This window comes from Vicugna pacos, chromosome 2 (genome assembly GCF_048564905.1).
Source record: "Vicugna pacos chromosome 2, VicPac4, whole genome shotgun sequence".
Classification (NCBI taxonomy): domain Eukaryota; kingdom Metazoa; phylum Chordata; class Mammalia; order Artiodactyla; family Camelidae; genus Vicugna; species Vicugna pacos.
Genome location: NC_132988.1, coordinates 49,059,596 through 49,168,674, shown reverse-complemented (window position 1 = coordinate 49,168,674; position 109,079 = coordinate 49,059,596). Strand labels below are relative to the sequence as shown.

The window sequence follows — 109,079 nt, the reverse complement described above, 5'->3', positions numbered from 1 at the left end:
CACTGCCTTGCTGGCCATGTAGTCCCCTGGCACCAGAGGTGGGCTTGGAGGAGACTCTCTGAGCTGTCCTGTTTTAGCTGTGCTGCTGCATCTGAGGTTATGCTTCAGTTTGTTGTAACAGTCTTTCTGGAGGCTCACTTTATGTTCAGGGAGTCGTCTATTATCTTTTGCAGAAATCCCAGTTTAATCGAGTCATGTTGTAGTAAGTATTATTTTAATATAGAAAGTAGACAATTCATATTAATTATTAGCAATTGTATTGTATAATTTTACATTATGGTCTTGAAGGACACAGAAAAATCTGTTCAGAGAGGTGTATCTGTGTCTTTCAGTCGGAGATGTCACTAACTTCCCTCTGGTTTAAATGCTTGATTTTTGGCTTTACAAAAAGTGTATCTGTGACTCCATTCTCTTAGAACACTGTTGTCAAATAGATCAGCCACAGTATTTACAAATTACTGCTGTCTACTATAAAGCTGTAATTTTCCAAAATAATATAAAAGGGGAAAAGGGTAGCAAATTGCATAATTATAGAGATGAACCCTGTAACAGTGAGAAAGTAAAAATGTCAACAAACAATTCACTAAATTTTCATATTTCCTGTAATTTTCCATTAGTACCCATCATACAGTCCTCTGCATTATCACACTAAAGATATGAATCAAGAACATCTAATCAATAAATTTAAGATAGAAGTACAGAGTCTTCAACTACGTTAAGTGATGCCAAGAAATTAAGTAAGATGAAGATAGAAAGATGTTCACTTTAAAATTCTGCATGCAACTGTGTAGCAACACAATGGAAAATCTAGAGGAAATGGCTAATTTCCTAGAAAAACATAAATGATCAAAAGTGATCCAAGACAAAGTTTAAAATGTTAATAGCCCAATTATCAGATAGAAGTAGAAAAAGTGATTTTTTAAAAATCCATAGTTTTGAAAGTACTAGGGTGACATGAAAGATGATTTCAATGTGATTTAAAGTATCCCAATTTTTTTTAAAAAGTAAAAACTCCCTAACTCATTTCATATACCTAGTATAACATTAATATAAAAACCTGATAAACAAGACAAAAAACAAGAAAAAAAGCATGATCAATATCATTTATACATATGGATGAAAATTCTAAAGAAAAATTTGGCGCTATACAAAAAAAAAAAAAGGTTAATCACTATGGCAAAGAGGATCATATTCCAGGAATTCAAGAGTGTTTTGATTTCAGTTAATCTATTAACACAATCAGTTACACAAATGAATTAAAGAAAACATGATCATATCAATAGATGCTAAAAGGGCTATTAAGATTCAGTAGACATTCCTAATGATTCTTGAGTAAGATAGAAATTGAAGGAAACTATTTAAACACAATGAAGATTATTTATGAAAAGCTTACAAGTATTTAAAATCATAAGCTGTTTTAATCAAAATCAGGAACTAGTGGGAATGGCTACTGCCATTATTACTAAAGATTATCTTGAAGGATCCAGTGTCGATATGATTATATTCCTAGGAAACCACAGAGATTAGGAAAAACAAAGGGATTTTAGTAGGGTATTTGGAAACAAGATTAATATACAAAACTTAATAGCAATAAGCACCTTGAAGTCTAATGGGAGAAATATTTCATTCACAATAGGAAAAATAAAAAGAATAAATTTGCCAAGAAGGGTATAAGACCTATAAGAAAAAAGAAACAGTCTATGAAAATGTCACTAAAAGTGATTGAACAAGATTTAAACATATGAAACAATACTATTGTAAAAATATAAATCTCTTAAATTAATAAATTCAATAAAACTCATATTAGAATCACAAGAGTCTTTTAAAATTGGATTAAATTATCTTAAGATCAAACAAACAAAAATGAGAAGAACTTTACTTTTACTCACCAGGTATCAGCACATACTATAAGGCCCTTGGAATGAAGTCAATATGATAAAAATAACTGCATTAAATAAGAATAAAGAAGACTGACAGAAAAGAATTGAGATGAGAATTTAATGTGTGACAAATGTCGTGTTTTAATTCAAAGGGAAAACAAAATTGGATTCCCAATTTTCACTAAAGACTTTGATTAAAATTATTTTTTAAATTATTTTTTATTATTTTAGAAAGAGAGTTGGGATGGGGGAAGAAAAGAAAATAGAAGACTAAAGACAGGGAAAACTATGTGATAAAAATTAACAATTTTTTGTGACAAAAAAATAAAGTCTATCAATAATATGTAATAAACAGGGGAAACTGCCATGTGGGTTACAGACAAAGAGTTAATATTTATACTACTCCATATTATATGTAATGTGTAATGATACCATGAGCACTTACAAATGGGCAAGGAAAAGGAAACAAAAACATGGGCAAATAATAAAGACATAACCACAGAAGAGAAAATCCAAATGACCAAAATGTATAAACCTCACTAGTAACCAGGGAAATACAAATTAAGCAGTAGAGGACTGTTACTTTGTACCCCATGAGACAGTCACATATCAAGAAAAGCAATACCTATCACTGGTGGGGATTTTGGAGGCTGGAACCAAGTACTCTCATATGCTGCTGGTAAAGAAAAAATACAGATTATTACAGTCTTTATGGAAAATAATTTGGGAATATCTGGGAAAAAATATATTCTTTATCATAGTAATCCTATAGAAATAGAATCAGCATGTATGCACACACATATATACATATTTATTGCAACATTGATCTTAATGGAAAATACACATATTAGTTGACTAAGTATTTCTATGCAGTAGTGAAAAAAAACAAGATGCAGTATGGCATAATTAATCCTAACTTTGTGCGCTTGTATGTGTGTGTGTGTATCTATATATGTTTTATATATTCTTATTTTGGGTAGTGTATGTGTGTATGTATATGATTTTATGAACATGAAGAAAACTGTGGATGATATATTCTAATGGGGATGACATCATTTGTCTGGAGATGGTAGGCAGAGTAAAGATCAGAATTTGGGTAGGAAGCAGAGGAAAAGGAGAGAGAAAAGAGTAAGCAAACAAAAAAATTATAAATTCCATGTATGATATCCATTTTCAAATTATATAAATTAAACGTGCGTATACAATAAGAAAGTTTAAAACATTAATTGGATTTGATATAATGGTCATTGATGACCTTACCCAGAGCAGTTTTAGTTAAATGGAAGCAAAGAATAAAGTAAAATTCTTACTAGAGCAGTTTGAATAATAAATAAATAGTAAGACAGTGGACTACTATAAACTGAAACTTTACCAAAATAATAAAAAGCAAAATATAATAAACAATGATGAGCAAAAAAAGGGCTAAAGAAAGTCACTCTATGTTATGTATACGAAGCAAAGGTGGCCTCTTTATATTGGCTCATGGGTTGTTCATTTCTACACAGCAAGCTGTGACCCATTAGCTCAAATACCCATTGGGACCAAACCAAAAGTTTACCTACCCATCCACTTGTTTTAAATATAGTCCAAACGGATAGATTTTTAGCTATTTAGAGCTTGCCTGCTTTACCTACTCTGTGAAACTGTGTCCAAAAATCTGTTCACCTCAGAAATAACATGCCTTAGGCTAGAGACTCTAAGCTGCTCCTGCCTTTTGGAATTCTCTATCGCAGAGACTCCTGCCGTGCTGCTGAGTGACATCAGGCATCAGCCCCCTGGACATAAAACCTCTGTCTCTGATGCCTCTATCCCGCAGTACCGTTGCCCTTCTCCTCTTCTGGATGGTGGCCCTATGCCTTAAGCTTCTGGAAGGTCTCATGCTGCTACAGCCTTTCCCAGCATAAACCTGTTGAAGTATTACCCAAATAAAGCCTGTGTGTGCTACTGCCACCTCATGGCCATAGCTTTTTCCTTGATCAGCCCCGAAATGCTCAAACTCACCACCAGCCTTACACTACTTAATAATAGAAGTAAAAATTTACCAGTAAGGTATACAAATTCTAATATTGTAGATAGCTAATAGAGCTTCAAAATAAAGTCAAAGTGAATAGAATTACAAAGAGTAACTGACAAATCCACAAATACAGTGAGAAATTTTAACACATCAGTTTCAGTATTTGACTAAGTGGACATAAAATTAGTAAGGCTATACAGATGATAGAGAACTATAATCACCAATAAAGAATCCCTATTCTTTTCAAGCATACTTGAAATATTTATAAAAATTGACCAAATATTAGGCCTAAAGGCATCAAACTTTTAAACTGAAATACAGACTACAAAGCAGTATTATTAGAAATCAATAACAAAAGGTTATCCAAAGGAGATTTTAAAGTTTTAGAAATTAAAAACAGACTTCCAAATAATTCATGGAACCAAGAAGTAGTTAAAATAAAAATTAGAACATATTTAAAACTGGATGAAGACGAAAAGGCTGCAGATCAAGCTGAAGCAGTTCTTAGAGGGAAATTCACCAGAAGCAATGCACATTCCTGGGAAGGACAGCAGGCTCCATTCGCAGTCTGCCCAGAATCTATATTAGCTCTTTACTCTCTGTCATAATATAGTCCAAATAAACCTGGACTGCCTGGACATTCTGTAGAACATCACATTTGTTTGTTATGTTGGTCAGTTAAAACAGACTGGGTGAGTAAGAGGTAGTAAGTACGTTGGACTTCTGGGACACATGAGTCCTTGAGAATAAGAGAAAACTCTCTGAAGATTAAGGGACCTGCCACATCAGTGAAGATTTTAGGGGGTCCAGTAGTCTCAGTAAGTTTAAAATAAAGAACAAATTGCTGCAGGTTGCATTCCCACCATGAAGAAGGAAGCACAATGCCTTATGGGCCTCTGGGTTTTGGAGGTAGCATATTCCATAGTTAGGTATACGGCTCTGACACATATGCTGAGTGACAAAGAGGCTGCCAGCTCTGACAGGAGCTTGGAGCAGGAAAGTACTCTCCAGCCAGTTCAGGCTACAGTACCAGCAGCCCCTACCATCTGGGCCATACAGTTCAGCAGACTCTCTGATATTGTAAGTGTTTGCAGTGGGAAGTGACATCATGTGGAGTTTATGGCAAACCTCAGTAAAAAAAATTACAACATAATCCTATGGGGTTTTCTAGCAAGGCCACGCTATCTGTTGGATAAATATATACCATATAATCACATAGCATAATTACATACTGTAATAGTTCCAGGTGTGCTACTGGAGCCACCTGACAACAGGCATTAAGAGACCACGTGGCTAGAACTTCCCATCACAAGTTTGGCTTTGTTCGACCTGTCAAGGCACAAGGACACGCTGGCCTAGTAGCAATCCATCATAAGCTGAAAGTAGCACATCAAGGATTGGGCACGAGAAGGAAAAGGGCACTGTGAGCAGTATGACTAAGTGGCCCAGGTCCACATATCATCAAAAACTGTTGCAATAGTTTCTCTCCCTCAGCTTGCAACTATGGTTGTATAGGTGGGTCCCAAGTTGCTTAAGGAGGAAAAAAGCTAAATTTGGTCCATTGAAAGGCCATCTCAAGATGTGGATAGAAGCCAAAAATGGATGGCTGCCTACTTTAGCTCTGGAAAGATAGCAGTAGGATGAAATTATCCCAATAGGCAGAACTTCGAACTGTGCACCTTGCCATTCATTTTGCATGGAGAGGGGAGTGGCCTGAGGCTAGAATGTATTCAGATTCATGGTCAAATGGCTTGGCTGATAGGTGACAGGTTGGAAGGAGAAAGTTTGGAAGATTGGAGATGAAGACACCTGGAAAAGAGGCATAGGGAGGGACCTATGGGAACAGACAAAAAATATGAAGATTTTATATCACATGTTAACTCCCACAGAGGGCATCTACCAACCAGCAGTAGACAAAATGATTCAGCCAGTTGATGTCAGCCAGCCTCTTCCATTTGGTCACCTTAGTACTGGCACCATTGGTACGTAAATATAATGAGGGAGTGGAGGCTAGGCAGAGGCCCAAATAGCAGAAGTTCCCACTAAAGAAGGCTGATCTAACCATGCTGCTGCTGAATGTCCAATCTGCTAGCAATAGAAAGCCACAATGATGCCTCAATATGATACCATTCTTCAAGAAGACCATAGTCACACAGTGCAATTTGAGTACATCGGATCCCTTCCTTACAGGAAGAACAATTCATCCTCACTGGAACTGATGCTCATTCTACGTATGGGTTTGTCTTTCCTTCTCACATGGCCTCAATTAGCACCAGAATGATCCATCAACATGGAATCCTGCACATCACTGCATTGGTTCAAGGAAGGCTCTTCACAGCACAGCAGTTGCAGCTGTGGACATTTGACAATGTGATTCAGTGATCCCATCATAAAACATAACAACCAGAAGCTGTGAAACTGATACAGTGATGAAAAAACCTTAGAAGCTCTTCAAAGGTATAAGGATGGGTCATCAGCATACAGGCTAGATCAATGACCATTATATAATCCCATATCTCCAGTAGAAAAAGAATCAATGGTGGAAGAATCGGTGGCACAGTTACTATCAGTTCCAGTGATCTTCCTGGAAATTTTTGCTTCTTCTTCCTGTACTTCAATGCTGTTACAGAATAGAAGCACAGAGGAATGTGTCTGACACCCAAGTGGTACACTAGGGTATCTCTAGGTAAAATCGTGTTCCATTTTAATGGCTCAATTTAAGTAGACAAGGGTAGTAGCCATGGTTGAGCATTCAGTTGAGGGGGAATGGTGACCTGAGCTCAAACCACTCAGGGGTGATGATCTGGGTCACTCCACAAGTTAGTGACCTGGACCAGCAGAGGTGCCAGCTAAGGAAGAGAGGAATGTAGAACAGACAGCACATGGATAGCAGAGAAGGGAGATGACCAGTTGAGGGTGCAAGACCAGCTGCAGAGCTAAGGAGCGATACAGTTCATTCTATAACTAGCAGTTACCAGTTGGCAGAGGGAAAGGGGAAGAGAATGATAAAGGTAGGGGAGTAAGATTTACAAACTATTACGTATAGAATAAATAAGCTAAAAGAATATATTATACAGCAATACAGCCAATATTTTATGCTAATTATAAATTGAATATAATCTATAAAATTTTGAATCACCATGTTGTACATCCCAAACAATATAATATTAGAAATCAATTATACTACAATAAAAAAAAGAAATTCTGGAAAAACTATATTCCAAAGAAAAGAAAAAAAATGTAATGTAATGCCTGCTAAAGACATGGAGCAAAAATGAAATTGAGTTTTTAAGACACTAAAGCTAACACCCTATCCAAGGAGTGTTTATAGGAATTTAGGACAGCTACCCTTGGCAGAATGGGTATTGAAATATACTTTTATGTATTGAAATACACTTTTAAAAAAATCCAAGATGTTTCCAATTTGTGTAATATTTACTTGGAGCCATCAGGATATTGGGATGGGGTTGGGGGAAGCAGCTTTCTCTCCCAAGGAGAGAAAGGAGAAAAGAATGCTTCATGAAAGGTTAGGATTCAAGAGATGTGCTATGCAGTCCCAGCCCAGAACTCTGGCAAGGACACCGCTTGTGCCTCCAGGAGCTGTTTGACACAGAACCATTTCCCCCACAAGCCTGCATGTGAGCAGCAACAGCCATTTCCTTTGCCTCAGACCCTTGCCCAGCAGATGTCCCTCTACCATATTAATGGGAGCCTGCATGGCCTGTGCTCTGAGCCTTCACACATCAAACTATCTCACATGTCAAACTGTCTGGCCTCTAGGAAAGATGCTTTCATGTCCTGGGTCCCATGTGTGCCCTAAGGGAACCACCAGACAATGCGGGGATTGACTGAGAGAAGACCCCTGCACTGTGGGACTGGACTGGGACACTCTACAGTGCCTTGAACTGGGGACAGAAGGAAGCAGGCATCCTTGCTAGAAAAGAAACCAAACTGTGATATTGAAGGTCTTCATTACTCAAGGAAAATTGAGATTTCAAAAAAAAATCACAAAGTGAATTCATCTAAAAAGATGGAAAGAAATGAATGTTTGTGACTTTAAAAAGAAATGACAAAGTATGAAACAGTCTGTCTTAGCTTATGTTTAGAGTAGGCTGTGAATGCAACTCTTTTTAAATTCTTTGAACTAACAAAGAATAAATCAAATGTTGACTTGACAGGCATAATTTTTCTGAATAGATTGTCTGATAGTATATTATGACATCCTTGATTTCACTTTTGACTTTCATAGCACAATCAGAAAAAGAACTTTTTTTGTGTGAAAGACAAGGACCACAAAGCTACTAAAATTAAAATATTCTGGTATTAGCAGATAAACAGATAAATAGTGGAATACAATAAAATTTCAGAAATAGACTCAAGTATATATGAAAATTTAATACATGATAAAAAGGACACCTCAAATCACAGGGAGAAAAAAAGTCTATTTTAACAAATGGTACTTAATATGGTTGAATTTCCCTCAAAAGATACGTTAAATCCTAACCCTCAGTACCTCAGAATGTGACCTTATTTGGAAATAGGGTTATTGCAGATGTAATTAGTTAAGTTGAGGCCATACTGGAGAAGACTGAGTCCCTAACCCCATATGACTGGCGTCATGATAAGAAGGGGAAATTTGGACACAGAAACATGCACAAAGCAAGGATGGCGCAGACACACAGGGAGAACCTCATGTGAAGATGGGAGCAGAGACTGGAGTGATGAGCCTGTAAGCCAAGGAACGCCTGGGACTACAATAAGCTGGAAGACACAAGGAAGGATCTCTCCTGGAGGCTTTTGGGAAACAAGGCTCTGTGGGCACCTTGACTTTGGACTTCCAACCTCCAGAACTGTGAAAGAATGTTTCTGTTTTGCAAGCCACCTAGTTTGTGATACTTCATTTTGGCAGTGCTACCGAACTAATAGAACATCAGATAACTAGATGATCATTTGCAAAAATTTAACGTTGAATTCACATCCCACCTTTTGTATCAGGATACATTAGACGTGCACCAGAGAAGTAAAAGGGAAAAATGAAAGCATACAAGTGCTAGGGGGGAAAATGATTGATCTCCTTCCTAACTATGAATCAGCATCTAGAAGCATGAAGAAAAGGATTCACATATTCGACTATATGAAAAGAAAACTCTTCTGCTTAACAAAAAGAAGCACCACTAGCAAAATAAAAGATAAAAGAAAAAGTGGAGAAAATATTTGCAATTTATATCACAGATAACTGTCTGTTCTCTCCTATATAAAGATCTTTAATAAAACAGAAAACAGAAATACGCAAAATCTGATGAATGGATACAGGGCATGAACAGATGGTTTACAGAAAAAACAAAGGGAAATAGCCTTTAAAGCTACGAAAAGATGTCCACTCATAAACAGAGGAACTTATTTTAAAATTACACTGAAAAACCATCTCTCATTAATCATTTACTGGCAAAAATCCCAAAGTTTGACAGTAAATGCTCCTGGTGTGACCCTAGAAAAGACTGCCCAAGAGCGTGAGGACGTGCACCCCCCCCATACCACAAACACTTGCATTCATTCACTGTAGGATTTTTTATAACAGCAAAAGACTGGAAAGAATCTTCGTCGGTAGACTGCATAAACTGTGACAGAGCCACAATGCAATACTGCTCAGTGGTAAACAGAAATGAGGACAATTTCTACGCACTGACGTGGGACAGAGAAGTGTATACAGGATGCTGCCATTTGTGTACTTAGAGAGGGATAGATTTCAAAGATATGAGCCTGTTTATATTTGCTAAAAGAAATATTGGAAGAAGAAACCAAAAACTAAATAAAGGAAGTGGGGCAGAATTCTTAAGGGACAGGAAAAGAAGCAAGAGTTCTCTAAAACTAACTTCATACATGTTGGACTTTCAAATCATATCAATGTTTTACATAGTTCAAATTTATACTTATATCTTGTTTAGAAGGAAATCTTAGAACTGAAAGCAAATGGAAATAAACAAATAGAGCTGTATCTCAAAATATGTGTATTTTGGTAATTACATGAAGAATTACATCAAGTAACTTTAAAATTCAGTACTCTTATTGAGTATCTTTGATGAGATATAGCCTAAGAGCAAACTGAATTATAAAATATCTTTAATTCAGTAGTTTATTGTAAGTAATAATATTGGTATTGTTATTTTGAATTTTTAATATTATAAGATAAAGCTAATTAATATTATATTAATATTATTAGGAATCAAGATATTCATTATAAGACAAAAAAGATGAAAGAAGTTAGGCAAAAGCCCTATAATGATACATTTGACTTAGAATTATCAACTTGATCTCATGTCTTTTATAGATTTTTAAAAATGATTTAAAAACTATGACTTAGGAAACTTTAACATATCTAGTTATTTTACAGAACCTATGTCCTGTAACTGCAGTTTTATATGACATTCACTTTTTCTCTTCATTAATCAGCACTGAAGGGATTTTGACTAAATATAATCAGTGCTAATGAATTATATTCTAAAATCATCAGTAATATTAAAAACAGAACTGTTTTTATTCTACAGTTCATACTGCAAGTGTAATGATTGCCAAAACATATATTTCTTAGCAATATTTACTGAAAAGGTCTAGATGCAATGATACTCCAGTGATAGTGAACAGTTTTGGACTCCAGATTTTGGTTTCAACATACCTATCCTCATGGAAAGGTACCAGTGTCTTTTGGAGAATAGATGATTCCAGGTCTGGAGTAGGGAAAATGCAATATGAATCTGGACAGCTTGTTAGGCCTGAAAGGAAGAAAGCATTCAAACATTATGGCACCATGTCCACAGAGTGCAGAAACAAGTGTGAAGGAACCCAGGGGCCATATCTGGGACAAGTTGAAAATCAAGAAATAAATAATGATGGGCTGAGACACACTGCATATTTAAAAAATCATGAGTTGGGCTGCAAAGAATACAAGGGACTTCTGGCACTGGTGGTGATGATCTAGCAGCTAGTACCAAGCAATCAGCAGCCACAGACAACTACAAAACCGGACACGCCTCCTTCAGGCTACTTCATGGCAGCTAGCCCAGACTCAGAGCCGTGCTGCAGGCATCCTCCTAGTTGCTCATCTAAGACCAAGTTGTCGCTGGACTGCTCAGGGTGCCGGATCTCATCTATTGCTAAATAGGCCCGGTGGTCTCTGTCCAGTTGCTCCAAAACGTTTAGTATTACAAGCCTAGCTTCTTTATAGTTCCCACAAGTCACGTCAATAGCGTTGCTAACACATCAACACAGACAGTGGGTCCAAAACTGCAGCAGCTGCTGCTGCAGCTATTCCTGCTGTCCATACTCCTGCAAAGTATAAACATGCTGTGGGAGTCTGCAGGCTTCAATATTTTAACTCCCAGCCACAAGTTACTATGCGGCAGATTGCTGTTCATGTACAAGGTCAAGAGCATTTGACTGTTTCCATGTTGGCATTTGCCCCTCCCCAAGTATAAAAGCAAATTTGGGTGAATTCCTCTTTCCCCTTATTAAAGACACGTACCCTAGTCTTGCTGGTAAAAATCACTGGGATGTTGTTGGAAGTTGGAATAATTCAGAACTTCTTCATATGCTTGAATCTCCAGAATCTCTCTGTTCTAAGGCTGATGAAGCTTTACTGTACTATAAACACACAAAGTTAAAGAGGCTGCCCAGGAAGCAGTTAACAGTGCCACTGGGGTTCCAACTGTTTAAAATTGACCAGGGATCATGAAGAGAAACTTGTGTTTCACCACCGAAAAATGTCTAAACATCAAAAACTTAAATAATATAGAAAAATTACAAAATATAAATTTAAAAAGGAAAAACAAACTTTGAACTTTATGCACTTAGCAAATGTCAGGTCTAGCAAACAATAATGCTAGTCCTAGATTACTTATTTAAACATACACACAAAAAATGCCAAAGAATCAGCAAAATATAAAAAACAATTGAATGTTTTATAGTCCCTGGGGAAAACAATTTTCAGCAGAGCACAAAATTTAAAATATTCCTTTAATTTTATAATTTTTTTTTTACTGTGAAATGGCTAAGAATGTCACTTCTGTTTTAAATAACAAAATTGATAATGGAGCAAGGAAATCTAACTTGTATTATAAAATTCTTGCTTTAATAAAAATTCCTTAAACAGCAAAAAACAAATTATCAAAGAATCAAAGACACACTTGATAAATTTATGAAGAACAATATTCTTGTATTTATCTGTTTAAATACTCTGAACATTTGAATATTGTATACATTGTTAACTGGTTGTAATTTTTAAATGACATTAATAAATTTAATTTATATAAAAGAATTTTTCTAAGTAGAAAATTTTAAATTCATATTAAGCATGGATACCTGTAAGACTACCTTAAAAAGTAGAATGTTTTGGTCTAATGAACACATAAAACAAATTTAATACAGTAAATTTAAGAAAAAAATCTATAAATCACAAAAATGACAGTTTCCCCTCAATTAGAAAAGTATGTCCTCATTCTGGATATGATTTATCTTCTATTAAGATCAATATTCTATTTTAAAATCTAATCTTGTAAATGTAAGACACAATCTTATGAATGTAAATATATTTTCATTTTGTTACTAGTACAAATGATATGCCCTCATGATTTAAACATTAGTCAAACATTGGTGCAGTTTAAATTTTTAAAATTTTAGTACTAGAAATAAAATAGTTGAAAATGAGGCATAGGGTCATAAATGTGCCAAGCTGTAAAAGGACAGATGGAAATGTTATTAGAACAGTAGCTATTTTATCTTCTCCCAAAATTATCTGGGTGTGTTTGAACTTTTGGCAGTTCTAGCGATGTATTTTGTGAAAGGTCTCAGGCTTAGTAGGAATAGATACATAATTTTGGTTGCCTTAAATTACAGTTGTGTTACTTTGTAAATTTATGTGTAAATTCATATTTTGTGCTATTTTAATACCTTGCTTATATAGAAGAGGGAGGAGAGAAACCAAAGTAATGTTTAGTCCCTATATTTGGCTTTTGCCAAAGAAATCTGAACAATTTCTAGGAGGCCATTCATGAAGGCTATTTGAGAAGATTTTTTACATGACCCTTCTAACTTTAAAATCAAGAACCTTGAAAATCAACTGAAACTGCATTTTGCTTGTGATGGATTCTACATAGAGCAGATTTCATCAGCCAGAATTTAAAGGTGATACTGTATCACTAAGAAAAAAAAGTCTCATGTGGACAATAGTCAAATAGTCTTTCATTTTTGCAGGCTGACTTTAATTCCTACATTGTTTTATACTAACTGAAAAATTATAATTCATTTCCACTTGTGATTTAATTCTGTACCTGCAAATAAATATTACAGATATGTTTCGTTTAAAAACTATTTAACCAGACTGTCATTTTAAGGGTCTGCAGAAGAAATGTAAGTCTAACTTTGGTTCTTTTACTTAACATATTTATTCAGATAGTCACTAAAATCAGAATTTAAAATGCACTTGGTTGACCCATTTAAAGTTGATATGTTTTATTCTTGTCATTTTTTTCCCCTTTTCTGGTGACCTTCTTAATTGAATTATTAACCTGATAGTTCTACTTCTCCTATTTAGAGACTTATCTTATCTTTCTGTTATTAGGTTCATTTAATTTTAAACTTATGCTTAATTTGCATTATGGCAGCTAATCCAGCCTTGTGGATTCTTTAAAATTTCAGTATTTATAAATTTACTTTGTTCTTGAAATACATAAATACTAAGACGGCATTCTATTTTTATTATTTTTATTAAATTTACTTTGGAATAAAAAGTCATAGGAAAGTCTGTAGTAAAATCATATATTTATTAAATCCTTGGTTCTAGGTACAATCTCCACATATTTGCATCTTTTAATTTTTCTCTCATGTAAGAGAATTCATTAAGAGAAACAAGCAGGTGACGGCAAGTCAACTTTTTAATGTAATTCTAATTCTGACAATTCCACTTTCATTTTGCTTGGGTCACAGCGAGTAAGTACTTTGGGCCCCAGAATGCCAATAATTACAGCTCCATTTGGAGCTGTGATCAAGATGGCTAGAAAAGCCATTGTCATCACATCCCTCGAATATGGTTCCAAATGAGGTGCGCTGATTCTTGCTCTTTCTAGAGCCAGAGGACCTAATACAGCCTATATTTAAAGGAGAAAAAGATGAAGCATAAAGAAAAATGTTAAATGGAGTTAACATACAACAAAAGTAAACAGTTCTGTTAAAACAAACAAAAAACCTAGTACCAGACTACTAGAAAGGAGACAAGACTTAAAGTGCTGAAGAATTGTCATAAATTACTCGTCAATTCTATGTTCTTCCTAGCAAATATATCTGGAAGGAGAGTGAAATAGTGACAAATCAGTGTACAGACATTTTGGGGCTGATTTTGTGTTCCTGTCATCTCAGCATTCCCCTGTTTAAATTTCTTTTTTGAGTGCTCACAGTACCTTCAGAAGCTCAGGACTTCTAACTGAACCAGGGTTATGCTTATTTGCCTCTACCTATACCATCAGGTTCTTGGCTGCAAAAAGACAACACAAAATGCTAAGGTTTCTTATGGTTCTCTAGGATTTTGCTGTCCATCTTCTTGTTCTTCCTACTGGGAGGCAGTGTGATATAGTAAAACTGACAAGTTTGGAATCTATACGCTGGGCACTGAGAGATTATAAAGTAACTTGCCTAAGGTTATAGGCAAATAACATGGTATTCAAAACACACAGCCTAGTCCCAAGGATCTGCTTTTTTAACCAAGACATATAAAGAGTTTTGTTGCATGGAAACTCAAGAGCCAATGTTTTGGAATAACAATGGAGAAAAGAATTTCAGGAAATCAAGACATTATGTTGCCAGTTTAAGCAGGCTGACAATAAGTAGCAATACCTTATCACTGAATCAGAAAGCAAAACTACAAGGTCTTCCTTTTTGTTCATTCTGTCATTCATCATTCATTCTTGTAGGCATGCAGTGCTTATTTATTGTGTACCTCCTGCATGCTAGGCATTGTGTTAAGTGTTAGCAGAAAAATAACAAAAAAACCAGACACTGTTCTTATCCTTCCTGTATAGTCTAGAGGAGAGAATCAGTCATTAATAACATAGTTATACAAATTAAGTACATAATTAAAAATAATATATGTACATTCATGTATGGTAGAGTGGGTGGCAGGGGTAGGAAAGATATATTTTAAAAAGAATTATATCTTGTAGTAACCTATAATGAAAAAGAATATGAAAAGGAATATATGTATGTACGTGTATGACTGAAACATTATGCTGTACACCAGAAATTGACACGTTGTAACTGACTATACTTCAATTAAAAAAATAAAAAGAATTAATGTGTCTCTACTTTAAAATAATAACATTTAGCTCTATAATGTTCAGCAAAATGTAAAAATTCCAATTTTCAGATATACTCATTTTATATGTTGGTAAGATAGAAAAATGTTTTTATAAGTTTAGGAAGTATTTGTCATTAAAAGCACATTTTTCAATTTCAGAAAAATTCCTTTTAAAACTGAGTTTTTAAAAAATTACATTAATTTTAGTGAGTACTTATGCTCAATCAAGGATTTTAAAAGTAAGGCTAATACCCCACGTTTGGTGACTGAAGTAACACTTTTAGAATTAAAAAAAATCAACATTAAAATTATCAGAATGATTTAATATGTTCTTACCTGGACTGTAGCTTTGGGCATCCACGATAAAGCAATAAATATTTTCTCCTTAAATTTAAAGCCAGTAAAACATGTCAATACAAATGTAAAAGAAATTCGAACCAACAACGCCAAACTCAAGGTAGTAACACAAATGCCTACAACAGATAAAAACAAACGTAAGAAACACAGTATTTGGGAAGAAGTGGTTCTTTATGCCTAGAGATATGACTTGCAAAAGGGTTGAAAGCATTTTAAGGTTATTGTCTCTTTATATCTTTATTTTTTAAGTAAAAATAATAATCATAAAGAAACAAATATGATTGAGGTTTCTATGTAAAGTGCAAGAGATAATCTGATGGTGGAGTATAATGAAAAATAAGATAGGGTATATTTATTTAATTTTGAGCTAACAGACTTTGAACTTTTACTATAAATGAAAGCATTCAAAAGGTACTGATGGTATCCACTATTTCCCCTCAGAAAAGAATTCTAATCTTCATTTCCTTAGATCACTCAGGGAAGATATTCAGGGTCGTTTTTTGTTACAAAGAGCATACACGGTAAGGAAGAATAAATACATGTTACAACACGAGCTTCTGAAGAAGGTCCTTATAGCATATTACAAATAAAAATAAAAATTATTCAAAGTTTTCTTAAATATTTTCAAATCTTCTATTTTCTGTGGTTCTAATCATTCTTACCAATAGCATTTGACTGAAGAGAGATAACAGATACTTCTGCTCCAACCAAACCAAAAAGAAGGGGTTGAAAAATATTCCATGCAGTTCCAATAATTTTTTGGACTTTAATCTGTAGAAAAGAGTAATACATTTTCAGTTATTGTGACACATAAAAGTATTGGCAATTCAGAAGTTTAAAGTCTCTCTTAACGTTTAATAAACTTAAGATATTATATTTGTAGAAGAAATGTTAAAACAATAAAAATTAATTGAGTGGGTTAATTCTTTTACACAAACACTTAGGTAAAATTTGATTAAAAGAAATCTACAAAGCAATAAATATCTTTTGGTAAATTTGTCATGGAACAATTAAGGTCTTTGGATTTCCATACATGTCATGATGGTGCAGTTAAGAGTTCTAGCTTTTCTTTGTAAGGCAACTGAGCAGAGATAGAACCTCATTATGCCTGGTGAGAACTGAAGATCATTCACACATTTCAGCTCTCAGAAGGGAGTTGGGAAGACCTCCACTAGTAATTATTCTGGGACCCAGTCCCAGGAAAGTGAATCCTGATATGTCCTAACCTACTGGGAAAAAAAAATTCTGGTAATCTGTTAGGCCTGCTTCCAAAGGACCTACATACAATGCAAGTTTAAAGTTATTTTCTCCTTAAAAACCAAATCAAAACATGTAATAGAGTCTTAATTGGTTGCTGCGCAGCTTCCCTTTCTGGGAATAATCCCTCCCAGTGCTACTTTCACAACTACGTCCTTACAGGAAATGCCCCTACTGACATAACAGTACTCTGGCTCTTCTCCGGGAATTTGGATGAAGAGATTTTTAATCTCAGTCTGGGTTTGTTTTTTTTTTTGCAGGAGGAGAAACTTTGATATCTTTTGTTTGGGGCATAAACTGTCTTCATAACTATTCCCCTTATGACTGGGTTTTCTGGTTACCATTTATAAAAGTAAAATTTAAAAAGGAAATAACAGAGGAAAACCAATATTACTCTTTCTTCTTTATAGTGCACTATCCTATTCATTACTTTTAATCTTTAAAACCTATTTATTCTTTATTGTTTAATTTCCTTTGCCATGTAAAAAAACTAATAGTTTTCATTTATTTATTTAATTGTAATTGATTAGTCATTTGATTTCTTTTATAATTATGATTTTATCTGAATACTAAACAAAATGCCAGTATGATTTTTGAATAGGGAACTTCTCAAGGTGATTCTAAAATTTATCGAAGAAAAGAATATAGGCAGAAACAGCCAAGAAATACTTTAAAAATAGGTACAATAAGAGGGAATCTTCTATATTAGATTTTGAGATGTAAAACTACAGTAATTTAAAATAGAGTGGTATCGGCATAAGAATGGCTAAGTAGGATTAAATAGATTCCAAAAGTAAATTTATGTATATGTATGTGAGTGACAGTTTAGAACATGTTAAAAGAGGCACTTAAAAATTACCAAATAAGCAATGGATTAATCAATAAATAATTTGGCAAAAACTGATTATCCAATTCATATGCATATATATTATATGTATACATATGTATGTCTATGAATACATATAAACACACACATGTACATCCTTACCTCACAACATTCACAAAAATAAATCCCAGAAGAATTAAAGAACTAAATGCAAAACAAAGCTACCAAAGTATTAGATGATAATATAGAAGGTATTACAATGTTTATAATCTGATAATCTTGAGTGAAAAAACCCTTCTTAAACAAGATACAGAAACCAAAAGGGAAGAACTGACAGTTTTGATTATAGGGAATTTTACTTCCATACAAAAGACATCAAAAGCAAAGCTGAAGATAAGCAAAAATTGTATGCAATATATACATAACAAAGGATTAGTTAGCCCTAACATATAAAGGAACTCTATAAATTAGGAACAAAAAGGCAAAGAAACCAATTAAAAGTGGGAAAAGAATATGAATAGACAGTTATAAAAAATATATGAAGAGAAGCTTACTCCACCACTAATGAGAGAAATGTAAATAAGGAATAACAATGTTACATAGTTTCTTACTTATCAGATTGTAAAAAAAAAAAAAAAGGAAAGACTGATAATATCCAAGTTTGTTGATGGGTTTAGGTATTAGGGACTCTCCTACACTGTTGGTAGTAAACAGTGCAAATAAACATTTTTCAAGGGATAATTTGGCAGTACCCATCAAAAACAGAAATATACTGTTTCTAAATTCAGAAATTTCATTTCTAGAAATCTATTCCTACAGAAGTACTTGTACATTTGCAAAACCACACATGAACAGGACTGTTCAGTGTTCAGCACTGTTTATAATAACAAAAAAATGGAAGTGATCTAAAGGTCTACAAATAGAGGAGTGATTAGAGGAAATGATCTGGGAAGGGGGTTTGAATTTTGGGAATGGTGGGGGAAAACGAGTCTTTTACATTTTATTCCATGTGGGGGCCTTTTGTATTGTTTTAATACTTTGAGTATATTTTCATGTATTAATTGTATAACTAAAATTGTAATAAATAAAATCAATAAAAGTTACAGTCATATTACATAAAACTTGGAAAAAAGAAAGGGCTGATGTGATAACTCAACTTCTGATTGCATTTTAGTGTATTTCAGGGTCCTTTTCCTGAATATTTTATTTCTTTGGTTGATTGATTCATTCACTTCCTTGAACATACAAACTTCTGGAACATCTTCCAACTAGAATGAGGAGACTGCTTAAATGCCCAATATAGATGTAAAAAAAATGCAGTTATATTATCTAAGAATGACATATTAAAAATATTCACCTTTTCTTTGGACCAACCATTCCCTGCAATGAAACTCAGTACCAGTGTGCATAATCCTCCAGCTGCATTCATACCAATGCGATGGCCGCCTAAGACGGCAGAAACACACATACTCAACAGAAGAAATGCTCTCTTCACTGGAAGCTTTCTCTAGAATTAGACGGACTCTTGGAAATTAATTTACATTAAATATATTATACAATATTTATATTATCTATCATTTATTATTAAACTTTGATAGCATGTCTTTATATGTAACATCAAATAATGTCTAAAATTTTGACTTTCTTATTCACCATATACTTTAGCAGATTTGGTATCAAGTGAAAATTTGCAATTGTTAAATTTCAGCTTGTAACACATCTCTGATACAGACATCAGTAAAATGGTTATAATATCTTAACTGTGAGAGAAGAATGAAAGAAAAGAGACTCATGTAACCTGTAGTTCCATATAACATATCCAAAGTATTCTTAAAAATAAATGTTTAAATATCTCTTTAGCTAAGACAATAGCTACAGGGAAATTAAGATGGAAGTTATGGAAATCCAAGAATAATGGCATATCCTTTAGGGCACAGAAGGGTTGAGTTTGATAGTGTTGCCTCAGTCAAAGGGGAAGGAAGCTAATTTAAGTCAGAAAACATGCAGGGATAAATGGGAATATATTTCCTCAAAATTGTTCAGTGGAAAGTTTGAGGGGGAAAGATTAGGAAAAAATGTCAGGAGTCAATAGGTAAGTTACTGAAGAAAAGGGTGGGTTGGAATGGAGAGGGTATTAAGTACACTTTTCTGATATTCCTTATTTGCCAAATCAGGAAGCAGAGACTTCCGCTAGGGCCACTGACCTGTATCAATCACAACTGTGATTAGTTTTAAGCAGAAAGTAGGCATTTTTTTGGATGCCTCTCTCTTTTTGGCAAAAGAGAACTAAATATTAAATTTGTTATTTCGTGGATCTTCCAAAAGTTCAAATTTTTGAAAGAAATGTCTAATACTGTACTTCCAAAAAAATAGATTATTTTTTACTTACCTGATCTCTACTTGGAAAAAATCGAACAAACATTCCCAAAACAGCTCCTACCAGCACACCAATAAGTATGTCCCGAAAAGAGGACAGGACGTTACTAAGAATATCACCTGTAAGGGCATGCAATAAGAAAAACATTTCATAGAGAAATATTTTCACATATCCAATACATCAGAAAATCAACTGTAGGTGATTCATAAAGAAAGGTATGTATTTTACAGAACATATACACAAAAGTGGACCTTTAATGTTCAAACACATGAAAACATGAAGATCTATTTGATAAATTTCAGTATGTTCTCTCAAATGATTTAATATATACACACACAACTCAGAAATGTTCATTGAATAAATGGGTCAGAAAACAAAGAAGTGAAACCACAATATGCTCCCCTTACAGTCAGGTGAGGTAGAAGAGCACACAGGGACTGGCAAAGGAGCACCTCCTTCACCTAGCACACGGCTGGTAATGTTTTTTTCTGATGTACTAGTATAACAGACAAATGATTTAAACATGAAAAGGACAATTTAGTAACAACAACAACAACATAAAAAAAGATTTACCCCAAGGTCAACCCTAGTAATATTCAGGGACCAACTGATTTTCCAATATATTTTATGTACCATGGATACAAGTAGTTTATTGTACTGAGTTTTTAAAAAAACGATCCTGGGTCACAAAAAAAGTTCAGTTATGCTCTGTGTATTCAGCTCAATAAGGTATATAAATATACATATTTTAGAAATACTGTCCCATTAAAAATAATAGAAATGGATGGTGACAACAGCAAGACGGTGGAATGGGAACCCTAGAAACTTGATCCCCCACAGAGACACCAATTTACCAACAACATATAGTCCAAAGGCTTTATGAAACTCCACAAACTAATTAAAAACTTACAGCAAGAGAAAAGTGACTCATAATGTACAAGGGAGCTCCATAAAATTATCAAAAGTATTACACAGAAGAAATCTTAAAGGTCAGAAGAAGGTAGGATGATATATTCAAAGTGTTGAAAGGAAAAAAAAATGCCAATCAAGAATACTGTCCCTCAAAATTGTCCTTCAAAGTGGAGGTGAAATTAAGACTCTCCAGATAAACAAAGGCTGATGGAGTTCATAACCATTAGACCTGCCTCATAAGAAATGTTAAAGGGAATCCTTTAAGTATAAATAAAAGGACATTCAGACAGTAACACAAAAGCATGTAAACCTCTGGTAAAGGTAAGTATGTAGATGAATTCAGAATCCTGTAATACTGTACTGTGATGAGTAAATGACTTTCAATTCTGTTACAGAATTTGAGATAAAAGCACAAAAATAACTATAAAACTATATTAATGGATATATAATATAAGAAGATGTAATTTGTGACACTGATAACAAAATGACGAGGGTGAGAGGTAAAGGAGCAGAGGCGTAGAGTTTTTTTATGCAACTGAAATTAATTGTTATCATTTTAAAACAGATTGTTATAACTTTAAGGATGGAAGAAGATATTCCATGCAAATGGTACCCCAAAGACAGCAGGGTGGTCATACTTATATCAGACAATGTAGACATTAAGTCAAATACTGTCACAAGAGATAAAGAAGGACATTACATAATGGAAAAAGGGCCAACTGACTTGGAAGGTGAGATCAGATCTCAATAGCTATCATATTCCAAACTAGATGTTTTAAAGATCTAATGTATCAAATAGAACTTTAAAAGTCCTTAAGATTTTAAGAGATATTTTACATAGTCATGTCATGGAAGAGGACTTTTTAAGTATGTACTTGCTTGGTTTTCATTTTTTTTAGTCCTCCTCAAATCAGATTTGGTCTCCTGTAGCATGTTCCCACAGCATCTTATACTATGTAATATTTATCACATTTGTAGTTATTTGTTTAATATAAACTCCTTGAGAACATGGGCCACATGTTCTTTTTTTGTCTGATGTGCTGGAAGGCAGTATAAAATAGTACTTAAAAGTATGAGACTGGGGTCAAACTGCCAGATTTGAATCTTGGCTCCCCCACTTACTGGATCTGTGATTTCGAACAAGTTAACCTCTGTTCCTTAGTTTCCTTATCTATAAAATGACCTTAGCAGTATTGTGACTATTAAATGAGTAAAAACATCTATAGAACTTACAGAAAGTCCCAAGCAATTACTCAATAAAAGCTAATATTGTTGTTCACTGTTCATCCTCGGTGTTTGATACAGTAGCTAGCACAACGGAAGAGGAGCACAAAAAATATTTTTTGAAAGAATGTCTGAAACCAGTCATGAAGGAAAGGTTGCCAGATTTGACAATTAAAAATGTAGGACTTTGAATGACAAAAAAAGATATAAAGTTAAGAGTCAAATTAAAAAAAACCACAGGCTATAAAATGAAGGGTTATCATTCTTAATTTTATGCAGAATCCTGACAGATCAAGAATAAAAGATGAACACACCTATAGGATACAGGCAAAATATTTCAAGAAAAGCAGTTTACAAAACATTCCAAAATGGTAATGGCCAATAAACACAAACATTTGTTGAACACCACTCGTACTCAAAAGTACTTCATTCAAAGAGGGCTCACTCTTCACCTATCAAATTGGCAAAGGTAAACAGGACTGGTAACAGCTAATTCTGAACAAGGCGAAGAGAAAGTAGCATGCTTGTGCACCCTGGTAGGACATGATGTTGTGGGAATATATTTCAAAAATCTTTTAATGTTACATAATTTTTAACTCACCAATTTCTCTTTAAAGGTTAAGAAAATATTAAGATTAGGTACAATGATTTAGCTGTAAGATGGTCAACGAAGCATTGTTTTAATAGTAAATACTGGCATCAATTTCCATTTTCAACATGTTAAGTAATCGTGATGCAGCCAATCAAATACTATGCAACCATTAAAAACGTCATCAAAATATATTTACTGAAAAGGAACACATCTGCAGTATACAGTTAAGTTCAAAATAACTCAGGTAATAAGAAAGTATAGTTAATGTTCAATAATTTTTATAAGAACATTGGAAGAGAGAGAGGGAGGGAGGGAGAAAAAGGAGAGGGAGAGAGAGCTAGAGACAGATAGAGGTGGGGCAGGGAGAAGTCTGGGTGAATTTACACCAAAAGATTCAGAATTTTTATTCCTGGGTGTATGACTATTGCAAATTTTATTTTTATCTTTTCCCTTTTTCCCTTCTTATTCATTTATACCTTATGATTTTAAGAGAAACTATCTATAACTTTTCAACTTAAAAATAATCTGGTGCTTTAGTAATACAGAAGATTAAATTTGGCAGATAATTATAGCACTATTAAATGTGGAATGTTTAGTTTTACAATTCCTGCAGTGACATTCAACACCAAATATCACCTTGGGATTTAGAATTGGTGCAGGATCTTGGCCCACTATTACCAAAAAGACAACATCTGTCCACACTCTATGTATTAACTTATCTTAATAACAGAGCAACCAGTTATTTATCATGATGGCCAGAAAGGTACATCTCAAAAGTATCTATTAAATAATAATATTGCTGTCTAAATTTTTCTGTTGAAAACTGTGATACAATTCCAAAACAACATTAGTAGATAAGTGGTAATAATATGGGTTATCAAGTTAACTGAACTATTTGGTTATTAAAAGGAACTCACTTGTGTTAAGTAGTGGTATCTTAACCCATAGAAATTTCTTCCCTGGCCTAAAATGAGCTTTCTATGAAGAATAAAAAAGATGTTAAATCGAAAAGTCTTCATTAATAAATGAAGAAGTAAAGCCAGAAACCTTGTTTAAAGAACAAAAAAGGTATGAATTATAATGGTAGCTGCTGTATCTTTTTGTTTACCTGAGGAGAAGACTATGCTGAGGCATGTATTGAATCCAGTGATAGCCAGGATGTCATCCAAACTGCTGGCAGCTATTAATAAGGTTGGAATGCCTTTCTCAACACCATATCCCTCTTCTTGTAAATGAAGCATGGAAGGTACAACCACCGCAGGAGAGACAGCACCTAACACAAAACTGAGAGAAAATCTTTGAAAACCAATTAAAAAACACCCTTTTAACCAAACAGTGTTTTTATAATAAATTGTATAACAATAAATTAACCTTTACAACTTTAGAAAACAAAAGGGGACTCCTCAACAGACAAGAAACTAAGTATATCCCAGGAAGATAAGAGACAGTTTAGGACTGAAAAAGGAAACCAGAAGCCAAAATGCATGTAAGTAAAGACTGCTACAGAAGATATGATATACTTCTAAAAATGCTCCAAGCCCAGAAATGGCAGATTCTGGGAGCAGGAGGGACTCCTGAGGAAATCAAATGGGTGATTACTCAGACTACCACTGTAACAATAGCCAGTCACATGTAGTCCCCACACCATTCCTATCTCCTGAACAAGTCAGTAAGGAACAGAGCTATCTGTCCAAAAGAAGGAACCATGAGTGTGGGCACCTCAGTTATAAAGGCAAATGAAAAAATTTCTGGGATGGCTGATGACACCCATGAGGAATGGGGAAATTCCTAAATTCCTGCTCAGAATACCTTCTGTTTGCATATCCCATTCAGAACCTTGCTGTGTGTCTTCCACATTCACTTTCTAAATGCTGCAGTACATGGTGTGCAGAGATGCTCTTGGTGCCTCACGGGAACCCTTTTACCAGCCCAGTGCACACAGCCCCCAGCTGCGGCTTGCTGGCTGCTAACCACCAACACCTGCAGCTTTCTGGGAGCTTTGCCCTGATAACAAGAGCTTACTTGTGGATGCTAAAGGGGCCCACCACTTCCCCCTTCCAGACAGCTCCTGCCAATGACTGACTTATGTGAGGGTCTAACAGTGTAGCTCCTTTACCTCTGGCTGTACAACCTCTCTGGTGCAGTTTATGCTCAGGATTTCCCTAGGGACTCAAGAAGGCCCTAGAACTCTCTGAAAACACTTATTTGCCTAGTTCAGTGGCTCCTGAACTTTATAGCACATTGGAATCACCTGGTGTACTATTTATCCACTGCTGCTTAACAAATCATGCCCAAACTTAGAAGCTTAAAGCAACATCCATTTCTTATCTCACAACTTCTGTAGGTCAGGATTCTTGAGTGTGACTTCGCTGTATACCTCTTACTCAGGGTCTCTCATGAGGTGGGTGGGGGAAGATCTGCTTCCAAGTTTACTCTCATGGCTGTTGGCAGGAATTCAGTCTCTTGCCATGGGGGTCTCTCCCAGGGCTGCTTGCAACATGGCAGCTGACTTCCCCCAAGACAAGCGATTAAGAGTGCAAAAGAACAAGGAAGACAGAAGCCATGGTCTTCTTACAACCAAATCTTAGAAGTGATATCCTATCACTTCTGCTTTACTCTGTCCATTAGGAGCAAGTCAGTATGTTTAGGCCACATTTAAGAAGGTATTACACAAAGGTTTACATATCAGAAAGCAACGATCACTGACAGCGATCTTACCACGTACTTGGGGATTTGTAAAAAATACTGATGCCTGGATCACACTCCCAGACATTCTGATCTGATTTAGGATGGAGTTTGACCTGAATACTTGGATATTGTAAAGTTTTTAAAATTGTTGTAAACAATACATAGCAGTGTTAACTATATTCACATTATTGTGTAACACATACTTAGAACTTTTTCATCTTGCAAAACTGAAACTCTATACTCATGGAACAATATCCTTTTCCCCCTCCCCTAAGCCCTGGTGACCACAATTCTACTTTCTGTTAACATGAATTTGACTACTCTAGAAATGTCAGTGGAATCATATGATATTTGTCCTGGCTTATTTCAATCAATGTAATGTCCTCAAGGTTTATCCATGCTGTAGAATGTGACAGAATTTCCTTTTTTTCCCCCCACAACTGAATAATATTGTGTGTGTATATAGATACACACACACACACATCACATTTTCTTTATCTATTAATCTCTCTATGGTATTTGGCTTATCTCTACCTCTCGGCTGTTGTGAATAATGCTGCAATGAACATGGGCATGCAAATATCTCTTTTGAGAGCCTACTTTCAGTTCTTTTGGATATATGCCCAGAAGTGGCATTACTGGATTAAATGGTAATTTTACTTTTGGTTTTTTGAGGAAACTCCAAACTGTTTTCCATAGCAGCTGCCCATTTTATATTCCCCACAGAAGTGTACAAATGTTCCAATTTCTCTATGTCTGTGTCAACATTTGTTATTTTCTAGTTTTTTTTTAAATAGTGACCATCCTAATGGTTATGAAGTGTTATCTCATTGTGGTTTTGATTTGCATTTCTCTGATAATTACAAATGCTGAGCACTTTCATATGCTTGTTGGCCATCTGTATATCTTCTTTGTAGAAATGCCTATTCAAGTCCTTTGCCCATTAATCAGGAAATTGTTGAGTTGTAGTTCTTTATATATTCTGAATATTGATGTCTTTTCAGATATATGGTTTGCAATTATTTTTTCCCATTCTGTGCATTGCTTTTTCACTTTGTTTCCTTTGCTGTGCAGAAGTATTTAAGTTTTCTGCAGTTCCATCTATTTTTGCTTTTTTTGCCTATGCTTTTAAGTGTTATATTCAAGAAATCATTGCCAAATTCAATGCTATGAAGCTTTTACATGTGGTTTGCTAGATATAGTATTCTTGGTTGGCTGTTTTTTTTCCTTTCAGCATTTTGGATATATCATCCCATTCCCTTCTTGCTTGCAAGGTTTCTACTGAGAAATCTATTATCTTATGGGAGCTCTTGCTTTTCTCTTGTTTTCAAGATTCTCACTTTCTATGACTTTTGACACCTTAAGTATAATGTGCCTTAGTGTAGGTCTCTGGTTTTATCTTAATGGGAGTTTTCTGGTCACCTTGAATTTTTATGTCCATTTCCTTCCTCAAGTTTGGAATTTTGGGCCATTATTTCTTTAAATAGGCTTTCTGACATTTATCTCTTTCTTCTCTTCCTGAAATTCCCATAATACATAAATTGGTTCATTAAAGCAACCCACAATTCCTTAGCATCTCTTCACTTTTCATTTGTTTTTCTTTTTGCTCTTCTGACTATAATTTCAAATGAGTTGTCTTCAAGTTCGTTGATTCTTTCTTCCATCTGATCTAGTCTGTTGTTGATCCCTCTAGTCCATTTTTCAATTTAGTTATTGTATTATACAGCTCCAGAATTTAGTTTTGGGTTTTTTTTTAATAGCTTCTATATCTTTGTTGGTATTCTCATTTTGTTCATCCATAATTTTTTAATTTCTTTTAGATGTCTGTGATGTCTTTGAGCTCACTGAGCATCTTCATGATGGTTATTTTGAATTCCTTGTGAGTAAGTCATACATTTCCAGTTGTTTAGGATTGGTTTTTGGAGTTTTATTTTGTTCCTTTGAAAAAGCCCTGACTCCTTGTTTCTTTGTAGGTCTTGTTATCTTTTGTTGAAATTTGTATATTTGAAAAAAAGCTATCTCTCCTGGTCTTTATGGACGTCTTCACTAGGGAAAGACCTTCACCAATCAGCCTAGCTTGAGATTCTGAGAGTCTCTTAAACCTTTCTGTAATGCATCTTCTCTGGGTTTGGGTGCATTATCTCCAGCTGGACTTTGGCCTTTTTCTTCTCCAGTATCTATCAGCAGTACTACAATATCTCCGGACTGTAACAACGCACTGGAGTCACCTTTGTTCTCACTAGACCATAGGCATCTAAAATGTGCCATTTTCTTTTCTGTCAGTGCTCCAAGTCAGATGAGACAGAAACCAGTCCTTTGGACAGTCTCTTAAGAATCCAGAATGCAGGACACATGTTCCAGCTTTTTCTTTCCCTCCTGAGGGAGAAGCCAAAAGTTGAGCTTTCTCCTGATTGCCCCTTTTTGTGCAGGAGAGGAATGAGGGATGATAAGTAAGTGCAATGGAATGTTCTAATTGTGCCAGTGTGCCTCTTCCTGACCTTGTGCTTACATGGAATGCTGTAATCTCTCAAGTGGTTTCTGGAGTTCCCATAAAGGTAGTCTGGTCCTCATATTGTTATGTCACTGTCTCCTCGGGAGAAGGTGAGCCTAGAATGTCCTATTCTGTCATCTTGCTGACATCACTCCTCTAGTTTCTGGGATTTTCAAAAGTTCCCTGGCTGATTTTAATAAGTAGCAAAGTTTGGGAACCACTGACTTTTTCCACAGTCCTATCTGGCTTTCTTCACTCAGAGGTTTCTACTGAGAGCTCCCTTAATAAATCATTTGCATAAGAATCTTAATCTCAGCCTCAGCTTCTAAGGTAACTTGCTTGGTAGCATGGCCTATTCCCTAAAGAAGACAATAGCAAACAGATACAGCAATCACAAATTAATAGAAAGTTTCAAATTTAAAAAATGAGTACCCATTAAAGTATCACCAAATATTTGGGGAAAGCCAATACCTTGGATTGAGGTACCACTTTCATTAAATGGAAAAATTTATACCTGAGGAAAGAGATATACTAAAAAGAGAACAACCAGAACATGACTTCAGAATAACTATAAATATCCTCAGAATCTTGAAAGTATACTATATCTGTGCATAACATTTAACTATAGTTCTTAGAAATTAACAAGTGCCAAAATTAAAGAAATAAATGATGATACAGACATAATGTAGAGTGAGTTAATAAGCTAGAGAACTGAGCAGAGAAAAATTTTCCAGTGTGTACTGCAAAGGCAAGCAAATGAAAACTATAAAGACAAATTTTTTAAGTATGGAGTAGGGGACATAAAAGGACATAAAAAAAGAGGACTGAAGAGAGAGAAAAAATATCCAAGATCTGGACAAAAAAATAGACAGACAATCCTTTGACTGATTGAAAGATTCCATCAAATATTGCATAGATCAAAATTTAAAAAGACTCACCTAAGGATATTAAGAAATTGTTAATTTCGTTAGAAAATGCCCTTAACTTTTAGAAATGCATACTACAGGATATAGGGGTGAAATATTATCATGTCTGTAACTTACTCTGAGATTCATTAGGGGCTGTTAAGTGTAAGTTAATGGTACAGGATGTTCAACATATTATTCTCTCTACTCTTCATGTTTGAAAAATTTCATGAAGGAAAAAGATCTATCTAAGACTTTTCTTTCAAATTTTAATATGTAAACAAATTACATGAGGATCTCACTAAAATGCAGATTCTGCTTGAAAAGATCTGGGGTGAGGCCCCAAATTTTGTATTTCTAACAAGCTTTTAGGTGATACTAATGTTGCTGTCCAAAGACTATATTTAGTGTAGCAAGAAGCTCTTTATTGAAAAAATTCAGAAAACTAAACTTCCAAAAAGAAAAAAAAAGATTACTTAAAAAACAAATTAAAAATTAGTTTGATTTTATATATATATAATACATATTATATATATATCTTTAAAGCAGCCATATTTTGCCTCCCTCCTTTTTTTCCTTTTGATTTTCAAGGTCAAGTGAATATTTTTATGTATTGGCCCTTCTATCTGTTAGAAACAATAAAATACCCTTTTTAATTGTAAACTGACTATACTTCAATAAAAAAAAATTTAAAAATTACCCTTTCTAGAGTAATACAGTCACTATAAGCAAAGTTAAATATCTAGTGATGTACTGAGACATTTGTAATACCCATAACAGACAAAACATTGATATAATCAGTAAGAAAGAGAATAATAACTCAATAGAAGAATGAACAAAGGATATGAAAAGGCCAATCACAGATAAAGAGATATGATTTCTATAAAAACACACAAAAATATCTCCAAAGAAAAAAGTATTATTTGTATATTTTTATATAAATCATACCCATATGCATTTCATGTATTACAATATTATTTTTATATATGATATACACCACATGTAATTCTTTTTTAGCAGCTTAGAGTATTATTTTTAAAGGTCTAAAATGATAATATAAAACTCATAGGAGTTATCACTTTGGGTAGGGATATGAGCACTAGGATTTAAAGGCATGGTCAGAGGGCTTTTTAATTTTATCTGTAAAGTTTTAACTTTTCAAAAGGAAAATGTACTTGTGTATTACTTTTATAATAAAAATTAATTTAAAAAACCCATTGGATTTGGCAGCAAGTATGTAATGAGTGAACTTTGCTATAAATTTTGTTGGAATGCATAAGTGAATGCAAAAGTTAAATGTATTGAAAAATGGAGAGAAGTTCAGGATATAGACATAGTGATTACAGATTATTATTCTGAGGAATTTGGACATGAAGGGAAGTATACAGTGGATAGTAACAGATGGGACAGTGGATCTAGGAAAATAGTGTTTGCTTTGCTTGTTTTTTTGTTATAATATTTATACCTTTCACATATACAATACATACTATAAATAATACATACTTACTATATATATGTGTACATATTGTATATAAGGAAGAGGCCATTAGACAGATTAAAAAATGAGATAGATTACAATATAGGAGAGAAAAAATAAACTGATAAAGTGAATTATCTTGGCATTAAGCATTCAGGGACTATGAATATTTTGTCAAGCATACAGTAGACTGAGGACATGGCTCTGTTTGTGACCAACTGATTTCCAAGATTTTCTACTATTGTGAAAAGAATTTTAATGATAAGCTTGTCTATACAATATTCTGAGTATGTCAATCATTTTAAACAAAGCATTTTTAACTGAACATTTTCATAGGGAAAAATGAGAAAAAGTTACCCTAATAGAAATCCCCATTGCCAGGGAAAATTCATAAGGAAGTGGGAAATAACAGCAGCTGAACATGCCTCTATGAGGCATGGACCCATAGACAATCTTAAACAAACTCCCTTCAAATGCTTCAAAGCCTGAAATATAAACATAGTCACATTTAGACAAGCTTATAATGGCCAACAAAAAATTATTTAAGCAAATATTAAAATATGTAGTCTTATCTGGGTAATAATCTTTTACTAAACTAAACCTCCCAGATGTCCCATTGGGCTTGAATTGCTAATACAGCTCATTTTATATGTCATCATATATTAAATGATAAACTATTTCATATTTTATAAAACTCTGTTGTATTTTAGTTATTTAAAAAAGACCCCTTTCCCCGTGATTAAGAACTATTTCTACCTTCCTCAATCTTCCTAGTAAATAGTACAATGAAAGTATCCTATAGATTTATTTCCACCAGTTAACTTTTAGGGATGAACTGTTTGATTAGCTTAATAGTTACAACATGCCAAAAGAGAAAATCACTTAAAAACTACATAACTGTCTAAAAAGGAGAACTTTTAAATTTTCTCACTGGTTCAAATTTTCTACTGCATAATATGATAAATTATCACTGTCTATAATTATTTTTGTTCTTGAGATACTTCCCCCAATCTTATATATTTGCCACATTTGTTATATTCTGAATAGTTGTTATAGTCATGAACAGATATCTTTAAAAACCCAAACAGATTTATGATCCCTAAATAGTAATATTTTAAGAAACATTTAAAAAAATTAGCTTCTACAGTAAAGCACAGATAATCAAGAACAAAATTCTGTGGGAAAAAATTCATTAAACGGTAATATTATTGAAATTTTTAATCATTCTGAAAAAACAAAAGCTATAACCTTTTATGGGATGACCTAATCCTTTGTTAACTGAAGAGTAAATAATTCTTCACAGAAAAGCCACAACTCCCAAATAATAAATATTGTAGGAGGGACATTTAGCTCTATGTAAGTAAGTAAAGACTATCTCTAACAGAGATCTTACATCACAGTGATTTCTCTTCATATTGGTAATAATGATGACCAGAAGTAAAATTAACATGCAAATATTTCTGTAAAATTTCTCTTCTTTATCTTGGTTTTGCTCTACCTAGAACAGCTATAACAGAAATTCTGACTCTTTCTTTTCCACAAGCCTCCAATATTTAAAACAACTATACTCAAGGTATAACTGGAAATCTACCTGTGGATCGAGTCCAAGCCCAGCTTGCACTAGAACAACGGTAAGGGCAGTGTTTCTTAACGTTGACGATAACGTGTTACTAAGATGGACGATATCACTGAGGAATGGAACATTCCTAACGGTAAAACCAGCCAGTAACATCCCTTAGAGGAAAAAAAAATAAACCATGTCTGATTCAGTTCATTTTTCCAAGAGAGAAAACAAAAATATTTAATTTCCCTTCTTCAAACATACTATGTCTCTTGTTACTCTGGTGAAGGGCAGGTTACATACAAGTAGAGGAGACAGCATAAATAAAGGAATGGAGATAAGAAATAACATACTTTAGTGGGGTGCAACAAGTAATTCAGTATTGCTGAACATAGAGGACTAGGACGGGAGTGGCAGAGCGGGCAGGAGGGGCCAGATCATGAAAAGCTACCCCTGCCTGCTACCTCCCCTGCTTCGGCAGAGGGAGGACCCATGGGAAAGTTTCAGGCAGGAAGTGAGATAATGAGTCTATCATTTTCTTTGTGATGGTCTCAGTAAATTAGATAGACATAAAACTGTAGGAGAGACCAATCAGAAGACTCTGCCATAGTCCATGGAATAGTCAGAAACAAACAGCCCGAGTTAGGTCAAGAGCAGAAGTTCTGGAGAGGAAGAAAAAAGATTCAGTGAATACCTGGGAGGCGCTGAAAGGGTGTTATGAACACAGAAAGGGTGTTAGAGATAAGAGGGAGTGATCACCTCTATTGACAGTGTACTAAATGTCTGAATGTACTGAATACTTAGAAGATATAAGACACCTCTAATAAAAGTTTTTCCACTAATTTTCTTCTCTACCTGGAGAGTTACATAATAATAGTGATGAAGAAACAGGGTATAACATTGTTTAGGCAGATGATACAGCCATGAATATACATAGTGGAGATGTCCAAACAGCTTACTTCAAAATTACAAAAACTTTTGGTGCCCTAGTCACTACAGTATTTGAATCTCATAGTTGGATTTGAGTTAGGTTATCTACAGAAAAATTCAGTCTTTTTCAAATTTTTTCTGTTTTATAATACATTTAAAGGTAAGTAAAAAATGTCCTATTAAATGATAAAGCAACAAGAATCATATATTGAGTATATTTAAATTATTTAAAAATATATTTCAGGAAAAATCTGTGTGTGTATAGAGAATAGAGCTAGATATATACATGTATAGTAAATACACATATAAAAAGCTATATAGATCATATTACACCGAAAAAGTTCTAAATTATATCTACTCTGCCTAGAATATAGTCATAATTTACATGTAGTCAGTGACAAAGAAATAAGAGCTAATTATTAGCTTACCAAGAAGAGGAGGAAGTTGAGGCACTGAAGGCATTTTAATGACTTCCAAAAGTTCCCCCCCAATAATGGCACTATAAAAGATAATTAATAGTCCAAATAAACTTCCACCAGGAAGGGCTTCAGGGCCTGATAATGACCAGGTTACACACCATAGCATAAAAAGCATAACTCCTGAAATATGAAAAAAGCACATATCTATATATCTACCTAGACATAGATATATACATATAAAAGAGGAATTTGATCAAATATATTAATACCTGATCCTATATGATGATACATAATGTAGACTAATGTTGCTTGCTAGTATGGTTAAAGAAATGCCTCTTTTTTTTAACATTTTTTATTGATTTATAATCATTTTACAATGTTGTGTCAAATTCCAGTGTTCAGCACAAATTTTCAGTCATTCATGGACATATACACACTCATTGTCACATTTTTTTCTCTGTGATTTATCATAACATTTTGTGTATATTTCCCTGTGCTATACAGTGTAATCTTGTTTATCTATTCTACAATTTTGAAATCCCAGTCTATCCCTTCCCACAAGAAATGTCTCTTTAACATATATTCTAAAGTCCCTGTCAATTAAAAGTATTTTTATTAAAAAATATTTTAAACAACAAATGAATCCTTTAAAGTAGTAAACTTTTCTCATATGACATTTTAAAAATGTCATGGCAGTATGATGAGATTTACTTCATTTTATGTTTTAAAGTAGCTTTTTCATCAGGAATAAGATGACTGGTTGTGATAAGAATTCTCAGATTTACTGAAGATCATAGTGGCAGTGTGCTACGTTTTTTAACGGGAGCAGAGTAAATATTTGTATTGAAAGAGTAAGTCAGTTAATGTTTGGTACAAATTACTAAGGGGATAAAGGCTGAGAAAGTAGTAAACCTGGTCTTTGGGAGAATATAAAGTATCTTAGATTATGTATAGGACGTAGTGGTGCACAGGATGAGAAATGATAAGGTAGCAGAAATCTTGTTTCTATCAACTAGGTACTAAGGGAAGTCCCTATTCACAGGAGGAATCCATACGTTTCTGTAAACGACAGAAGGTTATACTACAAACTGCCATCTGCAAATTAAATAGCCACCTTCATTTACTATAAATCACAATTTCTAATGTTTTTTTCAGGTCCTTAAAATAGTTTAAGTACATTCTTTAGTTGTGATCTATTTTTGGTAGCATCAAACTACCAAAGGTAAAAGAGAAGGATTTTGAGAAATTCAAGGCAGGAAGTTAGAAATAAGATTCTTGTCTCCTCCTCTCTGACTATTATCATTCCACAAAACTGGAACCCTTGAAGGAGGAACTCTCATTAAAAGAATGGACCAGAAATTATCATTCTACTGACACAGGGAGAAGACAAGGCAGATTGTTTGTCTTAGTTGGTCTCTGGGTGCCAAAATCACTTCTGAGATTTATATAGGCCTCGACGAACATGTTTTGGGCTCAAATTTACATGATTTGCATGTTTCAGGAACGCCAAATCCTAAACCTGGCCTAAGAAGTATCTTCCCATGGAACTATCCCTAGCGCACTTGGTAGATACTAGTTCAAAATATCCCCAGTAGACACTCCTGATTCTAGACTGCATGAAGTCTCAAAGATAAAGCCTCACTGAATCTGAATTTATAATTAAAACTTAGAAAATAAGAAGTAATTCTCTATGAGCAAAAGTTGATAGATACAACAAAGAATGGGATACACAAAAACTTTAGCTAACAGAACCACTAGATAGACAATATAAAATATGTATTTTCAAAGAAGCTCAATAGAATTAAAAAATACTTAAGACATAAGAAAATAAATATCTGGAGGCAGTGTAAAAGAATCAAACAGAACATTTAGAAAGAAATTTAAAAATTATTGAAATTTCAAAAATCACTAGATACCTTAAACAGCAGGCTAGATACAGCTAAAAAAAGAAATACAGTAAACTGGTAGATATGAGGAAATTACCAAGAAAGAGTATAGCATAAAAAGAAAAATGAGGTGGAAAATATGAGATATTTAGATTTTGGAAAAGATGTAAAATATATCTAATGGTAGTTTCAGAAACAGAATTCAAGAGTGAAGAAGAGACAATATTTGAGGAGATAACTGGCTTAACAAATATACACAACTGATTGTAGTTTTAATTGATCCTGTATTGATCTGGACACAGGAAGAAAAATGTTCTTACCAGGATTAAATAAAAATAAATAGATACTTAGATACAATGTTGAGAAACTAGACCACCAAAAGCAAAAGTAAGGTCTGAAATGATCTAGAGAGAAAAAAGATAAATTAGTCATAAAGAAAGAAACATTATAGGAGATTCTCAATTCTCAACAGCAACAATAAAAACTGGAAGATAATGAAATAAGGTCTTCAAAGTGCAGAGATAAAATACCCAATGTTGGATTCTGCAGCAAGTTAAACTATTATTCAAGAAAAGGACAAAACTAAAGATATTGTCAAGCAAATATACCTAAGAATATATTCCATTTTTACTGGGGGAAAACTATTAGAAGATACATTTTTAGGACTCAAAAGGAAGGAAAAATGAACAAAAAAATTGTAAACATGTAGGTGACTGTATAACAAGTAACTAATCAAAATTGCTAAATCGGGGATATAAAAATAAGCTGGATATGAGATTTCCAATAATAATAACAAGAAATGGTTGGCAGTTTATATCAATTAAAAAAGGCTTAAATATAAAACTATACAAAATAATAAAAACAACCATTTCAGGACCCTGAAAATGACCAAAGGCAGTTATCAAATTGAGAAGCATTTATTCTTGAAAAAAAAATGCTGGAGTTTTCAGTACAATCAGTGAGAGCCTGAGGCCTTCTTGCCTGGGACTGTTAACCATTCCTTTCATCCTTCTCCCCAGCTCCAACTCAGTTGGGAAAAACTAGTTTTATCAGCATGGAGTTGGACATAAAAACCAGCAGCTTTCCTGCCAGAGGAGGTGGATGAATTTGATATGGAGTGGAGGCAGAAAACCCATGACACTGCTGGCTACAAGGGGCAGACTGACTTGGGAGTGGACAGAGAAAACATGCAGTTTTGCTAGTTTGAGGCTGCAGTCCAAGTTGGGGGTAGTGGTAGACCAGCCAAAGATTTGACTGGGAGATATTGGATATGAAAGAGTTATAGAATGGCTGAGATAATGGCTAATTGGGAAAGTATGCAAGTGCAGGGAAGACTCAAGAGAGTATGGCAAAAAGTAAAAAATGTAAGACTTGTGTACTAGCAGCAACTTTGAATGCATTCTTCAACCTACCTACATATCACTTGGCAGAGAGTGGAAGCCTTACTGGCCTGAATATAAAGCCTCTCTCAAATCATTAGGTGACTACTAAGATATGCAGACAAAAGGGAAACCCCTAGGAAGACAGGCTAAAAACAAATAAACAGACAAAAACTGGTAAGAGCCATTGGCCACTGCAAACCATGGGGCAGGTTAAAATCCACAGTTTAAGTACATCAGAGTTACCAAAACAACAATAATAACAACAAAAACCTTAAAAAATAAAACTGAATCCAAAGTTCCAACAATATGTAATTAAAATATTTACTTTTCAATCAAACTTACTAGACATAGTAATAAACACATAATATGATCCATACTCAGGAAAAAAAGCAATCAGTAGAAAGTGAGTCTAGGTGTGGATTTACAAAGTGTTCAAAATACTTATTATAAATATGTACAAATTATTAAAATAGGACAAAATGTGCCATTTAATAGAGAATATCAATCAATAAATAAACTTTACTTTAAAATAAAAAAAGGCATGGGAGAAATGGGTGAACTGTTTTAATTTTTAGTTTAAATAAACTGAATTTTAAAAAATTACAAGAAATTATCTAATGGAGATCCATAACTTTAGACAGGCCAACTCCCATTTTTTAAAATTTTATTTTTATTTTTTTCTACTTATTTTTTGGTGGGGGAGGTAGTTAGGTTTATTTATTATTTATTTATTTATTTTTAATGGAGGTACTGGGGATTGAGCCCAGGACTTTGTGCATGCTCAGCACACACTAGCACTGAGCTATATATACCCTCCCCCAATTTTTTTTTTTAAAGAAAATCTGGAATTGAAACTGAAATGAAAAAATCACTGGAGAGGCTCAACAGCATATTTGAGTCCGTGAAAGAAAATATCAACAAACTTGAAAATAGATCAATACAGATGAATGAATTTGAAGAACAAAAAGCAAAATGTAATGAAGAAAAATAAACAGTGCCTCAGACACCAATAGTATACAATCAAGAGTATTAATATATGCATAAGGGAGAGAGAAAACAGGAGGAGAAAACAGAGGGAGATAAAGGGGAAGAAAAATATTTGAAAATCTAATGTCTGAATTTCCAAATTTAATGAAAAACATTAACCTATAGATGTAAGAAGCTCGATAAATTCCAAGTAGAAAAAAACACAAAAAGATCCATACCTACAGACGTCACTGTCAAATTGCTGACAGCCAAAGACAAAGGAAAATCTTGGCAGTGGCAAGAGAAATGACTCATCATGTAGAGGGGGACAATAATACAATTAACAGCAGCATTTTCATCAGGAAAAATGGAGGCCAGAAAGCAGTGAAATCTTGTTTTAAAAGTACACGGAAAAACCCCATCAATCAAGAATCCTATATCCAGTAAAATTATCCTTCAAAATGAAGCTGAAATAAAGACATTCCCAAACAAAAATAAAGAGAATTCATCTTTGCTAAAGAAATACTTAAGAAAAGCTTTAAGTTGAAAGGAAATGATAGAAGTTGATAATCTGAACCAATAAGAAAGAAAAAAGGGCACTGAAAATGAGAAATGAATTGTCTAAGTATAAAAGACCAAATATACATATATTTTTTCTCACTTTGTCTCAGTTTTTTAAAAAAAGCTTAAGATCATTAACAGTGATAAGAATAACAAAATATTGTTGAGGGAACCGGATTTGGTCCATGGGCTGTAATTTCCCTGCTCCCATTTTAATAGCTGAAATAGAAGATATACCTGGATATAAGTGAAGAGGAGGATGCTTCAGGCAGAAAATTACCTGGAAGATTTCTTGGGCTCTATTCCTCCTAACTTCTTTCTTTCAGCAGGGCTACAAAATTTTTCTCTGCATCATGTATTTTTTCCCCTAAAACTAGTAATATTTCATGGAATTTTATTAACCAGATATTTATTTGAGTAAATAAGCATATCCCTTGAAATTAATCTTTTTGCTATCTTGCCCAACACCAACTTGAGAGCTGATAAACTACATGAATGAGAGTTCTGATTAAGTGAAACAGGTGGGGTGAAGGGAGAAAAGGACATAAAATCTAAGCCAAGCTAGTTCAAGATGGCAGACAAAGCATATGAGGCTTAACTGAAATAAAAATATAGAAATATAAAAAGGAATAGAGATACCACCATGAAGAGACCTAGGGGAGAAGAGAGAGTGGTCATCACACAGTTCTGGGAGGTGAAAGCAGATAGGACCAGGCTGAAGGATGGAAACAGGTACAGAAAGTTGCAGCCTTAAGTATGTGAGGTACCTACAAAAGGGATCCATTTGACATTGGAAACTGAAAGAATTGTTGACCTTAGAAACAGTATACAGCTAAAGTCAGTAATGAGAAAGGGGGACTAAAAGATGGAAATTAATCAAGGGTGTTTACATGGTACAACAGCACCAGTCACCAACTTTACCCCTCTTTCCATTCCTGTGCTTAGAGACTGCTAATATGTATCATACTTTCAGTAATTGAATGGATTATTAAAGAAAGATCTAAAGCTTTAAGCATGATTATTGGAGTTCCAGAGTAAAAATAACTCATTCTGGCATGTGGAAAGCCCTCATAGTCAACTCTATGACCACTGACCACAACAAAGCCTGTCAGTCAATAAAGCACTGTCCTCCCCTGTGCCAGGCAGAATTTGGTCTCAGAGGAGGGACTTGACAAGAAAACAGCCCTACCTTCAGAATAGCACAGTATATCCACATAAGCTATTGAGACCTTTCTTCTTAAATATCAGACAGCCAAGATCACTAACATAAAACAAACCCCAGCAGTATGAAAACGAAAAGTCAAACAAAATAAACTGAAAAACTGACCTCAGAAGAAACAGATAATTCAGGGACCAGAATAAAATATGACAAAAAATTATAAATTATATCCTCAGAGACTTGAGAATATACAAAAAAATAAGAATAGAATGCTATATGAAAAGAATAATTAGAGAACAAGAAAAGTCCTTGGAAATAAAATAAGTATGATTGCTGAAATGAAAAACTGGGAAAATGAAAGATGAAATAGGAAGTAAAGGAAATCTAGAATAGAAAGCAACATAAAGTGGTGGTAAATATGAGCTAAAACCAGTCCATGTTGCCCAATATCTGATTGGAAAAGAGAATAAACAAAAACAAAAAAAAAAGAGGGGAGGGAGGAAATTGTCAAGGAAATAATATGCAACTTTCTTGGGGTTCAGATTGAAAAGGTTAACCAGGTGCTCAACACAAAGCATGAAAAAAGATCCATACCTACACTTATCACTGTAAAATGTTTCAGTATCAAGGATACAGAGAAGATGCCAAAATCTTCTACACACCCTAAAAAAAGCCATTTCCAAATGAATCATAAAAAGATTTGCATACAATTTCTTATTAGCAACTCTAGATACTAAAAGATAATGGATGAACCCTTCCAAAATTCTAAAAAATATTATTTCTAATCTAGAATTATATATCCAACTAATCAAGTGTGAGAGTGGAATAAAAACTTTTTCATATATGTGAGGTCTCTGAAAGCTCTCATGTATCTTTTTTTAGGCAGTTACTTGAAGACATATGCTAGCAAAACAGGAGGAAACCAAGAAAGATGAAGGATTTTAATATTGGAAACAATGTATCCAAACCAGGAAAGCATTGAAAGGAAGCTCTAGGATGACAGTCTTCCACAGACCTGGAAAACACCCACACAGGAGGGAGCAGAAAGACGGAAGTCTCTGGGAGGAAGGTCTCCAGGAATGAAGAGGGATTTTTTTTTCAGTTTATGAAATTATGAAGACAGTGAAAAAAAAATCAGTGGTTGCCAGGGGCTCCAGGGGGAGGAAGGAATGAATAGGTAGAGCACAGGAGATTTTTAGGGCACTGGAAATATTCTGTATGATACTGTAATGGTGGATGCATATCATTATACATGTCAAAACCCAGAGAATGTGTAACACAAAGAGAGAACCCTAATGTAATTTATGGACTTTAATAATGTACAACACTGGTTCATCAACTGTAACAAACATACCACATTAATGTAAGATGTTAATGATAGGGGAAACTGTGTGTGCATGAGGGTGAGAGGTTAAATGGGAACTCTCTGTACTTCCCACTCAATTTTTATGTAGACCTAAAAAAACGCCTTAAAAGGCTATTAATTTTTAAAAAAACAATAAAAATATGAAATAGTGTGATATATGTATAACTGAAGTCCCAGAAGAAGAGGAGAGAGAGAATGGGGCAGAATAAATATTTAAAGAGAGGATGACTTTCCAAAATGGATGAAAGACAATACACAGGTCCAAATAGTCTAGTGAAGCTCAAGGAGGATAAATACAAGGAAGTGTACACCTAGTCATATTATAGTTAAACTGTAGAAATCAAAGAAAAAGAAACATTTTTAATCATCTAAAAAAATATAGTCATATTACATTTAGAGGAACAACAATAAGAATTATGCTGGCTTGTCATTAGAAGTAAAGGAAGCCAAAAGACAATGAAAGAACATCTTTAAAGAGCTTAAAGGAAGCAAAGCCTGTGAAATTGAAGTCTATACCCTACAATAATATGCTTCGAAAATAAAGGTCATATGTGGGAATGTAAATTGGTGCAGCCACCATGGAGTACAGTATGCAGGTGCCTCAAAGAAACTAAAAATAGAGTTACCATATGATTTAACAATCCCACTCCTAGGCATATATCTGGAAAAGACAAAAACTCTAATTCAAAAAGATACATGCACCCCACTGTTCACAGCAGCACTATTTACAATAGCCAAGACATGGAAGCAACCTAAATGTCCATTGACAGATGACTGGATAAAGAAGATGTGGTCTATATATACAGTGGGCTGTTGCTCAGCCATAAAAAAGAACGAAAAAATGCTATTTGCAGCAACATGGATGGACCTAGAGATTATCACACTAAGCGAAGTAAGTCAGACGGAGAAAGACAAATATCATTATGATATCATTTATATGTGGAGTCTAAAAAAATGATACAAATAAACTTAGTTATAAAACAGAAATAGACTCACGAACACAGAGAACAAACTTATGGTTATCAAAGGGGAAAAGGTGGAAAGGGATAACTTACGGATTTTGTATTAACAGATACACACCACTACACACAAAATAAACAAGGCATTACTGTATAGCAGAAGGAAATATATTTAATATCTCATAGTAATCTATAATGGAAAGGAATCTGAAAAAGAAAATATATATACATAACTGAATCACTTTGCTGTATACCTGAAACATTATAAATCAATTATACTTAAAAAAGATAAAAATAAAAAAAGATCAGAAAGAACAAAAAAGGCATCATACTTGCTGATTTCAAACTATATTACAAAGTTATTATAATCAAAATAGTATGGTATTAGCATAAATACAGACACATAGGTCAATGGAACATTTGTTATTCTGAAGCCCAGAAATAGAGTTATATACATATGGTCAATTTATGACAAAGTAGCCGAGAATATACAATGGGAAAAGGACAATCTTGTCAATAAACGGTATTTAGAAAACTGGACAGCCTCATGCAAACAAATAAAGCTGGACCTCTATACCATACACAAAAAATGACTCAAAATGGATTAAAGACTATGACCTGAAGTCATAAAACTTTTAGAAGAAAACATAGGTGTTAAGCTCTTTGATGCTGGTATTGGCGATGATGTTTTAGGTTTGATACCAGAAACAAAGGCAGCAAAAGTTAAAAAAAAAATGTGGGACTACATCAAACTAAAAAGCTTCTGCACACCAAAGGAAACCATCAACAAAATGAAAAGGCAACCTACCAAATGGAAGACACTATTTGCAAATCAAATATATGATAAGTGGTTAATATCCAAAATATATAAGGAATTCATACAACTCAATAGACAAAAAAAAAAAAGAAAAGAAAAACCCCACAATAAAACAATTTGATTAAAAAATAGGCAGAGAATCTGAATAGAAATTTTTTCAAAGAAGACATACAGATGGCCAACAGGTATACGAAAAGATGCTCAACAACAATAATTGTCGGGGACATGCAAATTAAAACCACAATGAGGTAACACCTCCCACCTGTTAAAATGACTATTATCAAAAAGACAAGAATGTTATTAGTATTAGTGAGGATGTGGGAAAAGGGAACCCTTGTGCACTGTTGGTGGGAATGTATACTGATGTAGCCACTATGGAAAACAGAAAGGAGATTCCTCAAAAAATTAAAACTAGAACTACCATATGATCCAGCAATTCCACTTCTGGTTATTTATACAAAGAAAATTAAAACACTAATTCAAAAAGGTGTATGAATCTCCATGTTCACTGCAGTCAAGATATACAAGACAGCTAAACTTACAACAGCCAAGATATGGAAACAACCTAAGTGTTCATCAATGGATGAATGGATAAAGAAAATGGTAGGTCTATATCTATATCTATAAAATGAAATATTATTTGGCCATAAAAAAGAAGATCTTGCCATAAGCTACAACACAGATGGACCTTGAGAGCATTATGCTAAGAGAAATAACTCAGAGAAAGACAGATACAGTATAATGTCTCTTATATGTGGAATAAAAAAAAAACCCAAAGAGACTCACAGACATAGTAAACAAACTTATGGTTACTGGGGGAAAGGGAGTGGGAAGAGATGAACTGGGAGTTCAAGATTTGCAAATACTAACTGCTATATACAAAACAGATAAAATAAATTTCTTCTGTATAACACAGGGAACTATATTCAATATCTTGTAGTAACCTGTAATGAAAAAGAATATGAAAACAAATACATGTATGTACATGGATGATTGAAACATTATGCTGTACACCAGAAATTGACACATTATAACTGACTATACTTCAATTAAAAAAAACCAATCAAGCTCATAGATGCAGAGAACAGACTGGTGGCTGGCAAAGGCAGAGGGCAGGAGGATGGGCCAAATGGGTGAAGGGGGACAAACTTCTAGTTATAAAATAGGTCATGAGGATGTAATGTACAGCATGTTGACTATAGTTAGTAATATTGCATTGTGTATCTTTACTAAGTGAATTTACTAAATCAATTAATAAAATTTTCAAAGTTTAATGTTAGCAAGCAGCAAAGAAAAAAGTGTTAAACTCAGTTACTAATCCTTCATCATATCTTAATCTAATTTTTGTTCTCTATAAGATCTGTACTTCTGCAGGTCAAAATCATTCCCCCTATCTCTTCGGTTTAATCACACAGAAATCTAGGGTGGAAAAAAGGAAAATCTCTTATAAATACTTGGTGACAATGAGATGCTTTAAAATTTTAGTGGGAAAGCAAGTTTTATACAACTCTTTAAGGCAGTAGCTGTTTTAAAACTTGGAGTTTATTTTTAATAAAAATCTTAATATTGCCAGAAGTATAATGTTCCTTCTAGCTAACTTAAAATTGAACGTCAAAAGTAGGTTTTAAATAAAAATCTTGTATCAATTCTCTAATTTCTAAAATTTAACACAAAAAGTCATGAAAAACATTAAAATAGAGATCTGTTAAACAATTATTATTATTATTGACAGACTGAAGGAACTACTTCCCCTTTGTCCACTTGTAATAGGGCTAGTCATCTCATCTGGAGGGTAGAGATCATGCAGTGGCTTTGTTGGCTTGTGCTTTAAGATTTATCAAGTAGATATCTTATTTTCTATCCATTTACATTTCTTATTTCACATACCATTTGTAATAGTTTCATTCAGTGTTCCTTGTGGAGGACAAGAACTCTTTTTTTCCACCTGTGGTTTTGTTTCCTCTGTTTTTGACAAGATAGTTTCCTGAGTTTCTTCAGGTTTACTATCACTAGCTTTGAGGATCTGAAGTAAAACAAGAAAATCTGTTAAGAAATATACTTTCATACAATTTTATGAATGCAAGAAATGACCATAATTAAATTCATACTATTACTGTGAACATGGATACAAAACATACAACACACACACAAAAGCATATTCATGCTCTGTATCAATAGGTATCTGCGGAGGTAACAGCAGTGTATTTTGCAGGGCATCTTGATTTGGCCTTTCGTAGACCTGAGTTACTGCTGTCTTCATTTATGATTTATATGTACTGAGTAAGTCCTGTAGTGTGGGCAAAATAAAACTGCCCGTCCTCAGTCTAATTCCAAAAGATTATTCAACAAAACTTTTGTGGAATTAAAATACAACTAAATTGGAAAGGAGGTAAAATATAATTTTACTTGGATTCAGTTCATTTGAAAAATTATATAACTGAAAGAAAAATGAGAAAAACAGATTAAGCTTTCAGAAATGAAGGTTCACGCTTCTTCTACCACTGTTCATAGATAACACATTCAGATGGTTCATGGGTACACCTCAACCTTCCAGGCTTTAGTGGTAGTTAGTCTAATTATGAAACTGCTGATTTAGGGGGAAAAAAAGATATGTTTAGCTTATGAGACTAATCAAAGGCTTCTCCCAAAGTAAAAACCAAAACAAGACAAAAGATCAAAAAACAAAATAGGTCACTTAACTCTGGGATAGAGATCTTCAAACTTCCTTGCTGTCATGATGTGTGTGTGTGTGTGTTTATGCCCTTTGAGTACATCAATACTACTTTGCATGCAGTGGAGAAAGAACATCACATTGCCACAAGAAATGGTGACAAAGGCTAGAGAGCATGGATGGATTAGATTAAGGGAAGAGGAAGCACTTAATGACTAGGAAGACAGAGGGACACAGCAGCTGATGTAATCAAATTATGTAGCTCTTTAAAAGCAAAGTTCTTTAAACCTGGTCATGATTAATCTTTTGGAGTACTGATTCAGAGACCTTTTCTTGGAAAGTCTGTCACTATACGAATGGTCCAAGGTAAAGACACAAAGGTGAGTTTTGATTAGGGTGGGTGAAAGGTTATATATAATAAAACCATACTACTTTCAGTTTTATTGTTTCAGAATTTATAATAAATGTACAAAGAGTAGGATAAAGTCTTTACAGATAAAATATTTAGAATCAATGGGGGGTATTTAAAATATTTTTTAAAAAGGACTTTTTTGGCTCTTAAGAACTGTAGAAACCTCTATTATAAATAAGCAATTTATAATTCTAATTATGAGCAATTATTACTTAGTAAAACTAGACCAACAAAAGTTCTAATGACTTACTATTTACATAAGCAAAAAAAAAATAGGTCTCTTCAAATGTACAGCACATTTTAATTAATTTAGATTTTTCTTTATCTCTTGTACTCTAAACAACTAAGTTTATTCTGGACCTGGCAAGAAATAATAAGTCAAATTTCCATTATTCCTAAAATCTGCCCTCTTTAGCTCCAAAATAATCTACAGTCACCCTTTCCTATCTTTTCATTCCTTTTACTCATTCCTTAAGACCTATTAAAAGTAGCTATTTTTAAATGACCACTTCTCATTTTTCAACCAACCAAAAACAAAAAAAACCTACTAAGTAAACTTTACAAATAAATTTTAAAATCAGATTGGTTTTTATGTCATATTTTATAGTATAGTTTTAAGTTTTTACCTGAGGAGTTGTAGATGATTGCATGTTTTTATCCTCCAAATGTTCATTATTTGGTTCTGTGGTGTACATGCTAATGTTTAAAAGAAATTTAAAAGGAAAAAAAAGAACTATAACTCCATCTGAAAACAAACATGGTTAAGTGGGATTAATTTTTAAATAATTTTTATCACAAAATTTTATCACAGTCAAGTCAGATATCTTTATAGTCAAACAGTCCAAATATTCATTTTAAAGTTATTAACCAAAGTTATGTGCACAAGTTTTTTAAACTATTAACACAGAGAAATTGAATACTTCTCAATAATTCATAATCTTGAACTATATTTTAAAAGCATATATCAGAAAATTCTTTATTTCATGCACTGAACTAGTATGTTTGAGAAAATTTCTATCACTGATATATTCTATCTTCAGTAAATTCCTGCATAAGAGACTCCAAGAAAATTTAAAATGAAATGTGATCACCTACATTAAAACCTACATCTGTAAGTTACTGATACAGGCTGAAAGGTCTGTAGGTCTAACATTTAAGCAAGGCAAAATAGGTTTTATTTTGAGTAATTATGTACTAGAGAGAGAAAAAAAAAGAATGAAATAGAACCACATGAAGAGAAGAATTAGTTCCGGAAACTTTTATTTTAAAATAACTGTTGTTTCTACCTTCTCTGTGATCTTTGCTGTCTTTGAGTGTAGAGAGAGTATCTTTGCCTTAAAAATGTCTTTCAATTCTGGAGCTACTGTTGAGGACAAAATTAAAGATTTCAAGTTTTAATTTTTAAGTACTTGACAAGAACACGTTTCAAGTATCTATACTTTTTTAAAAAGGCAAGCAATTTTAATAACGAAAAATTTTAATGAAAAGGAACATTAACATTTGAGTACCTACCACATGCTCAGTGCTTACATGTACTGTCCCACTTTAATGAATCAAAATATTAGTGCATAAAATCCTTTAAGGAATCATAACTGAATTTATGACATTAAAACAGAAAATAACACTTATTTTTAAAATTTGATGAAAAACATAGATCTCTAAGTCCCTTTAAAGTAAAATTCCGTTTTCATTAAAGAGAACATCAAAATTATTAGAATGACTCCCTGTTGTTAGCTGTTAGGCCAGAAGCAAAGTGTTAGTAAGGTGTCCGAATAAGGAATGTTGGTGAATCACCTAAGCTGTGTCAGGTTTGGAAGGGGCAGGCTGAGGGTTAGTATGATTAAAAAAATTTGAGCTCCAGTGCACGAGTCATGCGGTCAGGGCACAAAGTTCATGGACTCAATAATTTTTGAATGCCTACTCTTCTGGATTCTGAAAATAAAAGCAGCAAAACAGAACAAGAATAGAGGTTTCTGCTGTTACATGGAGCTTATAATCTTGTCGCGGGGAAGGGAAAGACAATAAACAGTATTTTCAGACTGCAACTAAGTACTGAAGAAAATAAACCAGCATGATGTCACAGTCATCAAGATGACATCTGAACTGTGACCTGAATGAGGAGAAACTGTGAGTCATAACTAGGCAGATGGACTAGGAGCAGGCAAACATAACATCACAAATCATACAAGTAGAGATATCAAGAAAGTAGGCAGCAAATTTTAAGATCTGGAACTAAGTCATGATTAGATAGCAGGACTTGGGATCCAGAGGAGCAAACGGTGCATTAGAGCTTGAAAACCTAGATAAGGAGTCTGAAAAATAAACATACAGGTTATCAGCTACAAGAGAAGTCTGATACTGTGTCAAGCAATATTTGTGCCTGACAATTACTCAGTACTCTACATATCTGCCAAAAGTGGAATTGGTAGGTGGTATGCAGAGTAACCAAAAGCAAGAACTTTGGAGCTGAGATAGAAATGTATTTCACTCTCCCCTTTATCTTTAAATAACTGCAAGAAGTGATTTATTTCCCTAGTCCTCGATGTATTTATCTGTAAAATAATGATATAATATTGCTTAATGTGTTGGTTTTTGTGAGTATTAAATGATAAAACAGCTGACACAAGTTGGACTATGTTAAACACTTAACATGAATCATCTCTTTCGATTCTCACAACTCTATAAATTATTTACTTTCGAATTATTTACTCTATGAATTATTGTCCTTATTTAACAGATATTGAAACTGAGACCCAAGAAGGTTAAGTAATTTCCCCAACGTCACACAGCTAGCAAGTAGCATAGCTGAAATTTAAACCAAATACTTTTTAGTATTATTCAAGTCCTTGTTAACCCTGGTATCATTTGTCTTTTTGCTTTTATTCAGGAAATACTGCATTGTGGATTTAAGTTACATTTTCTTCATGACTAATGTATTTATTGGCCACTTAAATATCTTTTGTTTAAATTGAAGTATAGTTGATTTACAATGTTGTATTAGTTTCTGGTGTACAGCATAGTGATTCAGTTACACATATACAATATTCTTTTTCATCATATGCTATTACAAGTTACTGAACATAGTTCCATGTGCTATACAGTATGACCTTATTGTTTATCTATTCTCTATATAGTAGTTTATATATTTTAATCCCAAACTCACAATTTATACCTCCCCCTACCTTTCCCCTTTGGCAATCATAAGTTTGTTTTCTATGTCTGTGAGTTTGTTTCTGTTTTATAAATAAGTTCATTTGTATCATTTTTTAAGATTCTACATATAAGTAATATCATATGTTTGTCTTTCTCTGTCTGACTTACTTCACTTAGTATGATAACCTCTAGGTTCATCCATGTTGCCGCAAATGGCTGTTTTTTATGGCTGAGCAGTATTCCATTGTTTTATATATATATAAAATGTTTTATATATGTATATATGTATATGTATATATATGTGTGTGTGTGTGTGTATATATATATATATATATATACTACAACTTCTTTATCTCATCATCTGTCAAGGGGCATTTAGGTTGCTTCCATGTCTTGGCTATTGTTAATAATGCTGCTATGAACATTGGGGTGTGTGTATCTTTTTGAATTGGAGTTTTCTCTGGATATATGCCCAGGAGTGGGATTTCTGGATCATATGGTAAGTCTATTTTCAGTTTTTAAAGGAATCGCCATACTGTTTTCCATAGTGGCTGCACCAAATTGCATTCCCACCAAACAGTGTAGGAGGGTTCCCTTTTCTTCACACTCTCCAGCATTTATCGTTTGTGCACTTTTTAATAATGGCCATTCTGACCAGTGTGAGGCGATACAGTGATATTGAGCATTTTTTCATGTTCCTATTGGCCATTTGTATGTCCCAGATTCCTTTTGTAGAGCCTTAACTCTTGATTTTCCCTGCAACTGAGACTCTCCAGCATAAATCTTCCCTTCATTTGGTTAATTCCTTTTTATCTCTCAGTTCAAGGACCATATACTCAAGAGAAATATTTATGACACCACCTCTGCCCCTAGACTAAGTCAGGTCCAGAGTTTATATGTTATTACAGAACTTTGATTATTTTCTTCAGAGCATTTATCTCAGTTTTTAATTATGTACTCATTAGAGTGACTGTTTAATGCATTTTTGCCTCATTAGGCTACAGACTCCACAACAGTGTCCTAAAGGCCCTTGAGGCTCTGTTCATTTTATTTTTCAATTTTTTTCCACTCTGTTCTTTAGATTGAACAATTTCTATTTATCTATCATCAAATTCACTGATTCTTCCCTCATTTATTTCCATTCTGCTATTGAGTCCATCTGGTGAAATTCTATTTCAGATACTGTATAATTTTTAGTTCAAAAAGTTTTACTTACTTTTTTTTTTTTTTTACTGTTTCTGTTTTTCTGCTGTGAATGAGTATCTTTCCATTTATTTCAACTATGCTTATCTTTACCACATGAACCATGACTGCTTTAACATCTTTGGTAATTCCCACATTTGGTAATTTCCATATTATGGTTGGTGTCTCTCGGTTGTATTTTCCGGTTCTTTATATGTCAAGTACTTCTGGAGTATATCCTGGACATTCTGTTGCATAGACTCTGGGTCCTACCAAAATCCTCGAGGAACATTTTATTCATTTTTTGTTTGTTTTAGCAAGTAGTCAACCTCGGTCAGTGTAGATCACCTGCTCTCTCTTACTTCCTGTGGGCACCGGTTCCAGTCTCACTTGTTCCCAAAGTCTTTGCTATGCTGCCTTCGGTTCGTCCCATGAAATCACTGTGACTTGGGCAGTGGTGGTTTTTTGGTTTGGGTTTTTTGAAAAGCTTACCTCACTTCTTAAAGCCACTGATATGCTGCTTTGGGCCTGTCTCATGCATGCACAGCTGGAGGTGATCCAAGAACTTGGTTGGGTTCAGACACAGAATTCAGGAACCCCGTTCCCTTGCTTTCGCCTCTCCTGATCCATACACCCCCAATTCTATTATCTCTAAAGGTTCCTTTTCCTCCTTTCTCTGGTCAGAAGACAGTGCTTTTTCTGAGTTTTAGCTGTCCGTAATTCTATGAATAGTGCCTGCCCTTAGGGAAAAGCCGTAAAAGGAAAACAACAATTCCTCATATTCATTTCGGACTACAGGGTCCATTTCCCCAAATCTTCAGGCCATAGAAATAGGTTTCTTACTGTACTTTTGGCCTCCTGTGTGGTTCTTGCATGGTTGCATGACTGGGGGCTTGCCTTCAGGTCAAAGCCACGAGAGCAAGAGACATTCACCCTTGTAGTTTTGACTGTCCTCCACAATCCACCTGCTTTTGCTCATTTTTCTGAGTCCTCAGGTAGTTGCTCCTTGCATTTTAACCAGTATTGGGTTGTGAGCAGTAGGAAAGAGTTTGTAGTGGGCTTATTGCATCTTGGATGAAAATGGAAGCCTGTGCACTTCAGGATAGCAGGGACCATATCTGGTTTTACCCTTGATCTACACAGTAAATGGCAGGCACTCAATAAGTATTTGTGGGATGAACACTGAGTGAATTGAGAATTAAAAAAATACCAGATACTCAAAATGACAACAAAAACAATATTCTGAATGGTTAACAAGAAGGGTTATCATATCTTTATGATAGAAGGGTAAGAGATTCTAACACCAAGAATAGGTGTTTCAAACACATAAAAAGGAAACAAATTATAAAATGAACAAGATCCTTAATGATTATGCTGCAAAGACAATTAAGAAATTAACAGGACAATTTAGAAAAAAGTTCTGCTCCCACAGAACAAAAACTTAAGAGTGGAAGTTTTTAAAAACTAGGACTCTGGCTAAGATAGATTTTTGGCATAACTTTAACAGGGGAAGTTGAAAAGGAAAAACCAAATACTTAAGTAATCAGAAGAAGACTGGGGAGAATACATGGGCCTTAGATCTCTCCCCACTGCCCCTTTCCCTCTTTTTTTTTTTTTTTTAAATATTGTGTCTGTCTCCATTCTTCTCTGCTCCAGATATCTCCTTATCTCTATTTTCCTTTGGACTTCTCTCTTCTGGGCACTTCTTTCTTTCTTATCTGACCAATTTTTAAAATGCCTATTTCCTTAATATAAATTTTATAATTTAAAATGTAGATAAATTAAAATAATGACTTTCATCTTTCTCCTAATAGTTCTTCTTTTAGGAGTCAGTTTCTTGATAGAAAAACATCTTCCTAACAGCTCTGTGCAACTACTTGAAATAAATTTGAGATAAGCAAAAGCCTACTTGTGTAATTCAGAAGTAACTGTGGTAATCCAGGTGTCAAATGGTTGCAGTGAATGTATCCTGTTAGGAGTGAAACCAGGCAGGACCCTGCGCGGCCTTCCTGGGGGACCAACCACCCCCCACCATGTCCCCATCTCTTGTTTGTGGAAAAGCTTTAGCCTTCTAGGCCTTCCCTAAGTTCCAAAGAACATATTTAATCAGAGAAGAGAAAAAATGCAGAAACAGGAAAACAGTCAAGCAAGACAAAATAATACGTTAGCCATAAAACAAAGTCAAGGATCCTTAGTTCCTCCTCAAGGGCTATATACAGATGTATTCTGAGCCATATCCTCGAGTTGTTGTGCGGACCCTAAAACCCCCACCAGGTGGAAGGAGTCAACTGCATGCTGACCACTGGCACATAGACCCCAGATCATTTGGAACCAAGAGACTGACAATGTTAACTCCTGAAATACCACCCTGTTACCTCAGCCCCAACCAATCAGAAGGTTGTACACGAGCTGATTAAACACGGATCGACCCTTTCCCTCACCCTGCCTTTAAAAACCTTTCCCTGAAAGCCAGCAAGCAGTTTGGGTCTTTTGAGCATTAGCTGCCCATTCTTCTTGCTTGGTGTCCTGCAGTAAACTCTATACTTTCCTTCACCACAACCCAGTGTCAGTAGATTGACTTTACTGCATGTCAGGTAAGCAGACCCGATTTTGTTCAGTAACAGGAGTCCTTTCATTACATGTCTGGATAGCTGGCGTAATGGAAAGAATGAGGACTTTACATCAGAAATTTACTGGTTGTATGATCTTGGACATATACTAACAAAAAGAAGACTCTTGTGATTTTTATTCCAGTATCTAACCTTTCTGATCAGCTCTGTATTTAAAAAAATATGCTCTATTTAATTCAATAAGCTTCTTAAAATCCTTTTGGGAATGAGGTTGCGTATAAGTACATACATACTATATATTGTGCTATTATGGGAATAAAGTAAGATGTTTGTACAGTTCATAAAAAGAGTTGTGATGTGAAATTGGTAATTTTTATTAGAAGTATGTACTATCATCATATTGCTAAGCTTTGCTCTTAAAGTTGTAGAAAATTCTGATTGATTTAGAGGTTCTGTTTTCCCCTGATTTTATCAGAACGTCTCTTTGATTGTACATATTGATAATGGACACAGTTTGGTATTATCAAAGAGTTGGGCAATCTAAGCTCTTTGCTTTTAATCTGCAAAATAACATTGAGTACATTTCTTGTCACTTCATCTCCCTGTCCCTCAATTCCAAACCTATAAAATGGGGTAGGGAGGGAGGATGTTAGATGATCTAATGCCTTAATCAGTTTTAAGTCTATGCTTCTATTCCTTTAGGGATCCACTGTTAAAAAAAAAAAACACCCAAGGTGAGATAATACTGATACATGCTGCTTGGGAAATTCACATCCTATATAAATATCGTGTATGTATATATTCCATCACTTAATAGAAACAGCTTCTTGTTTTTCCCCTGTTGTGTGTTGTAGTGTATGCTGCACTTTGGGGTTACTTTTGGAGCAATGTTAAACAACAGTGACATCTAGTGACTACATGCTGCATATCATTCAGCAAAAAATTCATGGCCAATTCTTAGTCTTCTAAATGTGGATGATTCACTTTGTGACTTAGTTAAATATTTAAAATCATTCCTCATCTCTCCTCCAATCATTCCTCATCTCTCCTCCATATAGATTTAAGAAGTACCAATTAAAATTGACAGCATTAACAACTAGATACACAGTAACTGAAACTTTCTTCAAAAAATCATAATGCATACAGAGTTAAATATTAACTATTGTTAAGGGAGACTGCAACTTTTTTCCTTCCATTGAGAGTGGCAGAACTGGGATCTGAGTTCAGGTGTGTTTCAACATGTAGTCCATGCCCATAGCCACTACACATCACTGACACATAATAGCCATTTAACATATTTTTGTTAAAAGAATGGTAGGTAAAGCATTATGCGTCAATGTCTGGATTCCTGAGTAAGCATTGCTTTAGAACCTTTGGAACTATCGCCTTTCAGACAAATCTTTTTAAGTTTACATCAAAGATCATCAAGTAAAAACATCTACAGTATAAGTCTTTCGAACGAATGAATTTAAGTGTTATATCCACTGAGAATATTCGTCATAAAGAGCATTCAAACTAGATGAGTTTTTTGTTTGTTTGTTTAAGATAATGACTAACTGGCATTGCTATTTAATCAGGACAATACAAATCTGGGTTAAACTACTACTCCAACTCAAACGGACTCTACCACTATTTAAATTCCTATTGTATTTAGTATTTGTTCTCATTAATCAGATATTATCTTGAATTTTCATTCTTTACAGGTGCCTAGATCTTGTTTCCACAATAAAATGATAAGGTACCCAGGGTTCAGAGCATATTTTACATTCTCATCTTTTCCTCAGCACCAAACACAATTAGCGTTTCTCACCTACAGAATAAAATTACTAACAACTTATCCAGAATCTAAGGTTTGCCCCAACACGGCATCAAACCATCTTGTCAGCTTTCTCCCACATTCTCTTGACCCTACATTTCAGTCAAACTAAATTGTTAATTGCTCTCCTATGCATTATTTGTTCTCTTTTATTTGCTTGGAATAACTTCCCACTGCAACTCTTCTTTGTAAATTATATCCATCGCCTAAGGGTTATTCCCAGAACAGCTTCCTGCCAGGTATACCCCAAACAGGAAGTCATCTTCCCTTCTGAATTCTCACTTGCTGAACTGTCACTTGCTCTACCTTCCTTCTACCTCTCTGGTTGGCCTTGGCCTTCTTTACAAGCTTCCTTTCCTCTTTCTGTCCCTTAAATGTTGAGGTTCCTCAGGATTCTGCCTTATGCCCCCCCTTTTTTATTACTCACTCTCTATTTCTTAAGAAATTAATTTTACTCCCAATGGCTCCAATTATGGCCAATAAGCTGATGAGCCTGGACTAGTGAAGCCCTCTTGAGATTCTAACTAGTGTATTTATCTAAATATTGATCACCTTTATAAGCATCTTAAGCTCAGTATACGCACAACTGAACACAAGACCTTTCCCTACCAAATCTATTCCTTCTTCAGAGAATTTCCCAACTCAGAGAATGAAGTTACCATCTACCTTGTTGCTCAGATTAGAAACTGAGGAGTCACTCCTTCTCCCCATTTCTCCTTTCCTGCTGACACTGAGTTACTAAATCATGACAGTACAAGCTCCTAAGTATTTAAAAATTGTGTCCACTTCTCTCCATATAAATTATCATTACCCCAGTCCAGGCCATAAACCCCTTTCCCCTAAACACTGTAATGGCCTTCCAACTGTTTTCCCCACTTCCAGCCTTGGTCCTCCCCATTGTAGTTTCATAACGCAGAGTAATCTTCTAAAATGTAGAGTGATTGTGGCAAGCTTCTGCTTAATATTCTTCAGTGGCTTCCCATCAAAGAAAAATATCCAGACTCCTCAAATGCAGCTTACAGAGCCTTCTGTTATAAGGGATAACCTTGTCCCTGCACATCTCATTCTTCACCTGGCATTTTAAACTTCAACCGTATTAAACTTCAACTGTAGTTCTTCAAACTTGTCATGCCTCCCATCTCCATTACACATTCCTTATGCTGCCTCCCAACCCCACTCTCCTGTTTCTTGCCCAGCTAGTTCTACATAGGTTAAGAAGTCATTCTGGCAGACGCTCCCTTCAGTATGCATTCTTATTATAGCACCCTCTCCTGATCACAGCACCCACCCCAGTACTGTAACTGCTTGTTTAACTACCATCATTCTTTTGACAAATATTCATCGAGCGGCCACTACGTAACAGGTAGTGTATTCTTCTTTATACAGAATTTAGTCAGTACAGGGTACTGTGGCAGCACATATGAATTGTGGGAGAGGGTTCAAGAAATGCTTCTTAGTGACTCACATTTCTGTCTATTTTCCTGGTAGACTGAATTGGCGCAGCGTTCACAATCATTTCTGGGTTCTTTGGATTACCTAACACAATAGATGATGGATAAATATCTAATCCCATTAACTATTGGATTTTAAGTACATACAAAAAGTTTTTACATTGTAAGAGGCCTCCAGCCAGCCATTACATCCTACTTAGCAGAGTTTTTCTTTGTTATCACTTTGGAAATAGTGGAGTATAAAAAGTGAAGAGGCAAACCACTACAGTGAAAGGTATGGGACTTACAGTCAGAACACTGTGGTTAATAATTCTGCCACTTACTAGCTAGGGGTCCTTGGCCAAGGCCCTTAATCTCTCTGAGCCTCAGTTTTCTCATCTGAAAAAGGTAGTTACAAAATCAAATGAGATAAAATAAAATAAAAGCATAACACAAAATGCAAAGGTAAATCCAAATGCTATTGTTATTATTGTTATTAGAGTGACTACAGATCAGGTCTGCCTGTTACTGGTCATCTCAGCTTTATAGACAACAGGATTTCCAAATCCCATCCTTCATCTTCCCTTTACCATTTAAAAGGGAGGCTTTTGTATTTTAATAAACATATTGATGGAATGTTAAAAAAAACCAAATATGTATGATTTCACTTATATGTGGAATATAAAAAATAAAACAAATTAGTGAATATAACAAAAAAGGACAAGACCCACAAACATAGAGAACAAACTAGTGGTTACCAGTAGCAAGAGGGAAGGGGTGAGGGGCAAGATAGAGGTAGGGGATTAAGAGATATAAACTACTATGCATAAAATAAATAAGCTACAAGGATATATTGTACAGCACAGGGAATATAGCCAATATTTTAGAATAGCTATAAATAAGAGTATAACCTTTAAAAATTGTGAATCACTATGTTGTACCCCTGAAGCTTATATAATAATGTATATCAACTATACCTCATTAAAAAAAGTCAGATAATATATATGTTCATGTATAATTGAAAAATTGTGCTCTACACTGGAATTTGACACAACATTGTAAAATGATTATAAATCAATAAAAAATGTTAAAAAAAAAGTCAGATAACAAGTGTTGAGAAGGATTTGGAGAAATGGGACCCTCATATACTCCTGATGATAATGTGAAATGGTACACTTTGGAAAACAGTCTGGCAGCTCCTCAAATGATTATATATAGTTACCAGATGACCTAGCAATTCTACTCTTTGGTATATTCTCAAGAAAACATATGTCCAAAAAAGAAAAGAAAAGAAAAGAAAACATGTCCACACAGAAACTTATACACAAATATTTATAGCAGCATTATTCATAATAGCCATAAGGCAGAAACAATCCAAATATTCATCAAAAGATGAATGGATAAGCAAAATGTGGTATATCCAATCAATGGAATGTTATCCAGCCATAAAAAAGAATGAAGTACTGATACATGCTATGACGAACCTTGAAAACATAATGCTAAGTGAAAAAAGCCAATCACAAAAGATCACATACTATATGATTCCATTTCTGTGAAAGTACAGAATAGGGAAATCTATAGAGACAGAAAGTAGATTAGTGGTTGCTTAAGGTAAGGGGTGGAGAGAACATAAGAGTATTAGCTACAAGGTATGGGGTTTCTTTCTGAGGCAATGAAAATGTTCTAAAACTGTAGTGATGGTTATACATATCTGTGAGTATACCAAAAGCATTGAACTGTATACTTTAAATACGTGAATCTGGTATGTATGGCGTGATATGTGAATGATATCTCAATAGATCTAATTTAAAACCACAACAAAATACACACATATACATACACAGATAAACAAGCCAAAAAATTTAATAAGTAGATATTAAAGGGACAAGAGAGACAAAAATACCAGCCTATGAAAATCTAGAATTTAGATACACGGAACAAAAAATATCAGGCCACAATTAAAAAAAAAAAGTTAACTGGAAAGGTAGGTGGCACAAAAGAGTATTGATCTGAATCATTTCTCAGTAAAACGGTAACCCACTGAGCTGGAAAAGTCAGGATATCTGGATTCAAGGACTGGTTTAGCTACTAACTTAACCACTAATATCCAGGTAGTCTACCCACCCTCCACTCTATAGTCTTTCAGTTCCTTGGTCTCCTTGGCTCCTGTGATCTTTTTTTTTTTTCACCCTATCTCAGCCACTCACTCACAAGGCCACAAATATCAAGTGGCCACTGAATTCTGCCTAGCTATGCTACTATGCCTCTCTAGTATTGCTGTAGACTGAATGTTTGTGTCTCCCCAAAATCCATATGCCAAAATTCTAACCCCTAGCATGATGGTATTAGTAAGTGCGGCCCTTGATAGGTGGTTGGTTCATGAGGGTAGAGCACTCATGAATGGGATTAGTGCCCTTACAAGAGAGCCCTAGAGTGCTCCCTTGACTCTTTCGGCCATCTATGAACCAAGAAGTGGGGCTTCACTGGACACTGAGTCTGCTGGCACCTTGATCTTGGACTTCGAGTCTCTAGAACTGTGAGGAAAAAATTTGTTGTTTATAAGACACCCAGACTCGGCATTTTTGTTACAGTAGCCTGAACAGAACAAGACAGTATGACTGCCTTCTATCTTCAAAATGACTATTATATCTTCTCTTTACCCCTTAAGTCTCTTATACAAACATTCCTCCTCTCTTCTTACTGATTCTGCCTCATACTTTCTTTATGCTCACTGAAAGAGAATCAGTATCAGACAGAAAATCTCATCTTCTGACCACTGAGTCTACCCATATATCTGCATCTTTACCTAGATTCACTGCCTTTCTAACCATTACTATAAATTTTATGTTCATGTTCCTAAGCCAACATCTCTACATATTCCCTGGATCCCACCCCAACTCGTTTTCTCAAAGACTCCACTCCTAAAACATATTTTCTCTGTTACACTATACTTTCCCCTGTATACTGGATCATTCTCCCATTAGCCTAAAAACAGACTTAAGTATCCCCGTCATTCAGAATCATACTTTGACCCCACATACTGCTATATTACCTCGATTTCTCAGTTCTTCTTCATAGTGAAATATCTTGAGATGTCTACAGTGTTATGTCCGTTTCTTCACATCACATTTGCTCCTCATTGTGCTTGTCAAGGTACACAACTACTATATGCTGCCGAAACCCAATGATCAGATTTCTTTATTTTACTTCACCTCTCAGCACCTTTCAATACCACTGGCCACGCTCTGTCATCTTGGCTTTTTAAGCAGCCATGCTCCGGGTTTCTTTCCACTTCACTGGCTGCTCCTTCTCCATCTCCTCTGCTTTACCTGTAATCACTGGAATGCTCTCTGGGAACACACTTCCCCTAGGTAGTTTTTTCTACATGCTGGTGCCTCTTAACTTTATATCTTTGGTCCCGTTCACGGAATGCAAGACTCAGAACTTACTTTACGTTTTTTATAAGCAGATCGAACCTAAGGTGAGCAAAATAAACTTCCCCCTCTACATTTTCTTCCCTAGTGTTTTCCGTTTGGTAAATGGTACAACCATTCACTAAAGCTCAAGACAAAAACCTAGATGCTTTTCTTTTTTCTCACCCCTATATTTAAAACATCACCAAGTCTGTAGGCTCTGCCTCCAAACATATCTCACATACATCTGCTTTCATACCACTTTAGCCAAAACTATGGTCATTCCTGCCTGCATTACCACACAGGTGTCTTCTGCTACTAATCCTGCTCCCCATCCCCTACGACCCATTCACCACATAACAGGTGGAACAAACCGTTTTACAATAAATCACATGACATTACTCCCTTCCCAAAAAAACCTCCATACTCGTTTCTCATCATGCTTTAAATACATTACAAACTTATCCCACAAGTAGCTCCCCAAGGCCAATTCAAAGCCCTGCAAGCTTTGGCCTCTACTTCTCTCTCCCAGCTTATCTCATAGCATTTTCTCCACATTCCAGCTACAGCGTTCTTTATGATGTTCTCTGAAAGAGTCAAGTTCTTTCCTACCTTTGGCTTGTGCAATTGAAGTTTCCTTTACCTGCAATGCTCTGATCCCAAATGTTTCCCTGGTTGGCTTTTTTGTATCGCTGAGGTCTCAGCACAAATATCAGCTCTTCAGCGAGGCTTTCCTTAACCAGTCCATCTAAAGCAACCCTCCCTCGGTTCCTCTCACTTCACGGTTTTACTTCTTCGCTGCACTCACCATTATCTAAAATTTCCTTGTTCATATATTGTTTACCTATTTATTTTCTATCTTTGTTATAATTTAATCTCCCTAAGAACAGGAATCTTGCCAGTCTTTTTGAAACATCATATTCACAATGCCTGGCAAGAAAGTAGATTCCCTCCAAATATCTGATGACTTTCTGAACCTGAGCGAGTCACTCGACCTCTCTAACTCACATTTGTGGGCTCACGACTGCTGGACTTAGCTCTGGGTTTCCGGAACACAAAAGTGAGTAAGGCATGGCTCTTTGAAAATCTCATCAATTAATCCCTTCAACAAGTATTTACTGAATGTGTATTGTACTATATATTCCAAGTAATGCTCAGTCTCAGTATTTAATTCTCTTTTCAGTAAAATGGAATTTTGTTAACCAACTCTCTCTCACAAGATGAGTATGAAAATAATGTACAAAACGGGAAGTGCTATAAAAATGTTACTTTATATATTGCTATCACTGCACCTATCTCTTGCCTTTTGTCTGGTAAGGGGCAGGAGCTTAGAACAAGACAGAGTCAAATGATAAGGCCAGCAGTATAAATTTTAGTACTCACAGAAGGTAATAAATATGAATACCCACTTCATGGGCACATAATGACTAAAACATCTGATGCATGAATTCTTTAGGTTTGACAGTAATAAGTATTAATTTCTCACACTTTTGTTGCACAAATAACAATGCATTTAACCCCTACGTTAAATTAGGGAGTAATCTCCTTCGGTGCCACCCAAGCCAAACGCCCCTCTCCATCACCCCATCGGATCTTGTATAGACTCTAGGACACACGTAGTGGGGCGTCAGTGACCAGGTATGGGCCTGCGGAGCTCTACAGGGACTCCTAAATGATATGCCTGACACATGGTACCTTTGCACCAGCTGCCCTTAATCCTTCAAAAGCACTGATCTAGAGTGCTTGTCCACTGTGATAAAGCTGACAGAAATAGGCGGGGTGAAGGGCGTGGGAGGAGAGGCAAGCCAGCAACCAACCCTGGAAACATCTCCAATCACACACGGGAGCTTACGAAGGTTCACCTGCAGGTTTTCGCCATGTGTACAAAAGTCTGAGCTTAATAAAATTAATTTTCTCAAACAGTCGTGACTGACAGACCTCTTCTTTCTTACTTGTGAGTACCTGTAAAATGAGAGAAGGAAACGGAGGAGGAAGGGAGAGAATAAAGAAGAGGGATGCGGGATGAGGGCGTAAAGAAAAGGAGTCAGGGAGAGAAGAGAAAACGGTCTGCAGCTGTTTCCCCAGGCCCCTGGAACTGATGCGGGAGGAAAGGCGTTCCTGGGGGCTACGCAAGGGAAAGACCGCGGGAGACGAGGGACCAGTATCCATGGGCGGAGTAAAGAAAAACAAGCCGTACCTACAATTCTTTTAGCATCCCCCGCTGCCTCGGGAGCCGCCCTGGCACCCAGCAACCGCCGCGAAGACCACGCGCCGCTGTGGGGCAGGGGCCGCAGGCCCTTGGAGCGCGCGGCGGACTCGGCGGGCGGCGGCGCCTGGGCGGGGCTAATACACACGGGGCGGGGCTGGCGGTGGCGTCTGGGCGGGGCTAATGTCGAGGGGAGGGGCTGACGCCAACGGAGCGGGGCTGACGTCCACGGGGCGGAGTTGACGGGCGTAAGTGGCGTCGTGGTTGATCCCGCCTGTGGGGCCGGAGGGTTCTTGGCTTCTCTGGGACCGTTTGGTGTGTTTTCAGACTATTCAACCCTTTCTTTTCCATGTCTTTTCTGAATATTGACCTACTGTGTTGTAGAAGTCCAGGGAGAGATTGACATCAGAGGGCTTGTTAGCCAAAAAACAGCGCCAGGGGTTGCACGTGCCAGAAGGAACTTGTCGAAACTCAGATCATGTTTCCCTTTAAATAGAGTCAGCTTAAATATGATGTAATCTTTAAAAAGCTTAGTCTCTGGGGTCAAGGTTGAGCTCAAAGGTCAGCACTGCCACTTTATGGCTCTAGGACCACAGGCAAATACATAATCTCCCTGAGCTTCTGTTTTCTTAACTTGTAAAGGGGGGTTGTGGGGGGGGGGTGAGAATAAATGAACTGATGCATGGCAACTGTCTGGAACAGGGGTTGATACAAAGTAAACACTCAATATCCTGTTATCAGTATAAAACCTGCCCTGTCACATGAAATCTTAATGTAGAAACCTTCATATGAACAAATCAAAGCATAGCTGCTCTGCTTCAAGTTGGGCCCAGAAGCTTTGGGTTCTCAGTCCCAAGTGTGGTCTTCACTTTTCCACTATGGAATCCCCTAGCTTCCTAAAACATAGAGGAAAAGAACTGTTATCGGAGAAAGTCCAAATGTCTTAGAAAGACAAACTGACCTTTCTTATTTTTTTTCTCCTGATACTCCAAAGAACTTTCTCTCCTCCACATACTGTATTCCTTTTTGTCTCCATGTTTTTTCTAAAGTCATTCTGTCTCATCTCCTTATTTATCATTTAAGATCTGTTTCAAATTGCAACTCTTTCTTGGGTGACTAAGAAATTTTTTTATTGTAACCTTCTCCCAACTTCAGCGTGGTGTAGACATCTCAGCAAGGATTGAAAGTCATTTTCTCCCTTATTTTAGGAGAGTGGACAAAGTCCTGTATGATTAAGAAATGATTAGTCCTTTAGGGTTAAGGAAATGCTTTTTTCTCATGGTAGGTAAGGAAAAAGCAAGTAGATCCCCAAGGAGACCGGGAGGAAGAACAGGTAGCGCTGAGAAGAAGGACCTTTGAAAGGAGTCTGACGGCCTCCAGGAGACTGCTCTGTGCCCCGGATACAATGGACTGAGGGAGGTCAAGGGCTTTAGGGTATATTTAAGAAAGATGGATGACACATCAACAAATAGTTTTGGAATTACCACCAGGTCAGAAGGCTCAGGCCATTATTTAATTTGAGTTAGTCAACTAAAACATATGTTATTACTTGCTCCCAAAATGGCATGAAGCAATTCCCATCCGCTAAAGAGAACTATGTAGATTATTCATACAGAAATATAATGTTCTCCAAAAAACCCAACCGCCCCAGAAAACCAACAAAAAGAAATATAATGTTCTGAAACATTTCGAAAACAAAGTCCTTCACTTATTTAAAGACAATATAATGAAAATTTAATAATAATCACTTAAAAAACATCTAAAAAAGCCTTTTTTGGGTAGAAACAACAATAGTATGTTAAAATAATTAAATTGGTTATATTTGCAACAATGCCATTAAAAGTAAAACTTTTGAAGAACAAAGAGAACTTTATTCATGACAGCAGTTTCAACTAAGTTCAAAATGAAGGTAGTTTCAAAAATATCTTCTATATAAATGGTTCTGTACTTCTGAAAGCACTACAATAAAAATAGAAATTTTGTCAGTAATCTATCTGGTATGATTTAAGTGCCAGTTTGCTTTTCCAGTCTTACCTTTCACTAATTCGCTTTATCACCATTAAGTGTCAGTCACTTACCATACCCCAGGCTTTACTGTTTTCAAACTTGGCTAATATCCTGGCCATCTAACTAGCTGTTCCCTTCTTCACTTGCTCCCTCGTATCAACTCATCAATCCGAATCAGCTACTCTTCAAGGTCCAATTAAAGTATCACCTCCTTTAAGAAATTTTCCTCACTGAGAATAGTTTTGAATCATTCATTTGGGTTACAGCTATTTGTACACATCTTATTTCCTTGTAAGAGTCTTGAAGGCAAGTATCACGTCTTATTCCTATTTGTATTCCTCATGGAGTTAATACCCACTCGAAATTCAAGTTCCATCAAACAGAACCCTTGAATATCTTCTTAATCACATATATTCTCCTGCACCTAGCATAACTGGTACATGGTAGACAAGTTACAAGTGTATTTTGGGCAAGTAAATGAATGGATTTTAAAACATAAGCTCCATAAAGGCAGGGGTTTGTCTGTTTTATTCACTGCAAAATAAACATTTGAGTATTACCAGGTGAATAAATTATTTTGGGAAAGCTTTGCATTCATTATATACAACAAAAATTCTTCAATCTATATATCTTCACAGAAGTCAAATAAAAAGTATTTATGTTGCCTTTCACCCAAATAATTCAGTGGATGATATATCTTTCTGAAAATAAAACATTCCCCAGAACTGCAAGAGTAGAATTTAACACAATCAAAATAAAACGGGTGTTTACGTTAACAGTAGTTTCAGTTTTCTTTTTTGTTCTTTTCTGTGTTTTGAATTTTATGCAATGAAATGTATTATTTTGTGATCAGACAAAAATAATCAATACTGTTTTTAAAGAATGTAATGGATGAGATCATTTGCAAATGTATGACTGAGGACATTTTGAAAATACTCAAGTCTAATCAAGGTTATATGAAGTTAATACCAGAGAGAAAAGCACTGGAATGTGAAAAGAACTTAAAGAGCTGAAGCCTAATTAGTTTGCCTAAAAACAAAGAAAGAAGGAAACAAACACACTTCTCAAAAGGGAGACAGATGGCACAAACTCTAGAAAAAAGAAGGTGTTGAAGAACATGAATTTAGTGTTTGTTTAGCCCTGTCCTTGGGAGTAGCACACCTCACCGTGGACTGAACTATGTGGTCTCCCTGCCAAATTCCTAAGCTGAGGCCATAGTCCCCCAGTGCCATGGTATTTGGAGATGGGGTCTGTGAGAGGTTCTTGGATTAGGTGAGGTCATGAGGGTGGAGCCCCCATGGTGGGATCAGTGACTGTAAGAAGAGACACCAAAGAGCTTGCACATTCTCTCCATCCCCATTTCTCTCCCCACCACGTGAGGAGAGAGCGAGAAGGCTATTGGCACGTCAGGAAAAGAGCCCTCACTGGAGCCGGATCATGCTGATACCCTCATGTTTGACTTCCAGCCTCCAGAACTGTGAGGAAAAAATTTTCTGTTGTTTATGCCACTTGGTCTATGGCATTTTGTTGTAGTTGCCCGAGCAGACTAAGATCTAAACTGTTTAATGGCAGCTACTTCTCCCATACTGGGAGAGAATGTCCTCTCACTGATTCAGTGAATGAATATTTACTAAATGCCTGCTGTATTCCATGCCCTGTGCACTGTGCTGAGGATCCCACCATAACAGATTTAACGCTCCACCCTTCAGGGGCTCATAGGAGACAAACATATAACCAAACTGAAAGAAGTACTATAAGAACTCTGACAGAAGCATGTATAGGGCACACCTTTCTTTCAGGCACCCAGAGGTTAGGGTAATGGTTTCTGTCTGTGGTTGGGGTGGGGTTAAATTTAGTTGGTCTGAGTCAACACTCTCTATCAAGTTAACACACCAAGTCAAGGGCTGTGACTTGCAATGTGGTGACAAATCTTAGACCTCACGGTGAGCCCTGCAGAGACCACTACTGGACAGAGAGTTGCAGGGATGTGGTTGGTGGCCGCCCACCAAAGAGACGTAGGAAGGGGTTGCTGCGCGCTCTGTGGATGGTCTAGGCAATTGGCAGTGGCTTCCTGGGCCCTCTAACGGTTTCTGTACCCTGCGATTTTCCATTTCTAATTCTTTGGGGACTTAACTATTTATAACAACATTCTCCTTTACTTATACTAACTGTATGTTGTATTAGCTAGTAAGTATTCAAAGCCTATTACATGGAGAAAAGTGAACAGGGCACTCACTGCGGCACCCTTCAGCCTCATGTACCGTTTGCTGAGTCGTGTCCCAGCCGAGGTCCTACTTTCTCCGGAGGCTGTGCCTAAACTGCAGTTCCCCCTGGATTGGTGGGGGCTCCTGCCACGAGCCCCTGGCACCCCTGTGCTTATCACAGCACTTACACTATTTTGCAATCTCTTGTTCTTGAATTTTTTTTTCAATCTCTTGTTTAATGGTCTCTCTCCTCTAGCAGACTGTCTGATCCTTAAAGATGGGAACAATATTAATCTTCATGATGTGCCTGGGTCACCAAAGGCTTTCAGTAAGTATTTGTTGAATGAATCTACTTTCAGCAGAAGACCACATAAGCATGAAGCTTATGGTGCTACCCACAGGGGGCACCTAGCCAAGAAAGTTCATCCATCTGATCTTTGGTATAAATTAATCCAGTCCAAATGGAGAACATAAACACTAAGGGAATACAGTCCCATAGAATAACCAGAGTTGAGGTGACATAAAAATGAAGACCGTTATGGTTTCATATTATGTTAGCTTACATAAAAATAAAGCTAGTTTGGAATAGACGTGAAAGTCATGGTGGAAGGGGCTGGAAAGGTAGCCTAATGACAAGATGTTTATTTCAATATGACACGTTAGTCTAATAATAAAGGGTCTATGCACCCTACATACACTCTGTCAGAGCACCTATAACGCTTTTTACATTCCTATTAAATCAGACCCTTAGGGAGTTTAATGACTTATTTATTTAAACATGATTATTCTAACAACTAGGCAGGAGTTGACCTAGAGTAAAGGGAATTTTTGGGTGAAACACAAAAGCAGAGATGGTCTGCTTTTGACTAAGTGGGATAAAATGTGACTTCTGCAGATAAGCCTTTCTTCTTATCTTCTGTGCTGGCACGTCACAATGAAATTCCTGGCACAGAAGTCATTCTTTTGATTAAAGGTACTATCTTCATACAGCCCTTGTTAACCTGAAAGAATATGCTACTGAGTGATGGTAAAACCCAATAGAATGGCTCTCAAATCTGATCTTTCCACCTCCAGGGAGTGGGAATGCTTAGTGAGAGAGAACACTTCTCAGCCTCTTCACAGCTGGGCGTGGATGTCACGGATAGAATGTAAAAGGAGAGATGTGTCCAACTTTCACATCACTTCCTTAAAAATAAATTGGTTGCCTTGGACTTTCTTTTTTCCTTCATCCTGAGGACTAGAAAGGGGACATGGGAGAGATCCATCTTTAACCCACATCCTAAGCTGGGGCATGGCAGAGCCTTAAGACAGAAGGACACGGGTCTCTGAGTGAGTAGACCTCATGAGCAGAGTAACACTGCCATCATCAACTAGTCAGCTGGTTTCATAAGAAGGAAATAAATTTCTATATTTAAAGTATTTTATTTTTTGTTCTTCATTATAGCAGCTTACCTTACCCTGATTAATAGGATATTGATGAGGTTGGCATAGAATTGAAAATTAGCAATCTCTCACCTAGAGAACTGGGAGAGCCTGAAGACGTGGATCACAAGGAACAAATAAGGAAGGGCTGGATTAGGGCACTCCTTAGGTGCAGGCAAACTCAGATGGGCCACTGAAATGGGGGCTCTATGTAGCCAGCTACGGGGTAGGATAAGGTCTGACGTCTAGACCAGGTGCAAGAGGAAGAACCAATGAAGACAATCTGTGTACTTTAAAATTTGGGTGGGACCAATCAGTTACACTAATTCACAGAAAGATAGTTAAGTAGAAATGGAGAAGAGGCAGATTAGCAGGGAAGGGAGAAACGGATGAGGGAATGTATTATGATATTTAAAAACAAACAAGAAAAGAGGAGCCCGAAACAATTCGAGGCATGAGACGCTAGGTGACCATGAATCTTGAAACTGGGATGGGACTGCTGGGGAAGGGAAAGGGAAAGACTGTTCCCTGTGCCGTATGAAGCTCAGAGAATGAGATCTTAAATGTGAGTGACCCAAGGTGGCTTTATATACAAGGTATAAAAGATTGACATGAATATTAGTTTGAATAGGGAAATCAGAACTCTTTCTTTGGGCTCAAAAAGAAAGAATTAAAGCCATGATTAAGGCTGCACAGTGATCCAGAGCGTAGGGGAAGGAGTGAGATGGTAATAGCACGTTAGATTTCAGTATCCTGTTGGCTAGCAGGACAGGATACTGAAATCAAATTGCGGCAGTACATTAAAGTGTGTATGTCCCTACACAAGATATAATGATGAACGGGTGTTTGAACAAAGAAAAAGAAAGCAGAGATCAGGTTGGAGATGTAGAACACTACCCCCCCAACTCCATACAGAAAGGGTAATGACTAGAAAAGCTGTTCAAAAAAATAGCCACAATTTTGGGTCTATTACATTTTAAGCTTACACATTACATATTTCAATATCCATCTAGATAAAAGTAGCTTTGTGAGGATAATGTTCAGCATTCTCTCTTTTCACCTCTAAAATCGGGTGGACTTTATCTCATCTTCTTCGTCTTTATTGTGACGTTCAGCTTTCTGGAGAAGCCTGGGGCCTAGCAAACCAATAAGCAGACTTCCAATAGGGGCTGTGATGAGGATGGACAAAAATGCCACTGTCAACACATCCATTCCATATTCTTCTAACTGTTTGTCTCCATGTGCTCTTGCTGTGTCCAAAGCCACAGATCCTATTGCAGCCTATAAAAGTTTAAAGGTAAAATTGGAAGCATGATAAGACAAGCACATAGAAAAAAGGTGTTATTTTATCATTTGTAGAAACAAATGTCTTGTTCTTTTGCTCAACTAAGAAAGTTCTATTTGTCTTCTTTCCAACTGTACTAAGGTTGGTTTTGCTGATCTGAAAGCTCTCTCTGCCCTTGCATCAGGAAAGAATGATGATTCATATGTACCTGTTTGCAAAGGTGAAGTTGCAAAAATATCAGGCAAATATATTTCAAAACACAGGCAAATACTGATTTCAGATATTAGTTAACTATAACATGATTCTACATGCTAAATTCCTCCAGCGTAAAGATGAATGTTACCGGTCATCTCATTCTTTTCTCTTTAGGAATTTGGAATTATGAAAGAACAAGATGAAAAAAAATGCAATGATACTTACTGCAAGATGGTGAAGTTTTAACTGAAAAAACATGAGACTATCTTTTGCTTTAGAGCTTAAACTCATTGTTAAACATCCAGAAACTTGAAAGTGGTAGGTACCTTTAAAACTTGAAGTTAATCTTGTTAGATATTTGGTTAACTCTTTGCCTTAGGAGTTGGTGAAATGTTTTATTTAAAATTTATCTACTGGAAAGTGTTATAAAAACTTATTTTCTTTTAGAGACAAAATGCAAAATTATCAGTACACATGGGAAAAAATGTCAATCAATCTGGTTATCCCCTTATTCCACAGAATGCAACAAGGCTGGCCTCTAGGACACTGAAACAGAAGAGAAAGTATCAGTGTGGATGAGATGCAATGGCTGAGACTACTGATTGCCCACAAATATCTGAATGCCTGTTTTCCCTTCTTTAATAGAACTCCTGAGTTTTAGCTGGTCACACTGCTGTACAACTAGAGACCTTTTTTCAGCCTTCTTTGCAACTAGTTGAAGCTATGTATCTAAGTTCTGGCCACTGCGAGGTGAGTGAAAGTGAAAAATGCTACTTGTCATCATTCCCTGGAAAGAAATGGACACTACTACCTTATCCTTTTCCCCCTTCCCATTGGATGAGAAATGGTGGAAGCTGGACTCACGGATGGAAGGCACGTGCTGAGGACCGCAGTCACCGTGCCATCTCTGGAATGCCCATGCTGGACTGTTGCTTGGGGGAGAAATAAAAACCTATCTCACTTAGTCCCCGTGTCTGAAGGCTCTCTGTTACTGCAGGTTACCTAGTACCACAACGAAGTCAACATTCTATGAGTTCTCAGCAAGAACTGCACACATCACAATGCATATTTCCCTTTCAGATCTCTGCTGTGTGTATAAATGTATATGTGTATATTTTGGCGTTTGTATGTTTTCTGAGTTGTCCTTTAAAATATGTTTCTTATAATAGGTCATAGAGAAAAAGTTTGAAGAACACTAATATGGAAAAAAAATACAAAAGAAAGTCTTATTTCTTGTGCAATGGTAAACAAAGAAAAAAGAAAATTTTATACAATACTTGCTCAAGAACATGTATTATTCAACACATCCTAGATAATTTCTCCTCATTTTATTTTATTCCATTTTTTTTTAATGGAGGTACTGGGGCTTGAACCCAGGACCCATGCATGCTAAGTAAGCACCCTACCACTGAGCTATTACCTCCCCCTTCCCCATTTTAAAATTTGCTTTACTAGCAGGAAAGTACCATCTTTCAAATTTTAACACTTAGAAACAAATCTTTCATACCAAAGTTACTAGAGTGATTATTTTGATATTTACCTACTAAAGTTATCGGAAGTAGTGTGGAGGCTGGAGACATTGTGAGGGAGAAATTATTCCACTTATGTATTATATTAACCTCACAGCATTTTTGGCCACTATGTCTCAGACACTTTTGAAAGACTGAAAGAAAAACTTCTCTGGAATAATAACTAACTCCACAGATACACAAAATCTGGAATATAGTTACAGAGCAGCATACACAACCTTTTAAGCTTCCCAAATTAAGAACATCTGATTTTCATTTCATGAACCAGAAATTTACAGATTTAAATAACTGCAAAATAATCAAGGATAAAACAGTTAAATCCCGTTTGCTATAATTAGTCAGAAATACACAGTACAATCAGGGATATGTTACATTTGCAACAAATGATAACCTCTACAGTTCTAGTTTAATCAGCAATTATAGCTATGCTACCAAACACCTGGGCAATCCTTTCAGGCACCTGTCTGTTAGTGCCTTGTTCCTTAGAGTGCACACATTTTGGGTCACGGGATTGAGACATTTGGCAGGAGGTTCAGCTGATTTGAAAAATTTAGTATCAACTAATAATCTAGGAAATGAAGTATTTTCTGAGATGTCTCTCAACAAATCTTTCTCCATTATATATAAAGGCTGTGGTCAAGCATAACAGATCATCAATCATATTGACACTGAAGTATCTTCTAACGCTAAGATGGGCCATGCTATTTCTGTTTCACTCTCTTCTTTGAAGATATTGAAATGAAATGAGTTAATAACTATCTCTCTGGATGATTTAGAGAGCTCTGACTGGTAAAAATCCAAACTCTTCCCTCCTGCTACTACTGCTTTCTAGTAGTACAGAGATTTATTGGGGTTTTAATTGTACTCTGATGAGCTAAAGAAACTTAAATGAGCTGTCATATTTAAGGAATCAATACACCAAAAATACAACTTTTAAAGAGTAGACTAGTATAAATTCTTTTCATAAATCAAATTCCATTTACTTATTTTCACCAAATTTGAACAAGACTTTTATTCAAAATTCCAAGGTATCATATAAAATAGGAATTAAAATCCACCATTACCTGGACTGTGGCCTTAGGAAGCCATGCAAAAGAAATAAATATCTTTTCCTTTATGTTAAAACCAGCAAAACACACCATCAGATATGTAGTCAGAATTCGTATCAATACTGCAATGCCCAGGGTGGCAACACAAAGGCCTGTAAGAAGTATTCAATTTTTAGACATAATGAAATACTGGGTGAAAAACTGAATGTCATGGCTATTGACTCAAAATTCTTTCAACGGAAATCTAAAAACATTTAAAAGTTAAAGAGACAAAATGGCTAGGCATCATTTATCAAAACATCAATATTAAGGATCAATAGACAATTTGTTTAGAAGAAAGTATTTCCCCTAGTTTTTTTTTAAAAGTAAAAGGCAAAAGATCTATTTGATCTGAAGAGAAACTTGAGTATTCCCCTAGATTACAAACAGAAATGAATTTGAATTTCTACAAAGGAGATTTGAGTGTTACTTCTTTTATGCATTATAGCAAGAACCATACTTTCTTTCATGTGCTTACTTAGCACGGATTTGTTAAATGATGACTATGCATGGCAGGATGTGGACTAGGTACCGGTACACAAAAACGCATAATGTACAGACTTTGCCTGTATGAACTTCAAAGACAGGAAGACAGGAACATAAACAACTAATTAATATATTATAAAATAAGGGCAGCATGAACATACTGGTAAGAGGGCATAGAAGAGGAAAAAAATTAATATTTTCATCAAAGTGGTCAAGAATTATTTACAGAGTATAAGATCAGAGGTAATACTCAAAATATTTATGAGCCAGTATGGAGGCAATCAGCCAATCAGAACAGAGCTGGCGGTGCACTGACCCAATCACAATAGACACTGGCAGCCCACACCTGTTTCATCATACTGGTGTGTACAGCGACAGCCTGTTAACCCCAGCTGTCCTCCTATACAGCTACTTAACTCAGTCAGCATTTAGAACACTTTGCTGATAAAGATAAGGGCATCCTGATTCGCAAAATAAGGGATTGTAACTTGGCTGCTGCAGGCCACTGAACCTGAGAACGGCACTGTTGAGGGGACTGGTAAGTAATAGGATGATTTTTAAAAAGGTAACATTTGTTTACACTGTGCCAGGTTCTGCATTAAACTTCAAGTATATTAATTTATTTAATCCTTACAACCTGTGGGGTACTTACTCTCATTTTACAGCTGAAAAAAAAAATGAAGTTCGAAAGGGATAAGTAACTTCCTCAAGTTATTTGGCTGGTACAAGCGACAGACATTGCTGGGGGCTCTACTGTAAATCTGCAGTATGATTTCTTTATGGAAAAGTTTTGTGGTTTTCTGTTGGAGGGTACTTCTCACAGGTTGGTGGATTTTCAAAAGTATTTGCTGCTGAAGTACAAGATGCAAAGGAGATGATACCATTCCTGGGAGGGAACACTGAAGGTTTGGCGAGAAGATGATGAGGAAGTTTTAGACACACTGAGTCTGAAGTTTTGTGGGATTTTACAAGTGGTGATGTCCAATCAGCCATTGGATATATAGATTTAGAGACAAAGGTTTTGGAATTACATAGTTTTTAACCAAAGTCACTGAGTGTAGATGGGCTCAGAGAAGTGATAAAGAGAGAGAAGCATAGAAAGCTCTGCAAAGAACTCTGAGGAGGAGAGGCATTTAAGCCACATACGGTGTAATGGAAGACGCAAAAGGCACTGGGAAATATGAAGTTCCAGAATTCAATGTGAACATGTTTTAAAGTGGTCAGGAGCATCAAATGCTGCTGAAAGGTCAGGTAAAATAAAGACTGCTAAGTATTCAGTTGATTTAGTACTACAGCCTTGGTGAGAGCAGGGCTGGCTGTGTGATGGGGCAGAAGCTAAACTAAAATGACCTGAGGAAGAAGATGAGAGCTGAAGTGGAAAAGGGGAATATAGGTACCCTTTTAGGAAAGATTTGAAAGGAGGAATATAGAGAGTGATAGGTGAGGGGGGAAGTGAAATGGATATATATTTGCTTTAATAGCAGGGAAGTATCATCTTTCAAATATATATATCCTTTATATGTGTGTGTGTGCATATTTATTTAAATTTTGATTGTGATAAAACACACAACAAAACTTACCAGCATAACCATTTTTATATGTACACGTCAGTAAGCCTTAAGTTAAACATTCACATTTTTGTGCAACAAATATCCAGAAAGTTTTCATATTGTTAAACTGAAATTCTGTACCCATTAAATAACAAATCCCATTTCTCCCTCCCACAATCCCCTAGCAACCACATTCTACTTTCTGTTTCTATAAATTTGATTACTCTGGTTACCTCACATAAACAGAATCATAGTATTTCCCTTTTTGTGCCCAGCTTCTTTTACTTAGTGTAATGCCCTCCAGGTTCATCCACGTTATAGCATATAACAGAATGGAAGGACATTGTTTAAGATGGGAGAGATTAAAGTTTGTTTAACTTCTGAAGAGGAGAGAGCTGCGACAAGGATATTTGAAGACACATGAGAAAAAGGGCAGAATCTATGCATGAGATCCAGGAGGTGGCAGGGGATGGGATCCCTAGTGTGGATGGAAGAATACTGTGATGTGAGGAAAGGAGAAAACTATGAGTATACGTGTGTAAATTAATTTTTCTGTGTAGTGTTATGAATTAAGAGAGTTTTAACAAGATGGATTTTGAATGGGTGAATGAATAAAAGAATGAATGAACAAATAAACATTTCTGTTCCATGGGTATATATTATAGGACCCACTAGTTACTTTAAAATTCTGGCCCTTGATCAGGATAAGGCCAGATGGACATTCTTATCCTTGAAAAAAAATGTTCAGGCCTGCATTTTCTTGATGCTAGTTAGCAGTGTCACTTTCTTTACAAGGAACAATATTAAAGATATAAAATTTACTGTTTTAGGTTGAAAGACATTATTTTCTCACCAACTACTCTAAGAGACTTAGATCATTATTAACTTTTTATATAATTATGACAATGGGAACTACTGAACATATACCTACTACAGATATTTCAGCTGAATATGAAAAGAGTTGATTTTAGCAAAAGTACTACTTTGGGACATTGTGCTACACACCAGAAATTGACACAATGGAACTGACTATACTTCAATTACAAAAAATTCTTACCTACAGTTTCTGGTCTGAGAGATGTAATGGACACCTCTGCTCCAATCAATCCAAAGAGAAGGGGCTGAAAGATGTACCAGGCTCCTGCTATAATTTTTTCAACATCTGCCTAAAGGAAACACACACACACACAAGAATTTTTACCATATGACTTTGAGAGTTCTAAGAATTTTACTAATTTGAAATTTGAGTCATTTAGACCTGAGATAGCTTTTATCTCTCCATAGTGCCTATAAATAAGATGTTAGCTAGAATAGAGCAAAAAATTGCACAAAAATACTTCTAACACAATTAAGATATTACATGAGGTGTTTTAGTGTTGGTTTGCAAATAAATGTTAATTGAAAAGGGTCTTACAAAGTAACTTTTAGGAGGACTTCTTTTTCTGAATATACAATCTGTGTATGTGTATTATAATAATTAATATTACTATATTTATTATATTACTATATTATTTCATACTTTGAAATTCTATTTTCATTCAACAATGTAAAATTAAAGACCTTATATTAGTGTATGTATCTAGATATGTACCTCATTATTGCTGCAACTGTGGTATAGAAGTATCATGGTTTATACAATCATTTCTTTATTAATAAGTTTTTAAGTTGTTTCCAATTTTATTGTATCTTTGTAACAATTACTGTTTATGGTTATCTCAAATCATGCACAAAAATTAAAGCCAGGTATAACAAAGTGCTGTGCCAGTTATTAATTTATTACTTTTTGGCTCCAAATCCTCCTTTCCTTGTTGCTCTGCAGAAAGTGGGGCTGGGCTCTTTAAATATTTCTCCTTTGCCAGCTGGCACCCTATTCAATTTTGTCACTAGAAGGCACTGAAAGATACTGCAAGAGAAGGCATGCTTCCAGGTTTCTGTGGCTCCTCCCGGCAAGATCCTTCAGCACCAGTCTCCTGCAGTCTAGGTGGTTTCCCAAGTGCCAGGTTCCTACAGTGCAGGGTGGCCAGCAACACCGAGTGGCCAGCAACTTCTTCCAGCCTACTCCTAGGGTGGTTTCATAAGTAACTCCCTTGGGCAGTATACCTCCCCATGCACCCTAGACGGTGGATTTCCCATAAGTTTGGAGCATAGATTTCCAGCAAATTCTGCAGGTAGGGCACCACTGTGACTTCTCTGCTACCCAGTGAACCAAGGCTCTAACAAGGTCTGGATTCTCAGCCCTGGGGGTGGAAGTAGTGAGGCGCGGTGACGAGGTGGAAGGGTAGGTTTTATCTCAGCCCTAGGGGTTTACAGCTGCTATTCTTATATTATTTATGGGTCTCTTTATATCTTACAAGCCAGTCCCTTGTTATTGGATTCCCAGGATGGTTAATAATAAACTTTCCCTATTCCAGTTACTATGTGATTTCTCTTTCCTTACAAGACCCTAACTGATATAAGCATAACTTTATAACACATAACACAAACATCCTAGGAAAAGACTGACACAATCGACCACGTAAAACTAAAATGTCTGTGGAAAAATAAACCATTAAAAAAAGGTGACAAATCAGGAGAAAATACCTGTACTATGGGTAACAGAATAAGGAGCAATAGCCAATCAATAAGAAAAAGATACAAACCCTAATAGAGAAATGGGCAATGCACATATACAAGTAATCACACAAGAAGAAAAACAAATGGTTAAAAAAGCATAAGATGTTACAACTCAGTAATCAGAGAAACACAAATTGAAATAATATACCACCATATTTGGACAGGGAAAGGGGCAATCACATTGGAAAAAACACTAAAAAGTATAATAAGGTAAAGTATTTGTAAGACTGTAAGCAAACTCTCACTAATTGGTAAAAGAACAAACTGTCAATGCCTTTTTCAGAAGGCAATTTATCAGTACCCATTACAGTGCTTAAGAATTTACATTGAACAGACTTTTTTTAATAAACTAATAAGAATCTATATTTTTGGAGAACACTTTTACACTTATAATTACACGTTTTTAAGGATCTGCACTTCCATATATGTATGGAAGTTTGACATGGGGGATTTCATTGTTTCTCTATTTTCTTCAGTTACTATTTCTGATATGTTTATTAGAGTGAAGATTCTATTTCTTCTTAGCTTATAAATGTTGAAAGATAGCATATGTGAGGGGTTAGTTGACTTATTTATATAGTTCTATTCCTATATCATGAAAGAAGTTATGTTTCTATATCATAAGGAATCAGATAATTGTCCATCAACAGATGACTGGATAAAGAAGTTGTGGAAGATATACACACACACACACACACACACACACACACATATATATATATACACACACACACACACACAAAATAGAATACTATTCAGCCATAAAAAAGAATAAAATAATGCCATCTGCAGCAACATGGATGGACCTGGAGATGTCATACTAAGTGAAATGAACCAGAAGGAGAAAGAAAAATACCATATGATTTAACTTGTATGTGGAATCTTAAAAAAAAAACACACAAATGAACTTATTTACAAACAGAAACAGACTCACAGATGTAGAAAACAAACTTATAGTTACCAGTGGGGAAAGGTGGGGTGGAGGGATAAATTGGGAGTTTGGGATTTGCAGATACTAACTACTATATATAAAATAGATAAATAACAAGGTCCTACTGTATAGGAGAGGGAACTATATTCAATACCTTACAATAGCCTATAACAAAAAAGAATATGAAAAGGAATATATATATCTGTATTACTGAATCACTATGCTGTACACCAGAAATTAACACAATGTTGTAAACTAACTATACTTCAGTTAAAAAAAAAAAAGGAATCAGATAATGACTTAGGTTCAAATTCTGCCACCCACTAACTTGCCCTCAGCACCTCATTTTTCTCATCTGTAAAATGAGTTTATATTAGAAAACATCCAAGATATTCTATCTTTTAATGACAAAGACTAGTTCTACCAAAATGGGTCCAGTTGTCACCACCTTTCCAAATACCTTTAAATTTTACTTTTCAATTTAATTTTTAGAATATATCATAGCTAAAGCTCAGATTTTAGTTGATACCCACAGCCGTAAAGAACAAAATCAATTCTATTAATTTTAGGTTACTTAGCCTTTTGTTGCCAGGACTAATTAATTGCTTAAGGACCATCCTCAGAAATATTTCAAGTACTCAGAACTCAGAAGTCCTAAAAAGTTTTCTCTACCAAATTATTTTTATTTCTAAACTGCAGACGAAGGCTATGATTTGCTTTTTGATTATGACACTTTAGACTAGTTGAACATGAGACATGGGCTTATATACTGTAAAACTTAAGAATGAGAGAAGAATCAAAATGTATCTTCCTGTGAACTTTTCATAACTTCAAAACCAAAATGAATTTGTTTATAAAGAAAATGGAGTTATCAAATAAGTTAAATATAAAAGATGAGCCCAGAGGTACGAAGACTGTGTCGTCCATTGAAAAGTTAAGGTCACTTTATTGGTATGCACCAATAGTAAGAATCTTCAAAATTACAAACCCCTTTCAAGAATGGACAAAAGGAAAAAGTTAAGAGAAATGGAGGTTTCATCATGAGTTAAATAACTACTTAAGTGGATACTTCTCTTCTTAGAACAATTCAAGATTCAGAGGATCCAAAATATATCAAGGAAAAAAAAATCCCACAACTATACAGCGCCTCTAGAAGCACTGGATTTGAAAACAGATGAAAAAAATAGATAACAGAGGCTTAAAAAAGGTGAGTGCATTTGAATACAACAAATAGCAATATTAATTACCGTATGGAAAAATCAAGCCAAAAAGCATGAAATAATGTCAGAACCTACAGGCACAAATAAAATTTTATGAAACATTTTAGCTTTTCAAGGTATAACTCAACAATAGTTGAGCTGCTATAGTGCTGTTGAGTATACAAGCATTTCATTTCCATTTCTTTATATAATAGCCACAACAATTCTTTAAATGTGATTATTATTTTTTTCCACATTACAATTGAAGAAACTGAGTATTAGAGAAAGTAGGTGACTTTTGGGGGATTACACAGCTCAAGAGTCACAGAATGGTGATTGGAATCCCAGTATTCATATCTTAAATTTTGTGCTTTTTATTATGTACTGCTCTGGAGGTAGTTATAAAAATAATAAGGGCTATTATTCACTGAGTGTATTCTATGACTAAGGACTTTGTTTTATAGAGATTATTTCACTTAATCCTCCACTCTATGAAGTTCTTGCTGTTATCACTCCCCACGTGAGAGATAAAGAGATCGATGACTGAGAAGTTAGATAACTTGCATGTGGTCATATAGCTACTAAATTGTAGACTGGAGGTTAGCTCAAGCTGTTTGAGCTCTGATGCTATACAACAGAACGGGGGAAAAAAAAAGAAATCCAAAATCTGGACATGTTGGTTTGGCGACTCTGGAAGTACTAAATTAGAAAAGATATGGAGAGTGCCTGCCACATAGTTAATTCAGTGAAGATTCATTTTCCGTCCTGTTTTAGGGAACCATTTTGATACATTCAAATGGTATGTTCTCATCCTGGGTTGGCCACCTACTGGCTTTGTGACCTTAGGCAATCTGTCTAGTAACTCTAAGGTCTTAGTGTCCTCATTTGTAAAATGGTTTGATATCTACCTTTCAAGGTTACTGTATAGAGTAAATAACATATGTAAAATTTCACTAGCAAAGAGAACTTTAAGGAAAAAAAAACTATTGAGGAAAGATCCTAGTAAGAGATCCATAGATCTGATCACATGAAAGTACATATTATTGTGTAAAATTGAAAAGAATATAAAAAGGCATAAAAAGCTAATTTCATATATGTAAATATGTGTATATATGTATATGTATATATCCTACAGATCAATAATCAATCAAAGTTCAGAAGATAATGGAAAAAGACCTATCAAAGAATAATAAAAAAACCCCAAACAAATGGTTAAGTGTATGAAAATGTGTTTGATTTATTATTAATCAAAGAAGTATAAAAGAAAACAAGATACCACTTTTTACCTCTCAGTATGGCTAGAGTAAAAACAATAATCTTCTAAGCCAGTGGTTCACAATGTGTGGTCCCCAGATCAGCAGAATTAGTATTACCTGGGAACTGCAGAAGTGCAAATCCTCAAGCCCCATCATAGTCTAACTAAACCAGAAATTTGGGAGCAGGAACCAGAAATCTAATTTAACAAGACTTACAGGTGATTCTGACTTATGCTCAAGTTTGAGAAACTATTCTAAGCTGATGAGGGTGTGATGACATACGTACCTCATATATTACTGGTAGAAAGTAAATGGATACAACTCTAGAGAGCTGTTTGGTAACATGTGGCAAAAAAACTCAAAATGTTGTTATCTGACTCCAAACTTTCACTGAATCATGTCCTAAGGAAATGATTAGAAAATGTATTTTAGCATAATTAAAAATAGCAGAGACTGAAAATAAACTACATATTTAGTTATAAGGGAATGGTTTAAAAAATTATGGGGCATCCATGTGTGTGCGTGTGCATGTGTGTATGTATAAAGAGATATACACAGGACAGTAGCCAGAGGTAGATATGAAAACCAATGTACTTAGCTTTTTCTCTAGGTTGCAGATTACAATGACCTTCTACGTAATCAGTCAGGTGCAGGCAATTCAGGCAAAGTTATGACAAATGCAGACAAACAGCTGCTTTGTTTTGGTTTACAACAATCTTTTCTGTACAACCTACATTATATTCTACAGAACAGTGTCATTGAAATTCATCAAAGTTTCCTTTCTTTGTCTTTCTGTGCCCACAGCTAATCCCTACTTGCATGGGGATTAGTGTCCCCCTTGATTTCCTGTTGCTAAAACTACTCTTTTATGCTCTCTATTCCAAATGATATGGCTTCCTCTTCATTGTTTTTTTAAATCCTATCATTTACAAATTTTGAGACTTAATTTTAAATGGCAAAGTTTAGAAGTATAATGTTTTTAGTATACTTGATATGGCTTACTCAAATAGATGTCAGAATATAAAAATGTGCCCTGTACAATAATGCTACAGTTGTGTTACAGGGTAGTACAAGTCGCTCGAATCAAATGAGAGCTTAAATCCCAGTGCCAATTTCTAATTTTGTGACCTTGGACGTGTTTTTTAAGTTCTCCTGATTTACAGTCTCTATAAAATGGAAATGATAATACTTTTTCAAAGTTTCCTTTGTGGAAATAAGTGAAGCCATGTAAAAACAAAGGTTTAATAAGAGCAAATAGTCATGAGAGATGAGGGACGATAAGAGTACCCGATTTATACGAGGAAGTTCATTTACTTTTTAGCCTTTTTCTTGTCAGATGCTACATTATTTGAAATCAGGAAGTAGAACTGAATAATACACGTGACGCTGAAAAAAAGAGTAGACCTGAAACAAGCATTATAGTCAAGCCTCCTGACAAGGCAGCAAACCTAGGTGCCCATCTGGTGCCTAGAGCAGGGTTTCAAAAGGGCTCTCTCCTTTCCCTCAAAGCCCAATCTACCTCAGCCCACTTTCCTCTGGCTTCAGTACCCTTTCCTAAGGAAATGGGAGCCCCTACCCTGCCCCTACAAGGCAGCCCCTACCAATCCCTCCCTTTGCTAAAGCAAGATGGGTCACGATTATACTTGCTCTAACTTGATAATCACACTCTTAGAGAAGAGCCTCCTACGTGAATGCTGTTTACCCAAAGGAAATTCTGTCTCTATCATATCTCTGCAGAGCGTCACATACTTAAATATGATTACATACTTAATCTCAAAATTTATAACCCTCACAATGTTTCTATATGACATTATATTACGCTTAATTATTTTGAGCAGTGGTCTTCAGGTTTTCCAAAATGACATATCTGCATTTAGTTTAGGTCACATACACCTAATTTCTTCATTAAACAGAACAGCATATGATCCTGTCAAGTATCTTGAAATTAAAATAAATAAATGGCAACCAGCTAATTTCCATAATACATCCTAAGAAAATGGATAATCTTAATGATCTTGAAAATTGGTAAGAAAAATCAAACAATCTCATAAAAAATGGGCACAGGCTTTTGAACAAATTGGCTAGTAAACACATACAAAGATGATTAGCTTCATTCACAAAGAAATGCAGATCAGATCAGCAATGACATACATTTTTCACACATAAGATTAGCAGAATACCTGAAGACTGAAAATACTCAGATCAGAAAAGCAAATCCTCTCCCATAGTATTGGTGAGAATTCAAAGGGCAAACCGATATTAGCAAAAGTATCAATGTGCATACTCTTCAGTAGAGCAATCCTATTTCTAGAAAATGTATATTACAAACTCAATGATATGCTATAATTAATTTTTTTTCACAATTTAATATTTCTGAAATTAGGATGTTACATCATAATTTAATTGGCAGCATTCTTTTTCCTTCTTGGTGGCATGTAAAATAATAGTGCTTCTTCAACTCAACAGTATTTAGAGCTTATGAAATACAGTATATATAAGGGCATTTTATTGAAGCACCTTTGTCTTAGCAGAAAATTAGAAACAATCTAATGTCTATTAGTAGGAGACTGATTAAACAGAGTATAGCAGAGCTATTCAATGCAATACTCTGCAGCCCTTACAAAGAGTAAGGAAGGCAGCATGGAAATAGGACCATGATATGTTTTAGGTGGAGACACCGAGTTGTAGATTGGTATGTAAGGAGGAAAGGATGTGCGTGTGTGCACTTGGGCATACCCTTAATGCATAGACAATAGCTTTTATGATTAAATAACTTTATTAATTTGACGTTAAGAAACTATCTGGAAAGAAAAAATTAACCTAATCAAAAAGTAATCATGAGCAGAAGAATTTTAAATGAATTCACCTTTTGGCTGGCCCATCCCTTGCCTGCAAGGAAAGCCATGACCAACGTGCACAGTCCTCCTGATCCAGGGAAACCAAAATACGTGCTGCTGAACACAGCCAGCACAGACAGCCCCAAGATAAGGAATGCTCTCTTCCACACCAGTTTGTCCTTGAGGAGAAAAGAGGTTGGTTAGCTCAATTATTTCATGCAAATGATCTTTAATTAGTTGATTTTTCCATATTCAGGACTTAGCAGAAAATAAAAAATGTCTGTCTGTGCACATAAATGCATGACATAACATTTACTTTCTTTTTCTCAATAAAAGTAGAGTTAGCACAAATGCACGAATGTCACCTCCTCTTCCAGAAACACCAGTCACTCTCCTCTGCTGTTACCAAAGCAGAAGTTCACAGGGCTAAATGAAACAGCAGAAAAAAAGACACGGGCTTTGGGGTCAGACCAGAGCTTAACTTCTAGCTTCTACACCACTGGCGTATGTAGTTGGACACATTATTAGCCTCTTCAAGCTTGCTTTCTTCCTTTCCAAAAGCACAGGGATTTTATGAAGGCTAAAGAGGTAATATCTTCATTATTTTTAGGCTCTTTGTTTATTCTTTAATGTTTTGCTCTCCTGGTGTTTCTTTCCAAATCCTTGAAAACACCAAGAAGCTTTAAGAGGCTGTAGGCTGACAGTAGTTTTTTGCTGTTGCTGATTTTTAGTCTAAGAAATGTGCACCTCTCTCCCTTTACTTTTCCCTGTTCAGCCTTTTAAACTTCTTGATCCTTTTAGAAGGCAGGCAGGCCTTTAGAAGTGTTTGGCTTGGAGGCATGCAAGCTCTGCCATTGGGTTACCCAAGTCCATTCCCAGCTCTATGGCTTTCTAGCTATGTGACCTTGTGTAAGTCACTTCTCCCTAAGCCTCAATTTCCTCATTGGTAAATGATCATATTAAGAGTACTCTCTTCATGTGCTATTGTGTGGATTGGACTGGATTAGCACTTCCCAACAGAATGAACATTCAGTGATGGCAGAAGTTTCTATATCTGCAATGGCCACGGGTAGCTAGTGGCTGCTATACTGAACCACTGTACTTACCACATCATCTAATACATAGTAAGAAACAAACTGTGAACCACCATTTTTCTCTTTATTTTGTTGCTTAATTAGAAAATTCTATAATTTTCTTTCACATATTCATAAAATCTTTCACAGACAATTTCACTTGGAGTTTTTGGAGCACAGTAAAAATTCAAAGCAACATACATTGTGATAATGTTCTACTTTAGTTAAGCTTCTAGTTGCATTCAAAATGATCTGAAATCTCAAAATAATGCCAGTTATTAAAGGGGAAAAAAAGACTTTTATATATTTATCTATTCTAAGAGACTTAGAAGGGTAAAAGAAAACAAACAGAACCTTTGCTTCTTATTAAGAAATCATTGTATACAATAAAGAACTTTGACATCTTTAGTGAGAAATACTGGACTACATTATAATGAAATGTTCAGGTCTATCTATTTGATAGTACTAGAATCTGGGGTATTTTGATTCTAAAAAAGGGGGCCCTATGAGCCATTTTATATCTTGATTTAGTTGAGTATTACATATAATAATTAAAAAGTAATAAATAAAAAGATGCATCATATTATTCAAGAATTGATGTTATTTGTTTTACAGTGAAATTTGAAGTATACAGAATATAAATTAGAGAAAAAAATTCCCAGGCTGCATTAAAATCTTATACATCCAGCTCCCTTTATAAATCTCATGGACAGCATCGATACTGCAATAAGCGGTTTTAAAATGGGGGGTTGTTTTCTAAATCACATCCTTCACATCAGCTTTCAGGGGAGTGTTCCAGAATGTTTTTCCAGTGACATTTTAGAGCACGACTTTCTCACAGATTATTTCTCTTACCTGGTCACCGCTTGGAAAATACCGAATAAAAAATCCAAGAAGCAATCCAGCTGCCATACCAATGATCACTTCCAAAACTCCCTTGAGGACGTTAAAAACTGTGGAGCCTAAAAAATATATAAAAAGAAAAACTTCATACGGAATCCTAACTGCATAAATATACAGACTTTAATCATCAACAAAAAGCATCTAATTACATAGAAAAGTTCACAGGTACTTCCTGCTCTCTACATTCTTAAATATATGTGACTTAAAATGTCAAATAAAATGGGCCTACATTGAGAAAGGTATGCATATTACTGGAGATAAATTTCAAAACAGGCACAAGCTATGATTTGTGCACTGTTTTCTATGTTTACTTTAGTATAAATTTACTTTATTATTTACTAAAACATATGAAAGATAAAATTCATGAATCAGATTTAATTTGTTCTACTGTATTATATGCTGGGTAAGTAGACAGACCTAGTGTTCAAATCGCCATATAAGAGCTTAATTTGTTAATAATACATGTATGCTGATTTTAGTAGCTCTAATAGGTATAGAATAGAGTAACTTAAGAATTTGGCAATTAAAGTCAAGAATTTTTTCTTATACAATGAATGCAGGGGACTTACCCCTTCTCAAATGCTATTTCTAAGAATAAATCTTAAAATAAACTATTTTTGAAATTGCTCTTAGAAAAGTCTTTATTTGTTGCTTAGCTTTTTTGAAATATCATAATAGAGAGATAAGTAAACTGTATTTTTCCCCATAGCAAACAGAATTTAGGAAACGTTAATTAAAAAATCTTTGTTAGCACATTGTGCAGAAAATTATATTAAAACTACTCAACATATAAAGCCCTTCCTCACACACAGTTCTAAGAAAATATGTACTAACTAGTTACGTGGTTTTTTTGTTATTGTAGTTTTGAGTACCAAATATGTCACCCCAAACCATGCCACTTTGGCATAAAGATTATTTTGATCTGAACGCAATTGAGAAGAAACAGATACAAGATAAGTTCTCTGCCTTCTCCCTATTTGCTTTTACCTATTTTTTATTCATTTTTTTTATTGAAGTATAGTCAGTTTACAATGTATTAATTTCTGGAGTACAGCACAGTGATTCAGTTACATATATATATATATATATATATATATATATATATATAAATTCCTTTTCATATTCTTTTTCATTATAGGCTATTACAAGGTATTGAATATAGTTCCCTGTGCTCTACAGTAGGAACTTGCTGTTTCCTATTTGCTTTTTAAAGTAGGAGATAAATTTATAAAGTTGGCCCTCTCCCCTCTCTATCAGGAAAGACAGAAGTTAACCACTGAGACAACCCGGAACCGTTATCGGCCCAGGGACAGCACCAGCAGAATCTATGTAACAAACCGCTGAAACCTCATTTAACAAGAGTTTGCTCATATATTTGCCTTTCCACAATTTGCTGTCTTGAAAAGCTCAAAGTCCTTTTCCTTTGCCTTGCACTTCTCTACAAAATTATTGTTCTTTGCTACAATGCTATATAAGCCCCAATTCTAACCACTCCTTAGAGTCACTCATCACTGAGTACTCCTGAGTGTAAGCGCTCATACATGCTAATAAACTGTTTTTCTCTCGTTAATGTCTTTGGTCAGTCTGATTTACAGGGCCCAGCCAATGAACCTAAGATGGGTAGACAGGAAACGGTTTTTCCTCTCCTCCAGTTTCAATCATCTCTCTTATTTAAAACAATAATTACCTCTGTAGTAATCTTACTTAGCTAGGACAGCTCTCTGTTAGGTACCGGTGTGACTGTTGAAAGCATCTAGGTATGATAATGGCCTATGTCTTCAGCTATTTCAGTAAATAATTTACTATAAATGTGTAGAAAAGAGCTAATTGGTTTCAGTCTCTGATATAGTAAGTTTGTTTGTTTGGTTTTTTTTTTTTAAAGACTTTTTGGGCCCCACTTCTGAAAATTTTGACTGAATAAATCTGGCAGGGCCTGGGATTCACCTTTTAAAGAGGCTTCAGGTAGTTCCCATCCAAATGGCTTAAGGACCGCATTTAGTGGGGCAGGGCAGAAGGAAAACAGCATTACTGACCGAGAAGGTACTTCAAGCTATCCATGCCTGCACCCCAGCACACCCTCCTCCTTGCCTGCTCTCATCCCAGGTGATTATAATGCAAACCCTATGTTGCTATAAAGCCATGGTTTCCATTCCCAGAGGTTCTGATTTAACCGGTCTAAGGTAGTGCCTACATGAGTATTTCAAAAAATTCCCCAGGTAATCCTAGGGTGCAGCTGAGGCTGAGAATATTTTAAAGGTATATACCAGGAAAACAGTAGGAATGTAGTTGGATAGGTAGAGCAGAATTAAAAATGACAAAAGTGTAGATTTGACTTAATAGGTAACGGGGATCCTCACTGGATCTCGAACAAGAAACTGACATTTTAAAAGCCATATTTTGATAAGATTAATTCACCAGTGACACAGCAGGGGCTGGATATGAGGCAATTTTGGGGTGATGGGAAGAGGTGAAGTGCTAGGTAATCAGCAGAAATCATGCATAATCAAAAAATACCTATAGCAGGGTGGAGAGACTAAAAATACATGACTTTCTAAGATGTGTCCCCACTAAATAATCTGAAGCTAAATTTAAGTTACATTACCTCTTGTCAATAATATGAAATTGCAAATCTTATCTCCCAATAGTATATGTCCAACTTTTGCAGATTATAATAATTTAAACTACTGAAGAAGTAATGATCTTTTACCTATCTGTGATTTAATCTGCATCCGTGGATGCAGATTAAAAAACGAACTTTAATTTATGTTGCACCAAAGGAGAGAAAGTGTTGAATAACCGTGGAAGAGAAGAAAAATGCCTTAACTTCTTTCAGTATTATTACTTAAAACATAATGTGCCCATATCAAACACTTCATAAGTATTAAAAACTACTCATTAAAATCATAGCTGCTATTACTCTGTAGGGAAAATGGAGTCACTCACGCTCCCTCGCCGGACATCAGGCGCCCAGTGACTCAGCTGTACTATCCCGCATGCGCAGTACCCGTGTGGTGCTATGTAAGCATGACTTGCACCACGCAGGCGCACTGGTTAGCTCCTATCGTAGTTGGCTAGATGCTGGCTTTAGCTGCCTTGATATGTAAGGCAGAAGGGGCTTTTCCCCACCTGCGGCCATTGAAGCCCCTGTACTCCTCCGCGAATAAAGGCACGTCAGAAATACCTACGGCTCTGAGAGTGTTCTTCCATCTGCCAGAATCCGTGAACCTACCAGGCCCTGAGCGCCTGCAGTACATACACAAAAAACGTTGAAGATGAGAGAGCAGAAACTGTTCCTATTTCAGAAGAGCGCTGTTCCTGCCACTTGGCCTGCTCTCTGTCGCTGTGCTCATGGAAAACCTACTCAGGCCTGTGTGGAGTCTTCCAGATTAAACTTTCCCAGAGTCTCCATGCAGGAGCTGTTTTAGTCCTTTTTTAAACGTTGCCACTTTGAATCTCCCGTTTCTGCACTTAGCAGACCATTTGGGCAGCCTATGCCTAGAGGGTAAAGAAAGACAGGAAGCTACCAGGCCCTCCGTAGGTATGGAACTAACTCTTGGGAGGTGCTTTCCCTATTTTAACTTGCCTAAATCAATTATCAAGCAAATATGCCATGCTTGTAACGTCACAAGCTATGTCTCTAGAGTGCAAGAGAACAGCACGTGGTGAACGGATCAGTTTACCTGTGGAAAACGCCATGCCCAGGCAGGTGTTGAAGCCAGTAATGGCCAGGATGTCATCGAAGCTGCCAGCAGCCATGAGTAAGGTCGGGACGCCCTTTTCAACACCGTAGCCTCCTTCCTGCAAGAGGAGCATTGAAGGCACCACAACAGCTGGAGATACAGCACCTAAAACAAAACTAAGCAGGCAGTGCTTTGAGCAAATATGACAGTCTCTTACTCGTTGTTATTATTACTGAAATTATAGTAACCTCTACTCTTCTAAAGGTTACACATAAGACAACCAGTCTTTCAGATGGCATCAAGGCACCAAACCAGAAACGTAAACACATGCAGGTTCCACAGAACACTTTTTCAAAGTGTGGCCATGGACAACTTATACTGGAACTACTTAAGTTGCCTAAAAATATATACTTAAGGGTGGCATAGAAGATCTAACGGGGTTATGCCCCAGGAATCTGCCTTTTTAAAAACAAAACAAAACAAAACATTCCTGGTATGAGGTTTGAAAAAAATGGCCACGGACTTTCTGGACTAGAACCCAGTGACAGTAGGCCTTTTATCAGGATCTGGTATGTAAAATAAAACAACAGATTAGAAGGAGAAGGCCATAATGAGCTGACAGCGATACTCATAATGGCAGCAGTAACAGTTTTATAGTGCTGACTATGCTCCAAACACCGTTTTAAGCCCTTTATATATAGTAACTAATTTAATTCTCACAACAACCCCATGAAAAAGCTACAATCATTATCTTCGTTTTGCAAATAAGTAAACTGAGGCACAGAGAGATTAAATAATTTGCCAGAGACCACATAACACAAAGTCATAGAGCTGGGATTTGAATCCAAGCAGTACAGCCCGAGTCTTACCCATGGGAAAAACTTCTTACTTCCTGCCTACGTATTAGTATTAAATTCTTACCAAGTACTTTCACATTTATTTACTTCTCCTGGCTCTTAACCATTAGAAGAAAGAACTGATGGTAGAAAGAAGAGACAGCAGAACCACCTATTCAAACAGCCTGGTGACAGAAGAAGGAGGAAAACAGTGCTGGGTGTTGATCACTATTGATGTGTTTCTTATCCTTTGTGCAGACTGAGGTGAGATCTGGCTTTTCTCTCACTGGCATGGAATCACGGATAGGTTAAAGATCATTACTTTTCCAGTAGTTTAAATTATTATAATCTGCAAAAGTTAGGCATATACTATATACATATACTGTAATTTGAAGTTACAGTGTCTAGATCATGCTGGAATATCTATGTTGTATTTTCTGACGTCCTTAAGAAAATGCTATTACAACTTTCTCTTGTATGGAATCAGAGAAAGCCCTAAAGGTCTATGCATATTTTTATACAACAAAGAAAAACCATTACCCCAGCAGAAATCCCCATTGCCACGGTAAACCCATGAGGAAGTGGGCAAGAACAGCAGATGTGCATGCCTCTACGAGACAAGGACCCATGGATAATCTTACACAGACACCTTTCAACTTCTTCAGGGCCTGAAATATACAGACAGACATACCACAATAATGCTCTAAAGACATGCAGAGATTATGACATTAAATGCTTTTGCTTCTGTATTCAGACCACATCTGGATCACCATAAAATTTCCAGGAATGCTCCACTCAGAACATCCAGTGTCCTAAGTGTTTTAGAGATAGTTTATTTAGTCCTTGTAGTCACCCTGTGATTTGGGTAATATTATTACACACATTGTGTAGATGTCCTTATCTAAAAAGGTACAAGTTAAAGTAATTTGTCTAAGATCATGGCATTGGTGAGCTGAGAAGCTAGGTTTGCACTCAGGCCGTCTGCTTCCACAGTCTGTGCTCACAATTCCCACACTAGCTGACTTAACCCGCTCAGTTTTAACTTTATAATTTGTGGCCCCCAAATGAGGCGTGGGTGAAAACCTCCATCCTCAAGAACATTCATTCCCACATTCAAAACATACATGAAAAAAAGCATTACAAAACCACATACTTAAGACTCATTCTATATACTAGGCAGTTTCCTGAGCCAGTATAATTATCTCCAAAATCTTGCATAGGGCTGTGCACACCAAAAATATGATATCTTCTCTCTCACAACCATCATCTATAACTCCAGCCTACATTTCTGTCAGAGAAAGGGGGGACCTTTATTCTTGGTGCTGTCCCCAGATGGTACCTCCACCTTTCTCCAAGAAAGAGAATGGGAACATCTTCCAGGGATAGTCCTGCATGAAATACATTCTATTCTTTTCTTGTGAATGTCATGCAGTGTCCACTCCATTTCCTAAAGCTCAGTGATTCTAAATACCGGCAGGAGTGAAGGAACAAAATTCCTAGTCAATAATTAGAAATTTGTACTTCATACATTTGAATCAAGCCCAAGGCCAGCGCGAACCAATATGACAGACAGGGCTATGCTTCTCAGAGCAGAAGACCACTGGTGTTGGACCTGCACGTTATCACTGACGACAGGGATATTCCTGATGAGAAACCCGGCAAGCAGCATGCCTAGAATGGAGAAGTCAAACAACTCTTTAGTAAGTTTTCAAATACAGAAAATAGGTTTTGGCACTTTAGCTGTGAAAGAGACTACCCTACAATCTTAGGAACCATCTTTTTTTCTTTGCTTAGTGCTTAGGTGGAATGAGGTTAAACTTTTAATTACAAAATTAAAAAACTGATAATAGATTAGAGGAGTTAAGAAAAGGTTTTAATATGCAAGAAAAAATGAGATTAGAACAATTAATAACTGAAGTCCAGCACAGCAGTCTCAACTTAGATTGCATATTAGAATCACCTGGGAAGCTTTTAAAAGTTCTGATGCCTGGGGCATATGCCACAACAATTAATTCAGAATCTCTGGGCATCAGCTTTTAAAAAACTTCTTGAGGTGATTCCTACGTGCAGCCAGGTTTGAAAACTTACGATCTTGCTATGGAAAGTGTGGACTTTGAGCTTAGGAGAAATGCAGAAACTCAGGCCCCACCCCCAGATCTAGTCAATTAGAGTCAGCTAAATTTTAACAAGGTCCCAAAGTCATTCTTCTGCACAATAAAGCTTGAGAAGCACTGATTTAGATACAGAGGTCAGCAAGGGTTTTCTGTCAAAGGCCAGAGACATTTTAGGCTTTGTGGGCCACAGGGTCTCTGTTAGAACTTTTCAACTCTGCCACCGTAGTGCCAAAGCGGCCACTCACAATATGTGGATCAGTGAGCCTGGGTACGTTCTAATAGTACCTTATGTACAAAAAGAGGTAGTTTGCCAACCATTTATCACAGCTCACAGGCATATTTTGCAACAACTCATTTTAACAATAATCCAGTTAATACTTTAGAGAACAAAAAGCACTCATGATAAATAGTATGAATTAAGCGAAATGACTTTAGTTTTACCTAAAATTGAAAAATATATTAAGAAATAGTACACAGTAAAATGTAAACAGTCCGACTTCTTTTTATATTTAGCTTCAACTATTGACCATAAATTCAAAAGCAAATAGTTTTGGTTTATGTTAATCAATACTGACAGTCCTCATTAATATAAAATAACAAAAAAATGTAACTCAGGAAATGTGTGCAAATATACATGCATGTGTAAAAGGGAAGTGATTTTAAAATAAAACTTGATGATTTATACATCTGTTAGAAATGGATACATGCCTTTTGTGGTATAAGGAAAGTGGTAAATCAAAATTTTGTAATATGGAATTCTTTGAAGAAATATTAAAGACACAATGCCCAGTTTTAAGACTAATTTTCATGTGTATCATGTTTGAACAGTTCTCATAGCCTCTGGAAGAATATTTTTGGCTAAATTTTAAAAAATAAGAATGATAAAACAATACACTCAATGGTGTCCTGGTAAATGCTTAACAAGTGGCTCTCCAATAAAAGTGTGTGTATGTATCTATATTTATATATTTATTATAAATTTTACAGATCTAAAGAATGTTTAGAATACAGTTCACAGATGTACAACAATCATCACTGTAAATTCTATATAGCCAGTTGATTCTCACAGAATGCTTTCATTGTTTTTCATTCCTCAACTCCTGTATCCATAACCCACTGTGGTTGAAGTTCAAACACGAATTGACAAAATTAGACCTTAAATGAATGCTTGACTACTATCTGGTTTAGCAAAGAAGTCACTCACATCACTGATGAGCAAGTATAGCGTCACCATGAATGTTGGGTGATATTTTTATGTTAAGGAATAAGATGAAAATGAAACAACAAAAATGCTCATTGGAACTTAACTCGTTTGTCAGTGATGTGAATGACTAACGATATAGCAAGCCTGATGTACAGCACTTGCTGATCTCTGCTTTACAGATACTTCCACTGTGGCTGATGTTGAGCTACCAATGTGGTGTCACTGAATGTGGACTTAGGAAGAGAGCGCCAGAGGCACACCATTATATATTATATCCATAACAGAAGGAGCACAGATAAGGGGAAAATTTAGTAAAATAATTAGGAAGTAATCAGTTTTGAATAGTCACTGCTCTTGTTTTTAATGCAAGCTTAAAAATTTTAAGAATATATAATTTAATTTAAAAAAATCATTTTAACAACACTGAACTTAAAATTTAACACTGGCTCACTGAATTTAAAATTCAACAACTGGCTTTGGCTGTAGTACAGCAAATATAGAAATACTTTATGTTTATTTCTGAAATCTTTCCAAACTACTGTTTTAAAAATATGATTTACCTCTAAAGAAAACAGGAAGTGTTTAGCACTTACCCAGAAGAGGAGGCAGTGGAGGTAACGTAGGTAACTTAATAAGCCCAAAAAGTTTACCTCCAAAGATGGAACAATAGAATAGGATTATAATTCCAAATAGGTTTCCTCCAGGAAGACATTCACTGCCGGTAATTGACCAAACAACAGCCCATAGAAGAACGACCATGGTAACTGAAATAAACCAGGAAAACTAGTTTCTACCAACAAGTTGTCATACTCTGGTTGTAATATAATTGAAACATTAAAAAAAATAAATATTGAATACATATACAAATATTTATAACCCTGTGTAAGTTTTAAAGAACATGTAATATGAACTGGGTAATCACCATCTTAGGAAATAAGATATTACCAGTGAATTCACCTACATGCCTCTCATAACCCCAATGCCCACCTCCTTTCACACTGCTAGAAGGAACTACTATCTTGAATATATTTTTAACCATTCCCTTATTTTTCCTTATAATTCTACCATAAATATTCACTAGTTAATAAAAAGAGAAACAGTGGCTATCTTTATCCTTTTCACAGGAACACAAGAATATCTGAACAATTACATGCCAGTATTTTAGTTCTCCCTGGAATTAAACATTACTGCTCAGTGGTAGAATGTGTGCTTAGCATGCACGAGGTCCTGGGTTCAATCCCCAGTGCCTCTGTTAAAATAAATACATAAATAAATAAATAAATAACATAATTACCCCCCCCAGATTATTGTTTAATTTATTGTTTAATTATTGTTTCTTGTCTATAGTCAATGTTTGCTGAGAATAACCCATATACTTACCTTTTTTTTTTTTTTTTCTGATCATCATTCGTGATGGCATCTCAAACCTTTCTTTCCTCTGGGGCAATTATTCTGTTACCTGAAGTATTTCCTTTAGGAGAGGTATTTCTGTTATTTTAAAATTTTTTGTGTTTTCTTTTTTCTAACTGAAGTTACTATGTGTCAGTTACAATGTGTCAATTTTTTGGTGTATAGCACAATGTTTCAGTCATACATATATATACATAGCAAATATTAAATACTATATATAAGATAGATAAAAAACATGTTTCTTCTGTATAGCACAGGGAACTATATTCAATATCTTGTAGTAACCTATAACGAAAAAGAATATGAAAACAAATATATGTGTGTATATGTATGACTGAGGCATTTCTGTTAGAATGTAAGGTATGTTTCCCTGTTTGAACACCTTGTGTTTCACAAAATTGTATATTGAAAATAGAACAGCTCATGGGAAAAACAGTTGAGCAGACCACTCATGATTCAAAATTTGCGACCAAAGCACTAATAAAAACAACAATCCTAATAAAAGTACCATAGCTGTCAAGTCTCCACTAATATTTGTATCTCCCACAGTCAGCCACTTCTTTGCAGACCTGAACTCTGGAACCACACTTCGTATTTCAAAATGTAGAATCTTGAAATCATTTGCTTTAAATGGAGAGCAGTTCCATCAAAATCTGATCCAGAAGGTAGCTTCTCCATCAGTCAAATGGTGGTTGTTGTTATTGTTCGTTTGTTTTTTAACTGAGGGAAAAGTGTTGGCAGCTTCTTCACCCACGTGGTTTCATTAGAGGAAAGCTTAATGTTGTGGAAAGTTCAAGTCTTTGAAGTCCCTAAGAGAGCAACTAACTGCCTGAAATGAAAGCACTTCCAAGGCTGCTCAGCTTTTTTTAAAAACTTTTTTTTATTGAAGTGTAGTTTATTTACAATGTTAGTTTCAGGTGTAGGGTGTTCAGCTTTATCTTTAAAGTTAATAAGGCTTTATCTTCCATTGTAAGTAAGTACATATATCTGATCTTTTTCTCTGTGTGTGGTTTTCCAATTCACTTTGTACTTGTCTGCTATTGTTTGATGACGTTAAGTACTAATGTGCCAGAAAAAATTATGTACAAAAGTGCAAATTCCATATTGCACCAACACAGTTCTCTATTTACCACTGCATGTAAACTAACTGATTAGGAAACACTCTGGCAGAGCATGCTCTCCTTCTCATGAAGACCTGTTGGTAGAAAATTCTTAATTTTATTTACCTGGAACTATCTTTCTTCTCGTTCTTAAAAGATAGCTTTTCTTGGTATACAATTCTAACTTGAGAGTTACTTTCAGTTCCTCGAAAATATGACTCCTTGGTTTTCTGTCTTTCATTAGTTTTTAAGTCTAATTTCAGCTCTTTTAGGGAATTCTTTTTCTTTGGTTGTTTTTAAGATCTTTTCTTTTTCTTTCTCTTCTGCAATTACAGTATTTGTTTAGGTATGGCTTCCTTTTGGTTTGCTTAGGATTTATATTTTTTTAATCAATTCTAGAAAATTCTGTACATCTTTAAATATTTTGTCTTCCTCATTCTTCCTGGTTATCTTTTTCTGCAACTATGACTGAAAAGTCACATTCTCTTCTCCATGCTGCAAACTATACTTTCATATTTTCCATCTTTGTCTTTGTGCACTGCATTCTAGATAATCTCTTTGGGTCTATTTGCTAGTTCACCCATTTTCCTTTCACTTACTCTGTTGTCTATCCACTGAGTTTTAATTTTTAATTATTGTACTTTTTCATTTTTAGAATTTGGCTATTAAAATATGCTCATTTTTGTAAATAGTTATTTGTTTTGTTCTCACATTTGCTATTTCCTCTTTAACTTCTTTACAAATATTGAAAATATTCTATATTCTATTTTGTGATAATGAAAAATTTTGAAATCTGTTTCCTTGTGTGTTTGTTTGTGATTTTTGTTTTTTGTTTGCTTGTGACAGTGAGCTCTTCCTTGGAACTTTACTTTTGGGAATTGCTGGAACCTTAAGTTAAATACGAGTTTTCCTAGACAGGATCTGAATTTATTTCTACCATGTACTTAGAAGCGGACAATCTGAAACCACTTTTAGATGTATGTTCAGCTTGAGTTTTTTTCTGTGAACTTGGAGCACGAATCAGTATGAAGTACATTTTCAGTGGAGACTCACTCCTCCCCCAGCCAGCACCACAGTTTAGACAGGTTAGTTCTGGCCCCTCTTCAGGGCAGGTTTACCTCAAATCCACAATCACGATGGGCTCCAACTCTGTGTGGGTGAGGGAAGATGGCTTCTCCTATGATGCTTCTCCTAACCTGGGCAGGCTCTAACATGGCCTCCTATACCCTCACGGTTCTCATAAATCTCAGGTTCACTGGTGTTTTGCAGAAGCCTCTGGAGTGAAAGCCAGCTTGAGTGTTTACTTTTCTCTCCTACTTGTACTCTGGTGTCTGATGACTGTTTTCTTGACAGATAAAAGGTATATTTAAAGACTTAAAGTATTGCTTTCAGATGTTTTCACTGGCATAAGAGAGATTGTTCATTTAGTCTCATCTACCATATTGCTGCAGATCAAGCCCACTGTCCCACTTTTAAAACCCTCCAGATTTTCCACGCTTATGATGTTATTACAATGAAATAACTAAGGAGCCTTTAGTATTTTCCAGTTGGCTATTGGGGCTGAAATCTCTAAGAGTTTTGGAAGTATAATGGGAAAGCAGGAATTGCCAGCTACTAAATTATATTTTATCACAGCATAAACCCAATTTTATACTAATTCCAGAAAGGCAGAATTAAGAATTTTCCACTTCAATACTACCTTTTTAAAAAACTGAAGTATAGTTGATTTACAATACTGTATTAGTTTCAGGTGTACAGCAAAGTGATTCTGTCATACATATATATGTATATATCTATATTCTTTTTTTGGATTCTTTTCCATTATAGTTTATTACAAGATATTGAATATAGTTCCCTGTGCCGTACAGTAGGACTTCGTTGTTTATCTATAGTGATGTGTATCTATTTATCCCCTATTCCCAATTTATCCCTCACCTGTCCCTCCCCTTTGGTAACCATAAGTTTGTTGCTTATGTCTGTAAATGTGTTTCTGTTTTATAAATAAGTTCATTTGTACTATTTTTTAGATTCCACATATAAGTGACATCATATAATACTTGTTTTTCTCTGATTTACTTCATTTAGTATGATAATCTCTAGGTCCATTCCTATTGCTGCAAATGGCATTATTTCATTCTTTTCCATGGCTGAGTAATATTCCATTGTATATATACATATACCACATCTTCTTTGTGCATTCATCTGTTGATGGACACTTAGGTTGCTTCCATGTCTTGGATATTATAAATAATGCTGCTATGAATATTTGGGTACATATATCTTTACAAATTAGAGCTTTTTTTTTCTGCATATATGCCCAGGGGTGGGGTTGCTGAATCGTATTGTAAACCTTTATTCTTTTGAGAAACCTCCATACTGTTTTCTATAGTGGCTATACCAATTAATATGAATTTTTAAAAAATCTCTAACTTTTTTTCCTTTCTCATACTCAAAATGCAGTTCTAAATACATAGTAAAAATACATTTATAAGGTTTCTCTAAATCATGCTTAATTTAGTTGACAATTTACTTATCATCTAAGATTTTAGAAAATAATATTTTCACATGTAAGATTTACTTCTTAAGAAGAATACTCTGTATACTGACTGAGTGCAGGAAAGAGCAGTCCTGTAAGCCTCAGGAGGAGAAGCACAAGAAAACAAGTGAGAGGTGTTTATGCATCACAAGTCCCAATTTCTCAGGCAGCTTTATAGACAATTAATTACAGAATTTTAAAAAATTAGTCTCCAAATCATGTCATTCACCTACACACTTTCCTTAATGCAATCCACATCTGTTGCACTGTAAATGTTTTAAGCAGAAGTGTGCCATAATTTGAATGGTGAAAGTTTAAAAAAATAATTAAAAGAAAAGAAAAGGTATTAAATGATCTGTTGCCCTCTCAACTACTGTATATTTTGGAACCTGGTTTTCTCTACATGTTTTAAATAAAGTTTGAGATTTTTTTCTCATGCTAGTTTAGAAACTTACCTAATTTCACTAAAAACATATCTAGATCCCAAAGTATAACATATTATACTTGGCTTCCATTGTCCCAGTTGAGAATGGTAAAAATGTTTTTCAGAGCTCACAAATGAAGCATAGATATAAAGACGTGAGACTCATTTTTCAGTAAACATAACTTCTAGATCAAACATGTTACATTCTTAAACATATTTACTTGGGGAAGCCATGTATTTACTCTAATGATTCTGTCATTCCTCAACACAATTTTTGACACTGTCTTTAAATTTGCCTTTACAGACAAGTATCAACCCTCTTCTCCTTTTTCTTGCTATATTACACATCCTCCAATACACATACAATATACGTGCAGACACACACACACACTGCCTTTTTGAACAAAAACAGCTTTAGGATTCTGAATATCCATTTATTCAACACATTGCATTGACATTAGAATAATGTTGGGCTGCCTCCAAAAACCAAATCCATCCAAAAACCAAATCCATTAAAATATATCGCAACCGTAACAACATTCAAAATAGTGCTGAGATAAAGTCCCTTTTCCTACCCTTCAAATTTTAAGTAACAGCAGCTCTAGTGCAGTAAGTTCAACTGGAAACCAGGATACTTGCTTATAAAATGATGGATTCATTTGGAACTATAAATTGAGCTGTGTTTGCTCAAACATTAGTGGCATTCCTTGACAGTAATAACCAACATTTCTGTAGTGCTTCTCTGTTTCCAAGTGATTTCTCTGTCATTTTTTCTCGCTGGAGCCCTAGTATAATCCTGTGAAATTACTCAGATACAGAAAAGGAAAATGCTCTTCATCTCTCTCTGCTCTTTCCTCCCTTCTGCTAGCTAGAACGGTGGTGACAACAGCGCTCTTGGAAGCCCTGTCAACCTCGGACCCTGAATGACTATGGAGCAAAGCCACCAACCGTTATGAATTGTCATCTTGTAGTTTTTATGTGAGAGAGAAATAAACTTCTTTTTGTCCTTTAAATCATATTATTTTGGAATCGCTCATAACAACTTTATCTTTTACCCTCCTGTTCTGAATTCATCCTTACCACTGACATACCGTTTGTTATTACTCTATCCAGTAGACCATGTGGAGGGCAAGCAAATATTTGCCTTAGTCTTGGCAAATTATTTGGCTCAGCTGGTGTTCCTTGGAGCATTGATTCATTGCTACTCAGTAGGTTACTTCCTCTTGTTGATTCATTTCCATCTATACTTCTGGGGTTCTTAACTGTTTCCTCCTGTGTTTAAAACAATTAAAGATCTTTAAAAACTATATATTTGCTGTTCATTTTTATAGTTACTGAGCCATCACATCACAAATTAAATTTCTGTTACGAGAATGAAGGCTAACGCTTTACTGGGGGAACACACAGCTTATTATTAGCTGTCCAATGCTCGGAACAAGAACTACGTGAGGAGTATTTACCACTGAGTCACTGTTTGTAGCATTATAAATGCCCGAGTCACATAAAATATCACTATGGTTTTCAATACTGGGTTTAAAATTAGCCTATTTATGATCCAAGGCAATAGTTAATAAATATACCAAAGTGGTTTAGGAAAAGATAATTATCTGTGGTGAAAACGAATTCACATTCATTCATCTACTTGAATTTAGGCAATAAAGAGATAGAGAAAAGGAACCAGAATCATTCTAGGGGTTAGGCTGGGAACACAAAGCATGTCACAGGCTCTCCACGTAGGGCCAGATGCTACGGACTCTCTGGGAAAACTGGTCATCACCGCTACTACATGACTTTGGGGACTAAGAATGGGGAGAACTGTTTGAGTGACAGAAAATGAAGAGAACACAATTCTATCATAGATTTGGAAATACACAGTCCCCTCGGTAAGGAAATTGTTGGGATGGTCTACATTTGATCATACCTGTGTTTCTTGATACATGGAGGCTGTGTGATTCACCCCTGTGGATGGTTCTGAATCTTCATGTTCAATTACTTTATCTTCATTCTCCATGATTTATATTTAAGAATAAGATGACAGAGGGAAGGGCCACACGATCTGTTCTGAAGGAGAAACAGCGTAAACATAGAACAGCAATTTGAGATTTAAATGAATGAACAATGCAGCAATTTGAGTAATTTAAGTGAATGAATTGTACTTATTTTTTCCCTTAAAACTGACTGCCTAAAAATATTTTACATTACACTATTCTTAACTTTCAGTTGCTAACCTTTTCTTTGATTATCATATATTATCCTAACTCTTACCTATCTTTTTACTTTTCTTGAAAAAGCCCTTGCTGACCACCATACTTTTCTATGATTTCTTTCCCAGTTTTTGAGTTCTACTTCAAATATCCCCAGCAATAATCCTGTTAAATTGTCCTCTCTAATGGCCCAACTTGAAGAGGAAAGCTCCAGGTAATTTTCCAAAGTTGACATGAGGAAATGAGTCATCAAATAGAAATCGATGGACGCTGTCATTCTGGGAGACACTAATTCCTGCCTCGTTTTTATCTGGAAGTTAAAGTTAAAAAAAAAATACAACACTGACTGAGTAGCCACACTGTGGACTTGGACACTGTGCCAAGTGCTTTGGCAGTCTCTTGGAAGTCATTGTGGGTGATTCAAAGATTACCAAAACACACCCTTTGTTCTCCACAGACTTACAGTAAACCAGGAAAAGTAAACTTGCAGGAAGTTAACTAAAAAACCTGTAGGGCTGATGTACAGGTTGGCTTCATAAACACCCACGTCAATCTCCTCTCCCTTGGCTTCCCATGCTACAGGCCGAAAAGCCCAATATTCCAGTTCCGAGCTGGTTCTGCAGCTAGAGGGGGCCACGGGCCACAGTCTATGTCATGAGATGTAAGTGGGAGCCCTGGGTGGGTGCAGGTGGTTCATTCCTAAACAATAAGGCAGGGCCTTTCAAGGGTCATACCATTTACTCTTTGCCCTCTAACATTTCCTCTTCCTTCCGAGAACATAGATACACTACTTGGAGGGCCGACGGCCATCTTTCAACCATGAGAAGAAAAAGCCCTACACCAAGGACAGCAGACAAGTGAGATAGGAGGGGCTGGTTCCCTGACGACATGAGTTGCTGCGTCATTCCTGGACTGCCAAGCTTTGAAGTAATTGAAAACTATTGGTCAAGTTTTCTTTTTACTAATAACCAAACTTATTCCTAACGCAACAAGTACGATGACTATTATAACAGAGGCACAAACTACAAACTTTGTTAGAACCAAAGAGAAAACTACACGAGAGAAGGGGAAATCTAATTCAACACATATCTGAGTGCCTAATACGTGCCGGGCACCATGCTAGACCATAAGGACAAGATCTTTAATTGGATAAGACCCCTAGGACCCCTGCCTCAAGGAATCAATTTCTGTTTAACAAAATGCCAAGAAATTTGCACTTAAAATTTCAAAGAAAATTATATTCTTTCCACCATTACCACCATCACCACCACCATTTTTCTTCCTTGCAAAACACAATGCTGGCCAGAGTCGTGTCTCAAAAAGCCTTCAGTTTGATTTTTATTATTATTATTATATATAACAAACACATGTATGTAAAATGATATATATGCGTTTATATGTGCATAGTTTAAAAATTTTTAATACTTCAATATTTAGACTCATAATGAGAAAGAATGGCATTTTGAAAGGAAAATGTTGGTTCAGAGAACCCTTGTCTTAAAGGCATAGAGGCATGAAAAGCCAGTGAGGGGTAAGGGAAAACTCTGTTGAGCATGCAGTGGGAGGCTGGGAGTCATGGAGATGAGACTGGAGAGTTAGGACATCGTATCCCAAAACACGATCCTCTGTAGAGAACCACCCTCTAATACAGTAAGTGATGCAGTCTGCTGGCTCTGGAGTTGGACAAACCGGGGTCTGAAGTCCAGCTCCATCATACACCAAATTTCTTAGCCTCTTTGTAACTTAATTCTCTATTGATAAAATGGAGACAAGAGTACATGTCCATGGGAAGCATGTTCCAGCCATGTCCATGGTAAGCATTCAACCGTGCTGGTTATTAGTCACTCATACTCCTTCTCTCTAATTATCATAAGTCTCTAAGATTCTTTTTGCATTTCCTATTAAATAGGACAAGGTCTCCTCAGTCTCGAAGAATTTCAAATCAGAAGTCCAGAGCTGTGGACTTCAGAGGAACAGTCTTAGTCTTTCTTCCAAACTTGAGAGAAAACAGCAGATGAAGAATAACAGAGCAAGAATGTGAACAGTTCTGTATACGTGAATATGTATGTAAATAAACAGAAAAAATCTGTTAACAGTAGCTGCCTTAGGGGAGGGAAATGGAATTGCAGTTGTTGAAATTTCATTTTTATTCTCTTTCTCTATTGTCTTTTTACAGTAAGAAGATTTAAAAATGCAATTTGAAATACATGAAAAAAGAATGTATATAGTTCTTAAAGCTTTAAAGCAAAGAAAATGATACAGCTTTCCTTGGTGATAATATTTTTCATAGACAGAGTCTGGTAATTTGATTTTTGGTAACTTAATCCCACTTGTCACAATTTAAGGTTTTTTTTTTTTTTGTGGTTTTCAAAGAAGATGGGGAACTGCCTAGAATCTTCTACAGCAGTTTTCAAATATTTTTGAAGCCAGAAATCTTTCATCAAATGAAACTTTATCCTGAAATCCAACAAATGGGACAGATGAAGGTGGAGCTGCAGGAGCCCTGTCTACTCACCACTGTTCCTCCTGGCAAGCGAAGCACACTTTGAAAACCACTTCTGCAAATATGCTTTCACATACAGAAAGAGGTTTGTTAAACAGCCTTCTCTTTTTCATGTTATCTTACTAATCTACATGGTTAAAAGTGCTTTCTGTAATAATCCAGAGGAAATACAAGAACTATCAACTTGCAAATGTCCACAGGCTCTTGGTCAAGTAAAACACACTTATTACTACCAACTGAAGCTGAATTACTGCTAAAAGATCGTTACATGGATAAAGACTGGTTGTTCTTGTCATTTTCTGTCTGTGGTGTGGACCAGCCAACATTTAATGGGGTAATCGTATTGAGAATTTATATATACTTTTGGAGTACGGTATATGCTGTATTCATACATTTGAAAAAGTATCTCCATGATTGTTCATTAAGTACTCTATAATGATTATAATAAAAATCTCCTACCTTTGGCGTTAACCATTTATGTGTTAAAAGTGTAGAGTCTTCACCTCATATAGTATTTCTATGTAGAACATATTGAAACTTTCCAATTTCTGGTTTCTGCCATTCAACTCTGATCTAATGCTCATTTCCCAAAAGGAACGCTAGCTGTTAGTGAGGAATTCAGATCAAGTGAAAAGTAGGGCTTACAATTTCCTTGGCAATGATCTACTGAAATGATTAAGAATGTTTCCTTGAATGAGAACTACCTTATCTGAAAGTATGAAGTGTGCAAACCATGTGAGACCAAGTTATCACAGGAAAACAATCACTATTCTATTGGGTTAAGTGATATAGTGATTTGATTGAATCAAGTTTACATGAAGTAAAACGCTATGTAATGAGATATGAATAAAAGGAAATTATCTCTAGGTTAGAAGGGATCCAATACTTGCTCCTCTTTTTTTTTTAAATCTCTCTCCTTTCAAGGGCAAATGTATGTAATTAGAAGTTTAAAATATTACTTCTAGGCTTGCTAGCATCAGAATCTCCAGAGATTGAATCTCCCTACGTGTGGCAATACGACTTACGACCTACCTGAGAGCCATTGCTCAGGTATGCCGGTGGGTCCCTTCCCCACCCCAGGAATAAATCACAACTAGTGTAAATCAATTACTGTAACATCATTCCTCATTGCCAGCTGTTGGTTTAGGGCTGAGCACGATTCATTTCTTGCCAATGAAATTTGTGGGCAAGGCTATAGGGGACCACTATAGGGCAACATTTTCCTTCCTAACATAAAGAAAGAGAATCCTCCTCTCTTTTTGTCTTTAAATTGTATGTTTATGTGTGTGTGTGAGAGATGGTGGGGCGGGTGGATGAAGCTGTGGATAGGGACTATGTTTCTTGGAATTCCAGCAACCATCACCTACCCATGAAGAAAAAGTCAAGAATCCTTCACAGAAAGCAATCTAGACCCTGATATCAATGGGCTACTGAACAAATCCTGGATCCACTTACCTTCAGATATCTTGTTGTATAGGAAGAATAAATTTGTATTGTTGAAGGTAGTCTTGGCTGAATATTCTGATGCTTACAGCCAAAAGCATCCTAACCAATGCAACAGGTGACTCTGATGCAGGGCCAGCACTGAGAAGCTCTGATGAGGAGCAGTGATAAGGAACCTTTGGCTCATACGTGTCTCCCTAGCTTCTGGACACGGTGCCAAATCTTCATAGAGGATGAACGATTAGAACACTGCCTTTGTACTAATATTTCTCAAAAATGTCCAGAAAGTAACATTTCAGTAGCTAAAAATCAGTGCCAATGTTCTTGATGCCTTTCTCTTAGTCACTAGAGATTACATAGATTGTAAAGTTAAATATTTTTTTCTGCCCTATCCCTGAAGTTCGGTTGTACTATTGAATATTGAATTTTAAAAAGTTGGGCTTACAAACATTTGATTTGCTTTCTAAATTTCTACTCATGAAACAAAACAGTAAGAACAACAAAACACTGCTACCATCACTGCCTGGGGTTCCACATTTTACTTTCTCTACTTGATAAACGTTCTACTAGTCATTCAAGATCTAACTCAAATGTCACCTTCTCAATTTGTATTTCTTAATTCCATGTAGAATAACTGTCCCTCTTTTTTTTCTGAGGACTCATTCATTCATTCAACAAACATCTATTAAGCTCTTACCATGTCCCAGCCCTTGTGTTAGGGATTTAAATGTGAGCAGCCTGACATAGCTCTTATACACAAAGGTTGCAACCTAGTCAGAGAATGACAGGTCATTCTTTAGGTAACCATCATGAAGTGTGGTAAGTTTCAGTTTCAGGCACAGACATAGAAACCCCATCATTTCACAATCAGTGAAGCTCATCAGACTTTAACTGGGTTTCTGTGGCATGTAAAGCACAAGAGACAGAAAGATGACTGAGATGCAGTCTCTGTTCTTTAAGAAAGGAACAGAGATTGATAAGCGTTTACCACTTTCCAGTTTCCTCTGCTGCCTGAGCGCACAGAGTTGACATTTCGCAGCCTCCCTTGCAGGTCAGTGTGGCACAACACCAAGTCAGGTAAGTGGGATGTGGGCATAAATGATATATGCTACTTGCATTGCCATAAGAAACTTCCCATGTAATCCTCCACATATTCTCTCTTTTCTGTCCATTGCCTGGAAACTAAGGACTCCAAGGTCTTAGGGGATGCAAAGCCGTAATACAAAAAGAGTTAGGGTTCCTGAATCCCTAGTAGAAGGGCACCAGCTAAACACCTGATTGGACTCTACATGAATGAGAAATAAGCATCTACTGTGTTAAGTTACTGAGGCTTTGGAGATGGTCTTTTACAGCAGCTACTGCTAGCTTAAGGTAATTTAATTATGATACGAGAAATGCAGGCACAGCGTTAAACAGGGGAGAGGAGGTACTGCCCTACTTGGCTGATACTTGAATCAAGTCTTGAAACATGACTTAGTCTTGTAGGGAAAATAAAGATCACCGCAGGCAGAGGAAACACATGATTAAAGGATGAGGGGTGGGAAGGAAAGTGCATGTAGGGAATTTTATGCACATCCATGTCAATTTGAGCATAAAGCACAAGATGTGGAGTGGACAGAGGAAAATGGAGATGAAAACCCTGAGTGCAAATCCTTGCGTCACTGCCTCCTAATTGGGTCATTCGGGGCAAGTTACTTAGCCAGTCACGATGATTTTCTTCAGCTGTAAAATGGTGGCAATGCCTATGTCACAGAAAACCTTAAAACAGTACTAAGTACATCATGGAGTCCCAATTAAGTCCCCCCAATGCTCTATCTTCCTTTTACAGATTTTCCTTGAGGAAGAAGCATGCGTGGACTGTACTGAAGCACACAGACAGGGACACTGGTAAACTCAAAACTTTCAGTCCTCCTATGAACCACAGAAACATAAATAAGAGATTTCTAAAAATAAAGAGCACTTTTATTATATTGACGAGATATACTTAATAGCTTTATAAGTCAGTTTAAAACTCTTAGAACTTATCATAATTGCACTCTCCTTAACATACATGACGCACGACTACAAAATGCTGGAACACTCCCTAATCATAGAGGTGCAGAGACAGGCCGCTCCACCTCCTCAGGTACTAGGTTCCTAGCCTTTGTGTGAAGATGTAAATTCTTCTCCCCAAGAGGAAAAATCTGTTCTTTCACTGGGGTTTGTGTGTTCCGAGAGCCAGGGGCCTACCAGTTATCAATAGGACTAGTGAACAGTTGGTCATGAACCAGATAATCCACAATCTCTTGTTATAGAACATACTCTAAAAAACGTTTTAAAGAAAGAAATGTTTTACATTATACATGTAGAGGAAGAGACTTCAGAGATAAGCTAATCTATGGGTAACTAACACCTTCAGGGGCCAACTCAAATGTGGGGTCTATAGCCATGGGAGAGGGCAGAGTGCAACCGAAGGCATTCAAATCACTGCCAGCCCCTGGATCTAATCTCATGGTTTCATCTCTTATCCGAGGAAATTGAAGAGATTAGATTTAGGTGACTTTTAGAGACTACTCAGCAAACATATTACTCAGAGTCAGAGCAGAAAATGGAAAACGTATCAAGTATTTTGAGCAGAAAGTGACTTTACAACAGGGAATTAAGTGAATTGCTGAAAGGCTAGAGACTGCTGAAAGGCCTACAAGTGCAGGTTCTTGGCCGGACCTCCAGGAATGATGTCTAGAACACTAGTAAACGAACCACCAAGGAATATACTATTTTTGCCGCCGTCAGGAGGCTCACAGTGACCAGGGAGTTCAATAATACACTGCAGCCCTGACCCTGAGCAGCTGGGAACTGGAAGCTGACTGGACGGGAACTCAGAGAAGTTTACTACCTCCCTCAACTGCCTCTTGACAGCCAGAGAGCTGGTATTCTAAAAGGCACGCTGAGTTTGGCTGTCATCACTGCTGTAAGCCCTTTCCAACACCCACAATTCTGGAGACTGGACACTGGCATCTCCTCCACCTTCCCCGCCAACAGAAAACAGCCCAAAATAGCAGGGAGATGGCTTCTGCCTCATCTTGGCTTTTGAAATCTCAGGCAAGTCATCTACTTGCCAGACCCTAATTTTATATCCAGAACTCAAACTGGAAGGGAGTCTGGGAAATGCTTTTAGCTTTCCAGTTTCTCCTGTACAAGAAGGCACACTGGCAACAGGTAGGAATGAACGTGAGTGCCAAACTTCCATACCCAGCATAGCAGCTTTCGGTGTAGGCCCCAGGATTCAGACCTGCATCACTAACTTTTCCCCATTTATTCTATCATGCCTTGACGGAAATCTTGAAAAGGCAAAAATCGAGTCAGTATTAAAGACCTTAATATGCTAGGAAATATGTGAATCTGTCACTTTGTTCACATCACTGGTATAGCATAACCCACACTACCTAACTACTCAGTAGGTATATTCTAATCCATTGGATTTTGAGCTCCTGAATGGCAGAAACTATTTAATTCATATTTGTATCTCCAGTGCCCATGCCTGCTTGGCCCAGAGAAGATGCACAGGTATTTGCTGAATTGAAATGTTTCATTTTTGACTTAGAGAAAAAACAGTAAACCAGAACTTCATGAAATATCACATGGCAGCAGTGATACCAGGTAGAGGCCCCATTGCAGAGAAGGAGTAGGGAAAGGGGTTTTGGTCTTTCAGAGAAGACAGAGGTGGATCTGGCTACGTAAGGTACCTGCTCTAACTCCTGGAGTCCTTGATTTCATAATGGGAGGCTAAAGTTAGTAGTGTCTTTCTGCTATTAATCATTTAAGGGCAACAAAACACATTAGAGTCTAGGATGAGACAACAAGGATGCGTTAACAACCTGATGCCTGGTAAGTTTTAAAAAAGCCAGAGTCGGCGTGCACTTTGAGCAGGGGGTTATTCATATTCTTCAACCAGCGGAATCTGATTAGTCTTAGCATCCGGTGTGTGAATGGCGGGAGCGGGGCGGGGAGGGGGTTGCTAACCTAGGCCACAGTAGCAACAACGTCTGGTATATTTGAGAACTAAATCAAAAACAAATAAGAAAACCCTACTCCAATAACGACTAAGAACAGCAGAGGAACAGACATACCCACACACCACTCCGTGTACAACCAGAAAGCCCAGGGCGCCCGCTCCCGGTCTCTGGCCCGAAAGGCCCATGAATCTGCCGCCGCGAGCGCCGGCTATAATAAACCCTCGGTGCTCTCTGCGGGGCTACTCACCTCGCGCTCCCGCGCTCAGGCACCCGGCTCTGCCCCCACGCGTCAGGAAGGGCTGCAGGGAGCCCGGTCCAGCCCGGCGCGCGGAGTTTCCGGGTCGCGCATCGCCCCGGGCGGCGCCGGAGGCTGCAAATACTGCAGATACCCCCGCGCCGGGCGCGCCGCCAGCTGTCCGCGGCCCCGCCTTCCCCGCGGCGCGGGCGGTCCCTGGAGAGGCCGGGCACCGGCGGTGTGGGCCCCGCGGGGAACCCGGGCAGGGCGCGGCCCCGCCGCCGCCGCCTCCTCACGCTCTCTCGGCGGGTGCGGTCGGGGGTTGCCGTACGGCGCGGGCGCGCGTCTCCGCGCGGAGCCGGGGCGCCCGGCTGACCGCGGTCCCCCTTCCCGAGGCGGTGCCGCGCGGGGGGCCGGCCCCTGGGGACCGGACGAGCGCGTCTCCCCGGGAAGCTCCGGGGGTGGTTGCCCAGCGCGCGCGGATCTCGGCGCCGTCACGCCCGGCGATGACGAGGTCCTGGGCGAGGACGCGCAGCGCGGGGCTCTCCCAGCAGCGAATTGCTTGGTGTATTGTACCCTTCTACGTTCTGGTTTTTAACTCCACCTTTTAGTTGTACATTTTACAAGTGTCTTCCCAGGTGGGGCGGGAAGACGGGATTCTCTCTTCTGGTGACCAGTTAAGTGGGACAAAAGACTTGTTCCTCTCCATTTTACCCCATCTATAACACTTGTCCTTCTTGCGGTACAGTTTTAGATTTTAACCTTTCCCTCCGCCGTTTCATTATTTTTCATTTAGTTCTCCCTTCCATGTGTTCCTTTCCTCTGTATTTACCCCTCTTCAACTAAGTGTGTATACGCGCGTGCGCCCATTCAGTGTAATTTTCATTTCCTTCAGGAATACAAATTTTCTTACCTGTTTCTCACTCCTTCAAAAGTGCCGATTTTAATCACCGTTTTTCAGTCAAGAGGGACAACGTCAGATAAATGTCTCCACCAGACAAACCAGCCATTCTTCTCTCTTATGTCCTCATTTATGGAGAGAATGGATAAACCTTGCTCCCGTCCAATTACCTTCTTCAGTGCATCTAAAATGACTTTTCTTAAACTGAACTCTTCCTCTCTTAAAGTTTGCAAAAGTTCCTAGTGACATCCAGCTTCCTCTTACCACAGGAATGAAATATATTTTTCCTTTCCTTTCAGTCATATGATCTTCACTGATATCCTATTTGATTAACGTGACTTTGGAAAACATTGAACTTTTTGGCTAATTTTTACTTTGCTTTTATTGTTTATAATGTTTTATAGTTTATAGTTAGCTCTGAGAGACCTAACTCTGAGGGAGCATTTGTTAATGTTAGAATCCATTTTGCAGTATTCATGATGTGTTTATTTAGAACTCATCTGTTCATAGCTTTACATATACATTACATACTTACAGCATAAAGTACTTCGTGACATACTTAAAAGCTTCAATGTTCCATTGCTTCACTTGATAAGAAGTTACAGCATTTTGACTATCCTACATCAAAAGGAACCCAAGCCATTCAGCCCAACTCCCAGATTTTACAAAGCAAAAAGCTAAAATCCAAGACAAATTGCATGCCTTGGAGTCTAGGT

At 36.1% G+C, this 109,079-nt stretch overlaps 2 protein-coding genes and 2 long non-coding RNA genes across 15 annotated transcripts; 2 read left to right on the top strand and 2 right to left on the bottom strand.

Moving 5' to 3' along the window:
* Positions 1-13,695: 13,695 nt before the first annotated feature.
* On the bottom strand, positions 13,696-61,330 carry SLC9B1 (solute carrier family 9 member B1). Of its 4 annotated transcripts, none has more exons than XM_072939590.1 (12): positions 61,192-61,330; positions 46,057-46,126; positions 44,235-44,370; positions 33,261-33,431; positions 31,933-32,075; positions 30,699-30,826; positions 23,889-24,076; positions 20,065-20,171; positions 19,033-19,182; positions 16,255-16,363; positions 15,572-15,708; positions 13,696-14,033 (listed from the first exon to the last, which is right to left on the bottom strand). In XM_072939590.1, exons 2-12 carry the CDS (start codon positions 46,123-46,125, stop codon positions 13,821-13,823), a joined length of 1,551 nt encoding a protein of 516 aa, XP_072795691.1. In that variant the 5' UTR covers position 46,126; positions 61,192-61,330; the 3' UTR covers positions 13,696-13,820. The 4 variants fall into 4 exon arrangements, with proteins under 4 accessions (XP_072795691.1, XP_072795688.1, XP_072795702.1 ...); XM_072939587.1 differs by lacking the exon at positions 61,192-61,330 and adding an exon at positions 46,717-46,796; XM_072939601.1 differs by lacking the exon at positions 61,192-61,330 and adding an exon at positions 46,717-46,796 and having other exon boundaries at positions 23,889-24,064.
* Positions 61,331-61,500: 170 nt separating this feature from the next.
* SLC9B2 (solute carrier family 9 member B2) lies at positions 61,501-107,912 on the bottom strand. 2 transcript variants are annotated; one of them, XM_072939571.1, is made up of 13 exons: positions 107,475-107,912; positions 99,004-99,143; positions 98,174-98,354; positions 92,206-92,376; positions 89,823-89,965; positions 88,835-88,962; positions 87,459-87,634; positions 83,731-83,837; positions 81,832-81,981; positions 74,024-74,132; positions 70,907-71,043; positions 67,894-68,114; positions 61,501-62,096 (listed from the first exon to the last, which is right to left on the bottom strand). In XM_072939571.1, exons 2-12 carry the CDS (start codon positions 99,091-99,093, stop codon positions 67,896-67,898), a joined length of 1,611 nt encoding a protein of 536 aa, XP_072795672.1. In that variant the 5' UTR covers positions 99,094-99,143; positions 107,475-107,912; the 3' UTR covers positions 61,501-62,096; positions 67,894-67,895. The 2 variants fall into 2 exon arrangements, with proteins under 2 accessions (XP_072795672.1, XP_072795679.1); XM_072939578.1 differs by lacking the exon at positions 61,501-62,096 and having other exon boundaries at positions 67,783-68,114.
* On the top strand, positions 65,671-69,277 carry LOC140686220 (uncharacterized). Its single transcript, XR_012059886.1, has 3 exons — positions 65,671-65,739; positions 68,488-68,631; positions 68,833-69,277. It is a non-coding gene; the product is annotated as an uncharacterized lncRNA (long non-coding RNA).
* On the top strand, positions 71,781-105,202 carry LOC140686217 (uncharacterized). 8 transcript variants are annotated; one of them, XR_012059875.1, is made up of 6 exons: positions 71,781-71,954; positions 77,592-77,717; positions 100,069-100,213; positions 101,196-101,349; positions 101,463-101,874; positions 105,061-105,202. It is a non-coding gene; the product is annotated as an uncharacterized lncRNA (long non-coding RNA). The 8 variants fall into 8 exon arrangements; XR_012059878.1 differs by lacking the exon at positions 105,061-105,202 and having other exon boundaries at positions 101,463-101,586; positions 101,717-101,984; XR_012059876.1 differs by lacking the exon at positions 105,061-105,202 and having other exon boundaries at positions 101,463-101,586; positions 101,713-101,984.
* Positions 107,913-109,079: the final 1,167 nt, after the last annotated feature.

What these genes read in the sequence shown, in the direction of transcription:
- SLC9B1 (XM_072939590.1), bottom strand. Translation starts at nt 46,125, where the DNA reads ATGTACACCACAGAACCAAATAATGAACATTTGGAGGATAAAAACATG. An exon ending in TCTTCAGTCAAATGCTATTG is followed by an intron (nt 15,709 to 16,254) that starts GTAAGAATGATT and finishes TATCTGTTGTAG; the next exon opens with GCATTTGTGTTACTACCTTG. An exon ending in TGCCCAAAGCTACAGTCCAG is followed by an intron (nt 14,034 to 15,571) that starts GTAAGAACATAT and finishes CTTTAAATATAG; the next exon opens with GCTGTATTAGGTCCTCTGGC.
- SLC9B2 (XM_072939571.1), bottom strand. Translation starts at nt 99,093, where the DNA reads ATGGAGAATGAAGATAAAGTAATTGAACATGAAGATTCAGAACCATCC. An exon ending in GGATAGAGTAATAACAAACG is followed by an intron (nt 92,377 to 98,173) that starts GTATGTCAGTGG and finishes GGTTTATTTCAG; the next exon opens with TTACCATGGTCGTTCTTCTA. An exon ending in TTCCTAAGGCCACAGTCCAG is followed by an intron (nt 68,115 to 70,906) that starts GTAATGGTGGAT and finishes AAACTTTTATAG; the next exon opens with GCTGCAATAGGATCTGTGGC.